We start from the raw sequence: 115,916 nt of genomic DNA on the forward strand, positions 1-115,916 counted from the left end.
GGAAAATAGCGGAGTCTCTTTGGATCAAACAGATTCGCCCAGCTCTAAACAGCAACATAGCGGCCTGGGCCATCATTTAACCAGTCATAGACCAAAGGAAATGAAATGAGGAACTGATCCTGTCCTGTAGTACTCTAGCATTTACAACTTCGCTATTGTAACGTCTTCTGTTCTGATGCCTTTGCCACTGATTCACTGATCATGTGTGTATTGATGACAAGTGGCTTTCATATTCAACCATATTGATGAATGGTGTGTGAGAAAATGAATGAATGAATGAAGGCCTGAATAATTGGATGATTGTATGAATGAATGAATGAATGAATGAATGAATGAATGTATGAATGTATGGATGAACATGAATGATTGAACGATTGAGTATTGTTTCGAGGTTGGAATAAATGGTTAATGGTGAAGTACTTATACCCTTTGATGTAAGATGGTGACCTTTGATGACTTGATTGTCAAATTATCTATAGCTTAGTGATGTGTGAGTACATGGATGGTTGGATGTTTGACTGATTGCATGGCTCGATGGTTGAATAGACGACTAGATGCTTGTGGTCTAGTGATTGATAGATGATAGGGATGAATTAACGTGTAAATTGTGGACACATGTATTATATTTATATGAAAGGGTACCTTGTGAACATTTCAACTGTAAGATGGTTGTCTATTTTGCGCGAGAACTTACCAATGTGAGACTTCCTAACTTAGCTGTTATCGACATATTCTGGCGCTATTGTGACTAAATGATTTAATTTGCAATTCTGAACTGAAGAAGGACAGTGTCCGAAATATATTCATTTTGTAATTAATTTTGGAACCTTTTGCATTTCGCAATCATTGAACATAAGGTTACATTTGAAAACATATATATTTCTATGTATACCTAAAATAGACAAAAAAAGCAGGCTAGCAGTGCAGTTGTGGGCATCATTACCGGGTGTTATTCCAAAACAGAGGGCTAGTCCATGAGCAACGCGCAAATGCCTTAATTTGCCTACCAACTCTCCAATTAAAAGCAAGTTATATTTGAGTAACGTCGCGCCTGCCTTAAAATGACTCGCGGTCCGCGGATACTCCAGGCAAACTGCAAAGTGTTTTATACGAACCTTGTTTGTAAAGTGAAATGCAATGCTGCCCGTCGTCCCCGGATACCCCTCCCCACCCCTGCCGCCGGCTCCCCGGCCCGTCCGCCACGGTCGGGCCAGGCCGGCCCGTGGCCTCGGGATCCGCCGACCTTCAGTGTAGGTGGCGCTACCACTAACCGCCGGGGGCCTTACCAGCCGCCATGGTCACCGTTGGCAGGGCGAGAAATGCGGAACTGCAAGGGACTGATTTGGCTACTGGAATGAAGTTATGCATTGATAATGAAAACGTCATCTCGCATATCCCTACTATTTTAAAAGCTATAATTACCTTACTAATAGAGGTCAATGCCCTTTGGTAAAGTCCCTCTGACGGCTGCCCTGGGGCGGTAAGCCGACGGCCGCGCCACCTGGTCCGGGTGACGGGGCCTGGTCAGTGGCCACTCGGAGCGGGCACGGCGCGGCGACTGTAGGCGCCCCGTGGCCGCTGCTCCGCCGGCCAAGCATGCGCTCTCCCCTGCCGCAGTGGGCCGGTCGGCGAGTGCTGTTGGTCGTGCTCTCGGGGCTTGTAGCCACCTTGCTGGTGTCTTGGCTGGGTGATCTGGAAACACGGTAAGCGAAACAACGATAACGCCCCTGACAGAAGTCTGCCTCCACATGTCATCGGCTCGCAGTTAGGTACTAATTAACGATCAGGGCTAAGCTTTAGAGATAGAGGAAAATGTTTGGGGATAAATGGTGTAAAAGTAACAGGGCTAAAAACTGCTATCTCGGATTTTTGAAATTTTTTAAGTTTGGCCCCCAAAAATTAAAAAAAAAATGAATAATCCAGAAAAATCCAGCCGAAAATTCCAGAAAAATTTCGAATTTCGTAAAAACGGAATGTATGTTATAGTCCCTACCGCTTTTTATCCACATGCCAACTTTGAGATCGATGCCTCTTTATTTGGCCAAGTTATAGCAAAAAAACTTCAAAATTGTTGACGTCAAATTTTGAAACTCATTTTTCTGCAATTCTAGACAACGAAGCGCAAAACGAAGAGCACCATTTACATTAGACTCCCTGTGGCGAGCTGCATCGAATCAATACCCATTTTATGCAAAACTATCAACTTTGAAATTTGACCTTTCTTGACCTGGCCTTGACCTGCCCTCCACCAGAAAGTGACCTGAACCGTACCTGATTGTCTTATAACCAACACCATTGAGTTGGAAATGAAAAATTGGCCATAAAACATGCATCGCACAACCCTAGTAAAGTTCGATTCATGTGCTGACCTTTGGTGACCTGACCTGGTATTATCAGTGACCTCTAATAGCAACACATGTGCTAGGCAACTGACGCCCTATCGCTGATTTTCGACAAAATGCGTTTTACTCGATGTTATAGCGCATTCTCTATAAAGGCTGAGCTACACTATGCGTGACCGTTCAGGAAATTACGTGCGTGATCTGCAGATCTGTGATTGCGAGATTCCCTTGACATCGGTTTCTGTGATTTTCCAGAATTTCCGTGAATTGTATGCTGACGTAATAATAACAACTAATAAATGGCTTCGCAACAAACGCTTAAAGGGACTATCCCACCTTCAAAAAAGTACCATTTAGGATTCGGAAATGTTACTCATGATATTGTGACGAATTCTGCAAGTTTTTACGCGTTTTCATTGTATACTTTTTGAGATATTGCGACTTTTATATTTCATCGTGAAGTCATTTAGATCGGATCTGTGACGTAATGAAGGATTTACTTCATGTCAATGTGTGGGAAATTTGGCAGCAAATATACGTATTTGCTCTCAAATATGACGCGGCTCATACATACAAGTATATCTGATTAGCTTATTCGTAAATCAAGTGAAACTTCACTTAATGCGTGACAGGCGTTCAAAATGCAAATGACGTCATCAAATGGCCGTTAATAGTTAAGAGATAGGTCCTTAGCTAAGGCCCACTTTTCAAATGAAGGGAACGAATTTCTTTAACACTACGAAACTGAGGATATTGCGACCAGGATATACATATAGTGGTTTTTGAACCTGGCCGCCAACTTGGCTATCTCGACTCAGAAATAATGCAAAAGTGGGACAGTCCCTTTAAGTTTGCTATTTTCTACACTATTTTATTGATAATTACTATTAGTTTATTTTGTTAATAAAACATCAAAAATACGTGAAAATTAAAGAAACAATTATTAATTACGTCACTTGGTTTCATACGGTGCGGGTGACATTTATTGAATCATCCCGGCCCCGGACAGGAATATTTAACTGCAGTTTGCCAGTTGTACCAACCTCTTGCATTAACCCGCGCCCTGCTGGGGGGGGGGGGGGGTGTTTGAACACCCCCTTGTGGTTTTTCGCAAATATCTCATGGTACACCTTGTCACACATCAATTCTAAACATGCCGTGAAAATTTCAGACCAAGGTCATTCAAGGTCAGGTCACCAGGTCACTTGAAGTGACCTCACCTCATAAAAAGTTTCAATGTCTGCCATAGCTACAGCGAGTGACCGATCGCTTTGAAACTTTCAGCGATTGCTAAGAGCAATAGCGTGTACAAAATGTATATCTCAGAATTTTAATATAGTACTCAGCTTTCGTTGAAATTAAATAAAAACTCAGCATATATCACTAGATCCCGTCTCCCCTAGCGAGTCGAGACGTAGAAAGCAGACAGGGTCGGATAGAGACAAAGACAGTGTTAAAGTAACGAACCTATCGAGTAAAACCCTGTCGGCAGAACAGCTATCGCTACTTAGCAAAGGCCTAGGATTCGTACCGGTGCGTACCCAGCAGGTCACTCGGCTTATTGCAGAACTAGGGGAATGGGAACGATTAGTCAGACTCAAGGAATATTGGGCAAAGGACTCTAGAGAAAACAGTGAAAACAGCGCCGGGAGGGAGGGAGAGTCCAGAGGCAATGCACAGAACATGGCGGATCCCCTTTATGATAGACGATTCAAAAATTCACGGTGGACCCCTGAGAAGGGAAGGGATCCCTGGCTAGATTTATATATAGAGGAGGTGAAGAGGAGCGTTCTGAATGGAGTGGCTAAACGAAAAAACAGCAATTTAAGTAAAGGGGAGGAGAATGCGATCATGGAGTTGTTAATGGATGTTAACATTGTGATCAGGCCAGCAGATAAGGGTTCCGGGGTTGTTATTCTGAACACGGAGGATTACTGGGCCAAGTTGCAGAACGAGCTGGAGGATAGCTCAACGTACAAACTTACCGAGGGGGATCAGACTAAAAAAGTCCACAAGAAAGTCAAAGATTTGGCCGACAGACTCTTCAGGCAGGGATACATAGGTAGGTACCTTCACAAGTACCTCATTCCTGACAATCCGAAACCTGGCAGCATACAAGGAAACCCAAAGTTACATAAAGATGGGGCACCCTTGAGGGTGATAATAAGTGGGCGGGGCCATTCCACTGAACGGATAGCTGAGCTTGCGGAGCGGGAGCTGAATGCCCATGTAGAAAACCAACCATCTTTTATTCGTGATACTACTGACTTCATAAACAAAATAATGGACACAAAACTGCCAGCCACAGACCGTCAACCGATTTTATTTTGCATGGATGTAAGTAAGCTATACCCAAGTGTCCCCAGAGCCGAAGGGTTAGAGGCTTGTAGAATAGCTCTCAATGAACGTCAAAATCCTAGCATTCCTACACAAGATGTGCTTGACATGATTCAGTTAGTCTTAGATAACAATAACTTTAACGTTGGCGGGTCAAAACACTACATCCAGATCAATGGCACAGCGATTGGGTCGAAACTAGGGCGTAACTATGCTTGCACGTATTTGGGGCAATGGGAGACAGAACTGTTACGTCGTTCACACATCAAGCCTTTCCTGTATTTCCGGTATATAGATGACATATTTGGGGTTTGGTTGAACGGAGAGGAAAGCTTAAGAGAGTTCCATGAGTTAGCGAACAATATACACAGGCAAATTAAAGTCGACCTTCGTCACACGCAGAGTAGCATAGAATTTTTAGATGTCAGAGTAAGTGTAACAGGAGATAGTTTGAGCACAGACGTTTATACAAAACCTACAGACACGAAGGCATACCTTCACTTCTCGTCGGACCATCCGATCCACACGAAAAGTGGCATTCCTTCGGGTCTGGCTATGAGGGCTAGAAGAATATGCAGCTCAGACAGTGCATATCAACGTCAGGCTGCCGATATAGCAGACAATCTCAAACGGAGGGGTTACCCAGAAGACCAAATTAGAAAAGGTATCAGGCGGGCCGAGAAAACGTCCCGAGACAATTTGCTGAGGAAAAAGGAAGGGAGGGGACAAAAAACAGGCACCCCTTTGGTCGTTACTTTTTCGAGTCATTTACCCAATATATCCAAGATACTAAAGGAAAAGAAAGCAATTCTCATGCGATCTGAATCGCTGCGGGACACATTCAAAGACGGTTTTTTCGCATCATACAAAAGAGGGACCAACCTGAGAGACACGCTAGTTCATAAAAAGACAAGGGACTTAGGGCGGGGAAACCAAGACCCACGGGGGCACTGTAAGAAAAACTGCTGCGTGTGCCGAGTTATGTACAACCAGACAGAGAAGTTAACCGGACCAAGCAAGAATGAAGAGTGTACGTATGATAAAACAATTGGGTGTAGGTCAAGGAATGTAGTTTATGGGATTATCTGCGGGGTATGTGAATGTGTAGTATATGTTGGGGAGACCGGGGGGACACTGTACGTCAGGGCGCAAAATCACTTGTCTACCATTAGATGTAAAAGGACCGAAATGGAGGTAGCCGCCCATTTTAACGGGGATGGACATAACATCAAAGATGCAAGTTTCGTAGGGCTCGAAAAGGTTTGGAAAAACTGGACTATGTACAGGAGACAGAGGGAACAAAGGTGGATTGAGCTGTTGGGTACGCACCATCTAACGGTCACAGGGGGACTCAACAAGAAAACGCGCTAGTAGTCCCCAGAAACACGAGAAAATGATTTATTGCAATGTATGTTTGTATTCAATGTGTTCAATGGTGTATGTCTGTATTTTTCCAGCCTAGGAGTAGTTAACAGAAAATTATGCGGAGTGGAGGTTTAGTAGGAAAATGAAAGTGATAATTAGGTAAAAAAACATGTATGTATGTCTACGAAAATGAATTGCCGCGCCAGTATCGCCGATGAAGTGTTAAACCGAACACGAAACGTCCGATATATGCTGAGTTTTTATTTAACCGCAGGTTGTTTGAAAAGACAAACACTATTCGTTAGAATTGTGTTTTTCTATTGAAAAACAACCGGAGCGGTCCTTCTCCGGGCTATGTTTTGCAAGTCTGGCCGCGAATTGGGGCAACTTGACCGGGGCCTAAACGTGCATTGCGATTTTCGTAAAAAGTTCAGTGTATGGGCTCCCGGAGGCGATCTACCTGATGGCACCGGTCGCTACTCGCTTAAAACCTCGTGGCACGTGGCACGTGCGATTCCATTTTTCCCATAGTAAGTCAATGGGGGTTTGGGACACTTTTTGCGCAATCGCGAATAGCGGGAAAACGAGCCAAGGAAGGGGTGGTTTTCATCCCAGCATTTTATGGCAAACACGTTTGGGTACACGCTAGTGTGCGCCGTATACCCCTCAGAACTTCGTAACGTGTCTTTGCACGAGGTCAAAGTTGAACTTTTTTCGCTCCCCATGTTAAGTCAATGGGCGTTTTTGCAGAGACTTTTTCATTCGCTCATTGTACAAAATTATATGATACGATTTTGTTTAAACTTTCAGGACTTGTTGAGAAAAGACCATAGAACATGTTGTTATGCTTCTTTAAGCTGTGCAAATTCGTTTGTTCTTTTTAGGCTCGTTTAAAAATGAAAAATTTTAACATGGAAAGTGAATGGGAGCGTCTTTGCTGCTTAATAACTTTTTACAGTTGAGATATATTTAAGTGAAAAGTTGATAGGTTATACAACTTTTGATGCTCTTTCCAATGATATATACAACTTTATTGCACGTGGTGCCGTTTTTGAGAAATATAGTAAAAAAGCACGACATTACCGAGATTTGAGCTCAGACCTATATCGTTACGGTGTCAGGCGGACACGAGGACAGGTGGCGCCGCCGCCGCCCGCATAGCGGCGGGAATGTGAACTAACCTGTTTACCAGAGGGGTGTTCACGGGCACCGCACACTGCTGCGTGCGCTGTGTGCGGTGCGTCCAGCAGGCGTGGGGGTAGGGGATGGGTAGGCGGTTCTGACGTCACGGCTGCGTGCGGTGGACGGTCCGCTGTGGCCAGTCCCGACCGGCCACAGCGATCGCTGTGTGCGGTGACGGAAGGCTGACGTAGGGACGCAGTGGGCGGAGCTTGGAGGCTATGTGCGGTCCGACCGCACACAGGGCCCGTGAACAGCCCTCTGATCTATGGTATGGTACCATCGGGGGACCGGCCGCCGTCGGCACCATTTCGGGACTTTGCATCGCAATAAAAGGCTTATTTACAATTGAAAATGGACTAGCGAGAGTCGTTATGGAATCAGAATTTGATGCTCTACAAAACTAGGCTATTTTCATTGTGATGGCATCACAGACTACACCGCTAAACCCAATAAAGCAGATTTATGTCGCGTCATCGATGATTACATATAATGTTTCTTTGATATATATGTAGTCGGGTCTTTCAGCTGCGTCCCTCCCCTCCCTCGCCGCGCCGGCGGGTCGGCCATCCGCGGCTTGCCGCCCGCCGGCTGCTGGCCGGTCAGCTGGCCGGTCAGCTGGTCGCCCGCGGCTGTCGGTGCAGTGCGGGATGCCTACTTGCGGGGGGCCGTCGTGGCGGCGGCCCGGGTGGACTGGGCGAGCAGTGAGTTGGGGAGCGCTGCGCTGTCGGTGCTCTAGTTTGTATTGCGTTCGCATGATACGGCTTGAGCCAATACAGAGTGAACTGATTGAGCTGAGCAAGTCTTTATATACATTGAAAAGTAAAGCACTTTTTACTGCATCTACGGTGAGATGCTAGATAAAATTTATGGTCTAATGGTACCCATTACTTAACAATTAAGTGAATCATTTCGTCGCTAAACTCTCGTAAATTCGTATGTCCGCCTCACTATGGAGTTTGGACCGTAACGTATGGCCTTTGCTCAGACAGTATACGAACAGGTGACGGGGATACCTCCCATAGAAGGATGCGACACGATTTTACTGCTAAATAGCGGCCGGCCGCCGTGGGGACGTTTTTGTACGACTTATATCTCGGCAACCACTGGGCTGATACACGTGCGGTTTTTTGTGTGGGGTAGCTTTTTCCCTTCTTTCACATAGTGTGCTACTCTCGATGCATATGGGTGACCCCTAACGCACGTTCCACGTGCAAAGCCAAGAGGTGCCTGTTTTGTAATAAGCGCAATAGCTCGCGGTAATTACTGGGCCGATTGCGCTAAAACTTGGCATGGAGGTAGACACTTTCCAGGCGATGCATTTCCATGTGTCTTGGTAGGGGTGCAACTGCACGTGCGCACGTGCAGGGTGACGCTTCCAGATCTCGAGAACGGCTGGACCGATTGTGTTCAAATTTGGCATAACGCTTGATACCGATCAGTAGGTTGCAGTCATTTAGTATGTATTTCCATGTGCCACGATTGGGGTGCAACTGCACGTGCGCACGTGCAGGGTGACGCTTCCAGATCTCGAGAACGGCCGGGCCGATTGAGTTCAAATTTGGTACACCGCTAGAGACCGATTAGTAGGGTGCCGACTGCCGTGCGCAAGTCAGTTTGGACCCATCTTGCACGTGCGCACGTGCAGGGTGACGCTTCCAGATCTCAAGAACGGCTGGACCGATTGCACTCAAATTCGGCAAACATCTAGAGATCGATCAGTAGGGTGCCGTGCACAAGTCAGTTAGTATGTGTTTCCATGTGTCACGGTTGAGATGCAACTGCACGTGCGCACGTGGAGGGGTCGTTTCAAGATCTTGAAAACGGCTGGGCCGATTGAGCTCGAATTTGGTACACCGCTAGAGACCGGCGAATAGGGTCCCATGCACAATGCAATTGGACACAGCTTGCACGTGCGCACGTGCAGGGTGACGCTTCCAGATCTCGAAAATGGCCGAGCCGATTACACTCAAATTTGGCACACCGCTATAGATCAGCGAGTAGGGTGCCGTGCACGTCAGTTTGTAGCACACCGACTCCGGTCTACACGTGCAAGGCTCATCCTCTCGTTTGGCGGCGGGTAACCGCAGGTTGTTTGAAAAGACAAACACTATTCGTTAGAATTGTGTTTTTCTATTGAAAAACAACCGGAGCGGTCCGTCTCCGGGCTATGTTTTGCAAGTCTGGCCGCGAATCGAGACAAGTTGAGCCTCTCCTAAACGAATCCCTCAATCTTCGTAAAAATTTCAGGGTATGGGCTCCCGCAGGCGATCTACCTGATGGCACCGGTCGCTACTCGCTTAAAACCTCGTGGCACGTGGCACGTGCGATTCCATTTTCCCCATGTTAAGTCAATGGGGTTTTGGACACTTTTTGCGCGATCGCCAATGGCGGGAAAACGAGCCAAGGAAGAGGTGGTTTTCTTCCCAGCATTTTATGGCAAACACGTTTGGGTACACGCTAGTGTGCGCCGTATACCCCTCAGAACTTCGTAACGTGTCTTTGCACGAGGTCAAAGTTGAACTTTTTTCGCTCCCCATGTTAAGTCAATGGGCGTTTTTGCAGAGAGTTTTTCATTCGCTCATTGTACAAAATTATATGATACGATTTTGTTTAAACTTTCAGGACTTGTTGAGAAAAGACCATAGAACATGTTGTTATGCTTCGTTAAGCTGTCAGAATTCGTTTGTTCTTTTTAAGCTCGTTTAAAAAAGAATTTTTTTAACATGCAAAGTCAATGACAGCGTCTTTGATGCTTAATAACTTTTTACGGTAAAGATATATTTAAGTGAAAAGTTGATAGGTTATAGAACTTTTAATGCTCTTTCCAGTGATATATACAACGTCATTGCACGTTGTGCCGTTTTCGAGAAATTTAGTACAAAAGCACGACATTACCGAGATTTGAGCTCACACCTATTATGGCCTTGGCTCAGACAGCATACGAACAGGTGACAGGGATACCTCCCATAGAAGGATGCGACACGAATTTAATGCTAAATATTAGCGGCCGGCCGCCGTGGGGACGTTTTTGTACGACTTATATCTCCGCAGCCACTGGACCGATACACTTGCGGTTTTTTGTATGGGGTAGCGTATACCCTTCTTACAAGTATTTTACTATGGACGATGCATGCGGGTGACCCCTACTGCACGTGACACGTGTAAAACAGAGAGGTGTCACTTTTGTTGTAATGACAATACCACGGTAATTCCTGAGGAGATTCTTCTGAAACTACACAAGGATGTAGGCACACACCGGGCCATGCCTTTCCATGTGCTACGGCTGGGGTGCAACTGCACGTGCGCGCGTGCAGGGTGACGCTTCCAGATCTCGAGAACGGCCGGGCCGATTGAGCTCAAATTTGGTACACCGCTAGAGACCGGTTAGTAGGGTGCCGTGCACAAGTCAGATGGGATCCATTTTGCACGTGCGCACGTGCAGGGTGACGCTTCCAGATCTCAGGAACGGCTGGGCCGATTGCATTCAAATTCGGCACACCTTTAGGGACTTGTTAGTAGGGTGCTGTGCACAAGTCAGTTAGTATGTATATTCATGTGTCACGGTTGGGGTGCAACTGCACGTGCGCACGTGTAGGGGTCGCTTCCAGATCTTGAAAACGGCTGGGCCGATTGAGCTTAAATTCGGTACACCGCTAGAGACCGGCAACTAGGGTGCCGTGCACAAGTCAGTTGGGACCCAGCTTGCACGTGCGCACGTGTAGGGTGACGCTTTCAGATCTCAGGAACGGCTGGGCCGATTGCACTCAAATTTTGCACACCGCTAGAGTGGTTAGCAGAGTGTCATGTTCGTCAGTTCGTAGCACACCCACTCCGGTCTGCACGTGCCAGGCTCATCCTCTCGTTTGGCGGTGTTAAACCGCAGGCAGTTTCTTCATTAGACAAACACTATTCGTTAGAATTGTGTTTTTTCGATTGAAAAAACAGCCGGAGCAGTCCTTCACCGGGCTATGTTTTGCATGCTTGGTCGCGAATAGAAATAGAAGACTAGACCAGGAAACAATCAATGAGTTTGCTACCAAAACACATTAACCTCCGCCCGAGTGGGGTGGGGGCGTTTTTAGCCACACCTATTAGTTTTTTTTGCGTTTGTTAAGAAAATTACCACGCGCATTGTTATGAAGCTTTGTATGATAGATCAATTTCAGCGGCATGGTTGGACCTCTATGTAGGTACACATTGGCGACAACGGCTGAGCCAATTGCGCTTAAATCTTCATTCATGCGGCTACATACGGAAGAGGTGACACTGCGGCGCAACATGCTTTCAGGCGTTTGACACTTCTGCGTCATCTAGCGAGTAAATGTTTGGCTAAAATGCCAGACGCATTTACCACACTCGGTAATCGTCTTCAAAAGCTTCAGTTTCGTGCGAGTCATCACTCATCAGTTCTAAAGAGATAGTGGTTTTCCCGGATCCCTCATTACTCCGCCATTCATTTAGGCGGTTATATACAATAGAGCCGGCATTGCGGCACAGCATACATTCAGGCGTTTGACGCTTCTGCCATCTAGCGAGTAAAAAGGAATGTAATGTGTTTTCGGCTGATAAGATCAGATCCGTTGAAGCATCAATATTAAACTTGATAGTCGGCACAAGTCAATGACTCTGATTTGAATGGTGACGTCGACGGCGACCGTGACGTCACCATTGCGTCAATATTGATTTACCCTCGCCGGCAGAGGGGGCAGCACCCGCCTCCTCCCATATGGTTTTTTCGTGATAGCTCGAATCACGCCGGCGATAAAGTGCTGAAACTTGATATGCGATATGACCTCATTCGACCAACCTCATGACATGAGGGGCTCTGACCTGCCCTTGACCCGAGGTCAAGGCAGGTCAGGTCAACCTTAGGTTGACCTCAACCAAACAAAAAGTATATCATTCGACGCGCCTTAGCAAGGTAAGCACGATGATGCAGAAATCGCGGCTCTGTGGCCATTTTTGCGAAGTCATTTAGCGAAAACCAAACCCGTATCTTGGGTCAATTGACGTGACCTCAGAGGTCACTAGCTGACATGAGACCTTAACCCTCGCCGGCACAGGGGAGGGGGTTGATGCACCCCCCCCCAGGGTTTTTCGCGAATAACTCGCGTAAAAAGCGGCCGATCGCGACGAAACTTTCAGTACCCTCGCATTGGTCAATTTTACACCTACCCTCAAAATTTCATGACCCTGACCCAAATGACCTTTGACCTGTGACCTCTTTTCCGAGACCATATTTGGCCGGAATCGCGATTCTGCGTCCTATGTCGGCTCGCATTACCCCGCGCGTTTGCAAGCTTTTCGTGGTTTCAAACGTCCAAACATGTGATATGATGCTGCTTCCTAGGGGGTGTCTATTAGGGTGGGTGTCAAGGTCATCTGAAGGTCAGGTCAGGTCACTGACCTTTGGTGACCTCGGTTCACTTTTTCGAGTTTTACATGTATCTAGACTACACCATTTTCGATGCATTTTAAGACAAATGAAGTCCAATTTAAAACAGTTGATTTCTGAATTAAAACAATTGACAGGCGGGTTAAAACACGTGACATTCAGCTTAAAACAACTGACATGCTATTTAAAATAAATGACAAGCAAATTAATATAAATGACATGCAATTTAATCATAAAATTATAGTTACTTCAAACTATGCTGAATAATTACGTTTTAGTGCAAATAAAATTAACAATGTGTTCGACTACATATTTGCAATTGTGACAGTTCGTAGAACTCTAACATAGCAATGCTTCATTGGATTAAAAATTCAAAATGACTGGCGTTAGAGCTTCCATACGAAGACATTGAATCCTACACTACATACACTCAACACTGTCCTTCTCCTTCTTAACCCGCATCCCGCTGGGGGGCCTGGATTTCCACGCCCTGCTGGGGGGGGGTGTTTGAACACCCTTCCCCTTCTAACTCGGCTCCTGGGCCACGTAGCGATACGCGGAAGGCAGTGTGCGAGAGAGCGACAAAACAAAATGACGGAACTAATTCAGTAGGGTGACCGGTTTTGCAAAAAGTTTCGAAAAGTTTTGCTCCCCAGGTCTAATCTAACGTATTTGGGGGTGCTGATCACGAATCCGGCGGAAAAAATATAAAATTCGAATTTTTTTTGACCGCCCCGGCTCTTTGAATATTTCCGGTTTTCTCAATTTTTGCATGTTTTTGAATAATATGATGAATGTAATGAAAAAATATTAACAATGTATCGCTAAATGCATGTAGCAGTCGATTCGGCATACAGCGGCGTCGAAATCGGCACGCCGCCTGCTTCACCGGCCTCGCAGGAAAGCATAAGGCTCGGAAGGTTTGCGTTAGTTACCCGATTCTCTCCATAGATGGCGCTGGCGTAGCCGCCCGCCGGCCGGTCGTTGCCGTGCCGTTCACAGCTCCGGCGGTCACTTGCGACCGTCGTGGTCGTTATGCTACGTCAATCAAAGCACGACAGAAATGCTCACTTCATTTTTATGTTACTTCAGACACATTTTAGACCTAATGTTGAATTGGATAAATGACTATCGTGCATTGGCGAAATAGTGGAGTGCGCTCGGGAGCCATTTACAATAGCGAGGAACGTAGGTGGATTGATCTGAGTAACACATGACACTGCGTTCACTGTTGATATGAAGTTTATTCACACTATGTAGCGGGTGACATGAGAACAAAGTGACTAACATACATTGTGTACGACACATGGATGAAGCTAATGCTACTTTTTTCATTTTGTTTCGGTAGGCCCGTTTGTTCAGAGCGTAGCCGTCCTGTCGGTCTGCGCCTGTTACAGCTGTGACTGATTCGGTGGTCAGCTTTACAGCCCTTTCGGTGGATTGGGTATGGCAGGGGACCCCCGTTTTAAGGGGAGTCTGTAGAAAGTCGCGCAACTCATCCTCGCTCATGTGTCGTACACAAGGGGGCTCAATGTCTCGGCCCTCGTCAACCGCTCGCTGCACGTTAACCAGTTCCATATAGTTGTTCGCTTGAACGTTAATTTCCGGCAGCCGGAAGTGCCGAATGGGCTGCTGCTGTGGCGGTGGGGGTGGCAGCTTTGGCGGCGGTCGTGGCGGCGGTGTCGGCGGCGGTGGTGGTGGTGGTGGTGGTGGTGGTGGTGGTGGTGGTGATGGCCGCCGCCGTTTCAGACGCCGCTGCTGCTGTTGTGGCGTCGGCGGCGGGGCGGCGCCGGTATTACATGTCGGTAGAGCAGCCCTCTGACGAGCTGTGCCTGCTGGCACGATACATAGTTTGTGTGTATGTGCCCGGTATAATTTGCATCAAACAGAAATCGGACGTGGTGTATGCACCCTCTCACGTGTGCCAGCAGCTGCGCCGCCAGCGGCTGAACTTCACTGGCGAGTCGCTGGCGTGCATGCAAAGTAGCGTCGAGAGGAATGCTTACATGGCTCATGAGGAAAATGTGCTGCTCGCCATGCTCGGCGATGAAAATCATGGCATTAGGGCAGATGCAGTCCGCATAATCCAGAGCATTCGTCAAAAAGGGCAGCGACAGGAGCAGCCGCCGTTCCCGCCCCCGCCACAGCAGAAGCAGCGGCGATAGAGGCGGCGGCCATCGCCACCACCACCACCGCCACCGCCGCCGCCGCCGGCGCCGGCGCCGCCCCCGCCGCCGCCGCCACAACAGCAGCAGCGGCGTCTGAAACGGCGGCGGCCATCACCACCACCACCACCACCACCACCACCACCGCCGCCACGACCGCCGCCAAAGCTGCCACCCCCACCGCCGCAGCAGCAGCCCATTCGACACTTCCGGCTACCGGAAATTAACGTTCAAGCGAACAACTATATGGAACTGGTTAACGTGCAGCGAGCGGTTGACGAGGGCCGAGACATTGAGCCCCCTTGTGTACGACACATGAGCGAGGATGAGTTGCGCGACTTTCTACAGACTCCCCTTAAAACGGGGGTCCCCTGCCATACCCAATCCACCGAAAGGGCTGTAAAGCTGACCACCGAATCAGTCACAGCTGTAACAGGCGCAGACCGACAGGACGGCTACGCTCTGAACAAACGGGCCTACCGAAACAAAATGAAAAAAGTAGCATTAGCTTCATCCATGTGTCGTACACAATGTATGTTAGTCACTTTGTTCTCATGTCACCCGACTACATAGTGTGAATAAACTTCATATCAACAGTGAACGCAGTGTCATGTGTTACTCAGATCAATCCACCTACGTTCCTCGCTATTGTAAATGGCTTCCGAGCGCACTCCACTATTTCGCCAATTCACGATAGTCATTTATCCAATTCAACATTAGGTCTAAAATATGTCTGAAGTAACATAAAAATGAAGTGAACATTTCTGTCGTGCTTTGATAGACGTAGCATAACGACCACGACGGTCGCAAGTGACCGCCGGGGCTGTGAACGGCACGGCAACGACCGGCCGGCGGGCGGCTACGCCAGCGCCATCTATGGAGAGAGTCGGGTAACTAACGCAAACCTTCCGAGCCTTATGCTTTCCTGCGAGGCCGGTGAAGCAGGCGGCGTGCCGATTTCGACGCCGCTGTATGCCGAATCGACTGGTACATGCATTTAGCGATACATTGTTAATATTTTTTTCATTACATTCATCATATTATTCAAAAACATGCAAAAATTGAGAAAACCGGAAATATTCAAAGAGCCGGGGCGGTAAAAAAAAAATCGAATTTCATATTTTTTCCGCCGGATTCGTGATCAGCACCCTCAAATACGTTAGATTAGACCTGGGGAGCAAAACTTTTCGAAACTTTTTGCAAACCCGGTCACCCTACTAATTCAGTCACTTTTTGCTCAAAGGTCAGTCAGATCACCAGAGGTCATTGAAGGCCAAATGTTGCAGATTTTCAGGTCAAATGTCAACAATTTTTAGAAGCCGACACATAATTCGGGAACCAAGAGAACAGCACCGAGGAAAGGCGCATTTGATAGCCCACTTAACGCTCTCTCTGAATATTTTTCCCATATTTGATCTAACGTCAACGTTCTAGCCTGCAGGTGGCAAAAACTGCCAAAATGGACGATTTTGGCGGATTTTTTTTGCACTTACTTATGACTCAAGCTTTGCACAAGCTAAACTTTACCTGCATCGCGTTCCTCTCGTCAAGACGCATCGAATGAACTTTAAGTTGACCTTGAAAGGTCAAATTGAAAAAATGACCTCAGGCCAAGGTCTTGACCTGACCGGAAAGGGTCATGTTGCGTATCAGCCGATTCGTATGGTGGAGCTTACAAATCTAAGGCGTTTTCATGACTCTAACATGCCTCTATCCATTTGCTAAAACCTGCTAGATACCCTTCGTGACCTGACATGACCTCATGGACATAAACAGGGGTCACGGGTGCTATGTATTTTTATGTTCATTGGGTCAACTGTCAACGTTACTTGTAAATTGTAATTCGGTGTTTGAAAGTGTTTAGAATGACTTTCGTCCAAAAGAGGCGTCTTTCAATTTTCTCCCTACAAATAATCATGTAGACGAACACAATATTTTTGTTCATTTGCAGTAAAACATAATTATTCAGCATAGCTTTACGTACCTATATTTGTATGATTGAATTGCATGTCATTTATATTAATTTGCTTTTCATTTATTTTAAATCGCGTGTCAGTTGTTTTAAGCTGAATGTCACGTGTTTTAACCCGCCTGTCAATTGTTTTAATTCAGAAATCAACTGTTTTAAATTGGACTTCATTTGTCTTAAAATGCATCGAAAATGGTGTAGTTTTTGGAGCTGAATTCGAATTTAGCAACCATTTGAAAGTTTACGAAGTAGTTTTGGTGCCTTCGTAACATGTTACGAAGCTGTCAGAGGCGGATGACAGGTACTACGAATACCCGTCACGACCCCTACCGGTTGACCTGACCTGACTTGACTCAAATTTGGCACACCGCTATAGACCGGCGAATAGGGTGCCGTGCACGTCGGTTTGTAGCACACCCACCCCGGTCTGCACGGCGGGCGTCTTCCTCTCGTTTGGCGGCGGGCGTTTTTGCTGCGTTCACAGAGGTGCTTGCTCAAACAACCTGCGGTCCCGCGATGCGGAGCCCAGCATCGCAGATGCTGGTAACCGCAGGTTGTTTGAAAAGACAAACACTATTCGTTAGAATTGTGTTTTTCTATTGAAAAACAACCGGAGCGGTCCTTCTCCGGGCTATGTTTTGCAAGTCTGGCCGCGAATTGGGGCAACTTGACCGGGGCCTAAACGTGCATTGCGATTTTCGTAAAAAGTTCAGTGCATGGGCTCCCGGAGGCGATCTACCTGATGGCACCGGTCGCTACTCGCTTAAAACCTCGTGGCATGTGGCACGTGCGATTCCATTTTTCCCATAGTAAGTCAATGGGGTTTTGGGACACTTTTTGCGCAATCGCGAATAGCGGGAAAACGAGCCAAGAAGGAGGTGGTTTTCTTCCCAGCATTTTATGGCAAACACGTTCAGGTACACGCTAGTGTGCGCCGTATACCCCTCAGAACTTCGTAACGTGTCTTTGCACGAGGTCAAAGTTGAACTTTTTTCGCTCCCCATGTTAAGTCAATGGGCGTTTTTGCAGAGACTTTTTCATTCGCTCATTGTACAAAATTATATGATACGATTTTGTTTAAACTTTCAGGACTTGTTGAGAAAAGACCATAGAACATGTTGTTATGCTTCTTTAAGCTGTGCAAATTCGTTTGTTGTCTTTAGGCTTCTTTAAAAAATGAAAAATTTTAACATGGAAAGTCAATGGGAGCGTCTTTGGTGCTTAATAACTTTGTACCTTGAAGACATATTCAAGTGAAAAGTTGATATTTTATACAACTTTTGATGCTCTTTCCAATGATATATACAACTTTATTGCACGTGGTGCCGTTTTTGAGAAATATAGTAAAAAAGCACGACATTACCGAGATTTGAGCTCAGACCTATATCGTTACGGTGTCAGGCGGACACGAGGACAGGTGGCGCCGCCGCCGCCCGCATAGCGGCGGGAATGTGAACTAACCTGTTTACCATCTATGGTATGGTACCATCGGGGGACCGGCCGCCGTCGGCACCATTTCGGGACTTTGCATCGCAATAAAAGGCTTATTTACAATTGAAAATGGACTAGCGAGAGTCGTTATGGAATCAGAATTTGATGCTGTACAAAACTAGGCGCCTATTTTCATTGTGATGGCATCACAGACTACACCGCTAACCCCAATAAAGCAGATTTATGTCGCGTCATCGATGATTACATATAATGTTTCTTTGATATATATGTAGTCGGGTCTTTCAGCTGCGTTCCTCCCCTCCCTCGCCGCGCCGGCGGGTCGGCCATCCGCGCCCTGCCGCCCGCCGGCTGCTGGCCGGTCAGCTGGCCGGTCAGCTGGTCGCCCGCGGCTGTCGGTGCAGTGCGGGATGCCTACTTGCGGGGGGCCGTCGTGGCGGCGGCCCGGGTGGACTGGGCGAGCAGTGAGTTGGGGAGCGCTGCGCTGTCGGTGCTCTAGTTTGCATTGCGTTCGCATGATACGGCTTGAGCCAATACAGAGTGAACTGATTGAGCTGAGCAAGTCTTTATATACATTGAAAAGTAAAGCACTTTTTACTGCATCTACGGTGAGATGCTAGATAAAATTTATGGTCTACCTAATGGTACCCATTACTTAACAATTAAGTGAATCATTTCGTCGCTAAACTCTCGTAAATTCGTATGTCCGCCTCACTATGGAGTTTGGACCGTAACGTATGGTCTTTGCTCAGACAGTATACGAACAGGTGACGGGGATACCTCCCATAGAAGGATGCGACACGATTTTACTGCTAAATAGCGGCCGGCCGCCGTGGGGACGTTTTTGTACGACTTATATCTCGGCAACCACTGGGCTGATACACGTGCGGTTTTTTGTGTTGGGTAGCTTTTTTCCTTCTTTCACATAGTGTGCTACTCTCGATGCATATGGGTGACCCCTAACGCACGTTCCACGTGCAAAGCCAAGAGGTGCCTGTTTTGTAATAAGTGCAATAGCTCGCGGTAATTACTGGGCCGATTGCGCTAAAACTTGGCATGGAGGTAGACACATTCCAGGCGATGCATTTCCACGTGTCTTGGTAGGGGTGCAACTGCACGTGCGCACGGGCAGGGTGACGCTTCCAGATGTCGAGAACGGCTGGGCCGATTGTGATCAAACTTGGCACACCGCTAGAGGCTGGTAAGTAGGGTGCCGTGCACAAGTCAGATGGGACCCGCTATGCACGTGCGCACGTGCAGGCTGACGCTTCCAGATCTCAAGAACGGCTGGGCCGACTCTGCTGAAATTTGGCATACCGCTAGAGACTGGTTAGTAGGGTGCCGTGCACAAGTCAGTTAGTATGTATTTTCATGTGCCACGGTTGGGGTGCAGTTGCACCAGCGCACGTGTAGGGGTCGCTTCCAGATCTTGAAATTGACGGGGCTGATTGAGCTCCAATTTGGTACACCGCTAGAAACCGGCGAATAGAGTGCCGTGCACAAGTCAATTGGGGCCTAGGCTGCACGTGCGCACGTGCAGGGTGTCGCTTCCAGATCTCGAAAACGGCCGGGTCGATTGCACTCAAATTTGGCACACCGCTATAGACCGGCGAATAGGGTGCAGTGCACGTCAGTCCGTAGCACACCGACTCCGGTCTGCACGTGCAAGGCTCATTCTCTCGTTTGGTGGCGGGCGTTTTTGCTGCGTTTACAAAGGTGCTTGCTCAAACAACCTGCGGTCCCGCGATGCGGAGCCCGGCATCGCAGATGCCGGTATCTCAGAATTTTGATAACGATGACCTAAGGTCAGGTCAATTTTGCGACATCCCATTATAAGTCAACGGGAGAAAATTGAAATGCGCCTCTTTTGGACGAAAGACATTATAAACACTTCCAAACACTGAATTAACCGCAGGTTGTTTGAAAATGACAAACACTATTCGTTAGAATTGTGTTTTTCTATTGAAAAACAACCGGAGCGGTCCTTCTCCGGGCTATGTTTTGCATGTCTGGCCGCGAATTGGGGCAACTTGGGTCAGGCCTAAACTTGTGGCTCGATTTTCTTAAAAATTTCAGTGTATGGGCTCCCGCAGGCGATCTACCTGTTGGCACCGGTCGCTACTCGCTTAAAACCTCGTGGCACGTGGCACGTGCGATTCCATTTTTCCCATAGTAAGTCAATGGGGGTTTGGGACACTTTTTGCGCAATCGCGAATAGCGGGAAAACGAGCCAAGGAAGGGGTGGTTTTCATCCCAGCATTTTATGGCAAACACGTTTGGGTACACGCTAGTGTGCGCCGTATACCCCTCAGAACTTCGTAACGTGTCTTTGCACGAGGTCAAAGTTGAACTTTTTTCGCTCCCCATGTTAAGTCAATGGGCGTTTTTGCAGAGACTTTTTCATTCGCTCATTGTACAAAATTATATGATACGATTTTGTTTAAACTTTCAGGACTTGTTGAGAAAAGACCATAGAACATGTTGTTATGCTTCTTTAAGCTGTGCAAATTCGTTTGTTCTTTTTAGGCTCGTTTAAAAATGAAAAATTTTAACATGGAAAGTGAATGGGAGCGTCTTTGCTGCTTAATAACTTTTTACAGTTGAGATATATTTAAGTGAAAAGTTGATAGGTTATACAACTTTTGATGCTCTTTCCAATGATATATACAACTTTATTGCACGTGGTGCCGTTTTTGAGAAATATAGTAAAAAAGCACGACATTACCGAGATTTGAGCTCAGACCTATATCGTTACGGTGTCAGGCGGACACGAGGACAGGTGGCGCCGCCGCCGCCCGCATAGCGGCGGGAATGTGAACTAACCTGTTTACCAGAGGGTTGTTCACGGGCACCGCACACTGCTGCGTGCGCTGTGTGCGGTGCGTCCAGCAGGCGTGGGGGTAGGGGATGGGTAGGCGGTTCTGACGTCACGGCTGCGTGCGGTGGACGGTCCGCTGTGGCCAGTCCCGACCGGCCACAGCGATCGCTGTGTGCGGTGACGGAAGGCTGACGTAGGGACGCAGTGGGCGGAGCTTGGAGGCTATGTGCGGTCCGACCGCACACAGGGCCCGTGAACAGCCCTCTGATCTATGGTATGGTACCATCGGGGGACCGGCCGCCGTCGGCACCATTTCGGGACTTTGCATCGCAATAAAAGGCTTATTTACAATTGAAAATGGACTAGCGAGAGTCGTTATGGAATCAGAATTTGATGCTCTACAAAACTAGGCTATTTTCATTGTGATGCATCACAGACTACACCGCTAAACCCAATAAAGCAGATTTATGTCGCGTCATCGATGATTACATATAATGTTTCTTTGATATATATGTAGTCGGGTCTTTCAGCTGCGTCCCTCCCCTCCCTCGCCGCGCCGGCGGGTCGGCCATCCGCGGCTTGCCGCCCGCCGGCTGCTGGCCGGTCAGCTGGCCGGTCAGCTGGTCGCCCGCGGCTGTCGGTGCAGTGCGGGATGCCTACTTGCGGGGGGCCGTCGTGGCGGCGGCCCGGGTGGACTGGGCGAGCAGTGAGTTGGGGAGCGCTGCGCTGTCGGTGCTCTAGTTTGTATTGCGTTCGCATGATACGGCTTGAGCCAATACAGAGTGAACTGATTGAGCTGAGCAAGTCTTTATATACATTGAAAAGTAAAGCACTTTTTACTGCATCTACGGTGAGATGCTAGATAAAATTTATGGTCTAATGGTACCCATTACTTAACAATTAAGTGAATCATTTCGTCGCTAAACTCTCGTAAATTCGTATGTCCGCCTCACTATGGAGTTTGGACCGTAACGTATGGCCTTTGCTCAGACAGTATACGAACAGGTGACGGGGATACCTCCCATAGAAGGATGCGACACGATTTTACTGCTAAATAGCGGCCGGCCGCCGTGGGGACGTTTTTGTACGACTTATATCTCGGCAACCACTGGGCTGATACACGTGCGGTTTTTTGTGTGGGGTAGCTTTTTCCCTTCTTTCACATAGTGTGCTACTCTCGATGCATATGGGTGACCCCTAACGCACGTTCCACGTGCAAAGCCAAGAGGTGCCTGTTTTGTAATAAGCGCAATAGCTCGCGGTAATTACTGGGCCGATTGCGCTAAAACTTGGCATGGAGGTAGACACTTTCCAGGCGATGCATTTCCATGTGTCTTGGTAGGGGTGCAACTGCACGTGCGCACGTGCAGGGTGACGCTTCCAGATCTCGAGAACGGCTGGACCGATTGTGTTCAAATTTGGCATAACGCTTGATACCGATCAGTAGGTTGCAGTCATTTAGTATGTATTTCCATGTGCCACGATTGGGGTGCAACTGCACGTGCGCACGTGCAGGGTGACGCTTCCAGATCTCGAGAACGGCCGGGCCGATTGAGTTCAAATTTGGTACACCGCTAGAGACCGATTAGTAGGGTGCCGACTGCCGTGCGCAAGTCAGTTTGGACCCATCTTGCACGTGCGCACGTGCAGGGTGACGCTTCCAGATCTCAAGAACGGCTGGACCGATTGCACTCAAATTCGGCAAACATCTAGAGATCGATCAGTAGGGTGCCGTGCACAAGTCAGTTAGTATGTGTTTCCATGTGTCACGGTTGAGATGCAACTGCACGTGCGCACGTGGAGGGGTCGTTTCAAGATCTTGAAAACGGCTGGGCCGATTGAGCTCGAATTTGGTACACCGCTAGAGACCGGCGAATAGGGTCCCATGCACAATGCAATTGGACACAGCTTGCACGTGCGCACGTGCAGGGTGACGCTTCCAGATCTCGAAAATGGCCGAGCCGATTACACTCAAATTTGGCACACCGCTATAGATCAGCGAGTAGGGTGCCGTGCACGTCAGTTTGTAGCACACCGACTCCGGTCTACACGTGCAAGGCTCATCCTCTCGTTTGGCGGCGGGCGTTTTTGCTGCGTTTACAAAGGTGCTTGCTCAAACAACCTGCGGTCCCGCGATGCGGAGCCCAGCATCGCAGATGCTGGTACAAGTGGTGTAGACACACTGAACATGAAAATTGTAACCGCAGGTTGTTTGAAAAGACAAACACTATTCGTTAGAATTGTGTTTTTCTATTGAAAAACAACCGGAGCGGTCCGTCTCCGGGCTATGTTTAGCAAGTCTGGCCGCGAATTGGGGCAAGTTGAGCCTCTCCTAAACGAATCCCTCAATCTTCGTAAAAATTTCAGGGTATGGGCTCCCGGAGGCGATCTACCTGATGGCACCGGTCGCTACTCGCTTAAAACCTCGTGGCACGTGGCACGTGCGATTCCATTTTCCCCATGTTAAGTCAACGGGGTTTTGGACACTTTTTGCGCGATCGCCAGTGGCGGGAAAACGAGCCAAGGAAGAGGTGGTTTTCTTCCCAGCATTTTATGGCAAACACGTTTGGGTACACGCTAGTGTGCGTCGTATACCCCTCAAAACTTCGTAACGTGTCTTTGCACGAGGTCAAAGTTGAACTTTTTTCGCTCCCCATGTTAAGTCAATGGGCGTTTTTGCAGAGACTTTTTCATTCGCTCATTGTACAAAATTATATGATACGATTTTGTTTAAACTTTCAGGACTTGTTGAGAAAAGACCATAGAACATGTTGTTATGCTTCGTTAAGCTGTCAGAATTCGTTTGTTCTTTTTGAGCTCGTTTAAAGAAGATTTTTTTTTAACATGCAAAGTCAATGGGAGCGTCTTTGCTGCTTTATAACTTTTTACGTTAAAGATATGTTTAAGTCAAAAGTTAATATTTTATACAACTTTTGATGCTCTTTCCAATGATATATACAACTTTATTGCACGTGGTGCCGTTTTTGAGAAATATAGTAAAAAAGCACGACATTACCGAGATTTGAGCTCAGACCTATGTCGTTACGGTGTCAGGCGGACACGAGGACAGGTGGCGCCGCCGCCGCCCGCATAGCGGCAGGAATGTGAACTAACCTGTTTACCATCTATGGTATGGTACGGGGACCCGCAGTTGCTACTGTACATGAACCCCAACTCTAACCGTCTGTCCTGTCCAGTAATAACCGATAACATTGATATCGACTGCTGATCTCTGTACAAGAGCAGTTGAAGTTTTCTGTGCGTGCCCTCTGACAGCTTATCGTTGTTCCCTGTGAGGGTGCTGGGACAATTTACTCAGGGTCGCTGTACAGTAGCAACTGCGGGTCCCCGTACCATCGGGGGACCGGCCGCCGTCGGCACCATTTCGGGACTTTGCATCGCAATAAAAGGCTTATTTACAATTGAAAATGGACTAGCGAGAGTCGTTATGGAATCAGAATTTGATGCTCTACAAAACTAGGCTATTTTCATTGTGATGGCATCACAGACTACACCGCTAACCCCAATAAAGCAGATTTATGTCGCGTCATCGATGATTACATATAATGTTTCTTTGATATATATGTAGTCGGGTCTTTCAGCTGCGTCCCTCCCCTCCCTCGCCGCGCCGGCGGGTCGGCCATCCGCGGCTTGCCGCCCGCCGGCTGCTGGCCGGTCAGCTGGCCGGTCAGCTGGTCGCCCGCGGCTGTCGGTGCAGTGCGGGATGCCTACTTGCGGGGGGCCGTCGTGGCGGCGGCCCGGGTGGACTGGGCGAGCAGTGAGTTGGGGAGCGCTGCGCTGTCGGTGCTCTAGTTTGTATTGCGTTCGCATGATACGGCTTGAGCCAATACAGAGTGAACTGATTGAGCTGAGCAAGTCTTTATATACATTGAAAAGTAAAGCACTTTTTACTGCATCTACGGTGAGATGCTAGATAAAATTTATGGTCTACCTAATGGTACCCATTACTTAACAATTAAGTGAATCATTTCGTCGCTGAACTCTCGTAAATTCGTATGTCCGCCTCACTATGGAGTTTGGACCGTAACGTATGGCCTTTGCTCAGACAGTATACGAACAGGTGACGGGAATACCTCCCATAGAAGGATGCGACACGATTTTACTGCTAAATAGCGGCCGGCCGCCGTGGGGACGTTTTTGTACGACTTATATCTCGGCAACCACTGGGCTGATACACGTGCGGTTTTTTGTGTGGGGTAGCTTTTTCCCTTCTTTCACATAGTGTGCTACTCTCGATGCATATGGGTGACCCCTAACGCACGTTCCACGTGGAAAGCCAAGAGGTGCCTGTTTTGTAATAAGCGCAATATCTCGCGGTAATTACTGGGCCGATTGCGCTAAAACTTGGCATGGAGGTAGACACTTTCCAGGCGATGCATTTCCATGTGTCTTGGTAGGGGTGCAACTGCACGTGCGCACGTGCAGGGTGACGCTTCCAGATCTCGAGAACGGCTGGACCGATTTTGTTCAAATTTGGCATAACGCTTGATACCGATCAGTAGTTTGCAGTCATTTAGTATGCATTTCCATGTGCCACGATTGGGGTGCAACTGCACGTGCGCACGTGCAGGGTGACGCTTCCAGATCTCGTGACCGGCCTGGCCGATTTAGTTCAAATTTGGTATACCGCTAGAGACCGAAAACAGCACAAGCCAGGAATACTGAAATGGTGCAATCAGTGAGGAGACAAGTCCTGCTTACACCACCGGCGATCACGTGGCACACGTGCAAATTTGGGCACCTCCGTTGCGGATATATTTTATAGTGAAATATTCAAATGTACATAACTTTGTCAGTTTAAGTCCGATTGGACTAGAATTTGGTGGATTGATGAATTGTTAAGCGACATGAACGAATGCGGCACGTTTGTTGCAGTGCGCCACGTTTGTCTCAAAGCGCCATTTTTGCCACAAAGTGCAATATGTGCGTTATTTTGTCGAAAATTGGACGATTAGGATGCGCTGTAATTAAGCGATGGCTGCTTAAACGGTAGATATGAATGCACCACATTTGCCGCAGGGCGCCATATTTGTCTTAATGCGTCAGTGTTTGCGTTTTGCCTACGGCGGGCGTTTTTGCGGCGGTGTTTGTGTTTTTTCGGTGTTTGCGTTTGGCGGCGGGCGGCCGTTTTTGCGTTATTTGCGGTGTTTTTGTTTGGCGGCGGGCGGCCGTTTTTTGCGGCGTTTTCCGGTTGGCGGCGGGCGGGCGTGCGTTGCGGGCGTTTTTTGCGGCGGTGTTTGCGTTTTTGCGTTTTTTGTGTTTGGCGGCGGGCGGGCGGGCGATGCGGGTGTTTTGCGGTGTTTGCGTTTGGCGGCGGGCGGCCGTTTTAGCGGCGGTTTGCGGCGGGCGGCCGTTTTTTGCGGCGTTTTGTAGTTTGCGGCGGGCGGCCGTTTTTTGCGGGGTTTTGCGGTCGCCGGCGGCCGGGCGTTATTGGCGGTGTTGCGGTTTTAGGCGGGCGGCCGCGTTTCGCGGCGTTTTGCCTTTGGCTGCGGGCGATGCGGGCGATTTTTTGTGGCGGTGGTATTTGCGTTTTTTTGCGGTGTTTGCGTTTTGCGGCGGACGGGCGTTTTTGCGGCTTTTTTTTGCGTTTTTTTCTGCGGTTTTGTGCCTGCGGGCGATTGTTTTTTTTGCGGCTTTTGCGTTGCGTTTTGAGCGTGCGTTTTGCGAGTTTTGCGGTTTTGCGTTTTGCGGCGGGCGGTACAGAGGTGCTTGCTCAAACAACCTGCGGTCCCGCGATGCGGAGCCCGGCATCGCAGATGCTGGTAACCGCAGGTTGTTTGAAGTAGACAAACACTATTCGTTAGAATTGTGTTTTTCTATTGAAAAACAACCGGAGCGGTCGTTCTCCGGGCTATGTTTTGCAAGTCTGGCCGCGAATTGGGGCAACTTGACCGGGGCCTAAACGTGCATTGCGATTTTCGTAAAAAGTTCAGTGTATGGGCTCTCGGGGGCGATCTACCTGATGGCACCGGTCGCTACTCGCTTAAAACCTCGTGGCACGTGGCACGTGCGATTCCATTTTTCCCATAGTAAGTCAATGGGGGTTTGGGACACTTTTTGCGCAATCGCGAATAGCGGGAAAACGAGCCAAGGAAGAGGTGGTTTTCTTCCCAGCATTTTATGGCAAACACGTTTGGGTACACGCTAGTGTGCGCCGTATACCCCTCAGAACTTCGTAACGTGTCTTTGCACGAGGTCAAAGTTGAACTTTTTTCGCTCCCCATGTTAAATCAATGGGCGTTTTTGCAGAGGCATTTTCATTCGCTCATTGTACAAAATTATATGATACGATTTTGTTTAAACTTTCAGGACTTGTTGAGAAAAGACCATAGAATATGTTGTTATGCTTCGTTAAGCTGTCAGAATTCGTTTGTTCTTCTTGAGCTCGTTTAAAGAAGAATTTTTTTAACATGCAAAGTCAATGGGAGCGTCTTTGCTGCTTTATAACTTTTTACGTTATAGATATATTTAAGTGAAAAGTTGATAGGTTATAGAACTTTTGATGCTCTTTCCAATGATATATAGAACGTTATTGCACGTTGTGCCGTTTTCCAGGTATTGTCCATCTAAACTTGTCAGTCACGTGACCCATTTGACCTTCGGATCCAATTCTCGTAGTCAATTCTGGCGCTTTTGTTACCATAGCGAATTATGTAACACCGTGTTCACAGTTTACTGACGACGAAGGTCCTGCTTAATCTGGCCAATGGCGTTCGAGAACTGCGGCCAAGCCCCGCTGATCTTCAACGTGATTGGTCGGTGGGCGTATAGAATCTCCGTCGTCAGGGAGACTGCGAACACGGGGTAAACCAAGGGGTAAACAATCTGTGCGTGTGGAATGGGGAGTGGTGAATGTGCAGGGGCGATGATAGGCGCTGATGTCGATTTTTATTTATACTTTTATCCTTATTATACATTCTGATCATTTTTTACGTTCAGGAGTTTTCTCTGTTGATTTAACATAAAAAACGGTGTGTTTCACTGTTATTGCCAAGTGCCATATTGATATTGAAATTGGGGTACAATTCAACATTCACTCAGTTGGGGAAACTACGAGGAGCCAAACAAAAATTGGATTAGCCAATCAGCGGCTGGAGTGGGCGGGGCTTTAGCATTCAAATGAAAAGATAAGGCATAAGAATGTTTTTTAACCACGCAAGGCCTACACTCACCCGGTGCATAATTAACTGGCGGCTCTAAATCGCAGAGTTACAACGCAAGGTCAAACCGTGATTGGTCCGTGATTGGCAAATATGGCGGATTGAAACGGACGCGCCAAAAAATGTAAGCAGTACCGTGGTTTAAAAATGTCATTATTTTTATTATTTTGTTTATGGTTTTTTAAATTGTAGTTAAGTTATTATTATAGAATTAAATATTTTTGTTTATTGTAATTAAATTAAATCTTTGAACAATTTTCTTTTATAAAACCAATCCATTTATTGAATGGCCAGCTGATTGCGACGCCCAGAACCTGCAGAAAAGCCGTTTTCCTATCGCCATTTTCGAGTCAATTCGCCAAATTTTATCAAATCACACCAATTGCTAGTGAAAAATGGAAGCCTTTTCTCTCCAATAAGTGGACGCGATGCCGCAAGTACCGGCTTGTCATACCGTTTTTCACTCTTAGTAACCGCAGGTTGTTTGAAAAGACAAACACTATTCGTTAGAATTGTGTTTTTCTATTGAAAAACAACCGGAGCGGTCGTTCTCCGGGCTATGTTTTGCAAGTCTGGCCGCGAATTGGGGCAACTTGGGTCAGGCCTAGACGAAATGTACAATCTTCGTAAAAATTTCAGGGTATGGGCTCCCGGGGGCGATCTACCTGATGGCACCGGTCGCTACTCGCTTAAAACCTCGTGGCACGTGGCACGTGCGATTTCATTTTCCCCATGTTAAGTCAACGGGGTTTTGGACACTTTTTGCGCGATCGCGAATGGCGGGAAAACGAGCCAAGGAAGAGGTGGTTTTCTTCCAAGAATTTTATGGCAAACACGTTTGGGTACACGCCAGTGTGCGCCGTATACCCCTCAGAACTTCGTAACGTGTCTTTGCACGAGGTCAAAGTTGAACTTTTTTCGCTCCCCATGTTAAGTCAATGGGCGTTTTTGCAGAGACATTTTCATTCGCTCATTGTACAAAATTATATGATACGATTTTGCTTTAACTTTCAGGACTTGTTGAGAAAAGACCATAGAACATGTTGTTATGCTTCTTTAAGCTGTGCAAATTCGTTTGTTCTTTTTAGGCTCGTTTAAAAATGAAAAATTTTAACATGGAAAGTGAATGGGAGCGTCTTTGCTGCTTAATAACTTTTTACAGTTGAGATATATTTAAGTGAAAAGTTGATAGGTTATACAACTTTTGATGCTCTTTCCAATGATATATACAACTTTATTGCACGTGGTGCCGTTTTTGAGAAATATAGTAAAAAAGCACGACATTACCGAGATTTGAGCTCAGACCTATATCGTTACGGTGTCAGGCGGACACGAGGACAGGTGGCGCCGCCGCCGCCCGCATAGCGGCGGGAATGTGAACTAACCTGTTTACCATCTATGGTATGGTACCATCGGGGGACCGGCCGCCGTCGGCACCATTTCGGGACTTTGCATCGCAATAAAAGGCTTATTTACAATTGAAAATGGACTAGCGAGAGTCGTTATGGAATCAGAATTTGATGCTCTACAAAACTAGGCTATTTTCATTGTGATGGCATCACAGACTACACCGCTAAACCCAATAAAGCAGATTTATGTCGCGTCATCGATGATTACATATAATGTTTCTTTGATATATATGTAGTCGGGTCTTTCAGCTGCGTCCCTCCCCTCCCTCGCCGCGCCGGCGGGTCGGCCATCCGCGGCTTGCCGCCCGCCGGCTGCTGGCCGGTCAGCTGGCCGGTCAGCTGGTCGCCCGCGGCTGTCGGTGCAGTGCGGGATGCCTACTTGCGGGGGGCCGTCGTGGCGGCGGCCCGGGTGGACTGGGCGAGCAGTGAGTTGGGGAGCGCTGCGCTGTCGGTGCTCTAGTTTGTATTGCGTTCGCATGATACGGCTTGAGCCAATACAGAGTGAACTGATTGAGCTGAGCAAGTCTTTATATACATTGAAAAGTAAAGCACTTTTTACTGCATCTACGGTGAGATGCTAGATAAAATTTATGGTCTAATGGTACCCATTACTTAACAATTAAGTGAATCATTTCGTCGCTAAACTCTCGTAAATTCGTATGTCCGCCTCACTATGGAGTTTGGACCGTAACGTATGGCCTTTGCTCAGACAGTATACGAACAGGTGACGGGGATACCTCCCATAGAAGGATGCGACACGATTTTACTGCTAAATAGCGGCCGGCCGCCGTGGGGACGTTTTTGTACGACTTATATCTCGGCAACCACTGGGCTGATACACGTGCGGTTTTTTGTGTGGGGTAGCTTTTTCCCTTCTTTCACATAGTGTGCTACTCTCGATGCATATGGGTGACCCCTAACGCACGTTCCACGTGCAAAGCCAAGAGGTGCCTGTTTTGTAATAAGCGCAATAGCTCGCGGTAATTACTGGGCCGATTGCGCTAAAACTTGGCATGGAGGTAGACACTTTCCAGGCGATGCATTTCCATGTGTCTTGGTAGGGGTGCAACTGCACGTGCGCACGTGCAGGGTGACGCTTCCAGATCTCGAGAACGGCTGGACCGATTGTGTTCAAATTTGGCATAACGCTTGATACCGATCAGTAGGCTGCAGTCATTTAGTATGTATTTCCATGTGCCACGATTGGGGTGCAACTGCACGTGCGCACGTGCAGGGTGACGCTTCCAGATCTCGAGAACGGCCGGGCCGATTGAGTTCAAATTTGGTACACCGCTAGAGACCGATTAGTAGGGTGCCGACTGCCGTGCGCAAGTCAGTTTGGACCCATCTTGCACGTGCGCACGTGCAGGGTGACGCTTCCAGATCTCAAGAACGGCTGGACCGATTGCACTCAAATTCGGCAAACATCTAGAGATCGATCAGTAGGGTGCCGTGCACAAGTCAGTTAGTATGTATTTCCATGTGTCACGGTTGAGATGCAACTGCACGTGCGCACGTGGAGGGGTCGTTTCAAGATCTTGAAATTGGCTGGGCCGATTGAGCTCGAATTTGGTACACCGCTAGAGACCGGCGAATAGGGTCCCATGCACAATGCAATTGGACACAGCTTGCACGTGCGCACGTGCAGGGTGACGCTTCCAGATCTCGAAAATGGCCGAGCCGATTACACTCAAATTTGGCACACCGCTATAGATCAGCGAGTAGGGTGCCGTGCACGTCAGTTTGTAGCACACCGACTCCGGTCTGCACGTGCAAGGCTCATCCTCTCGTTTGGCGGCGGGCGTTTTTGCTGCGTTTACAAAGGTGCTTGCTCAAACAACCTGCGGTCCCGTAACCGCAGGTTGTTTGAAAAGACAAACACTATTCGTTAGAATTGTGTTTTTCTATTGAAAAACAACCGGAGCGGTCGTTCTCCGGGCTATGTTTTGCAAGTCTGGCCGCGAATCAGTACAACTTGGTCGCAGCCTAGACGAATCGCTCAATCTCCGTAAAAATTTCAGTGTATGGGCTCTCGGGGGCGATCTACCTGATGGCATTAGTCGCTACTCGCTTAAAATCTCGTGGCACGTGGCACGTGCGATTCCATTTTTTCCATAGTAAGTCAATGGGGTTTTGGGGCACTTTTTGTGCGATCGCGAATAGCGGGAAAACGAGCCAAGGGAGAGGTGGTTTTCTTCCCAGCATTTTATGGGAAACACGTTCCGGTACACGCCAGTGTGCGCCGTACACCCCTTAGAAGTTCGTAACGTGTCTTTGCTCGAGGTCAAAGTTGAACTTTTTTCGCTCCCCATGTTAAGTCAATGGGCGCTTTTGCAGAGACATTTTCATTTGTTCATTGTACAAAACTATATGATACGATTTTGTTTAAACTGTCAGGACCTGTTGAGAAACGACCATAGAACATGTTGTTATGCTTCGTTAAGCTCTCAGAATTCGTTTGGTCTTTTTAAGCTCGTTTAGAAATGAAAAATTTTAACATGGAAAGTCAATGGGGGCGTCTTTGGTGCTTAATAACTTTGTACGTTGAAGATATATTTAAGTGAAAAGTTGATAGGATATACAACTTTTGATGCTCTTTCCAATGATATATAGAGCATTATTGCACGTTGTGCCGTTTTTGATGAATTTAGTAAAAAAGCACGACATTACCGAGATTTGAGCTCACACCTATATATGGTCTTGCTCAGACAGTATACGAACAGGTGACGGGGATACCTCCCAATGAAGGATGCGATTTAATGCTAAATATTAGCGGCCGGCCTCCGTGGGGACGTTTTTGCACGACTTATATCTCCGCAAGCAGGGGACCGATACACTTGCAGTTTTTTGTAAGGGGTAGCGTATACCCTTCTTACAAGTACTTCACTATGGACGATGCATGCGGGTGACCCCTATTGCACGTGACACGTGTAAAACGGAGAGGTGTCAGTTTTGTAATAAGTGCAATAACTCGGTAATTACTGGGCCGATTGCGCTGAAACTTGGTATGGAGGTAGTCACCTACTAGGCGATTCATTTTTATGTGCCACGGTAGGGGTGCCGCTGCACGTGCGCACGTGCAGGGTGACGCTTCCAGATCTCGTGACCGGCCGGGCCGATTGAGTTCAAATTTGGTACACCGCTAGAGACCGGTTAGTAGGGTGCCGTGCGGAGGTCAGTAAGGACCAATCTTGCACGTGCGCACGTGCAGGGTGAGGCTTTCAGATCTCAGGAACGGCCGGGACGATTGAACTCAAATTCGGCACACTTCTAGGGACCGATCAGTAGGGTGCCGTGCACAAGTCAGTTAGTATGTATTTCCATGTGCCCAGACTGGGGTGCAGCTGCACGTGCGCACGTGCAGGGTGACGTTTTCAGATCTCGAGAACGGCCAGGCCGGATGAGCTCAAATTTGGTACACCGCTAGAGACCGGCGAATAGGGTGCCGTGCAAAAGTCAGATGGGACCATTTTGCACGTGCGCACGTGCAGGGTGTCGTTTCCAGATCTCGAAAACGGCCGGGTCGATTGCACTCAAATTTGGCACACCGCTAGAGACCGGTTAGTTGAGTGCAGTGCACGTCAGTTCGTAGCACACCCACTCTGATCTGCACGTGCAAGGCTCATCCTCTCGTTTGGCGGCGGGCGTTTTTGCGGCGTTACAGAGGTGCTTGCTCAAACAACCTGCGGTCCCGCGATGCGGAGTATGTGTTGAAGCAAGTAATGTAACCGCAGGTTGTTTGAAAAGACAAACACTATTCGTTAGAATTGTGTTTTTCTATTGAAAAACAACCGGAGCAGTCCTTCTCCGGGCTATGTTTTGCATGGTTGGCAGCGAATTGGGGCAACTTGATTGGGGCCTAAACGCGTCGTTCAATCTTCGTAAAAATTTCAGCATATGGGCTTCCGGCGGTGATCTACCTGATGGCATCGGTCGCTACCCGCTCAGAAATCTTTTGCGCGTGGCACGTGCATTTCCATTTTTCCCATAGTAAGTCAATGGGGCTTTGAGACACTTTTTGCGCGATCGCGAATGGCGGAAAAAATAGCCGTAGAAGGGGCGGTTTGGTTCCCACCGTCTCGTGGCCCACACGTTCAGGTGCACGCCCGTGTGCGCGGTGTATCCGTCAGAACTCGTTTACTTGAGTTGCACGACTTTGAAGTTGAACTTTTTTCGCTTACCATGTTAAGTCAATGGACGTTTTTGCAGACACATTTTCATTCGTTCATTGTACAAAATTATATGATACGATTTTGTTTAAACTTGCAGGACTTGTTGAGAAACGACCGTAGAACATGTTGTTATGCTTCGTTAAGCTGTCAGAATTCGTTTGTTGTCTTTAGGCTTCTTTAAAAATGAAAAATTTTAACATGGAAAGGCAATGGGAGCGTCTTTGGTGCTTAATAACTTTTTACGTGAAAGACATATTTAAGTGAAAAGTTGATAGGTTATACAACTTTTGATCCTCTTTCCAGTGATATATAGAATGTTATTGCACGTTGTGCCGTTTTTGAAAAATTTAGTAAAAAAGCACGACATAACCGAGATTTGAGCTCACACCTATATGGCCTTGGCTCAGACGGCTCAGACAGTATACGAACAGGTGACCGGGATACCTCCCATAGAAGGATGCGACACGAATTTAATGCTAAATATTAGCGGCCGGCCGCCGTGGGGACGTTTTTGCACGACTTATATCTCCGCAGCCACTGGACCGATACACTTGCGGTTTTTTGTATGGGGTAGCGTATACCCTTCTTACAAGTATTTTACTATGGACGATGGATGCGGGTGACCCCTACTGCACGTGACACGTGTAAAACGGAGAGGTGTCACTTTTGTTGTAATGACAATACCACGGTAATTCCTGAGGAGATTCTGCTGAAACTACACAAGGATGTAGGCACACACCGGGCCATGCGTTTCCATGTGTTACGGTTCGGGTGCAACTGCACGTGCGCGCGTGCAGGGCGACGCTTCCAGATCTCGGGAACGGCCGGGCCGATTGAGCTCAAATTTGGTACACCGCTAGAGACCGGTTAGTAGGGTGCCGTGCACAAGTCAGATGGGATCCATTTTGCACGTGCGCACGTGCAGGCTGACGCTTCCATAGCTAAAGACTGGCTGGACCGACTGTGCTCAAATTTGGCATATCACTAGAGACTGGGTAGTAGGGTGCCGTGAACAAGTCAGTTAGTATGTATTTTCATGTGCCACGGATGGGGTGCAGCTGCACGTGCGCAGGTGTAGGGGTCGCTTCCAGATCTTGAAATTGGCTGGGCCGATTGAGCTCAAATTTGGTACACCGCTTGAGAACGGCGAATAGAGTGCCATGAACAAGTCAATTGGGACCCAGGTTGCACGTGCGCACGTGCAGGGTGTCGCTTCCAGATCTCGAAAACGGCCGGGTCGATTGCACTCAAATTTGGCACACCGCTATAGACCGGCGAATAGGGTGCCGTGCACGTCAGTCTGTAGCACACCGACTCCGGTCTGCACGTGCAAGTAACCGCAGGTTGTTTGAAAAGACAAACACTATTCGTTAGAATTGTGTTTTTCTATTGAAAAACAACCGGAGCGGTCGTTGTCCGGGCTATGTTTTGCAAGTCTGGCAGCGAATCGAGACATCTTGATTGGGGCCTAGACGAAATGTACAATCTTCGTAAAAAGTTCAGGGTATGGGCTCCCGGAGGCGATCTACCTTATGGCACCGGTCGCTACTCGCTTAAAACCTCGTGGCACGTGGCACGTGCGATTCCATTTTCCCCATGTTAAGTGAACGGGGTTTTGGACACTTTTTGCGCGATCGCCAATAGCGGAAAAACGAGCCAAGAAGGAGGTGGTTTTCTTCCCAGCATTTTATGGCAAACACGTTCCGGTACACGTCAGTGTGCGCTGTATACCCCTCAGAATCTCGGAACGTGTCTTTGCACGAGGTCAAAGTTGGAATTTTGCTGTGTCCCATGTTAAGTCAATGGACGGCGATGTCGAGACTTTGCAGAGACATTTTCATTCGATCTTTGTACAAAATTTTAGAGATAGATTTCGCCCAAACTCTTATATCTTGTAGAGAAAGGAGCATAGTACATGTTGGTATGCTTCGTTAAGCTGGCAGAAATCGTTTTTTCTAATAAAGTTCGTTTGAAAATGAAAATTTTTAACATGGAAAGTCAATGGGAGCGTCTTTGTTGCTTAATAACTTTTTACGTTGCAGATATACCAAAGTGAAAAATTAATGAAATATACAACTTTCGATGCTCTTTCCAACGATGTATAGAACGTCACTGCACGATGTGCCGTTTCTAAGAAAAGTTGCAAAAAAGCAGGGCTCGCCTGTGACTTGAACCCAACCACAATGAGCATACGAACAGGTAACGGGGATACCTCCCGTGTGCGGATGCGACACTGATTATTGCTAAATATTAGCAGTAGGCCGCCTGTAGGGCGCCTTTACAAACCTTATATCTCTGCAACCACAGGACCGATTCACTCGCAGTCTTTTGTGTGGGATAGTTTCTTCCTTTCCCAAACGTAGTGTGCTACTCTCGATGCGTATGGGTGACCCCTAATGCACGTGCCACGTGCAAAACGAAGAGGTGTCAGATCGGTAGCAAGTGTAATAACTCTGTAGTTATTTTGCCGATTGCGCTGATCCTTGGCATGGATGTAGGCACCCGTCCCGCAATGCCTTTCCATGTGTCACGGTTGGGGTGCCGCTGCACGTGCGCACGGGCAGGGTGACGCTTCCAGATCTCGAGAACGGCTGGTCCGATTGTGATCAAAGTTGGCACACCGTTAGGGCTCGGCGAGTAGGGTGCCGTGCACAAGTCAGATGGGACCCAGTTTGCACGTGCGCACGTGCAGGCTGTCGCTTCCATATCTCAAGAACGGCTGGACCGACTGTGCTCAAATTTGACATACCACTAGAGACTGGTTAGTAGGGTGCCGTGCACAAGTCAGTAGGTATGTATTTTCATGTGCCGCGGTTGGGGTGCAGCTGCACGTGCGCACGTGTAGGGGTCGCTTCCAGATCTTGGAAACGGCTGGGCCGATTCAGATTAAATTCGGTACACCGCTAGAGACCGGCGAAAAGGGTGCCGTGCAAAAGTCAATTGGGACCCAGCTTGCACGTGCGCACGTGCAGGGTGCCGCTTCGAGATCTCGAAAACGGCCGGGCCGATTGCACTCAAGTTTGGCACACCGCTATAGACCGGCGAAAAGGGTGCCGTGCACGTCAGTCCGTAGCACACCGACTCCGGTCTGCACGTGCAAGGCTCATCCTCTCGTTTGGCGGCGGGCGTTTTTGCTGCGTTTACAAAGGTGCTTGCTCAAACAACCTGCGGTCCCGCGATGCGGAGCCCAGCATCGCAGATGACTTGTGACTCCAGATGACTTGTGCCAGCCACCTTTCTAAATTGTCCCCAACAGTGAACAAAATTTGAGCGAAATCGGCCAAGCCGTTCGTGAGATGTATAAGTGGTCCCCTCACGTGCGCACGTGCAATCGGTCCACCCTACCTGTCACAAATGACCATGCATCGCCAGGTGAGTGCCCCCTCCACCCACAGTCCAAGTTTCATCGCAATCGGCCCAGTAATAGCTGAGTTATTCCTAGTACAATAATGTGCTGTTTACTGGTAGGCGTTTATTTTCAGTGTTTGGAATTCCCCTTGGCGGGCGGTGTATCGCAGCCCATGCTTTGATAGCTATTGTCAAAAGTTGAATGACTTGCCGGCCATAAGCCATCGATCGGATTTTGTCGAAAAATACCGGTAACGTTAGCAAAACACGGTCACATGCTTGAGTCATTTTCACAAAAGTTTATTGACTTTTCGATAATGTTTTGGGTGGATATTGGTCAGAAAAGAATGCTCTTTCCGAATATGTAGGTTTCATAGCGATTGATCAGCGTTTTCAATACGTTTTGATGTTGTAAAGGACATCGCGCTCCGCGCGATTCAAAGTTTCAAATTATTTTTTCATTATTAAAGAAATGGTACGGATCATCACTTTTTATCTGTTTTCCTCTGATTACACGTACATTTACCTGCAAAATGGCACCACACCGATTTCATTCCGTCAAGCCGTTTTCCAGCGGCATCGATTTTCCCGTCACAATGCACGAAATCGGTCATTTTTCACAACTGGGGGTGCTGTCTTGCACGTGAAGCGTGCTATACTATGAAACCATGTCAATACGCTAGGCCCATCTCTCCTCTATCGAGTGGTGTAAACCGCTTCTCGCTGCGACCCTCCGTTGCCGATTTATACAGCCGGGAAGCGGGCGCCAGGCCGGTTTTCGCCGATCGTCGATTTGACCGTTTCCTGTGTTAACCCTATGGCGCTCGCGAGCGCGTGCTGACGGCGCACCCCTGGGCCGATGACTCCCAAATTTTAATACAGAGGTCGCCTCAACCCACAGATTGTGCCCACAAAATTTCACGTCGCCACGCGGCGCCTTTCAGGCGCAATAAGACACATAAGTCCTGACAGACGCGGTAACCGCAGGTTGTTTGAAAAGACAAACACTATTCGTTAGAATTGTGTTTTTCTATTGAAAAACAACCGGAGCGGTCGTTGTCCGGGCTATGTTTTGCAAGTCTGGCCGCGAATTGGGGCAACTTGGGTGGGGCCTAGACGAAATGTACAATCTTCGTAAAAAGTTCAGTGTATGTAACCGCAGGTTGTTTGAAAAGACAAACACTATTCGTTAGAATTGTGTTTTTCTATTGAAAAACAACCGGAGCGGTCGTTGTCCGGGCTATGTTTTGCAAGTCTGGCAGCGAATTGGGGCAACTTGGTAGGGGCCTAGACGAAATGTACAATCGTCGTAAAAAGTTCAGTGTATGGGCTCCTGGAGGCGATCTACCTTATGGCACCGGTCGCTACTCGCTTAAAACCTCGTGGCACGTGGCACGTGCGATTCCATTTTCCCCATGTTAAGTCAACGGGGTTTTGGACACTTTTTGCGCCATCGGGAATGGCGGAAAAACGAGCCAAGAAAGGGGTGGTTTTCATCCCAGCATTTTATGGCAAACACGTTTGGGTACACGCTAGTGTGCGCTGTATACCCCTCAGAATCTCGGAACGTGTCTTTGCACGAGGTCAAAGTTGGAATTTTGCTGTGTCCCATGTTAAGTCAATGGACGGCGATGTCGAGACTTTGCAGAGACATTTTCATTCGATCTTTGTACAAAATTTTAGAGATAGATTTCGCCCAAACTCTTATATCTTGTAGAGGAAAGAGCATAGTACATGCCGTTATGCTTCGTTAAGCTGGCAAAACTCATTTTTTCTTATAATGTTCATTTGAAAATTAAAATTTTTAACATGGAAAGTCAATGGGAGCGTCTTTGTTGCTCAATAACTTCTTACGTTGCAGATGTATCAAAGTGAAAAGGTAATAAAATATACAACTTTCGATACTCTTTCCAACAATGTATAGAACGTCACTGCACGATGTGCCGTTTTTAAGAAAAGCTGTAAAAAAGCAGGGCTCGACTGTGACTTGAACCCAACCACATTAGAGTATACGAACAGGTGACAGCGATACCTCCCGTGTGCGGATGCGACACTGATTATTGCTAAATATTAGCAGTAGGCCGCCTGTGGGGTGCCTTTACAAACCTTATATCTCTGCAACCACTGGACCGATTCACTCGCGGTCTTTTGTGTGGGATAGTTTCTTCCTTTCCCAAACGTAGTGTGCTACTCTCGATGCGTATGGGTGACCCCTAATGCACGTGCCACGTGCAAAACGAAGAGAAGTCAGTTTGGTAACAAGTCTAATAACTCTGTAGTTAGTTTGCCGATTGCGCTGATACTTGGCATGGTTGTAGGCACCTGCCGCGCAATGCATTTCCATGTGTCACGGTTGGGGTGCCGCTGCACGTGCACACGGGCAGGGTGACGCTTCCAGATCTCGAGAACGGCTGGGCCGATTGTGATCAAAGTTGGCACACCGTTAGGGATCGGCGAGTAGGGTGCCGTGCACAAATCAGATGGGACTCATTTTGCACGTGCGCACGTGCAGGCTGACGCTTCCATATCTCACTAACGGCTGGACCGACTGTGCTCAAATTTCGCATATCACTAGAGACTGGTTAGTAGGGTGCCGTGCACAGGTCAGTTAGTATGTATATTCATGTGTCACGGTTGGGGTACAACTGCACGTGCGCACGTGTAGGGGTCGCTCCCAGATCTTGGAAACGGCTGGGCCGATTCAGATTAAATTTGGTACATCGCTAGAAACCGGCGAATAGAGTGCCGTGCACAAGTCAATTGGGGCCCAGGCTGCACGTGCGCACGTGCAGGGTGTCGCTTCCAGATCTCGAAAACGGCCGGGTCGATTGCACTCAAATTTGGCACACCGCTATAGACCGGCGAATAGGGTGCCGTGCACGTCAGTCCGTAGCAACCGACTCCGGTCTGCACGTGCAAGGCTCATCCTCTCGTTTGGCGGCGGGCGTTTTTGCTGCGTTTACAAAGGTAACCGCAGGTTGTTTGAAAAGACAAACACTATTCGTTAGAATTGTGTTTTTCTATTGAAAAACAACCGGAGCGGTCGTTCTCCGGGCTATGTTTTGCAAGTCTGGCAGCGAATCGAGACGTATACCCCTCAGAATCTCGGAACGTGTCTTTGCACGAGGTCAAAGTTGGAATTTTGCTGTGTCCCATGTTAAGTCAATGGACGGCGATGCCGAGACTTTGCAGAGACATTTTCATTCGATCTTTGTACAAAATTTTAGAGATAGATTTCGCCCAAACTCATATATCTTGTAGAGGAAAGAGCATAGTGCATGCGCTTATGCTTCGTTAAGCTGGCAGAACTCATTTTTTCTTATAAAGTTCATTTGAAAATTAAAATTTTTAACATGGAAAGTCAATGGGAGCGTCTTTATTCCTCCATAACTTTTATCGTTAGTATTATATATAGGTGAAAAGTTAATATAATATACAACTTTTGGTGCTCTTTCCAACAATGCATAGAACGTCACTGCACGATGTGCCGTTTCTGAGAAAAGTTGTTAAAAAGCAGGGCTCGACTGTGACTTGAACCCAATCACATTAGAATATACGAACAGGTGAAGGGGACACCTCCCATGTGCGGACGCGACACTGATTATTGCTAATTATTAGCAGTCGGCCGCCGTGGGGGCGCCTTTACAAACCTTATATCTCTGCAACCACTGACCCGATTCACTCGCGGTCTTTTGTGTGGGATAATTTCTTCCTTTCCCAAACGTAGTGTGCTACTCTCGATGCGTATGGGTGACCCCTAATGCACGTGCCACGTGCAAAACGAAGAGGTGTCAGTTCGGTAGCAAGTCTAATAACTCTGTAGTTATTTTGCCGATTGTGCTGATCTTGGCATGGATGTTGGCACGCACCCGGCAATGCATTTCCATGTGTCACGGTTGGGGTGCCGCTGCACGTGCGCACGGGCAGGGTGACGCTTCCAGATCTCGAGAACGGCTGGGCCGATTGTGATCAAAGTTGGCACACCGTTAGGGTTTGGCGAGTAGGGTGCCGAGCAAAAGTCAGATGGGACCCAGTTTGCACGTGCGCACGTGCAGGACGACGCTTCCAGATCTCGAGAACGGCCGGGCCGATTGCACTCAAATTCGGTACACTTATAGAGACCGATCAGAAGGGTGCCGTGCACAAGTCAGTAAGTATGTATTTTCATGTGCCGTGGTTGGGGTGCAGCTGCACGTGCGCACATGTAGGGGTCGTTTCCCGATCTTGGAAACGGCTGGGCCGATTCAGATTAAATTTGATACATCGCTAGAAACCGGCGAATAGAGTGCCGTGCACAAGTCAATTGGGGCCCATGGGCCCCAATTGCAGGGTGTGTAACCGCAGGTTGTTTGAAAAGACAAACACTATTCGTTAGAATTGTGTTTTTCTATTGAAAAACAACCGGTAACCGCAGGTTGTTTGAAAAGACAAACACTATTCGTTAGAATTGTGTTTTTCTATTGAAAAACAACCGGAGCGGTCGTTGTCCGGGCTATGTTTTGCAAGTCTGGCCGCGAATTGGGGCAACTTGAGCGGGGCCTAGACGAATCGCTCAATCTTCGTAAAAAGTTCAGGGTATGGGCTCCCGGAGGCGATCTACCTGATGGCACCGGTCGCTACTCGCTAAGAAGTCTTTTGCGCGTGGCACGTGCGATTCCATTTTCCCCATGTTAAGTGAACGGGGTTTTGGACACTTTTTGCGCGATCGCTAATAGCGGGGAAACGAGCCAAGAAGGAGGTGGTTTTCTTCCCAGCATTTTATGGCAAACACGTTTGGGTACACGCCCGTGTGCGCTGTATACCCGCCAGAATCTCGTGGCACGTGGCACGTGCGATTCCATTTTCCCCATGTTAAGTGAACGGGGTTTTGGACACTTTTTGCGCGATCGCCAATGGCGGGAAAACGAGCCAAGGAAGAGGTGGTTTTCTTCCCAGCATTTTATGGCAAACACGTTTGGGTACACGCCAGTGTGCGCTGTATACCCCTCAGAATCTCGGAACGTGTCTTTGCACGAGATCAAAGTTGGAATTTTGCTATGTCCCATGTTAAGTCAATGGACGGCGATGCCGAGACTTTGCAGAGACATTTTCATTCGATCTTTGTACACAATTTTAGAGATAGATTTCGCTAAAACTCTTATATCTTGTAGAGAAAGGAGCATAGTACATGCTGGTATGCTTCGTTAAGCTGGCAGAAATCGTTTTTTCTAATAAAGTTCGTTTGAAAATGAAAATTTTTAACATGGAAAGTCAATGGGTGCGTCTTTATTCCTCTATAACTTTTATCGTTAGTAATATATATAGGTGAAAAGTTGATATAGTATACGACTTTCGATGCTCTTTCCAACGATGTATAGCACGTCACTGCACGATGTGCCGTTTTCAAGAAAAGCTGTAAAAAATCAGGGCTCGACTGTGACTTGAACCCAACCACATTAGAGTATACGAACAGGTGAAGGGGACACCTCCCATGTGCGGACGCGACACTGATTATTGCTAATTATTAGCAGTCGGCCGCCGTGAAGGCGCCTTTGCAAAGCTTACATCTCCACAACCGCTTGACCGATTCACTTGCGGTCTTTTGTGAGGGATAGCCTCTTCCTTTCTTAAACGTAGTGCGCTATTCTCGATGCGTATGGGTGACCCCTAATGCACGTGCCACGTGCAAAACGAAGAGGTGTCAGTTCGGTGGCAAGTCTTATAACTCTGTTGTTATTTTGCCGATTGCGCTGGTACTTGGCATGGATGTTGGCACCCGCCGGACAATGTATTTCCATGTGTCTCGGTTGGGGTGCCGCTGCACGTGCGCACGGGCAGGGTGACGCTTCCAGATCTCGAGAACGGCTGGGCCGATTGTGATCAAACTTGGCACACCGCTAGAGGCTGGTTAGTAGGGTGCCGTGCACAAGTCAGATGGGACCCGTTATGCACGTGCGCACGTGCAGGCTGACGCTTTCAGATGTGAAGAACAGCTGGACCGATTGTGTTCAAATTTGGCATACCGCTAGAGACTGGTTAGAAGGGTGCCGTGCACAAGTCAGTTAGTATGTATTTTCATGTGCCACGGTTGGGGTGCAGCTGCACGTGCGCACGTATAGGGGTCGCTTCCAGATCTTGGAAACGGCTGGGCCGATACAGATTTAATTCGGTACACCGCTAGAGACCGGCGAATAGAGTGCCGTGCACAAGTCAATTGGGACCCAGGCTGCACGTGCGCACGTGCAGGGTGTCGCTTCCGGATCTCGAAAATGGCCGTGCCGATTGCAATCAAATTTGGCACACCGCTATAGACCGGCGAATACGGTGCCGTGCACGTCAGTCCGTATCACACCGACTCCGGTCTGCACGTGCAAGGCTCATCCTCTCGTTTGGCGGCGGGCGTTTTTGCTGCGTTTACAAAGGTGCTTGCTCAAACAACCTGCGGTCCCGCGATGCGGAGCCCAGCATCGCAGATGCTGGTAGCGGGGGCTGCATTTATGCCCATATATGGTCATCAAAAGTCCATTTATTGACCAATCCATTTTTTGACGTTCACCTCGTAGTTTCCCCAACTGCACTGGTTTTCTATGGCCTGTTGTGCATCATATTATTGGTAATGTGAATATAGGTACTCCATACACTGCTACTTTTGGGTACATATAAATGTTTGACCTGATTTTAGTTCACTTCACCTTATTTTTTTTGCAGGAACAGTGGCTATGTTTTGCAAGTCTGGCAGCGAATCGAGACATTTTGGGTGGGGCCTAAACGTGCATTGCGATTTTCGTAAAAAGTTCAGCGTATGGGCTCTCGGGGGCGATCTACCTGATGGCACCGGTCGCTACTCGCTTAAAACCTCGTGGCACGTGGCACGTGCGATTCCATTTTCCCCATGTTAAGTCAACGGGGTTTTGGACACTTTTTGCGCGATCGCGAATAGCGGGAAAAATCGCAGGTCAAGGTATGGTTTGCTGCACACCATTTTATGGCCGACACGTTCAGGTACACGCCCCTGTGCGTCGTATACCCGTAAGAAGTCGATACTTTTTGTAGTACGACTTTGAAGTTGAACTTTTTTCGCTCCCCATGTTAAGTCAATGGGCGTTTTTGCAGAGGCATTTTCATTCGCTCATTGTACAAAATTATATGATACGATTTTGTTTAAACTTTCAGGACTTGTTGAGAAAAGACCATAGAATATGTTGTTATGCTTCGTTAAGCTGTCAGAATTCGTTTGTTCTTTTTGAGCTCGTTTAAAGAAGAAATTTTTTAACATGCAAAGTCAATGGGAGCGTCTTTGCTGCTTTATAACTTTTTACGTTAAAGATATGTTTAAGTCAAAAGTTGATATTTTATACAACTTTTGATGCTCTTTCCAATGATATATACAACTTTATTGCACGTGGTGCCGTTTTTGAGAAATATAGCAAAAAAGCACGACATTACCGAGATTTGAGCTCAGACCTATATCGTTACGGTGTCAGGCGGACACGAGGACAGGTGGCGCCGCCGCCGCCCGCATAGCGGCGGGAATGTGAACTAACCTGTTTACCATCTATGGTATGGTACCATCGGGGGACCGGCCGCCGTCGGCACCATTTCGGGACTTTGCATCGCAATAAAAGGCTTATTTACAATTGAAAATGGACTAGCGAGAGTCGTTATGGAATCAGAATTTGATGCTCTACAAAACTAGGCTATTTTCATTGTGATGGCATCACAGACTACACCGCTAACCCCAATAAAGCAGATTTATGTCGCGTCATCGATGATTACATATAATGTTTCTTTGATATATATGTAGTCGGGTCTTTCAGCTGCGTCCCTCCCCTCCCTCGCCGCGCCGGCGGGTCGGCCATCCGCGGCTTGCCGCCCGCCGGCTGCTGGCCGGTCAGCTGGCCGGTCAGCTGGTCGCCCGCGGCTGTCGGTGCAGTGCGGGATGCCTACTTGCGGGGGGCCGTCGTGGCGGCGGCCCGGGTGGACTGGGCGAGCAGTGAGTTGGGGAGCGCTGCGCTGTCGGTGCTCTAGTTTGTATTGCGTTCGCATGATACGGCTTGAGCCAATACAGAGTGAACTGATTGAGCTGAGCAAGTCTTTATATACATTGAAAAGTAAAGCACTTTTTACTGCATCTACGGTGAGATGCTAGATAAAATTTATGGTCTACCTAATGGTACCCATTACTTAACAATTAAGTGAATCATTTCGTCGCTAAACTCTCGTAAATTCGTATGTCCGCCTCACCTATGGAGTTTGGACCGTAACGTATGGCCTTTGCTCAGACAGTATACGAACAGGTGACGGGGATACCTCCCATAGAAGGATGCGACACGATTTTACTGCTAAATAGCGGCCGGCCGCCGTGGGGACGTTTTTGTACGACTTATATCTCGGCAACCACTGGGCTGATACACGTGCGGTTTATGGTGTGGGGTAGCTTTTTCCCTTCTTTCACATAGTGTGCTACTCTCGATGCATATGGGTGACCCCTAACGCACGTTCCACGTGCAAAGCCAAGAGGTGCCTGTTTTGTAATAAGCGCAATAGCTCGCGGTAATTACTGGGCCGATTGCGCTAAAACTTGGCATGGAGGTAGACACTTTCCAGGCGATGCATTTCCATGTGTCTTGGTAGGGGTGCAACTGCACGTGCGCACGTGCAGGGTGACGCTTCCAGATCTCGAGAACGGCTGGACCGATTGTGTTCAAATTTGGCATAACGCTTGATACCGATCAGTAGGTTGCAGTCATTTAGTATGTATTTCCATGTGCCACGATTGGGGTGCAACTGCACGTGCGCACGTGCAGGGTGACGCTTCCAGATCTCGAGAACGGCCGGGCCAATTGTGCTCAGATTTGGCACACCGCTAGAGATCGCGTAGTAGGGTGTCTTGCACAGGTCTGCTGGGCCCCAGGTTGCACGTGCGCACGTGCAGGGTGACGCTTCCAGATCTCAGGAACGGCTGGGCCGATTGCATTCAAATTCGGCACACCTTTAGAGACCGGTTAGTAGGGTGCTGTGCACAAGTCAGTTAGTATGTATACTCATGTGTCTCGGTTGGGGTGCAACTGCACGTGCGCACGTGTATGGGTCGCTTCCAGATCTTGAAAACGGCTGGGCCGATTGAGCTTAAATTCGGTACACCGCTAGAGACCGGCAACTAGGGTGCCGTCCACAAGTCATTTGGGACCCAGCTTGCACGTGCGCACGTGCAGGGTGAGGCTTTCAGATCTCAGAAACGGCTGGGCTGATTGCATTCAAATTCGGCACACCTTTAGCGGCGTTACAGAGGTGCTTGCTCAAACAACCTGCGGTCCCGCGATGCGGAGCTAACCGCAGGTTGTTTGAAAAGACAAACACTATTCGTTAGAATTGTGTTTTTCTATTGAAAAACAACCGGAGCGGTCGTTGTCCGGGGTATGTTTTGCAAGTCTGGCCGCGAATCAGTACAACTTGACGGGGGCCTAGACGAAATGTACAATCTTCGTAAAAAGTTCAGGGTATGGGCTCCCGCAGGCGATCTACCTGATGGCACCGGTCGCTACTCGCTAAGAAGTCTTTTGCGCGTGGCACGTGCGATTCCATTTTCCCCATGTTAAGTGAACGGGGTTTTGGACACTTTTTGCGCGATCGCGAATAGCGGGAAAACGAGCCAAGGAAGAGGCGGTTTTCTTCCCAGCATTTTATGGCAAACACGTTTGGGTACACGCCAGTGTGCGCTGTATACCCCTCAGAATCTCGGAACGTGTCTTTGCACGAGGTCAAAGTTGGAATTTTGCTGTGTCCCATGTTAAGCAATGGACGGCGATGTCGAGACTTTGCGGAGACATTTTCATTCGATCTTTGTACAAAATTTTAGAGATAGATTTCGCCCAAACTCATACATCTTGTAGAAGAAAGACCATAGTACATGCCGCTATGCTTCGTTAAGCTGGGAGAACTCATTTTTTCTTATAAAGTTCATTTGAAAATTAAAATTTTTAACATGGAAAGTCAATGGGAGCGTCTTTGTTGCCTAATAACTTTTTACGTTGCAGATATACCAAAGTGAAAAGTTAATAAAATATACAACTTTCGATGCTCTTTCCAACAATGTATGGAACGTCACTGCACGATGTGCCGTTTTTAAGAAAAGCTGTAAAAAATCAGGGCTCGACTGTGACTTGAACCCAACCACATTAGAGGATACGAACAGGTGACGGGGATACCTCCCGTGTGCGGATGTGACACTGATTATTGCTAAATATTAGCAGTAGGCCGCCTGTGGGGTGCCTTTACAAACCTTATATCTCTGCAACCACTGGACCGATTCACTCGCGGTCTTTTGTGTGGGATAGCTTCTTCCTTTCTTACACGTAGTGTGCTGTTCTCGATGCGTATGGGTGACCCCTAATGCACGTGCCACGTGCAAAACGAAGAGGTGTCAGTTCGGTAACAAGTCTAATAACTCTGTAGTTAGTTTGCCGATTGCGCTGATACTTGGCATGGTTGTAGGCACCCGACGCGCAATGCATTTCCATGTGTCACGGTTGGGGTGCCGCTGCACGTGCACACGTGCAGGGTGACGCTTCCAGATCTCGAGAACGGCTGGGCCGATTGTGATCAAAGTTGGCACACCGTTAGGGATCGGCGAGTAGGGTGCCGTGCACAAATCAGATGGGACTCATTTTGCACGTGCGCACGTGCAGGACGACGCTTCCAGATCTCGAGAACGGCCGGGCCGACTGTGCTCAAATTTGGCATGCCACTAGAGACTGGTTAGTAGGGTGCCGTGCACAAGTCAGTTAGTGTGTATTTCCATTTGCCAAGGTTGGGGTGCAGCTGCACGTGCGCACGTGTAGGGGTCGTTTCCAGATCTTGGAAACGGCTGGGCCGATTCAGATTAAATTCGGTACACCGCTAGAAACCGGCGAATAGAGTGCCGTGCAAAAGTCAATTGGGGCCCAGACTGCACGTGCGCACGTGCAGGGTGTCGCTTCCAGATCTCGTAAACGGCCGGGTCGATTGCACTCAAATTTGGTATCCGTGACCCCTGTTTATGCTCCTGAGGTGATCTTAGGTCACGAATTGTACCTAACAGTTTTTTCGCAAATAACTTTTGATAGAGGCATGCTAGAGCGATGAAAACGCCTTAGATGTGTTCAGCTCGACGACACGGATCGACTGATATGCAACATGACCCTTTCCGGTCAGGTCATGACCTTGACCTGAGGTCAAATTTTTAAGTTGACCTTTCAAGGTCAAGTTATAGTTCATTCGATGCGTGTTGACGAGAGGAAAACGATGCCGGTAAAAGTAAGCTCGTGCAAGGCTTGGGTCAAAAGTTATTGCAGAAAAACTGTCCGAAAAAAATCGGCTATTTTTGCAGTTTTTGCCCCGTGCAGGCAAAACCGTTGACGTTTGAGGTCAAATCTGAGAAAATTACTCAGAAAGGGCGTTGATATGGGGGCTATCGAATGCGTCTTTCCGCGGCGCTGTAGCTCTATTGGTTCCCGAGTTATGCGTTGGCTTCTTGGAAATTGTCGACATTCGACCTGGGAATCGGCGAAATTTTGCCTTCGATGACCTCTGGTGACCTGACCTTTGACCTGACCAAAAAGTTGACGGAAGTGATTTCGTCATTATTTTTGACGCTCTTTCGAACGCCGACTTCCGAGTATTGCTACGTGACCCAGGAGCCGAGTTAGAAGGGGGGAGGGTGTTCAACCCCCGGCCCCCAGCAGGGCGTGGAAATCCAGGACCCCCAGCCGGGCGCGGGTTAAAACTGTTGCCAGTTGCCACTGTTGTTGCTTGTATTGTATCTGATTCTGCATGCTATTCTGAACAATCCAAGTGCCTATCTTTCAGTGTTCAAATCAGAAGTTGCGGCAGTGCTGCTTTGGGCATTTTAAACAGCAAAATTCAGTGCGTAATCTGGAAACGTCATTGCTTGCCATCTAACTAGTTATCTGAATAGGCTAGTGTAACGTAGCTCATAGACAGACATGCAGTTCAGCTTCAACCTTACCTTAACCAGCGCCGGGCCGGGGGGGGGGGGGTGTTTGTTTGAACACCCCTCCCCTGCGGTTTTTCGCAGATATCTCTGCACACCTGTTCGTGCAGCTTTTCCGCACATGTTGTGAAAATTTCAGACTCAGGTCCTCCTTAGGTCAGGTCATCAGGTCACGCCAAGTGACCTCACCTCAGAAAGAATAAGAATGCTCGTCATAGCTACGCTGATTGATCGATTGCCTTGAAACTTTCAGCGATTGATTAGAGCAGCATTATCTATACAATGTTTATCTCGGAATTTTGATATCGGTGACATAAGGTCAGGTCAATATTGCGGCCTCTCCATTATACAATGGAGTCAATGGGAGAAAATTGAAAAGCGTCTGTTTTGCACGAACGCTATTCTAGACACTCTCAAACATCGAGATGTAGGTAAACTTGACACACTGAACCGGAAAATGGCAACTGTGACCCCTCGTTATGTCCCCGAAGTCATCTCAGGTCACGAACAGAATCTAACAGTTTTTCTCTAATAACTTCTGATAGAGGCGTGCTAGAGCGCTGAAAACGCCTTAGATGTGTTCGGCTCGACGTTGCGGATCGACTGATCTGCAACATGACCTTTTCCGGTCAGGTCATGACCTTGACTTGAGGTCAAATTTTAAAGTTGACCTTTCAAGGTCAAATTATAGTTGATTTGACGCGTCTCGACGAGAGGAACACGATGCTGGCAAAAGTAATGTCATGGCTCTTTTGAGTCAAAAGTTGTTGCCGAAAAAAAAAAACGTTTTTCGTAAAAACGGCTATTTTTTGAGTTTTTGCCCTCTGGAGGCTAAACCGTTGACCTGAGGTCAAATCTGAGAGCATTACTCAGAAAGGTCTGTAAAAGGGCTATCGAATGCGCTTTTCCGCGGCGCTGTAGCTCTATCGGTTCCCGAGATAGCCGTTGGCAGTTTCCAAAATGTTGAAATAGTCAACATTTTACTTTTGGTGAGCTCTGGTGACCTGACCTTTGACCTGACCCAAAAAATGACCGAAGTGTTTTCGTCCTTATTTTGGACGTTCTTTCGATTGCCGCTTACCGCGTGTCGCTACGTGGCCCAGGAGCCGAGTTAGAAGGGTGTGTGTGTTCAGACACCCCCCGGCCCCGGCGCGGAATCTCAGAGCACCGGCCCGGCGCGGGTTAAGGTTTCCTGAGTGTGCAATATGCATTCAAAAATAGAGTTTGGACGAAGAAGGTGATGGTTCTTTGCAGGGGCGGCGGATTCGGGGGGGGGGGCAGAGGGGGCAGCTGCCCCCTGGCAAACTCGTGGGGGCAAAAGTATCTTGTTGCCCCCCCCATAATTTGTGACATGAAACTTTGACAAGAAGCCATATATTAACCTTCGCCCCAGTGGGGGGGGGGGGGCATATGTTACCAGCCTGTCGCGTTTTTTGCGTGTGAATAAAAAACCGCGGCGCGTAGCGCCGCGCCGCTTGGCAGCTTTTGATACATCAGTTTTGGACAATGTGTGAAATTTTTGACCCCAGGTCATGTCAGGTCAGGTCACCAGGTCAAGTTAACAGACCAAGCCTAAAAAGTTTGCAATCATGTCCAGCCTGCAGTGTTTGTCAGAGAGGTTTTAAACTTGGTGGATTGCATGATGTTATGAGTGCCTACAATTAGTACATCTCGGATTTTTTATATCCGTGACCTAAGCTCAGGTCAGTGGCGTGACCTATCCATTACAAGTCAATGGAGAAAACTGAAAATGCCTCTAGATCCGTGTGTACGCATAGGAACAGTCCAAATATTTCAAAATCACAGTGATTTGGACCACCAGTGACGACCAAGGTGTCTTTTTTGCTGAGAGCCTCTAGAAAGGTCATCCGAGGGCATTTGAGGCTACAGTTTTTTTTTGCCAATAACTCTCGATTGGAAAACGACAGAACGCTGGAGTTGGCCTCATGGTGTTTGTCTTGCCGAGACGCATCGACTGATATGCAACATGACCTTTTCCGGTCAGGTCATGACCTTGACCTGATGTCAAATTTTGAAGTTGATCTTTCAATGTCAAATTATGGTTCATTCGACGCGTCTTGGCGAGAGGAACACGATTCTGGCAATAGAAATGTCCTAGCCTTTTTAAGTCAAAAGTTATTGTTGAAAAACACTTCGTAAAACAGCTATTTTTGGAGTTTTTGCTCTCTGGAGGCTAAACCGTTGACCTGAGGTCATTTTTGATGATGACCTTATCAAAAGAAGAGTTCAAAAGCTATCGATTGCTTTTCCATGCGTTTTTCTAGCTATCACAGTGTCTGAGATAATGGCATGTTTTCTGAAAAATATGACAATTCGCAAATTTTGACCTTTGATGACCTCATGTGACCCCAATATTGCTCTAAGATGAAAAATGACCGAAATACTTTTAAACGTACGCATTGAGAGCTATCGACTGCTTTTTACCGCGTCTTTCTATCCCTCTTAGTTTTTGAGTTAGAGGTGGGTGGTAACATATGCCCCCCCCCCCCACTAGGGCGAAGTTGGCTGAGACTAGGAGCGAAGTTGGCTGAGACCGCCACTGGGGCGCGGGTTAATTTCGTTCGATCATCTGAAGATGTTATCAGATGCACATATACTTAATCATACGTTGCCTTTCTTAAATGACAAGCGTTTGCGTTCAATAGAAGTTCCCTCTCCTCAAACTCGTTTTACAGGCAATATATAGTAAGTGACAACGTGACGCAGCGGCAGCCCAGGCCTTAAATGGCCGCTTTTAGGGGCGACGGATACGGGGCGGCAGAGGAAGCATCGTCGTTTCACCTCGATAATTTTTGCTCTTAATAAAGATTTGTCTCCCCAGAACGTTAAGATGCCATAAAGGCGACAACTTAATTGCAGCAAGGCTGGAATATCGAAAGAAGAGAATCAGAGAAGCATGCAACAGTTACGGATACTCTCATTACCGGTAAGATACACCCACTACCGATTATGTACATGTTGAACATGTTTGTTCAGAAATTCTTTCACTACCCGTATTTCTATTGGAAATATGCTTTCATTATGCGTAATTAGCCAGTGACGGTCGTGTTTTCCTTATCGCAGGTATCGTTGGCGTGGTGATGTATTCGTCGATAACATTGTCTGGACCAGACTACCGAAAGTCGCGACAACTTTCATGGCAGCTCTTATTCTTCGAAGAATGATGAACAACTCAACGTTGAATGTAAGATAATCTGGATGTGGGCTTGTAAACCATTTGTACTCTGTTTTCTGTGAATGCCGCGGCCGATCAGTAAAAATAGACGAGAGGGATAGGCCAAGGCCCTATATACCATAGGCATGAAACAAAACTCGATCAAAACTCATCGAGGCGGGGAGGGGCTAACCCGTGCCGGGCCGCGTATTCGCCAACTGTATTACACGAATCGGCCGACCAACTAGCGCCATCTCTTGTGTGACGTCACTACCATCCAGGACAATAATGTATCCATTGAGGCTAGGTTTGACTTCAAGCTTAAATTGCAAACAGCACTTATGAGCAGCATGTCGTCGTAGCCGAGTGGTTAGAGTCTCGGCCCAGTGTCTAAGAGGACGGTGTTTCGACACTCACCATGGGCGGTCGCATTTTCTGTACAAAAGAAAAAAGTCGAGCATAGACAATCATTTAACGCGTTCTATCTACATACCAAAGTTGAGATTGATACCTCTTTTTTGGCAAAGTTTTAGCGAAAAAAAAAACTTCTGATAACCTATCGCTGATTTTCGACAAAAATTGTTTTACTCGATGTTATAGCCAGACTTGTGCCTCGACCAGAAATCAAGATCCAAGATCCGCAAGATCCCACACAATTTCCGAATTTCAGGATCCAAGATCCCCAAGATCCCACACAAAATCAAATTGCAAGATCCAAGATCCCCAGGATCCCATGCAAAATCAAAATTTCAAGGTCCAAGATCCACAAGATCCCACACAAGATCAGACTACCAGGATCCAAGATCCCAAGATCCCACGCAATATCAAAATTGTAGGATCCAAGATCCCCAAGATCCAACGCACAATCATAATTTTAGGATGATTTATCTGTTATTTGCAACTGCAGACTGCAACTGACTCAGTTCTAGCTATGGAGAAGCACTAAATGGACATGTGCATGCTAGTGATGTAAATTTCATATTTTGTATGTAGGTACATGTTTGTGATGAAAATTTACGAAATTTTCAAAACCAATGCCAAACTGATACCGACCAAACTTATATCTAGCATTGATATATATACCTAACAAGCTCTGCTAGCGCCACCATACGACGCCAGCTGGCAAATAATCCAGTTAATAGTAAGGCCCAAAGATAAATTTTGGTCACAGTTATTCAAAAGCTAAGACTTTCCGCTACACTTTTAGATGCTGATGGCCGAAAACTGCAGAAGAGCCGCAGTGTGGAAATGGCGTGCGACGCGGACGGTGCGTTCACTTTTTAGGTCAAGGCAGCAACGCTTCACTTTGAGGTCAAGGCGTGACTCACTGAATAGACCTTTGCTAACATGGATCTAAAAACCAAAATTCAACAATTTAACAAATAAGTATGGAGTGAGAGGAAGGACGCCTAATCCAAATGAGGCGCTGGTGAATTACGTATGACGAAGCCCCGTTTCCGTCACCCAGGAGATTGTCGCGTTAATCTGCTTGCTTCCGTTGCAGTGCCACGCCAGCAGCTGTTTTACGTTACTGGAAGCTGCGACCTCCAGTGACAGTCGCATTCACGACGAGCTGATCGGTGTCCGGCCGGACGGCCCTGGCGGCTCGCTGCTCATTGTCAGAAGGCCCTACGACCGGCTCGTCTCGGCGTTCCTCGACAAAATAGCCAGGTATGGACCCAACCTGTCGCCAGAGTTGAACAAATGCTTCGGAGGAGCGCATAGACATGAATTACTTTACTTCAAGTTCAAGTCACCAGGGGTAAAAATGTCGCTTTTTAGACAAATCTTGTTTTAATGTTTTAAATGTTTTAATGTAATTAACCTGTTACGTCATCGATGACAGCGGTTTCATCGTACTTCACCAAGGCCCTAAATACAGTACTTCACTATCAGACAAACTTACCCATGTGTTAAAGGTAGAATATGATCTTTTCCCACAGAATTGGAGTCCATTATGTATTTGACTAGCACTAGCCGCTAATGTATAGCCTTTAAGTCTCGAAAGTGTGGAGCGCTTAGAGCAACGGCTGTACCAGCACTAATGATATGAAATACCAGCCTCAAGACACTGCTGATAAAATGGCTCCATCTGCTCCTCCAGCAATAGAGAAGACTATGACTAAACTTAAGAAAAACATTACTTCTGCTTATAAAACTCACAAAACAGGTGAATCAAACCATTCAAAAGCAAAGATGTGCTTGATGAGGCACGTAAGGAGGGGAACGTAATTTTCAAACGTTCAGACAAATGTAAAGGCATGGTGGCGACTGGCGATGTCCAAATACATAAAGCTAAGGCTGTAATAACAAGAGTACGAGCACATCCCCCCAAAATACAACTCCGAAACTAGAAGCACAAACCAAACGAGCCATATATCAGGAAATGGACAGCAGCGACTCAGAAAAACTCATCAAAACTATTACCTATCCCAAACGGTTCACGAACGGCAGATTTTTTACTGATTACCTAAAACACACAAGAAAAACACTCCGCTCCGACCCATAGTTTCTGCATGTGGCGACCCATTAGACAAACTGACTAGGCTTTTGGAAAGAATTGTGACGCAACTTCTCCCATTCATAACAGCGCATCTAAAAACAAAACAACATCTCGGCTCTCAAAAAAGCCTCCCCACCTCTCTTCCGCCAGGTTCCATTGGTTTCACCATTCACTTATATAAAAATCAAAACGTCTGTACGTATGTATGTATGTACCGCGAGGCGAGGTGACGGTGCGGGCTGCAGGAGTGAAATTTTGACGCCGAGTCGGACGCGTGCAACCATTTGTCGTATTAAATTTTGGTGGGGGAGGGTTCGGCGGTTTGCACGTGGCGGGCGCATCTCTGCCGGCCCCCGCCGAAGTTAGTTGGTAGCACTGCTGCTCCACGGCGTACATTTCCTACCAGCCCATAGGGTTTACATGTTAAATGGCCTGTTTTCGGCGAGCGATATCTCGGTCAACTTTTGATGGAATCAATGGTTCTTAGTCTCAAATGATAGATCGATGAATCTTCTTTCGACAATTCCTCTACCATTTTTCACGAAACCCAGCCGATCTTCTACGGCGTACAGGGTAAAGATTTCTCTGCACGCCAGCACCGCCGATCCGGCTCTCTGATCGACCGCGCGCGGTCCTCGGTAGCGCAGTCGGTAGCGTATCGGGCTACGGATCCGAGGGTCGTGAGTTCGAATCCTGGGCGCGCCGCGTGATTTCGGCTAGAATTGAATGATGTAGATTCTTGAATGTTTGCATAATCAATTATTAATAGCTAATTGAATGTATCTGCCCACTAACCGGCCCCTAAAACCTGTTATTTAAGAAATTTAATAAATGAATGTCACGTGCGCGTCACGACTGCCAACCATAAGCGCTACCATATTCTAGTTTGAACTAAGTTTTTGCTAGTCCCGACCACATATAGTAGGTTTTCTAGTAGTTATACTAGAAATTCCTACCAAAGTTCGTCCTACCCTTCACTCAATATACCCTGCATCTCTGCAGCATTTTGGGCCGCGGCCGGCGCCGAATAGACGGCACGCGCCTTAGGCTGTTTCTTCGCTTGCAAAACTGAGCGAAATCAGAGACGGCAGGTCACTGACCTTTGGCAATGAACACCGGCGCAGGGCACCGCCGGCCAAGAGGAGACCCCAAATTTATTCTGGCAATAACTCAGCCGCTACTGGGCCGATTGAGCTAAAACTTGAATTATTACGCTGCGCGTAATGCTGTCCCTCTAGTTACATATATAAAAATCAAAACGTCTGTACGTATGTATGTAACGCGTCAGTTCCCTTTGGCGGGCTGTTGCGAGGCGACGGTGCGGGTTGCGGGGGTGAAACTTTGGCGCCGAGTCGGGTGCGTGCAACCATTTGTCGTATTAAATTTTGGTGGGGGTGCGCTCGGTGGTTTGCACGTGGCGGGCGCATCTTTGCGGCATTTTGGGCCGCGGCCGGCGCCGATCAGAGAGCACGCGCCGTAGGCTCAGTTTCTTCGCTTGCAAAGCTGAGCAAAATCAGACCCGGGAGGTCATTGACCTTTGGCAACGAACACCGGCGCAGGGCACCGCCGGCCAAGAGGAGTCGCCAAATTTATTCTTGCGATAACTCGGCCGCTACTTGGCCGATTTTAATGAAAATTGAGTTATTACGCTGCGCGTAATGCTGTCCCTCTAGTAGTGTAATAAATAACAAGCGAAGACACTTTACCAATTTATAATGCAAACTCATGTAACAACTTTTTTCAGCTGGGAGTGGGCCATGCAGCTACTCACGCTGCAGTATGACGTAATAAAACGTCATAAAACGTCACTTCCTAAATCATTGACCGCTATCCTCAGCCTACATCATCGTCTTCCATGTCCCGTCATAATGGATTTTTTAATTGTCTTAGAAATGAAAACCCACGTTTTTTATTCCACTAAATGAAGGTAAATAATCCCAGTCTCTTACAGAATGCCTTGGTACACACAAAATCAGAGGACATCGATGTGTCACAGCCCGATAAAAGTCCTACTCGATCTAACTGCGCTCCAACATGCTGAACATCGTATTAGCATTCAGTTTATTCCGTAACGTTACTCTCGAGAAACCACTGTTTTTATTGCATGTATGGTCGCTTACTGAATGCATTGTGACAGAACCGGTATGAAAATATTCAAAAACAGAGGACATCATAACACCATCGGCTGCTAAAATGTGTAGGGTATTTTGACAACGTCTCTAAAACATAACCCATTTTGATCGGTCCTTTGATTGACATGGAATAGAGAACCCATGTTTTTTATTGCATTTAATGAAAGAAAATAATCGCATTTTCTTATAAAATGCGTGAAAATATTTAAAATCAGAGGGCATCGATGTGCCACAGCCCGATGAAAGTCCTACTCAATCTAACTGCGCTCCAACATGCTGAACATCGTATCAGCATTCAGTTTATTCCGTAACGTTACTCTCGAGAGCCCACTGTTTTTATTGCATGTATGGTCGCTTACTGAATGCAATGTGACAGAACCGGTATGAAAATATTCAAAAACAGAGGACATCATAACACCACCGGCTCCTAAGAAGTGTAGGGTATTTTGACAACGTCTCTAAAACATGACCCATTTTGATCGGTCCTTTGATTGACATAGACTCGAGAACCCATGTTTTTTATTGCATTTAACCCTCGCCCGCACATGCCATTTTCCCATCCTAGAACGCACATGGGGGGGGGGGGGTTGCCACCCCCCCCCGCGCCATTTCGTTCCTGTTGGAGATAGAGCTTAGCAGTAAAGACCAAAAAGATTCTTTGGGAAGAGACGAATCCAATGATACCCAGTTTTACCTTCTCAGGTCAGTCATTGACCTTCCAGGTCAGGTCAAACTAAAAAATGTTGCTGTTTTGGGTCACCGTTGGATATCAAGTGCGCTGCTTATCAAATACCGATGACGATGCTGTTTTCTGGTGCCAAGCCAGCTAGAACCTCTTTGTCACACTATCCGACCAGAATTTTGCTGCTGAGGTCATTTCAGGTCAAGTTAGGTCAAGAGGTCAATTATATGTGTTTGTATGTCTGTGTGTGTCTGTGTGTATACTGATGTGTGCACCGATTGCTTTTGGGTCCATATCACATGAAATCATGATCTGAGAAGCTTTTACCAAAAATGCAGTCAAAAAACTTCACAAAAAGTAAATTCAGCTTGCCTAAAACGCAATTATCTTAGATGACCTAGGTTGACCTTGACCCTGACCTTGACCCCTGTACATCGTCGAACAACATGTTCCATGATAGGTGGGAGGTAAGACTGGCAAAAAAGGCCGAAATCAGGGTGTCAAAAGCTCACAAGGCCCATGGCAAACGCAAGATGTTGAGAATTGGCCATTTGGGTCATGACATGACCTGAAAAACAAGGTCATATCTCCGAAACCAAAAATCACAGAAACTTGAAATTTTCAGTGGACATCGAGAAAGGATAGACGAGCAGCTATACGAAAAATCAGCCTTCTAGCTCTAAAAATGTTGAGTGCAGAGCAGAAAGACTGCCTGGGGGGGGGGGGGTGGCAACCACCACCCCCATGTGCGGGCGAGGGTTAATGAAAGAAAATAATCGCATTTTCTTATAAAATGCGTGAAAATATTCCAAATCAGAGGTCATCGATGTGCCACAGCCCGATGAAAGTACTACTCGATCTAACTGCGCTCCAACGTGCTGAACATCGTATCAGCATTCATTTCATTCCGTAAAGTTACTCTCGAGAACCCACTGTTTTTATTGCATGTATGGTCGCTTACTGAAGGCAATGTGACAGAACCGGTATGAAAATATTCAAAAACAGAGGACATCATAAGACCACCGGCTCCTAAAAGTGTAGGGTATTTTGACAACGTCCGTAAAACATGACGCATTTTGATCGGACCTTTGATTGACATAGACTCGAGAACCCATGTTTTTTATTGCATTTGATGAAAGAAAATAATCACATTTTCCTATAAAATGCGTGAAAATATTCAAAATCAGAGAGCATCGATGTGCCACAGCCCGACGAAAGTCCCACTCGATCTAAGTGCGCTCCAACATATTGAACATCGTATCAGCATTCAGTTTATTCCGTAACGTTACTCTCGAGAACCCACTGTTTTTATTGCACGTATGGTCGCTTACTGAATGCAATGTGACAGAACCGGTAGAAAAATGGGGAAATAGAGATAGATATTAAGTTATGATATTTTGATATGTTAAGTGTATTCCAAATTTGCTGGCTAATAATTGCTTGCAGTTTTATTAAACTAATTTATATTTTTGTGTTTCCTTTGAATGAGGCGATTACGGTGTTCAATACACAAGTGCGCGTTCAAGTGAGCATGACATCACTAATGAGTTGATTGTGTTATGTTTTTCAAATTTATTTAACCCTCGCCCGCACATGCCATTTTCCCATCCTAGAACGCACATGGGGGGGGGGGGGGGTTGCCACCCCCCCCCGCGCCATTTCGTTCCTGTTGGAGATAGAGCTTAGCGGTAAAGACCAAATAGATTCTTTGGGAAGAGACGAATCCAATGATACCCAGTTTTACCTTCTCAGGTCAGTCATTGACCTTCCAGGTCAGGTCAAACTAAAAAATGTTGCTATTTTGGGTCACCGTTGGATATCAAGTGCGCTGCTTACCATATACCGATGACGATGCTGTTTTCTGGTGCAAAGCCAGCTAGTGTCACACTACCCGACCAGATTTTTGCTGCTGAGGTCATGTCAGGTCAAGTTAGGTCAAGGTCAATTATATGTGTTTGTATGTCTGTGTGTGTCTGTGTGTATACTGATGTGTGCACCGATTGTTTTTGTGTCCATATTACATGAAATCATGATCTGAGAAGCTTTTACCAAAAATGCAGTCAAAAAACTTCACAAAAAGTAATTTCCGCTTACCTAAAACGCAATTATCTTAGATGACCTAGGTTGACCTTGACCTTGACCTTGACATCTGTACATCGTCGAACAACATGTTCCATGATAGTTGGGAGGTAAGACTGGCAAAAAAGGCCGAAATCAAGGTGTCAAAAGCTCACAAGGCCCATAGCCAGCGCAGGATGTTGAGAATTGGCCATTTGGGTCATGACATGACCTGAAAAACAAGGTCATATCTCCGAAACCAAAAATCACAGAAACTTGAAATTTTCAGTGGACATCAAGAAAGGATAGAGGAGCAGCTATACGAAAAATCAGCCTTCTAGCTCTAAAAATGTTGAGTGCAGAGCAGAAAGACTACCTGGGGGGGGGGGTGGCAACCACCCCCCCCCCATGTGCGGGCGAGGGTTAATAGAAAATTATCCGATATTTGTGTAGGTACATAAATAAATATCAATGAATCACAGAAATGCCGAAACAATATACAAAGTATTAATTTGCCCTGTTTATATCGTGTGTTAAGACGTGTGCTTGACAAAGCAGACATGAAGTTATACATATTCAGATGTGGTACATTCATAGACCCGGGAACAGGGGGGGGGGGGCAGCGGGGGCGCATGCTCCCCCCAACTTGGGAGCCGAGGGGGTGGCGCCCCCTCAACATTGAGGCAGCGAGAAAAGGTCTTTCCCCCTTTTCCGGACTTCTTTCCTTCTTGTTTCCTTTATACCTACATCTAACCATCAACACACGGCATTTTTCTTGCCATCTGAATGGTTTCTGCTGATACCTACAGTATCGATTTGACAACATCTGCTATTGTCATCCCGCTTTGATTTGGGCCTGACCTTGGCCATAAGCTTGGCAGGCCAGTTTTATACTGGACCATTTTGAGTCAACTTTGAGAAATGCATAACGTACGATGGTGGTAAAATCGTTGCTTATATGTATAACACAGTTTACCCGCTCCGGGTGTGAGGGAGGGGCGTGGGGCAATGAGTGCACTGACGTGGCGCCCTCGGTATGGGATGGGATGCATGGGATACATTAGAGGGCCGGTATGGGATTAAAGTTCAGCGACACTAAGGGCTTATGTGGTGCCTTCGGTTATCGGCAGCACCCTCAAAATCACCGGCGTAGGGCGCTCAGAGCCGCCGGTAAGGGGCCTTTAGAGGCACCAGTGTGGGGCCGTCATGGAGGTGCCGGTGTGGGCGCTCAGAGGTGCTAGTGTGATTCTCTCAGAGGCGCCGATGAGGGTCCTTACAGGCGTTGCTATGGGCCCTCATAGACGCTGGTGTGGAGCCGTTACAGACGGGTGTGGGGGCTTTAGAGCTGCTGACGCGAACTCTCTTCAAGCCGGCAGGGGGTCTCAGTGACCGGCAAGGGGTCCTTAGGCCGGCAGAAGAAGTCCTGTGGGGTCCTTAGAGACCGGCATGGTACTGTCAGACGCCGGTGGGGCCCTCAGACTCACCGGTGTGGCAGTGGCGGATCCAGGATTTTCACTGGGGAGGGGCTGCAGGTCATAATTGGGCGCCACGCCCCGGATGGGCGCCATAGTCGCATCGTATTGGCGCTGAAATATTGGCGCCCAGTGGCCCTGACAAGAGGCGCCCAGGATCAGTATGTACAGTGACACCACACGATTGGAAATATCGGTGCGGAGCGTACTGAAACGACGTTATTCGACTGATTTTTGCATCCTAGTCCTAGTATGCGGCACTCCGATGAGTTACGAATTGAAAATTGGCGCCACTGCGCCTTCGGCGCAGTGGCGCCAGTTTTCCTTGGGTGGGGGCTGCCAGCCCCCGCAGCCCCCCCCCTGGATCCGCCACTGCGGTGTGGGACCCTCAAAAGTCACCAGTGAGTGGCCTTCAGATGCACAGGTGTTGGTTGGGTCCTCAGAGCCGCCGATACAGAGCTTACAGGGTGGGGCAGAAAGATTTACCTCTTGATTTTCTTAAATATTTCGGCCCCGAACAAAGATATCAAATTGATTTCTGGCACATATATGCAGTAACATGTACACATCTCAACGACGGCATAATGACTCAATATGGTCACCTTTGCCTTCACCACTGCTTCGAAACGTCCCTCTGCGGAGGGGCACGAGCGCCGCACTGTGTCCCCGCCAAGATTCGACGGTGCCGTCTCGAGGGCCAGCTTCAGGGCGGCGATTCTGCTGTGTGGCACTGCACACACCCTCCTCTCTAAGATGGCCCAGATTGCGAAGTCCATCGGGTTCAGGTCTGGACTTGATGATGGCCGAATGTCTTTGTCCCAGAACCCAGGCATGTGGGTCTTCCACCACGGTTGAGCGATGTTGGCCGTTTGCAGCGGCGCACCGTCCTGGACGAAGACGTATCCGTCTCAGAACGACTGAGTGACCCAAGACAAAGCATGTTCCTCCAGCAGATGGACTTGAACCTCTGAATTCACTTTCACAGCCTCCTTGATGAAGACCAAGGGGTGCCGTCGGATGCGACGGTAGCCCAAACCATGACACCAGCAGGCTTCAAGCAACAAAAAATGGTGCGAATAGCAGGATCAATGCTGGATGGACCATCTGCCAAAATGTTGACGCTTTGGGAGTGTCTCTGGGGCTCAGGCATGAACATGTTGTCATTGGACCAGCAGAATGCCTTGTTACCGGCGCTCCTGATCTCCAATGTCTTTGGGATCCTGTGTAGCCGGTTTTCCTTGGATGCCACCGAAATTAGGTGTCGGCGTTGCATCCTGTATGACATAAAGCCTAAGCCGTCGTTTATGGTTCTCTTGGCGGTTCTGGGCTAAACAACGAGTTCCCTTGGCAGTTTGCGCATGCTTCGCCTAGGAATTGAAACACCTTCTTGTGCACGATATCAACTGGCTTTTTGAAGCGGAAATCCCTTGTTCTGCCTGGCATGTACTTCGACGACACTAGCACTGTCTTTTTAAGTCATTTAATTATACTGTTAACAGTTTTTACGGCAACACCGAGCTGTTTGGCAACGCTTCGGGAGCTGTGGCCAGTCTACTTCAGCGCCGCAATTTGGGCTCACTTAGTCATCTTCGCCATAGCTCACCAACAACTATTACAAAATGTAAAAACGATCTTAAAGTTGATACATGAGTCAGTTGGGAAGCTGCATGCAAAATTTTATCAAAATCCGTTCATAACTTTTTAAGTAATGGACTGAAAACAAACAGGTAAATCTTTCTGTCCTACCCTGTAATTTTAATAGGTTTGGTGTAGGCACTCAGAGTTGGGGGTGGGAAACCCTCAGAGACACCGGTGTGGGCCCTCATAGGCGCCGATGAGGGTCCCATAGTGGCCGTTATGGGGCCCTCAGAAAAGTAAGTGTGGGACCATCACAGGCGGGAAATGCCCCTAGAACTGGCCCCTCATAGGCCGGTAAGGACTCTCAGAGGCCAGTAACGGGCCTTTGGAGACCACCGAGGTGCCCTAAAAAGGCGCAAGAGGCGCTCAGAAGCCGGCGTGGGGCCCTTATGGAGATCTTGTGTGGCTATTTAGGGCCCATGTGGTGCTCTAACGAGCCCCATGGGGCGTCAGCGGTTTGACCTTCAGCGGTCAAATGGCGCCGCAGGGCCCCTCGGACCCGAGAGTCCCTTTGAACCCGATGGAGGGGGTGGGGGGGTACGTGTCCCCTTAGACCCCTAGCTACGCAATTGTTTCATATGCATCATGTCAGGTATTTTAGGCTCGCCCCCCCCCAACTTGAAAATCGTTCCCGGGCCCCTGGGTACATTGCTGTGGGCACAGGTAGTATCGAATCAGAACAGGCAGCGCGGCGATCGCCTATATGTAGACGCCCTTGGTCTCCGGTGGCTTAACAGGGCCTCCTCTAACATACCCACTGGGTGGGCAAATGCCCACCCAGTCACCACAATTGCCCACCCAGTGGCGTCGAGTTGCCCACCCAGAAGCAAATGCAAAAATAAAGGTTTCTTCGGTTTCTTAAGCAAACTGGATGCTGTTTGAAAGACAAAAAAAGTTTTCTGGTTGCCCGATATTCAGGGGCGTAGCCAGGATTTCCTCAAGGAGTGGGTCAAACTTACAGGGGCCCAAGGTAACCCCCTAAAAATCCAGGACATCGGATTTGATCCACTATTTCTTAGAGATGGCCCAAATGAATAGAAAATATTTATTTAAAAAGAATGCTAGAACTGAGGGTGTAAGCAGTCCATGGGCCCCTGTTAGATACACCCACAAATAGCTTCATAGAGTCGCTCAGCCGGTTCTGAGGGCGGTCTGAGTGTCTTGTAGAGGTCGGATTAGGGTCCTTTAGACCGTCAAAGGCCTCTACAGCCCATGAGAGCCTCGTAAGCCGTCTGAGGGTCATATAAGCCGTCTAAAGGCCACTCAGACCGACAAAAGGCCCCCTTGCACTTGCAGAGGGCACTGTCAGGCCGACGGAGGACCCTCTCAGACAAACTAAGGGCCTGTTCAGGTCATTTGAGGGCCTCCTCAAACCGATAGGGGCCCCTAAGATCGATAGTGGATCCGATGTGAGATCCCTCAAACCGACATAGGGTCAGACCAACAGTCGGAAACCAACAGATCAACAGAGGACCCTTCAGGTAAACAGAGGGCTCTCTGGTCGATCGAGGGACCCATAGGCCGTCAGGGGCCCTCAACAGAACAGCAGAGGGCCTCTCCCCCCCCCCCCCAGGTCGGAACTCGGAAGAGTGCCCCTCATGTCGATAGAGGACCTCTTCAGGAGGGGAAAAAAGCCCCTCCAGTTGATAGATGCCCTCTCGGACGAACAACGGGCCCCTCAGGCCGATCGGGAGCCGCTAAGACCGACAGAAGGCCCTCTCAGTTCAAACTCCAAAAAGGGACCCTCATGCAAATAGCGGTTCCTTTAGACTAACAGGGGGCCCTTCAGGTGTTCTACAATTAAATATGCATATTATTTTCGCATTGATTTTATTTACACACCGTTGGACCCATCCCATCCACCTGGGCCCCCTGGTTTTAATAGGGCCCCAAGGCTCTAAAATTGAGGCTCCCTTGGACGAAGTATGGCTACTCATCTGTGTCAAAGGATCTGTCGCAGGGGCCTTTGCGTCGCCAAGGGCCCACTGTGTTAGCCAGGGGCCCCTATGGAATAGGGGCCACTTGAATTCCAGGAGGGGCCATGGTCTCTTTGGCCCGTCCTTGGCTATGCCACTGCAGGTGACAAGCGTTCTTTCAGGCGACCAGGGGCCCCAGGCGACCAGGCCCCCCAGGCGACCAGGGGCCCCCAGGTGGCCAGGGGCTCCCAGGCGGCGAGGGGCCCCCAGGTGACCAGGGACCATAGGCGACCAGGCCCCCTCGGCGACCAGGGGCCCCCAAGCGACCAGGAGCCCCCAGGCGACCAGGAGCCCCAGGAAACCGGGGGCCCTCGGATGACTGCAGGGGCCCATTGGGTCATCAGGGGCACCTCGGGTAACCAGGGGCACAGAAATGAAACTTCGATATCAATTTTCTTCCAAGTAAAAGACGTTTTATCGAGGTTTTTTTAATATCCCGGGGCCATTGCCCCCGTGCCCCCCCCCCCCCCCCTTGGCTAAGCCCCTGCCGATATTGGTATTTGTGGACAAAGACAGCTAAATCTCTAAACACGGCTGAGCTGAACAAATAAAAAAGAATCATGACCGGTTCAGGTAGCCTTTAATACAATGTATTATGTTAGTTAAAACACTGACCTGATGATGACAAGCACGCAACAACCAGCAGTATGTATTCATTTTTTACGGTACCTATATGATCATTTTAACGAGTGTAATTTCAACTTTTGCTACGAAATGCATAACAAATCGTCTTTTAGTATCTTACATGATGCCTGTCATAATAATCGATTACTGAACAAAATTTGCAACACTTATCGGTGAGGTTTGTAAATTAGGAGCTCTAACTCGCTGTTGCATCTGTAAGTCCAGGTAGCACCCCTCTCACGGCATTGGGTTTTAATCGGTATTTGTAAAAAGTAATTGTCTCGTAAGTGAATAGGCATGTACGGCCCTCCAGCAAAAGAGTGGTTGGTTAGTCGTTACGTTTTAGGCATTATAACTTCGAATGACAGAGCCACTCCAGTAAAATGACTCAATAGGAATAAGAAGAGGGTTCATGTGGACACTTCGGCAATAGCTTTCAACAACCATTAGATGTATTTATCAACGCAGATCGATTTTTGTGAAGTTAGCAACCAACCACTAAATACCTGGAGAGCCGTACAATGTATATGTATATCTGGAACGAATAGACGTCACGAGCATCGCTAACCATAAAACACGCGACAAACGTTAACTTTGCAAACTATCATCTTGTTTCCAATAATGGCACAGCTTACGAGTATTTCGCCTCACCCGGCCACAGGTTTTAAAATTGGTTGAACCCCAAAACAAGTGGCTGGATCCGCCCTTCATGGGCAGGGGAGGGGCGAAAAATTTTGCCCACCCACTGAAAAATCCTTAGAGGAGGCCCTGTGGCTTAACGCTCTTTTTTCATCCCCAGAGATGATCATATGAAGCTTTGGGATAAAATCAAGCGGATATCAAGCAGAACGAACTCGACCATGCCACCAACTTTCTCAGAGTTCGTCGATTTTGTCATATGGTCTGATGAAAACGATACAGTGATGGACGGACATTGGGACACCCAGGTGAGCGAATAACTCATATCCCGTTCCCCGCTGGGGGAGGGGGCAGATTTTGCGGCCTTGTGTTATGTGTAACTTACGAACACATGGTCGTAGAAAGGCGGGGAAAACGGCAGTCGAAAACTCTAAACAGAATGAAACCTTGGATCATTTTCCCTTTGGTCTCTATGTTAATTTTTATGTAAACCTGGTGTGCAGGTTTAGCTTCCATCCATAGTTTTCGACCCTAAATGGTAATTCCAGCATGTATATGGTATGATGGCGTCAGAAGTATTCTGGTAAGTTACGCATCGGAAGAGTGGGTTTGGGGGTGATATGACCATGACCATCGGATCCGGCGTGAAAAATAACCCTTAAAGGGACTATCCCACCTTTAACATGGGGTTTGAGTTGAGATAGCCAAGTTTGCGGCGAGGTTCAGAAACCACTATCTATCTAGGTTGCAACCCCCGCGGCCTCTTGGTGTTGAAGAAATTCGTTCCCTTCATTTGAAAATGGGCCTTGTACAAGGCCCTATCTTCAACATGGAGCGACCGTTAGTGTGACGTCACCTCGTTTAGTCATTCTGATTTAAATGGGTTTGTTCGTTGAAAAATCGCTTAAAACTTGGTCTGAACTTTGTTGTGGTGCCTACAGAGTAAAAAGAATCACCTTTATGACAGTAATGTGGCCTGGGGAAGGAGGTAATTTTGGGCTGTGACGTCACATATTTGAAAGTTTGTGTTTGGAATATGGGAAGCCTAAGATGTTTAATGAAAAATAAATGCCAGAACCGTGTTCCTGGTCATCCAATCTATAAAGTCGGGCACAATTTAACTGGTTTTAACAACATTTTAGAAGGTGGGATAGTCCCTTTAAGCATGGCGGGACCTATTGGTTTTCTACAAACGCACCGACCGAGGAAGGGATGGGGGCGGGTCTAGGGCATATGCTTACGAGCATTTTCCACTCAGACATTTTCTTACGTTTTTTGTTACGATGCATTATTCTTACGGTCTTTTTCTCTTAACCCGCGCACCCGCGACGGGGGCCGCGCCAACTAAGAACCGACGGGAGGGGGCGGTTGACACCCCCCCCCCCTGAGATCTCGAGAACAAAGCAAGATAGCGACAAGCGGTAAACGGCATGGTGTACGCACGGACAAGGTCTACAAATTTTACGGAGGTCATTTTTAGGTCAAGTCAAAGATGAAGTCACAGGGGTCAAAATGGCTGCGCTAAAAATAGTTTTTTCTCGAAAAAAAAAACTTCGAAGTAGCCAAGCTAGGAACAAACTAATGGCACCATCGTGATCCTCTGGTCACTCCGCATCGAATCATATATGTGTTGACCTCGAGAGTTCAAGGTCAAAGGTTGACCTCAGGTCACGTGACCTCAAGGTCATCATGCATATTTTTCGATGCGCCTTGACGAGCTGAACACATTGAGACCATCCGCGCGGCTGTATCTCGGGTGCAACCTTCGACCTGCCCCTCTCTCTCTCTCTCTCTCTCTCTCTCTCTCTCTCTCTCTCTCTCTCTCTCTCTCTCTCTCTCTCTTCTCTCTCCTCTCTCTCTCTCTCTCTCTCTCTCTCTCTCTCTCTCTCTCTCTCTCTCTCTCTCTCTCTCTCTCTCTCTCTCTGATTTATTTAAAGATCCCTAGGGATCATAGATAAAAGTCTAATTTTTTGCTTGTGATCCAGTGAGATCATAAATCCTCATCTATTTGTCAACACAGAAATCCCAGAAAATTACTTGTTGCAACTTACAAAGATTCTGTTTTTAGTGATTTTACGAGTGTGTGTGAATAACAACATATACAACTACAACTGTGATTTTATGAGATTGCGCGTCATAGTCCAAAGTTTTGTGGCACTTATGACATAGAAACACTTGGAAACTTGGTTTCAAACGTTGTACAGGTCTCGCGGGTTTTAGCGGTAAGTTTTGCACCTAGAAAATTTAGTGTAGGTACTTCAGGCTATATCTTAGTCGCCTTAAGCTTTTAAGTGTTGAAGATGCGATCGACTTGTTGGGTAACAAGCCGGCCATGATCGTGTAAAATGGCTTCATCGTACATGGATTAGTTTCTGAGATATAACCGGATATGTAAAAGTGCAAAACCTACCACTTAATCTCGCTAGACCTGTACATGGCGGGATCCACTCAGCTCATAGATCCGTGTTCTTAGTTTATCGTCAGGTCCAAGGAGATCATAGATCCAAGATCAATTTTTACACGCCGGATCCGGTGGAATCTCCTAACCTGCAGTTTGCTTCAAGATCCACTGTGAGCATAGATCCATCATTCGGATCCATGTACAGGTCTGGTCCGCCCTGACCCCTTAGAACTGAACTTATCCCTAATGTACGGGTGTTCGCGAAAATATGTCATGATTTCGTTGCACTATTATAGAAAACTCAAGAAAGATAAAATGAAAAATCTTTCAGCTCCAAATAGCTATGTCCTTCAAGTTTTATTTCAGACATGTCACATGGTCATGCGTTGAGTCGTACGCACTCTACACCCCGTTTTCCACATGGCCCCTTTTTCGGCTTATGCAAAGCTCGGCCCGAGCTTCCACTTGTCGGATCACTCGGACGCACGTGTCCGTAGTGATCGCACGGGCGGCCTCTGTTATCGCTCTCTTGAGCTCGGCCAGACTCTTGGCCTTCGTTTTTCTGACCTCAGATTTGAGATATCCCCATAGGTAGAAGTCCATGGGGGTGAGATCTGGTGAGTGTACCAGCCATGGGGTGGGGGTCTTCCTGCTCAGGATACGAGCTCCGAAGTGGTCAACCAGCCACTGCAGAGCAAATCTGGAAGTGTGAGCCGGAGCCCCATCCTGCTGGAACCAATATGTGCCGTTCCTGATCTTGTGTTGCTTTTGGTGATCGCACAGCTGTTGCCAAAACTTCTCCAGCACTGCTGCGTAGCCGTGTTGATCAACAGTGGGGTGGTGGATCCATTCGGGGACTCGAAGAAAAAAGGTCCCACAACACCACTTGCACTCATCGCGCACCAAGCGGTGACCTTCGGACTGTGAAGTGGACGTTCTGACACAGCCTCAGGTGGTACATTATCCGCCCAAAGGCGACTGTTTTGTCGGTTGGGGTCTCCATGAAGGTAGAAGTGGGCCTCGTCAGAAAACCAGACACGGCTGGTGAACTGTTGATCGGAGTTGACCTTGTCCTTCAACCACATGGCAAAGGCCAGCCTTTGCTTTTTATCTTCTTCTGAGAGCGCCTGCTGGATCTTGATCTTGTACGGCTTGAGTCCCAAGTCAGTGTGAAGGACAGAATGTACCAGGGTGGGGCCGCACCCAACTTCTTGCGCGAGCTGCCGGATGGATTTGGAAGGCACTCTGGTGACCAACTGCTTGATCTTTTTTACCATTTCTTGGACCCTTTTGAACTTTTTTCTGCCACTTTGTCCCTTGTTCTCATTTTTGACTGTGCCCTTTCCAAAGAACTTTTCTTGCAGTCGCAAAATCGTCCTTGCGCAAGGCGCAGTGGACGTTTTAAAGCAGGTGCGATAGCGTCGCTGAGCTTTCGCTGGACGGCCACAATGGACTGCGTCTCCCAATACCATTTCACTATTTTTGTTTTCTGGTCTGTAGAGAGCAACATGTTGGAACAAACTCGCTAAAAACACATGAAACAAAACTTGAAAATTTGTTTAATTGAATGAATAAAAAATAATACACCTTACTTTGACAAGGGTCCTCCAGGAAGCAGATAAAATCATGACATTTTCGCGAACACCCTGTACATATATATTGAGACGGACACAACACATTCTGGTGGACGCGTTTCAAGAGACTTCTTCAACACCCCTTCAGAAATGGAAGCAATACAAGCACACACAAGAATAAAACTTGCACAACAGATTAAACGGACCCTCCCACCTTCAAAAAAGTTTATGAATTGGCATGAAAGTGATGTCGCTCGGTTCAGAAAGAGCGAAAACGAATATATACCAAATTTCACCGAAATATATTCACCGGTTTTCAAGATATTAGACTTTTACTTTTGTTTACTTTTTGGGATCTCCGCTGTTCCTAGCGACTTTATTTGGAAGCAATAGTTTGGCAGCTGAAAGTGCGGCACTTGTTGCGCGCAAAGCAGCATATACCACCTCGTGCTACAAAACGTTTTAGTCAAACATTTAAAAATCGTTAGATATCTGCGCTGACGTCACACATTCAGAGGGGTATTCCTATGCATTAGCCCCTCTGAATCAAAATGCTGCATTTTGAAATTCAATATTTCCGATTTAAGGCATTTCTCGATGTTTTGAGTGCCGAAACCGGTAATTGTGAGCCAGCGACCCCATTTTGGCTATCTCTACTCAAATCTAATGTTAAGGTGGGAGGGTCCCTTTGAGACACCGTTGAAATATAGGACATGGTAAGAATGCGCATAGCTATAAATAATGACCTCCGATAAAAATTGCTAGCCGGTATACATTAGAGATGTCAATCGGATACCAACTTTTTGGTATACCGATACCAAATCGATACCAACTTGGTATTTGGTATTTCAATCGTAATGTGTTTGGTATTTTGTTGGTATCATAAACCCTCACTAATATATTAGAGGCTAAGAAATCGGTAAGAAGTTGGTATTTTCATCACTTTCCCAACAAAATCATTGCACACGCTACGACATGAGGGTGTACATATAGTCGTTCCTATCATTTTTGGCCTTTTATACTGAATACTGCTGCCGATTTTGCCCACTTAACCTTCGCCCCAGTGGGGGGTGGGGGGGCGGGGGGCATATGTTACCACCCGTCGCGTTTTTTGCGTGTGAATAAAAAACCGCGGCGCTTGGGGTAGCTTTTGGTACATCAAATTTGGACAATGTGTGAAATTTTTGACCCCAGGTCATGTCAGGTCAGGTCACCAGGTCAAGTTAACTGACCAAGCCTAAAAGTTTGCAATCATGTCCAGCCTGCAGTGTTTGTCAGAGAGGTTTTAAACTTGGTGGATTGCATGATGTTTCGGGTGCCTACAATTTCTATATCTCGGATTTTTTATATGCGTGACCTAAGGTCAGGTCAGTGGCGTGACCTTTCCATTATAAGTCAATGGAGAAAAACGAAAGTGCCTCTAGATCCGTGCGTACGCATAGGAACAGTCCAAATATTTCAGAATTACAATGATTTGGAGGGACCACCAGTAACGACCAAGGTGTCTCTTTTGCTGATAGCCTCTAGAAAGGTCATCCGAGGTCATTTTAGGCTACAAACAGATTTTTGCCAATAACTCTCGATTGGAAAGAGATAGTACGCTGGGGATGGTCTCATTGTGTTTGTCGTGTTGAGACGCATCGAATGATATGCAACATGACCTTTTCGGGTCAGGTCATCATGACCTTGACCTGAGGTCAAATTTTCAAGTTGACCTTTCAAGGTCAAATTATAGTTCATTCGACGCGTCTCGGAGAGAGGAACACGATTCTGGCAATAGAAATGTCCTAGCGTTTTCAAGTCAAAAGTTATTGTCGAAAAACACTTTTCGTAAAAAAAACAGCTATTTTGGAGTTTTTGCCCTCTGGAGGCTAAACCGTTGACCTGAGGTCATTTTTTATAATAACCTGATCAAAAGAAGAGTTCAAAAGCTATCGATTGCTTTTCCCAACGTTTTTCTAGCTATCATAGTTCCTGAGATAATGGCATGTTTTCTGAAAAATATAATGACAATTCACAAATTTTGACCTTTGATGACCTCTGGTGACCCCAATATTGCTCTAAGATGAAAAATAACCGAAATACTTTCAAACGTACGCATCGAGAGCTATCGACTGCTTTTTACCGCGTCTTTCTATCCCTCTTAGTTTTTGAGTTAGAGGTGGGTGGTAATATATGCCCCCCCCCCCCCCACTAGGGCGAAGTTGGCTGAGACCGTCACTGGGGCGCGGGTTAATAAACCCAACCCTAGTGTTGATTGAATCGTTCGTTGCAATAAATGCCGCTTCGGTCGCTTTTCGACATCCCTTGTTCCCGCATTTCGCTAACACTTTCGCCCCGTCCCAGTTCGGTAAATGACTTGTGGAATGTGCGTGAAGAACAAAAGCGCTGTGGTCGGCGTCGTTTCGCGAGGTCTCTCTCGTGCTCCTTTATTCGTACTTGTATTCCCCTGCCAGTTTCTCCTATGTAAGATTTGTTACCATTTCCGCATGGTACAGTCGTGTACAGGTTGATGGTCCCCTACTCTTTATCCACTGGGTTCCTATGGCTCAGCATTGGCAGCAGCCGCCTGGTACCGGTAGGCTGTGCCGCATGACCCGAGAGTGAAGCGGCACAGTCTACCCACGCCGTTTGACATCGGCTCGGGTCGCCGGGTGGAGCGCTTTGTAGACCAGCTGTCGCGTCAGACCAGCGCGAGGGAGGGGCTCGTCTCGGTGGTTGGCGTGGGCTGGCGAGTGGTGTGGGGCGTGTTGGTGGACCATGGGGGCTGGGCGGGTGTGTGTGGTCACTTGCTGCATTGCACATTTTGCGTCGCTTAACTATTGCATTTCTGTTTTTGCTAAGCACAATGCACGGAAGACCCAGCGAATATAATTGACTTGTGCATCGTGCAAAACGTGATTTGGCACGGTATCGAGGCAACCATAGGTCTTGTGCCACATACAGGGTGATCCAAAAAATTTGGAACCCCTAAGTTAAAATGTCTATAAGTCCAAAAGCATTCATTTTATTGACAAATTGCAAACACCATTAGAAAGAGCATTAAATCCTCTATAAAATCATGTCAAGTTGGTGCATGTATCCTGTAAAGTATTGACACACTGTAAGGTTTCGGAATGAGCGTCAGAAAACTGAGTGAAACGAAATCGCCAATTGTTAACAATGCACTGAAATCCGTTAGCACTCCATCTGTTGTTTTTTTAGGAATAATACCACATCCACATTCAATTGTATTACATAAAAGTTTACGCAGAAGCACACAATAAAGCAGATACACGCATCCTAGCTCCCGCTGTTCATCTCAGTATGTGCTCAAACCGAGCTCCGTTGGCCGTCACGCAGGCCTGCAGTCGCTTGCGGACGGCTTCAACTGCGCGGGCTAGCAGTCTCTGGGACAACTGGTCCCAGCAGGCCGTCAGCCTTTCCTTTAGCTCCTCGATGGTGCTGATCCTCTTGACCTCTGTACACCATTCGCTCCAGTTCGCTCCACACGAATAAGTTAAAAGGGCTGAGGACAGGACTCTTCGGTGGCCAGGCATCTGGCTCGATGAAGGCCGGGCAGGCCTGTTCCTGAAACTCGACCACTGAGTGGGCCGTGTGGCACGGAGCACCGAATGACATTTTTTTTTGCTCCTGCTGAAATTTAAATTCATTACAATAGCACGTGAATGAGCTATTTTTATTCATTAACCTCCGACATGCGACATAGTCAGAACAGCAAACCGCAAATCACTGATTTGCGGATAATGTTGAAAACCGTTTCACTGAGTTTCGTGACACAAATTTTATAGGCATATAACTAGGGTAATATTTATAGTAATAGTTAAGTTCAATTAACTTGGTTTTATAGAGAATTGAACGCTCTTTCTAATGATGATTGCAATTTGTCAATAAAGTGAAAACTTTCGGACTTACAGACATTTTAAGTTAGGGGTTCCAATTTTTTTGGATCACCCTGTATATGCATGATATTTAGGCAATACGCTTATGAAAATGGTAGATTGATCGGATTGATCCTGGATGTCAATTCGTATGCTAAATGTCGACATGTATTAAATGAACGAATGAATAAATCAATCAATCAATCGACAATCGACATGTAGATATCGAACCGTATAAATGGCTCGCAACCACTAAAATCAAACCAGATCCTAACTCGGAAAAGAAGCCGTAGCCCCGATGAGGCTCGAACCGGGACTCCACGTTGAAAGTTTTGCCAATGATCCATCATCATTCCACCAAGCTAGAGCGACCGGCACCCGAAACCACAAAAACATTCATTGACTTTGCTGCCGACCTCCCGGCCCCGCCGCCCGCCCGGCCAGACTTTGCCCCGGCCGTGGCCACCATCCGGTGTAGCTCAGCGTAGGAGTGCTAGACTGTCAAACTGACTGGTAGTGAGAGGCCCGGTTCGAGACGCTTCGCGTGCTGGATGTTTATTTCTGTGTCCGAAGCTATGCGATTAGTCCACTTTTCAGAAAGATTATTTGGTGACAGGTCTGTTTTCTTTCTTTGCTGCAATTCATGAGGAGACTGTATGGACCCTTACCTGTCCTTCGGCACCCCACTTGGGAGATGGGTGTTTGAACCCCCTGGGTTTTGTGAATATCTCTAAAGCGAATTTTTGGAGGGTGGATTACGATTGGTTCTATGCGACAAGTGACCACACACACACAGCCCCAGGTCCGCTCACTCCCTCCCCACATCACCCCCGCCCCACACCACACTCCAGCCCGCCTCAACCACCGAGCCGAGCCAAATAGACAGGCCTGACCTTTACCCCCCCCCTCCCCCCAGCCGGTGTAACGCAGCGTCCGGTCAAATCGCTCTACCAGGCGACCCGAGCTGGTGTCATACAGTGTGGGTAGGCTGTGCCGCTTCACTCTCGGGTCATGCGGCACAGCCTACCGGTACCAGGCGGCTGCTGCCAATGCTGAGCCATAGGAACCCGGTGGATAAAGAGTAGGGGACCATCAACCTGTACACGACTGTACCTGATAAACTACACTTAGCTCCCTATTTCTAATCACCTTCTTCTGAGCTAGCTCACCTATTTTCCTCCCAGAGGTCAGCGCTACTTTAAAGGTAGTGTGCCACCTTTGACAGATTTCCCATTTTATTTTTCCTAGGATAAGAAGCGTCTGTTTTTACCTAATATCGCAAAAAAAATCAAAAATGGGCCTGGAATAGTGCTTTTTTCGCCTAAAAGTTTATCGGTTTTTCGATATGTATAACAACTGTAGTGGGCTCACCTGCAAACAGGCGTCGGCAACAATCGCGAATGCGGCGCACTTGTGACAATAAGCAAAGGTCATTATAGAGTTACGACGTACGGGAATGAGTTATCAGCTGTCTAATCGTAGACAACACAATGTCGAGCCTTAAACTGTAAGCCTGTATTGGTAATGTTTCTTTTATTTGGCTGTCGAACATTATTTATGGTTTGAAATATGATTTTATGTAAAATAATTGATATGAAAAAGCCGTCTCTTAAGTTATGACCCCATTTCACCACACGCAAGTGGCAGAAATGACAGTGATCAGCTGACGCATTTTTCTTGGCCGAAGTCAGAGCGCGCGGCCCGACGCACCACCACCGCACCACAAAGTATGAGCAGAAGCCGCGCCCAAAGCCAGGGCCCCGGTAACGTGAGGTAGCCGAGTCGGGGCAGCGTGCGCTGACCCAAGCCGGGGCCGCAGCTTTGGGCGCGGTCTATCGCATCCCCGCGGGCAGCCCCGGGCTATCACATGACACCGGGAGGACGCGCGGCCCCGGCTTGGGTCAGCGCACGCTGCCCCGACTCGGCTACCTCACGTTACCGGGGCCCTGGCTTTGGGCGCGGTCTGCCGCACCACCTAACAGGCGTGTTCGAAACCGCAGGAGATGATGATGAACGGGTTTATCGAAACTTGATTGGATGAGCATATCGGTAATAGCGATTTCAGTGTGTGCATTTATTGTTCATAGTAGTGTGAAATGTGGTTGGGGTACGACCGACAACCCGTCGGGGCGAATTTCGCACTGGGGTACTCAAAATTTGAAGAATTTAAGACGTTTCCATGAGTTTTGAAGGTATGGGTAAGTTCTAAAAATCCGGTTCTCCTTATCTGGGCCATTAACTCCATACGGTCCAAGAAAGCTGGCACACTACCTTTAACCCTCGCCCGTATAGGGGGGGGGGGTCGAACGGACCCCCCCCATGGTTTTTCGCGTATAACTCGCGTAAAAAGCTGCCGATCGCGACGAAACTTTCAGTACCCTCGCGTTAATCAATTTTACACCTACCCTGAAAATTTCATGACCCTGACCCCAATGACCTTTGACCTGTTACCTACTTTTCGAGACCATGTTTGGCCGGAATCGCGATTCGGCGTATGTCGGCTCGCATTAGCCGCGCGTTTGCAGTCTTTTCGTGGTTTCAAGCGTTCAAACATGTGATATGATGTTGCCCCCATGCATTAGGGTTGGTGTCAAGGTCACCTGAAGGTCAGGTCAGGTCATTGACCTTTGGTGTCCTCGGTTCACATTTTCGAGTTTTACATGTTTCTAGGCCAGTTTTTGGAGCTGAATTCGAATTTAGCAACCATATGAACATTTACGAAGTAGGTTTGGTGCATTCGTAACATGTTACGAAGCTGTCAGAGGCGATTGACACCTACTAGGAATACCCGGCAGGACCCCTACTGGTTGACCTGACCTGACCTGACCCGACCTGGACTAAATGCATAAAAACATCATCTGTGATCAAAACTAACATGATATTCGTGATCAGCGCCCCGAAAAACCCTTAGCAGCCACACTTCTAACAGGCCACGTTCTAACAGGTCCCGATTTTCCCGACTTTTGGGTCATTGACCTGACCTGCAAGGTCAACCAATGACCTAGGACCTTAAAATTAGTTATCATCGGCTTCCTCTCGTCACGGGCAACACGCTCGTTTTTTCCGCGAAGCTCTAGCTCGATCAGATCAGGGGCGAAACGGCAAGGGGGGGGTCCAACGGACCCCCCCCCCCCTTATACGTTCGCAGCTGGAAAAACACCAATACGGGCGAGGGTTAAAGCCTGTCGGTTCAAGTTTCTTTGTGATATTTTCGGCTGCTTTTGAATTCGGTATTGAAATAAATCGTTCGTCTTTCTCTCGAGTCGTTTCATTTCTCGCTCTGCTCCGAATGTCAAGAGCCTTCTTTTTCAAACTGCTTTCGAATACCTATATACAATACATGCATTTGTCTCTTACTACTCAACTTATTCCCTAAATACATACCCTCGTCCGTCAGCCTCCAGGGCTTGCCGAGCTAAGATATTTTATGAAGACCGTGTCATGCGGGATGGTTGGTGTAAATTTCGTTAGATTCTGTGCACCCGTTTTTATCACTTTCCATCGAATATGAATCTGAAATATGCTTTTGAATTGGAGGCTAGGTATATAAATGGTAAAAGTATCTAAACGTTCAAATCTCACTGAGTGGGTGATTCCCACAGGAGCGTCTGAGCCGCGTGTGCGAGCGCGACTACCAGTACATCGTGCAGCTGGAGACGCTGGAGGAGGAGCTGCCGTACGTGCTGCGCCGGCTGGGCCTGGAGACGGAGGCACGCCACCCGGTCACCTCGCGGAACGCCAGCCCGCGCCGCTACGACACCGGCCACTACCTGGACCAGCTGACCGAGGCCCAGCTGGCCCGGCTGGACGCCGTCTATCGAATGGACATCATACTGTTCAATGGCTGACGCGCGGAGCGGGAACGGGATACTGCGCATTTGGGTCATGGTTTTTGCCGAATATCGTTGAGATATTAGCTGTGTGCTTGTATTTCCATGAGGGTAGCAAAGCCTGTGAAAAGATAGCCTCTCGTACGCTTATTCTTTTATGGCAAATAACTGACTCTGTGAAAAGGTTCACGTAGGTATGGAATTATAGGTGGTGACCTGAATAAATTATAAGTTGTCTGTGTCTCCGTCAGCCGTATGTGTCTTAACTTAACCCTCGCCCGTATAGGGGGGTCGAACGGACCCCCCATGGTTTTTCGCGAATAACTCGCGTAAAAAGCGGCCGATGGCGACGAAACTTTCAGTACCCTCGCGTTCATCAATTTCACACCTACCCTGAAAATTTCATGACCCTGACCCAAATGACCTTTGACCTGTGACCTACTTTTCGAGACCATGTTTGGCTGGAATCGCGATTCGGCGTATGTCGGCTCGCATTAGCCGCGCGTTTGCAGTCTTTTCGTGGTTTCAAGCGTTCAAACATGTGATATGATGTTGCCCCCATGCATTAGGGTGGGTGTCAAGGTCACCTGAAGGTCAGGTCAGGTCATTGACCTTTGATGACCTCGGTTCACTTTTTCGAGTTTTACATGTTTCTAGGCCAGTGTTTGGAGCTGAATTCGAATTTAGCAACCATATGAACATTTACGAAGTAGTTTTAGTGCCTTTGTAACATGTTACGAAGCTGTCAGAGGCAGTTGCCACCTACTACGAATACCCTTACTGGTTGACCTGACCTGACCTGACCCGACCTGGCCTAAATACACGAAGACATCATCTGTGATCAAAACTAACATGATATTCGTGATCAGCACCCCGAAAACCCCCATAGCAGCCACACTTTCCGACGTTCTAACTGGTCCCGATTTTCCCGCCTTTGGGGTCATTGACCTGACCTGCAAGGTCAACCAATGAACTAGGACCTTAAAATTGGGTATCATCGGCTTCCTCTCGTCACGGGCAACACGCTCGTTTTTTCCGCGAAGCTCTAGCTCGATCAGGGGCGAAGCGGCAAGGGGGATCCAACGGACCCCCCCCCCCTTATACGTTCGCGGCTGGAAAAACACCAATACGGGCGAGGGTTAATGCGCCGGAACGGCGCCGGAGCGACGTGAAATTTGGTGACCACAAACTTTGGGTGGGGCGGACCATCGTATCAAAAGATGGGCGCAATCGGACCACGGGTACGGCGTCAGCGCGTGCATCTCTGCCGCAGCCTGGGCGCGGCCGGCGCCGAGCAGAGCCACTATTGTAAAACGTAATCGTTGTCGGCTGCGAATTTTATTTCTTGTTCTGGTTCACGAACTGGTGGCGCGCCGTGACAGCGTCAGCGTCTACAGGGCGTTGAGAGACCCGCGCGCCCCCGCCGCAGTCCGCTCTCTGTTCACCTCACGTGCTGCCGTCTCTAGGCGCACCACCCGGTCGACGGAGGCGAGCGCTCTTGAGCTGCCCGCCTTTCGCTTGTCATCGTCACGTCGGGTATTCTCGTACCGGGCAGCCTCGTCCTGGAACCGCCTGTCGCCGGCCGTCACTGGCTCTGGGACCCGCGCCGAATTTCTGCGTCGGCTTTAGCTGTATTTTGTGACGATGGTCGGCAACTGTACATATACTGTATTTTAGTGATTTTTATCTTATGATGTGTTCATTTTTTACCCTTGTGCCCTTATGTATTCTGACTCGGACCAAACAGTAAGCCAGCACTTGGAATTGTCCGTTAATACATTGCAGTATTGCACATTGGAACATAGGGACATTGGATATGTCGAGCGTTTAGTATGGACACTTGTGAGCCATATCTCGCCTCACCATGGATTTGTAGCGGGGTTTCGCGGCGTTGCGGGGCTAACCGGGCAGTGTCTTCTTGTAGAGATAGGGAGCAAGAGCGCTCCGTCGGTGCGCTCCTAGAAGCCCATCTCTTTGTCCGGCCCCTCGCGAACCCGTTCCGACTCTGAATCTAGCTTTCCGGGGCGATCAATCATCGGAAACACATAGGCCAGGGTTAGGGAATGGGATGATAATAAATGATAACATAATAACCTTGATCACAATGAAATAAGAACTCAACTCTACATAACCCAAGGTCCCACTCTCAAACAACAGCGCCCTTCCTAGCTTGAGGGTCATCTCCCACCAGATATATGTATCAATCATTCGTCCATTTATCCATCCCCTTATAACCCTGCCATTCGTCCACTTATACCTCGTAATTTACCAGAGCTGACCATCTCCGGTCCCTCCCCTTTTTCCTAACTTCCCCCGGTGGTGCTAGGGCGCGCGCAAAGTCGTTATCGAGTCATTGGCCTTCAATTTCATTTAACCATTATCCCTTCATAACCACAATGTTCCGTACATCAGACAAACGCTTCATAATGCTCACGCTACACAATTAGAGATACGACCCACCACAGATTTCGGCACTCGACCCTCGCCTTACGTGACTTATTGCGGTCCATCCCATCGCCATGTCGAACTACCTACACAAAAAACATAAATGTCCTTCGGCCAGCGGTTCCGAGACTACGGCTCGCAGGACACTGTGTAGTCCGGTTTCCGTGGGGGACTTATTTGAAATTTGAGACCGGGGCTGGGTAACTAAGGTCCGTCCGGGCTGCCTGCGTCGTCTCCGTATAGCCGCGGTTTTCGGGCCAGCCCCCGGCGACCGAAAGGGATTAGTCGTTCGTCGGCTTTACACGAATCCATGACTACCAGTTATGCCAAATTGCCTATAAAAAAAAAACGAAAACTAAGCGTACCACGGCCCGCGGTGGGCTTATCTAAACTTTGAAACCGGGCTGGGTAACTAGGTCCGTCCGGGCTGCCTGCATCGTCTCCGTATAGCCACGGCTTTTGAAACAGCACCGGCGACCGAACGGGTTAGCCTCCGTTGGCTTCACACAATCCACGACTACCAGCGTTATAGGTGCCCGAAGCCCTATCTATCCGTTGCTGGTAGTTAAGCTGTCGTCACAGACCTATCCGAAATGACCGCTGCACGGCCGGAGTAAATCGACTAACAGCGGGGTGGCCAGCACCGACTTACCGCGATCACCCGACTCGCATGCTTTGGTATTTAATGTTCACCCCCGTCCTGCAGCATCACACGTTTCTTCGCGGGACATTACTTAACCGGCGGCATACGTCTCCTCGCTGGGACGCCTGGGGTCCTAACCATCTCCGAAACTACCTACGTCGCTTATCGAATGTCATCCTGCGCTGATCACTCAATGGACCGATAGCGGACCTAACCTATCTTTTAAAACCGGGCGGGGTCACTAGGTCCCTCCGGGCTGCCTGCATCGTCTCCGTATAGCCACGGCTTTATGGGGCCCGCGCCGGCAACCGAACGGATTAGCCTTCGTCGGCTATGCACTCATCCTCAATAATCGATCCTCAACTCGCTCTCATCCTTTCCCTTCACTTCGCGACTTATTGCACGTATCCAGGGCTTACCCAAGCGAGGCCTACTATTTAAGTGGGGTCTATCCGAGCTGAGCTTCATTCAGGAAATCCGATTCCTCTACGTGTACAGTCTTCAATTCCATTTCACTCGCTTCTCATCTCCCTCCTAACCCGTAGCCGCGTCGGTGGACTTTCCACGCACAGGGGCGTGACGTGCATCATCTATCTCCCCGGTTCCGCAATCCCTATTCATCAGATGATTATGCAATTGGACAGGTGCGACTTTGTATATGCGTGGTGCTTGTGTGCGGGACATTGGTGAATTGCTTAGGAGGTAGTACCAGGAATCCACTGGCACGGGTTATGTCAAGGACACTTGGGATATGGTAAGGTAGGAAATGGGTTAGCCGCCTCAGCAGCACATGGAATTCAACCAGTGGAACCCACCAGTGTACAATGCGTTCGGTTAGGTCCAATGTGCGTGCACAGTCCTTATATTCGAACCGTTGGATAATTTGATGAGGAAATAGTACCAGGAATCCACTGGCACGGGCTATGTCATGGAGCTTTGGAATATGGTGACGTAGGAAATAGGTTAGCCGCCTCAGCAGCACTTGGAAATCAACCAGTGGAACCCACCAGTATAAAACGAATTCGGTTAGGTCCAGTATGCTTGCAGAATCTTTGTATTCGAACTGTTGAATGATTTGATGAGGAATTAGTACCAGGAGTCCACTGGTACGGGCTATGTCAAGGAATTTTGGAATATGGTGACGTAGGAAATAGGTTAGCCGCCTCAACAGCACTTGGAAGCAACCAGTGGAACCCACCAGTGTGAAATGCGTTCGGTTAGGTCCAGTATGCTTGCAGAATCTTTGTATTCGAACTGTTGAATGATTTGATGAGGAATTAGTACCAGGAATCCACTGGTACGGGCTATGTCAAGGAATTTCGGAATATGGTGACGTGGGAAATAGGTTAGCCGCCTCAGCAGCACTTGGAAGCAACCAGTGGAACCCACCAGTGTGAAATGCGTTCGGTTAGGTCCAGTGTGCGTGTAGAATCCTTGTAATTAGCCGTTTGATAATTTGATAAGGAAATAGTACCAGGAATCCACTGGTACGAGCCATGTCAAGGAACTTGGAATGTGGTATAGCAGGAAGTAGGTCAGCCGCCTTAGCAGCCCTCGGAAATCAACCAGTGGAACCCACCAGTATGAGACAAGTTGGGTTAGGTCCAGTGTGCGTACAGAATCCCTTTGTGTACTGTGTAAAATAAGCAGATAAAGAAAACTGATCGTTGTAAATTACTGTGACGAGCCAGACACCTTGAAAACGACCGCTTTCCCGACTGTGTGGCTGGCATATGGCCTGTTATGTTCTATCCTCCGGTCCCTGCCCTTCATCACTTGTCACACTCGTATTACGATATTTACAAGTCCCATTTATTTACATATTCCGACGCAACATCTTAAATTCCCTTACACGTCCAAATTAAAGGAAACATTCTGGGCCCAGGCCGCCCATCAACTGAGCCCCACAAACCGCGCGGTGCGGTACACAATCGCCCGTCCCTTTCCAGACTCCCCCGGTGCATAATCCCCTCCGTCCGCCTTAATCACCACGGGGCGCCGGACGAGGGTCCACGTCGGCACGCGTCTCGCACCACGCGCACGGTTACATAATTGACCGAATCGAATTGTGAACTTAAGCTACCTAGACTGAAAGTCCCAAGAATAAATTGAACTGCCTAAACTGAATGGCCTAAAATATTGCGGACGACACCAAAAGGGGGAATATAATGTGGCTCACATAGCAGTAACGAGGGGGGGGGTTACTTGAAGGATTTAGGGACTAGGTGCGCACCCGTGTTCACCGCGTGACCTTACTTGAGATGGAGTCGCTGACATGATGGTCGTGTCCGTCCAGCGCCCGGCCCGGCGGCCAGAGCCGCCGCCGCGCCGGCGCCGTGATGCCAGCCGCTGGTGTCTCGTGGGCTATCCGCGATGTCAGACGAGAGACGTGGACCGAGAGAGTGCCAGAGGCGCGGAATGCGTCGTCCGAGAGAGAGCCAGCCAGCGTTCCAGTTCCGTTTCATCAACTTATACTTTTGATGACGTCATACTTCAGAGGGCCGGGCGGCATCTCCTTGTCCAATCTTCGTCCTCCATTCTCAGATAGTGCGTTTGACTCCACCTTCAAACGTTCGTGATTTGCTGAAGTTCGGCACCCCCGGCCATGGCAGTCACACCCTTTCACGCCGCGGTCGGGTGGAATTCGCCGCCGGCGCTCACGGCGCCTGAGGCGCCAGGTGGCGGGCCTGGCCCTCTGCTCCCCTTGTTTTGAAGTCAGGTCCGGCCAGATGTCCTATATTTTGTCGTTGGCGACCGAGTTCCATTTCATCCTGTTTTCGTACAACCGGGTCGGTCTCCGCTCCCCTTTCTTGTTTTGGTTCAAATCAGGGCCGGTCTGCACTCCCCTCTCCTTGTTCTCTGGCGGGGTGCCGAGCGTGGGACAGAGTCTTGTTTTCCAAAGGCTAAACTGATTAATGGCTCGAGGCTGGCAGAATGGCGCGTTTCGGTATGCTATTTGTTGGCTTCAGATCCGGGTTCTCATGAAGTGGGGTGGTCATCTATAGAGGACCCCTGTTTGTCAGAGCCTACTGCGCCGTTGTGGACGCCAGCTGGGACGGAGAGAGGGTATCACAGCCGATTTAGCCGGCTGACCGTGTCTGTGCGGCGCTCGCAGATGGCCGTGTTTCAGCTTGTGGCACAGCTTGCAGTTCAGCATGAAAGATGAAAAAAATGTAACGCATCTGCGTTACATTTTCAGACCTCTTTTTATAGTCGCGCCCCGCGACTAAACGTTTGAGAGCCCGCTTCTGCCGTGCTATTTGGTGCCGTTTCGTCGTGTTTCTTGGTGACTTCTGTGACGAGAGCGGGTGGCCGTCTTCTAAAGGATTGGTAGCTATTTCAACAGGAGTGTTCGGTTGGGGAGGATGGCATAATACGAGCTTGGATGATTGGGACATAAGGAGTGCGGGTTTTTGTGTCATTGCACAGTATTTCAGGCCATCCTTACATTTCCAGAATTAAAAACATTCACGTACTATCCCGTAATACACCACCAACTACACATCAAATTATTTGCGCGCAAAACAATGGAAATTGAATGAAACCATTGAAATAATTAACACATGACAATACAAAAAAAAAACATTGGTACATTTGGTCACTATAATTCAGATCAAATTAGCGATAACATACCGGTGCAGATTGTGGTATGCCAAAGAAGTGAGCCCGGCACCTGATGGTGGCTCCATGAGCCACGACAGCTCCGGTCCGGGATGGCCGCGATGACGGACTGGCGGTCGTCCGCGATTTGGTCTCGAACCGGCCGGCTGCTGCTGTAGTCGTGTCCCAGTTCCGGATTTCCCCAGTCTCGTAGTTGTAGTCGTAGTCCTCGCCGACCATCGATGTCGTACGCAGCTGCCCTGGTGAGCTGTCAGGGCTGGTTATGATCGGCCCAGAACTCGTCGTCTGTGGCTGAGCCTGGGTTGAACGTGGCTTCCAAGCTGTTTCTGCTGGTCTGGTGGCCGCAGAGGCTGCGCTCTGGTGTAGACTGCCGGTGATGGAACGGCTGTCACATCCAGTGGCAGACTCGGCTACTGGCTACATTGTTATAGCCTTTCCGACGATTTTGCGGCTGTTGTAGGTGGGCCACAGCTCTGGCCTTTGCCGGCCTCCCAGTTGGTCTGGTTGTCACGGAAGTAGTAGCCTAGCTTGACTGCCGATGCTGGAACGGATGCAGTCGGTGTTGTTGTCCAGGCCTGTTGTCCTTGCTGTCTGCTCTACGGTTATTTGGCTGTGATGATGAGCCCTTCGTTCTGACTTGCAGCATATCTCATGAGTCGGTCTCCAAGTCTGGAAAGTGGGAGCTGCCTGCAATTGATGAACGGCGGATCACCACCTGCCAGTGCGGCGGGCGGTCCAGAAATCGGCCCGCGGACTGGTCCGGTCCACTTCAGCTGTCTATGTTGGTCGAAACAGGCAGCATTCAGGTGCCCCCGAATGGTCGTGTCTAATGATGCTCCAAAGGTGATAGCAGTCGTCACCATCACCCAAGTTGCTGTCTGATTTTGTTGTAATACCTGCAATGTTGATTGCTAACAACATTTTAGTTATTCGGTATGTCCGTCCCTCCTTCTCCTTCTTCTGGTCTTTGTTGTTATTTGTTTCAGGCGTTGTCTTCATTTTGAGCCCTCTTGGGCACTGGCTGTCAGCATCAGGTCAGTGGTTGATGACTAGCTTTTCTGTTCTTCTGTCGGCATCTCTTGTTCTTCTATTGCGTGTTTGCTCTCCCAACTTGATCCGTCATGTCACTATTCTCAGATCATTTGCATATTCTCTTTCCAGCTGTTGATTCATTTCTGTGATTTCATGTCTGTACTGAAATTCAGTATTAGTGGCATCGTTTTAATCGGTCTCCTCCTTCAATTTCTTCTCTTCCCGCCGTCAACCTCCGCTGTGTGCCGTCCTTCTTTTCACCTTACTGTTCTTCATATTACATACTTCAATAACAATCCCCGACCATCTTCAGTCTGTGCCGTTACCTTCCTTTCAATATCATGTGTTCTATTTATCTTTCTTGCCGTCTTCGGTCCTGATTTCATTTGAAAACATTCAATATCTTCATAGAGGCGAGCTCAGCCGTATCTGTAGTATGTACATCGGGTTCGGCAGCACATGACTGCCTGTTCTGTAACGGGTTTTCCGTCGCGGAAAACGGCTCGTGGACGGTTGCCGGTCTCCTGTCAGTTCTCTCCAGAGGTGGGTCAGTCCACGGGTCACACATAGGTCACTGCACCTTTTTGGTATAGGATGGGTACAATCTCTTAAAATTGGGTTACAATGGCATCGTCGGTGTGATTACTCTAACTTTGGATCACGGGATTTCACTCAAGGTTAGGGTTCGCTGATGTGAGCCACATAAATTTAGTTAGCGATACCTGTAGCTAAAAGAAATACTAAATACGCTCGCCCGTCACTGAAAATTTATTCTCAAGTTACCCTTATCATGACCATTTTATTTGATATCAAGTAACCCTTTTATTACACATTTCATTCAGCTATATACACCCTTCAGCAATCAACGCTTTCTGATTTCAGTCAAAAATTGATTTCAACCCGAGCAACGCTGTACTGAGTGACCAGCTCCCACTGCATCTATCTCAGACATACACTAATAAGTTTCCTCACTCACGCTCGCATTTCCTCTGAAATTTTAGCATTGGGTTCGGCAATGCACGTCCGTCCACCGACTTCATGATTCCTTTGATTGATCCTACCCCACGTTGGGTGCGCCAAATCTGTAGCGGGGTTTCGCGGCGTTGCGGGGCTAACCGGGCAGTGTCTTCTTGTAGAGATAGGGAGCAAGAGCGCTCCGTCGGTGCGCTCCTAGAAGCCCATCTCTTTGTCCGGCCCCTCGCGAACCCGTTCCGACTCTGAATCTAGCTTTCCGGGGCGATCAATCATCGGAAACACATAGGCCAGGGTTAGGGAATGGGATGATAATAAATGATAACATAATAACCTTGATCACAATGAAATAAGAACTCAACTCTACATAACCCAAGGTCCCACTCTCAAACAACAGCGCCCTTCCTAGCTTGAGGGTCATCTCCCACCAGATATATGTATCAATCATTCGTCCATTTATCCATCCCCTTATAACCCTGCCATTCGTCCACTTATACCTCGTAATTTACCAGAGCTGACCATCTCCGGTCCCTCCCCTTTTTCCTAACTTCCCCCGGTGGTGCTAGGGCGCGCGCAAAGTCGTTATCGAGTCATTGGCCTTCAATTTCATTTAACCATTATCCCTTCATAACCACAATGTTCCGTACATCAGACAAACGCTTCATAATGCTCACGCTACACAATTAGAGATACGACCCACCACAGATTTCGGCACTCGACCCTCGCCTTACGTGACTTATTGCGGTCCATCCCATCGCCATGTCGAACTACCTACACAAAAAACATAAATGTCCTTCGGCCAGCGGTTCCGAGACTACGGCTCGCAGGACACTGTGTAGTCCGGTTTCCGTGGGGGACTTATTTGAAATTTGAGACCGGGGCTGGGTAACTAAGGTCCGTCCGGGCTGCCTGCGTCGTCTCCGTATAGCCGCGGTTTTCGGGCCAGCCCCCGGCGACCGAAAGGGATTAGTCGTTCGTCGGCTTTACACGAATCCATGACTACCAGTTATGCCAAATTGCCTATAAAAAAAAACGAAAACTAAGCGTACCACGGCCCGCGGTGGGCTTATCTAAACTTTGAAACCGGGCTGGGTAACTAGGTCCGTCCGGGCTGCCTGCATCGTCTCCGTATAGCCACGGCTTTTGAAACAGCACCGGCGACCGAACGGGTTAGCCTCCGTTGGCTTCACACAATCCACGACTACCAGCGTTATAGGTGCCCGAAGCCCTATCTATCCGTTGCTGGTAGTTAAGCTGTCGTCACAGACCTATCCGAAATGACCGCTGCACGGCCGGAGTAAATCGACTAACAGCGGGGTGGCCAGCACCGACTTACCGCGATCACCCGACTCGCATGCTTTGGTATTTAATGTTCACCCCCGTCCTGCAGCATCACACGTTTCTTCGCGGGACATTACTTAACCGGCGGCATACGTCTCCTCGCTGGGACGCCTGGGGTCCTAACCATCTCCGAAACTACCTACGTCGCTTATCGAATGTCATCCTGCGCTGATCACTCAATGGACCGATAGCGGACCTAACCTATCTTTTAAAACCGGGCGGGGTCACTAGGTCCCTCCGGGCTGCCTGCATCGTCTCCGTATAGCCACGGCTTTATGGGGCCCGCGCCGGCAACCGAACGGATTAGCCTTCGTCGGCTATGCACTCATCCTCAATAATCGATCCTCAACTCGCTCTCATCCTTTCCCTTCACTTCGCGACTTATTGCACGTATCCAGGGCTTACCCAAGCGAGGCCTACTATTTAAGTGGGGTCTATCCGAGCTGAGCTTCATTCAGGAAATCCGATTCCTCTACGTGTACAGTCTTCAATTCCATTTCACTCGCTTCTCATCTCCCTCCTAACCCGTAGCCGCGTCGGTGGACTTTCCACGCACAGGGGCGTGACGTGCATCATCTATCTCCCCGGTTCCGCAATCCCTATTCATCAGATGATTATGCAATTGGACAGGTGCGACTTTGTATATGCGTGGTGCTTGTGTGCGGGACATTGGTGAATTGCTTAGGAGGTAGTACCAGGAATCCACTGGCACGGGTTATGTCAAGGACACTTGGGATATGGTAAGGTAGGAAATGGGTTAGCCGCCTCAGCAGCACATGGAATTCAACCAGTGGAACCCACCAGTGTACAATGCGTTCGGTTAGGTCCAATGTGCGTGCACAGTCCTTATATTCGAACCGTTGGATAATTTGATGAGGAAATAGTACCAGGAATCCACTGGCACGGGCTATGTCATGGAGCTTTGGAATATGGTGACGTAGGAAATAGGTTAGCCGCCTCAGCAGCACTTGGAAATCAACCAGTGGAACCCACCAGTATAAAACGAATTCGGTTAGGTCCAGTATGCTTGCAGAATCTTTGTATTCGAACTGTTGAATGATTTGATGAGGAATTAGTACCAGGAGTCCACTGGTACGGGCTATGTCAAGGAATTTTGGAATATGGTGACGTAGGAAATAGGTTAGCCGCCTCAACAGCACTTGGAAGCAACCAGTGGAACCCACCAGTGTGAAATGCGTTCGGTTAGGTCCAGTATGCTTGCAGAATCTTTGTATTCGAACTGTTGAATGATTTGATGAGGAATTAGTACCAGGAATCCACTGGTACGGGCTATGTCAAGGAATTTCGGAATATGGTGACGTGGGAAATAGGTTAGCCGCCTCAGCAGCACTTGGAAGCAACCAGTGGAACCCACCAGTGTGAAATGCGTTCGGTTAGGTCCAGTGTGCGTGTAGAATCCTTGTAATTAGCCGTTTGATAATTTGATAAGGAAATAGTACCAGGAATCCACTGGTACGAGCCATGTCAAGGAACTTGGAATGTGGTATAGCAGGAAGTAGGTCAGCCGCCTTAGCAGCCCTCGGAAATCAACCAGTGGAACCCACCAGTATGAGACAAGTTGGGTTAGGTCCAGTGTGCGTACAGAATCCCTTTGTGTACTGTGTAAAATAAGCAGATAAAGAAAACTGATCGTTGTAAATTACTGTGACGAGCCAGACACCTTGAAAACGACCGCTTTCCCGACTGTGTGGCTGGCATATGGCCTGTTATGTTCTATCCTCCGGTCCCTGCCCTTCATCACTTGTCACACTCGTATTACGATATTTACAAGTCCCATTTATTTACATATTCCGACGCAACATCTTAAATTCCCTTACACGTCCAAATTAAAGGAAACATTCTGGGCCCAGGCCGCCCATCAACTGAGCCCCACAAACCGCGCGGTGCGGTACACAATCGCCCGTCCCTTTCCAGACTCCCCCGGTGCATAATCCCCTCCGTCCGCCTTAATCACCACGGGGCGCCGGACGAGGGTCCACGTCGGCACGCGTCTCGCACCACGCGCACGGTTACATAATTGACCGAATCGAATTGTGAACTTAAGCTACCTAGACTGAAAGTCCCAAGAATAAATTGAACTGCCTAAACTGAATGGCCTAAAATATTGCGGACGACACCAAAAGGGGGAATATAATGTGGCTCACATAGCAGTAACGAGGGGGGGGGGTTACTTGAAGGATTTAGGGACTAGGTGCGCACCCGTGTTCACCGCGTGACCTTACTTGAGATGGAGTCGCTGACATGATGGTCGTGTCCGTCCAGCGCCCGGCCCGGCGGCCAGAGCCGCCGCCGCGCCGGCGCCGTGATGCCAGCCGCTGGTGTCTCGTGGGCTATCCGCGATGTCAGACGAGAGACGTGGACCGAGAGAGTGCCAGAGGCGCGGAATGCGTCGTCCGAGAGAGAGCCAGCCAGCGTTCCAGTTCCGTTTCATCAACTTATACTTTTGATGACGTCATACTTCAGAGGGCCGGGCGGCATCTCCTTGTCCAATCTTCGTCCTCCATTCTCAGATAGTGCGTTTGACTCCACCTTCAAACGTTCGTGATTTGCTGAAGTTCGGCACCCCCGGCCATGGCAGTCACACCCTTTCACGCCGCGGTCGGGTGGAATTCGCCGCCGGCGCTCACGGCGCCTGAGGCGCCAGGTGGCGGGCCTGGCCCTCTGCTCCCCTTGTTTTGAAGTCAGGTCCGGCCAGATGTCCTATATTTTGTCGTTGGCGACCGAGTTCCATTTTATCCTGTTTTCGTACAACCGGGTCGGTCTCCGCTCCCCTTTCTTGTTTTGGTTCAAATCAGGGCCGGTCTGCACTCCCCTCTCCTTGTTCTCTGGCGGGGTGCCGAGCGTGGGACAGAGTCTTGTTTTCCAAAGGCTAAACTGATTAATGGCTCGAGGCTGGCAGAATGGCGCGTTTCGGTATGCTATTTGTTGGCTTCAGATCCGGGTTCTCATGAAGTGGGGTGGTCATCTATAGAGGACCCCTGTTTGTCAGAGCCTACTGCGCCGTTGTGGACGCCAGCTGGGACGGAGAGAGGGTATCACAGCCGATTTAGCCGGCTGACCGTGTCTGTGCGGCGCTCGCAGATGGCCGTGTTTCAGCTTGTGGCACAGCTTGCAGTTCAGCATGAAAGATGAAAAAAATGTAACGCATCTGCGTTACAGATTTGTTCCGGCTGGGCTGGCATCCGCCGGCGTGGGAGGCGTTCCGGACAGACTGCATCCGGCATCGTCTTAGTATAACTGGCGTTATCTTTAGTTAACCCGCGCGGGGCTGGGGGGGGGGGTAAATTTTACCCCCCCTCGCGAATTTTTGAGATATCTCAAAAACGGCGGCGCGCAGCGCCGCCAAACTTTCAGTACCTTTTCTTACATCAATTTGACACGTTCCCTGAAAATTTGAGCGAAATCCGTCGGAAATTTTTTGAGAAATTGACGTTTTAGTGACGTCATGTTCGCCATTTTCGCCTCAAAAACGGCAAAAGTTCAAACGCCGCTAACATCTTCATTTTTAAAGGAATCAAGACGTAACAAAAAAGGTTATACGTAATTTTACTTTGTCTATCAAATGGCTATCTCGGTTTTTTGAAAATTTTGGATTTTGGCCTAATTTTTTTCAAAAAACTGATTTTTTTGGGAAAATCATTATAAAATCCAAAATTTTGAGTCTATCGAAAAAACCGGAATATATGTCAGAGAAGTGGTCTATGTGCACCTACATACCAAATTTTAGAAGAATCGGTTCAAAAATGTGGGAGTTATTCAAAATTTTATGACGTCACGACACACAAATTTTTTGAAAAATGACTTTTTTGGAAGTTCTAGACCTCGTACGGAAACAAAAATAGCACCATTCGATTCGCCGTGAAAAACTGCATCAGATAGACACCTTTTTAGGCCTTAACAACCAACTTCAAAATTTGACCTCACTTGACCTGACCTTGACCTGACCTCGACCTGAAATTCATCCAGAGGTGGTCCATATCACTTATTGAGTGTGCCTATTGAATTCTATGAGTAAAATGACCCATAAAACATGTGTCGCACATGCCCTTTTCTATATTTTGTTTTTTGGTGACCTGACCTGACCTGACCTGACCTTGACCTTGACCTCTGAATGATATTGTATGCAACGAATATTGTCTTGGTAGCCTAAGAACACGTTTTGGGCGATCAGTCTCAGTCCATGACTCCATTCTTCGGCAACTACGGTGCAAGGCCGATACTGTAGAAACTTGCAATTTGTACCCTTGACCTGACCTTGACCTTGACCTCAAACTTTAAATTAAGTACATGTTTTTAGTAGTTCGTGATGAGAGCTTTCGATTGGCGTTTGAATTTTCCAAATCGGACCATTAGTTCGGGAGATAACAGGGGGGGGGGGGTAAAATTTACCCCCCCCCCCCAGCCCCGCGCGTTCGGCTGGAGACCCCAGCCCCGCGCGGGTTAATACCGTAACGCTTCGGCATCGTATGCTCCATACTCATAAGTTGGCTGTTTATCGGCCGGCCGTCTCTCTCTCCCTTATATCCCATTCACCTTCCAGGCGATCGTTAAAGAGAGAGGAGACGGTCGACGAGGTCACCCGTTCCGTGCTTCTATCCTCAGGATACTGAAATCCTTCTCCTCCACGCCGCAACCCCCCTCCGGGCTGGACAGGCAACTTTATCTCATGCGGGCTGCTCCCTTGGAGCGGCACCGCTGCTCCTGAGGGAGCGCACCCCGTAGCCGGGTGCAGTGAGTGCCTTGGGGCTGGGTGGCCTGTCCTCTGGACGGGCTCAGCCCCGGCGACTCACTAGGGTGCCTGCCCAGACCAATGTCTCCCCCTAATTCCTATCATCCTTCCGGCTCTGCAATGGTCTTGTCAGACCGAAAGGGCCTAACCCAACAAAACAAAACAAAATCGACGAGGTAAGGAAATGAAGGTAAGTAAAACCAACGCAGATGGTTGGAGGGGTGGGTGGAGGAAACGTGCTCAGCAGCGACCGCTGCTGGTCCGCTTCACTCGCCCGGGCCGCGTTGAGTGGACCTCAGCCGTCCCGCTCACGGCCGGCCCGCTGGCATGACGTCACGAACCCTCCGGCGAGGTCAGGTCGGGTCACCGCTCGACAGTGCCGGCCGGCGTGGCTCTAAGAGGCCAACCGAGGATACGCGTTTGAGCAAGGATGCGACGTTACCATTAACGGGCATTTGAAAGGGCCTCCGCACTCCTGGTGCCGACGGGGTGGCCCAGCAAGCACCTGTTGCTGATAATTTGTATTTTGTAAGTTCGATCATTAAGGGACATGGTAACCCTCGCCCGTATGGGGGAGGGGTCGAACGGACCCCCTCAGTTTTTTTTTTTGCGAATAACTCGCGTAAAAAGCAGCTGATCGCAACGAAGCTTCCAGTACCCTCGCGTTATTCAATTTTACACCTGCCCAGAAAATTTCATGACCCTGACCCTGACCTTTGATCTGTGATCTACTTATCGAGACCATGTTTGGCCGGAATCGCGATTCGGCGCATGTCGGCTCGCATTGGCGGCGCGTTTCCAGTCTTTTCGTGGCTTCAAGCGTTCAAACATGTGATATGATGTTGCCCCCATGCATTGGTTCACTTTTTCGAATTTTACATGTTTCTAGACTAGTTTTTTTAGACGAATTCGAATTTAGCAACCATTTGAACATTTACGAAGTAGCTTTCGTACCTTCGTAACATGGTACGAAGATGCCAGAAGGTGACACCTACGAATACCCGGCAGCACCCCTACTGGTTGACCTGACCTGACCTGACCTGACCCGACCTGTTCAAATGCATGAATACAGCATCTGTGATCAACACTAACATGATATTTTTATGTTGGTAAAACTGCCCACTGGAAGGTCAACCACTGAACTAGGACCTTCGGGTATCATCGGCTTTCTCTCGTTAAAGGCGACACGCTCGTTTTTCCGCTAGCTCGATCAGGGGCCAAACGGCAAGGGGAGGTCTAACGGACGCAGGCCTAACGGACGCCCCCCCCCCCACCCCTATGCGTTGGCGGCTGGCAAAACACCAATACGGGCGAGGGTTAACTTAGCCAGTTATAGGGCTAACATGACATGGCGACGTGATACAAGGTGACTTGGGGCCTAACCAGCCGAATCGCAGCCCACACTCTCCCCTTATCCTCTCATTCTACACATAAGAAGAAGGGCACTTCCGCCAATTAGGTTCTTCATGGTGCTCCTTTTTGGCTTGCGGGGTCGTCACGAGGCACGGCAGATGATGTGGGGGACATATCGGTCGATAAAGATGCAGAAGGATGTAAATATCTGCTGTTCAAAGAGCGCTCGAGCGCAAAGACTGCTCGAAGCAGTGACTTAGGTGAAGAATATCCCAGTTGGCCGTTTGCCCACAGTTCCTCTTCTTCGTTAAACGTTAGTGCTTCAGATCGGCATGGCCTGTTAACTTTTCCTAGAGCCTTAAAGGGACCCTCCCACCTTAACATTAGATTTGAGTTGATATAGCCAAAATGGGGTCCCTGGCTCACAATTACCGGTTTCGGCACTTACAACATCGAGAAATGCCTTAAATCGGAAATATTGAATTTCAAAATTGCAGCATTTTGATTCAGAGGGGCTAATGCTTATGAATACCCCTCTGAATGTGTGACGTCAGCGCAAATATCTAACGATTTTTAAATGTTTGACTAAAACGTTTTGTAGCACGCGGTGGTATATGATATTTGCGCGCAACATCTGCCGCAAACGCCGTACTTCTAAAATAAAGTCGCTAGAAACAGCGGAGATCCCAAAAAAGTAAACAAAAGTAAAAGTCTAATATCTTGAAAACCGGTGAATATTTTTCGGTGAAATTTGGTAGATATTCGTTTTCGCTCTTTCTGAACCGAGCGACATCACTTTCATGCCAATTCATAAACTTTTTTGAAGGTGGGAGGGTCCCTTTAAGCTTTTTCAGCTTCGCCATCTTAGCATTTCTTGCACCTGCGAACATCATCTTTCACTAGAGAGTGCGGATACCGATGTTCCTTCGAGCCAATAAGAGAGAACATGTTGTAAATAGAGGAAACCTCATATTCGCTGCCATCTTCCCTCTTCATGGAAAGAATCATGCTTGATGATACTCCATCCAGTTTTTAGGGAGACATGTCCTACAGCTGCTCATGAAAGCTGAGGGATTCCGCTTCCTGCTGACTTTGTCTATCCAAAATTGCATTTTCCTGCTTGTTTCCTTTTTTTGTCGTTTACAGCTTCATTTGTTTGTTTAACTTTCTCAAGTATGTATCATTCCTTATTTCCCAAAAAATCGTCAATCAAACTGAATCGCGGCCTTACGTCCATTGTGAGCTTAATGAATGCATAGTGACGTATGGGAAATATCTTACTGAACTTGCTCTGGGAAGAAAAATGGAAACCTCGGTCCCTCGGTCTTAAAAAAAATCTCCGGCACTCGGCTACGCCTCGTGCCTAGAATTTTTTTTTAAAGACCTCGGTTTCCATTTTTCTTTCCCAGAGCCGTTCAGTAGTATATACTAGTATATACTAGTATATACTAGTATATACTAGTACCTATATATGTTACAGGCCGTATGAAAACTCAGTCCGTTTGCAAACGGCCTGAAATTTCAGGCCGTTATCAAACCGTCTAGGCCGTATGACAACTTTCCAGACACCAGGCCGTTTGCAAACGGTCTAGGCATTTTGAAAACAATCTGGTCTGCATAAAGTTACAGCTGGACAATGTTGACTTTGTTGAAGCACCACCGTTTCATGACATTACATGGCACCATGAAATCCTGAGGTGCATTCGGCATCCGGAAAAATATCGTCACTCGGATATTCTCCGTCGGAAAATTATTGTTGAGCGCCTATATTCAGCATGTCTCGTTATCGCGATACCGTTCGTGATCCCCGATGATTCTCGCTAGTTCCGGAAAATTCTCCCTGATTTTCCCGATGACGAATGCAGGCCTGGTTAGGAAGAGATGAGCAGAACTGAGACCCGGCCCGTATAGCGCCCGGTCGACCCGGGCTTCCCCCGGACTTCATAGTTTCGCCTTCCACCGCAATGGTCAAGTATTGCCGGCGTACGCCACCGGCTAGCCGCCGGCGGTCGACCGGGCGCAGTGAGAACTCTAATGTGAACCAGTGGCGCGGGAACTTCTTCGATCCAGACTGGGGGGGGGGGGGCTGAACCATAATAGAGATCAACCTAGGGTACCCCCAAATCTAGTTTTCTCACCGGTTTTAGGCCACTTATTTTTCAGACCTTGGCCTTTTCAACAAAAAAAAAAAGCGAAAATATTTGCAAAAAAGTCAGGGATCCCGTCTCAACTGAGTGAAGAAACTACCGTTTTGGCAACCTGGAATAAAGGTTTTAATCTGCCAAATGAGTTGCCGAGCCAGTGAAAGAGGTGCATTTTTCACTTACATGCTTTCTTCCTTTGTGACCCACAACCCCTAATTTGGGGAGGAGAGGACAAGCTGCCCCAACGGTTCCTGACCTCATGAAAAGTTGTGGGGCACCGCCCCCACGGCCCCATAGCTGTGGGAGCAAGCTTCCCCCACTGCCCCCTCCCCCGGCTCCCGCGCCTATGTATGAATCTATGAAATTATGTTGGTAGATTTCCGATTTCGATTCCTCCAGCTGGGGGGGGGGACTCAAATACATTACAAGCGCCCCCCCCCCAGCCGAAAAGTTGGAGGGGCTCAGCCCCTGCTAGCCCCCCCCCCTCCCCGGTTCCCGCGCCACTGATGTGAACTCTGATGTCCATTGCGCGCTCCGGCGTTTTATGCCGCAAAATAATCGGTGAGTCTTGTAGTGATACGTTTCACCAGATCTCACCAGTAGTGGCTTCACCAGGCTCCATCAACTGGATGGCCGTACACAGGCGGACCGTGAACTTGTATAATTAGTAATATTGTCGAAAAACGGCCGGGCCGAGCATCAGCACAGTAAGAAAATGTTCGACGTATGTAGACGAGTCATTCGGCATGGAATGCGCAAGCATTCACATGGATGCAACCTGATCATCGACCAACCTGGATCCATTAAGTTCAATCTTCAGAGGCTGTTGTACTTCGCCAGACCGTTTGAAAACTGACTAGGCCGTTTTCAAACTGTCTAGGCCGTTTCAAACTGCCTAGGCCGTTTTCATACGGCCTGGTATTTCAGGCGGTTTGCAAACGGCCGGCTTTTTCAGGCCGTTTTCAAACGGCCTGACTGGGCCAGGCCGTTTGCAAACGGACTGGGTTTTCATACGGTCTGTAACATATATATGTTACAGTTAGTATGCGAAATCCGTTGGTTTGCAACGCAACTAGTTTCGTTGCAAACTACCTGACCGGCCAGGTAGTTTGCAACGAAACTAGTTCCGTTGCAAACTAACTGACCGTCCAGTTAGTTTGCAAACTAACTAGTTAGGATGCAAACTACCTAGGTACGTTGCAAACTACCTAGTTACTTTGCAACGGAACTAGGTGTGTTGCAACGGAACTAGTTGTAATGCGAAATCGACGAGGCAGTGGCTCAATTTGTCGGTTATATTCAACTTTTGTGTAAATTTTAACAACGGTTGTTAAAACAAAGCTGTGTATTTCTAACGGGTGACACTAGACATAGTAGGACGGGTGGTCACATTCATGGATGAAACATTCGACTACATAATGTGACGATTACTAGCGGATCCAGAGGAGGGACAGTTCCGGGGGGGGGGGCATTTTGAGATTTTGATTTCTTTTTTTGCGACACATACTAACACCAGTCACCACCGCCGCCGCACAGAACAAAACTGAACTGTATTGTCCCATGGCCCGTGGTCCGGGGTAAGCGTGCGATCAAGGATCTGTCTCACCGGCCGACTCCTACCGCGACTTGCCTAGCCAGGTGACCTAGCGGTGCCGGGCCATTCGGTAACAGCCAATGATCAAAGGGCAGGCTGCGTCACAGACTGATCGGTTGTGGAGGTAGGAGCTCGTCAGCGGCGCGGTTCTGGAATAGGGGAGACCTGGGAGGTATGGGCCGGTTTTGTGTAAAGGCAATTTTCTTCCAGTGGGCAGTGGCTAGACCCGGCTAGACCCTCTGTGTAAGTGAAATTGCTTTTCGCCTGCAAAGTGTGCCTGATATTAGGCACCTGGGACCAACTATTTTGTCTCGAGATATCTTTCAATAAATCATGCGCTTTTTCGATCCATCAAAATACAGCGGGAGGTATGGGCCGGTGCTATGTTTCATATTCTTTTTCTCGACAATGAGAACAATACTCGTAGCTGGTATCTACCTTGATCTCTCTTAGAGCCACCGCATAAGCGGCCAAGCGGCCAACAGGAGGTCATGGAGGTCACTTGGGCAATTTTGGTAAACTCAATCATGCTCCACGAAATAAGATGAATAATATTTTTTTCTGTTCGAATGAAATTTTTAGTTAAATGTTCGACCTTGCGCGGCAAAAATAAAACTTACTGAAGAGGACATTCAATGAAAGCATCATTTCATTGATTTAGGATCAACGGGGGTGGGTGGCCCGAACCTCTCGGTTAGGACGCCAGAATGTGCTATAGCATCTCAGCTCATAATCTTGCAAGGCCCTATATAGAAGGTATGCTCATTAGGCCGAAGCAGCGATTTCCGTGACGTCACAGGTACGAAAGGTCGGAAGGCTGTAATGCAATCCTATGGAAAATGACCCAACTTTAAGGCTCTCCCACATAGCTGCCAGACTCGACACTAAGGTAAAAATTATATCACATAAAAGCTCGAATCAAGACGAACAAGAAACCTATCTGACGTTCTTACGTACCAGTATAACGCCTTTTGGGGCGACTAACGGAGCGAGCGAGAGGGTGAGCCATGCACGTGCGAAATTTCGAGGGAGTACCTCCATCTGAGTTATGCACGGCACCCTACTAACCGGTCTCTAGCGATGTGCCAAATTTGAGCACAATCGGCCCAGCCGTTCTCGAGATCTGGAAGCGGCACCCTGCACGTGCGCACGTGCAGAATGGGTCCCAACTGACTTGTGCACGGCACCCTACTAACCGGTCCCTAACTGTGTACCAAATTTGAGCGCAATCGGTCCAGCCGTTCTCGAGATCTGGAAACGACCCCTGCACGTGCGCACGTGCAGCAGCACCCCAACTCTGGCACATGGATATGCAGTGCCTAGTGGGTGCCTACCTACATGCCAACTTTGAGCGCAATCGGCCAAGTAGTTACCGAGATATTGCAACAATTACAAAACTGACACCTCTTCGTTTTGCACGTGGCACGTGCATAAGGGGTCACCCACATGCATCGGGAATAGTCCAATACTTGGTAGAAGGAATGAAGCTACCCTACAAAAATTACCGCATGTAAATCGGTCAAGTGGTTGCTGAGATATAAGCCTCGCAAAAGCGTCCGCACGGCCGGCCGGCCGGCCGCTCATACTCAGAAATTTCCGTTAATCTAAGGAAAGACTACGCTCGCTTCGCTCGCTCCGTAATTACTGACGGCTTAGACTCTATTCAAGTATATTCAGAGCTCTGCATTAGCTCACTTTTTCTGCTGTCAATGCCACTACAAATGCCTAGTCGGCGCACGTGCGCTTGTCGAGCGGGGACCACCAGTCGGGCGATTCGGAGCTGCCGCCCAATCAGAACGCCGCAATGCCGTGACGTCATTGGTCGCACACGACACGTTACGGAGATAGGGATGAGACAGCCCTGATAATCTTGTAACAAAGCTTCAAGTTGTCTATCCAGTTCTAATTTGCATGCTTTAAACTTTATGTTAGAGCTGGTCCAGGGGCGTCGCCATGGGTTTTTGAGTGGGGGGGGACGAAGCTCGACGGATCCTGCAAGTTTTTTTTTCTGTGCTAGAACCCCGCAACCCCGTTTTCAGCCTTTTCTCTGGATTTGATGCACTTTATTTTCGATGTAGCCGGTTTTTATTATTTTTATTACGCACTTCTTTTCATTGTGTTCATTCAGGCATAATTTCTAAGCCCAGGGCATCGTGGGACACAAAGAATAAACGACACACTATGCTTTGATTTTATTTTTTAATGTCAGAATGCATGAGTGTCATGAGTACATCTTGCCATAGATGTAGCGTTCCAAATAACCAAATAACCCAAAAAACCCAAACAAAATCCCACGAACAGCGAACTCAACTTGGCGCAGTAGCGGCGATCCTTGAAATTGGCGGTATGGAATGTCCCTCTCCGAACGCAACACGGGGAATTTTCACGATGACGGGTAATATTCCGCGCTCTCCGAACGCACCCTAAATTTTTCCAGCTCAGGGCAGGAAGCTATTTCCCCTACATGCAACACACCCGGGCGACACACAAATCACTCCGTCCGAAAGACGTCGGTGAAGAGGATGCTGGATGCCGGCTGTCCTGCTGAGTATGCCGCCCAGCTGACCGGCCACAAGAATGTGGCAAGTCTTCGTGGATATGCGGAGGCCTGTAAAGACGTTCAAAAGAAAATGGCACGGAGTGCACTTACAGGAGCCACCTTCAACGTCGCCAGTACAAGCACCTCAAGTTGCACAAACAACGCTCCCACTGGCGTAGCCTGCGATGCTGTGGGCGCTCAGTTTAATTTCCATGGATGCTCAACCATAACTATCAATGACTACACACGCAAGTCGACAAAGGAAAGAAAGGTGCAGTTGTTCCCAGACGTTCTCGTTATTTACCAAAGAATGGACTTGGACAGGTAATGTTGTATGTGGGTACCCATGTAGTCCTGTACTTGTACTTTCACAAGTATACAACAAATACAAGCACAACGGTCTGACATGCTTTGTTGTGAAATAGCGCCAAAGTTTAAGTTTTATGTGGTGATGTTTCGCTTTATTCATGACAAATAATAAAATCCTTGCATCAAACACAATGTAGGTAGGTATATCATAAGCCAATCAAATAAAATGGACGATAGATAAATTGAAGTTATAAGGAGCAAAGTGATGCTCTTCAACTTTATGATGTGACGTCATTCATAATGACGTCAGATATTTGAGAGGTGCAGGAAAACGTTGACGGGTGCAGGAAAACGTCGAGAGGTGCAGGAAAACATATTTTCCTGCATGTCTCGGAAGCCAATCAGCACAGGGGGGGTCGAAGTCTAGTTCATACTAGACTGGCAACCCCACGGCTGACGTCACGATCCCCAGCGTGACGTCACAGCCCCAGGGCATTGACCCCTTGAAGCTTGCAATATTTGATGGTGCTTACAGACAAACTGAACAAAGCTTGTACGTAACAAAAGAGTCATGCTTCTACGCTCGATAATGTGTTTATTGTGCTTTTAGCAGATAAAGCAGACAAAAATTGTTCAAAGGCAGAAACAGCGAGGTGTACGCCAGTCGCCACGCATCAATCTCATCGCATATGGTGCCCCAAGAGGCGCACCCGTGACCCCTCTTTATGTCCCTAAGGTCATTTCAGGTCAAGAATGGTCTCCAGCAGTTTTTGTTTTACCGTTTTACCGTGACTTTTTGTGGTCAATTCAAAGTTTTTTTGACGCGTATTGACGAGAGGAGCACGTTTATCTGCATTTTGCCGGCGTAAAGTCTCATGGAAATCCGTTGAATAAAGTTTAGGTCTGCGGAGTCGGAGTCGATCGGCGTCGACAGTTTTGCCCGGATTCAGAGTCTTAATCGACATGTCATTGCTCAAATTCGTGGTCTTCGTCTGTTTGCGGAAAAATATTACGTTCGGTGACCTTTCCAAGACCGATGTTTAAGCTGAGTTCCTGTTCATCTTCCTGTTTTGGACGAGCTTTTGAGTGTGAAAAGCAAAAGGGGGTGGCTGCACCCGAAACTGCTTTTATTCACAGACATGTTATTTATAACCACAGTTCTGACCGGGGTCGGAGTCGGAGTCGATTTTGGAAACCAGAGCCGGAGTCAGTCGGAGTTACCGAAAATCAATAGACTCCGCAGACCTGGCAGGGTTGCGGAGTCGAAGTCGGAAATAGAGTCGGCTGGAGTCGATAGGTAATGTATGCCCGCAGTCGGAGTCGAAGTTGGTTTTTGGAAGCCGGAGTCGGAGACGGAGTCAGAGTCACCGAAAATCCATCGACTGCGCAGCCCTGGACTTATAACGGTACCGAAATGAGCTGCTGTTGGAATGTCAAGTGTGTTCACACGATTTTCAGGCACCAGAATCTGCATCTTAGATCGTGAAATGGTCATTTCATGGCTTCTGGTTTCTAGTCAAGATCTGGTAGCCAGCGGTTCCTTAAAGTTCCCAGGCATTCTCTGGTTCTCTGTCGCCTCAGGTCTCTTGATTTCTCAACCTGTCGGCTGTCTCAACCGTTCACGGTTTTCTGAAAGCTTCTGAGTGGCGGCTCTTCCACCAGCTATAAGCTGGTTGTTTCGTGGTTCTTGACTTATAGCTAAACTTCTGATTCTCAGACAATTTATGATCGATCACACTTAGATCACAAGGATGCTTCTACCGGGATAAAAACAGATATATCTGTGCATCATTCACTTTACCACCAGGGACTGGCGACTTGCATTCGGTATAACATAATAAGTCTTTATTCTTATTTCTTTACGCGCTGAAATTAACCACCTGTGTCTGGAACCATGATATGATAAAGTAAAAATATTATGCCAAAGCTAGATAAACTAGATGAGCCCCGAAATACAGGAAAATATCCAAAGAGCTTGTTTTACCCTATTTCATAACAAAAAACTATCTGCAAATACGAGATAGCGTCCTTAGCAACCGCCCATAGCAACGTGTTTGTCTGAACCACGCATCTGGAAAATTAAGTAGATACTGGATAAGTCGACTAGAGTTTGGTCAAAACTACACTGAATTTGATTTCGAAATGGCTTTTTGTGAATCAAATGTAAAGTGACTTATTATTTCCTTTCAAATTTTCATACTATTAGAAAACATGCTTGTTTGCTCTATATTTGTAAAGAAACAACTGCAAGGACGAAATATCACGACAAATTCTAGTACCTTGTTGGTAGGAAACTTCGTCCAACCTTATGTTTTAGGGCCTTGAATCAGCATTGACTTCTTGAATATTTCAAAAGTGCAGCATAATGCACGTGCCATTTTAATGCCTGGCTTTCTCGATCTAACCGTCCGGTGTTGCATGTATGGGAAAGCAAAATAGATCACTGACATATGACATTACATAAAAAGACGACTGACAAAGGGAAGAAATCTCCTCCATCTGCTAGAAGAGGCGCCTGCTGCACCACGAACGCGCAGTCTCCCGAAACTGCACAAAACGAATGTTCCGATACGACCGATAACGTCAGGGATCGGCAGTGCTCCACGCCGACTCGCGAAAGTCTTGGCCAGGCCTCTTTCAAGCACGTTGGGCACGATCAGTGACGCACATCTCCGCAACACTGAGGATCTCATGGACAAGATCACGGACATGGACTTATCAGATAAGTTCCTGGCTAGTTTTGATGTGAAGTCTTTGTTTACCAACGTTTCGGTAGACGGTGCGTTAGAGGCGATCAAATCTGTAGTAGCGGATATATGACTCCGAACAGTTACCTGTGCCAAAAGATGACTATTTGAAATTACTTGCAATGTGCCTTAACTTTGGGGGATTTCAATTTCAGTCTGATGAGTATAGTCAACATAGGGGACTAGAAATGGGGTCACCACTAAGTCCGGTGGCGGCATGTTTGTACATGGAGTGGCTCGAAAAGCACCATTATCAGGGCATCATGGGCAGTAACGTAACTTGGTTGCGTTATGCTGACGATATTCCCATAGAAGTGCCAAAAGAAATGAACTTAGAGGACAAACTTGATGGACTTAATTCGGTAGAAGAAAAGATTCAGTTTACACTTCAGAAAGAAAGCAACGGGACGATTGCATTTCTTGATACTGTGGTCCTACGTGGGAGTCAGACAAAATTTTAAGTGTATCGAAAGCCTACAAACAAAGAGTCGTAGGGGAGAGTGGGGTAATTTGGCCGCTTTTTTTAGAAAACGATATAACTTGAAATTGACGACATATTTCTGCATTTTCTCAACGCTGGCAGGTGTCGCATTCATTTTACTTTACTGGACAGTGAACTTGAAATGATAGAGTAATTACTTATATTGAAATTGTGACGTATTACAAAGGACTGCAAGGCGGCCAAATTGCCCCACTAGCAGGGTTATTTGGCCGGGGGTGTGGGGTAATTTGGCCGGTGTTAGTTTGCGGTCGGGGTTTTCTGTTATATTGCGAGTCAGCTTCAGATTCAGCAATGACGGTGTCCTATGACGCATTTGCCACATCTTGGAGGTTGACTCAGGGGTCACAGGGGTCAAAATAGCCAAATTAGCGGCTCTAGATGCGATCACAGTTTTTTTTACGAATAACTTGAAGTAATCAAGCTAGGCCAAAACTTCGAGTACCATCGTAATTCTCTCGTCAGTCCGCATCGAAAGATATATGTGTTGACCTTGAGAAGTCAAGGTCAAAGGTTGACCTCCAGGTCACGTTGCATCGGGTCGCTTGACCTCAAGGTTACGTGATTTCAAGGTCATCATGCATATCATTCGATGCGCCTTGGCGAGCTGAACAGAATGAGACCATTTGTGCGGCTGTACCATTTTTAGGCCTGTACACATTCAGCTGTTGTGCTGTTGTCAGCTGAAATAGGCTCCGCCCACCGCTTCTGGCTGACGGAACTGTATACATTTGGCTGATGAGAAATGTCAGCACTGGCTGGCTGTTTACAAATATAGCGTTGTAAACAAATATTTCGTCTCATCTTCATGTTCTTTATTAATACAATACTTAACCAGTTAGATATATTATCAAAATATTTACAGACAATGTGCGAAAGTAATAAGTATTTTTCTTGTATCGACAATTAATTATGAAATCAAATATATGTGAATAGCGCCAACATGGTGTCCAAATTTCATTTATCTGCAGTGCTCAATAAAAATCTGGCACGTGATTTGCTTTCATGCGCCACTACCAGTGTCTAAATGCGTCATTTATGGCTTTTGCTGACGGCTCGGCATCTCTGCACTTGCTTTCTCGTAGCAGCACAGCCCGTCAGCCCATGCTGCCGGCAGCAGAGAGGTGACGTCATGTTGCAAGTGCAACATAACGTCATCAATTTTTCAGCCAATAGTGTGAGTGATTTTCGGCTGACAACAGCACAGCAGCTGAATGTGTACAGGCCTTTTATGTAAGTATTTATTAGCAAAAAACGTTTGGTAACCTTTGATGACGTCACATGCTCTTACAGTTGACCAATCGAAAGTAAGGCATCGAAGTAGTCAAAGTTGGTCATGAATCATGTCATTTATGGTACAATTGACCATGAAAACTCGGCCGCCCCAGCATAGTGACTCTGAGCGTACCGGCCAAGTTGCCCCGCTAGTCCCGGCCAAATTACCCCATATTGCCATTCTGAAAATTTTTGTCTATATAGTCATCACGGCTATACGGAATTAGATAAAATTGCTCTTGGAACCGCTGAACACCCCCAAGAATGGCGCTATAATGTCTGAATTCGTTTTTAGCCCAAACACTACATGTTATACAACTTTGTAAACAGAAGTAAAAGTTACCATTTTCTAATGAAATTAACGTTTTATTAATTTTGAATAAAACTACGAGGGGCAAAGTTTTGACATTTGTCCTCCAGTTATTTCTACCCATGACAAATAAATAGAGACTAGAGTTATTTCACTCACTTTTATTAGACATCGTACAGGTGGGGGCGGCCAATTTACACCACCGGCCAAATTACCCCACTCTCCCCTACGTACATTTCTATTGTGTGATGCTACACTGCTGAATACACTGGTACATTCATTGTCTCTAATGATGCTCTCCAATTTAATATTTATAGCAAGATACCTATAAGAAACAGGTAGATCCGATAAGTAAAGCCCCAGTCACAAATTTGACGCGCCTGTGACATTTCCTGACACCCACGTGACTATTGTATTAACTTTTGTGTTTTGCAATGTTTTGACCTTATTTAAAGTACTGAAAGCTCAAAATGTATGATTAATGTTGTTTAAAGCAGCATATTAATAATTATGTTTGTAAATTATCGATTAGCTGCTTATAGCAGGTCACGTGATTGCTACCAGATTATGTGCTCAGAAAGCATCTTTTTAACTTCGATTTTGAACAATTTTTACCTCCTTTGAGGCCAAATGATGGACGGTTTGAGGCATACGATGAAATGCTGAATCTATTGATGCCAAAATTTGTTCGTTTTTTGCATTTTAGACTAGTATATCCTGGCTCAAACTTTGACCAGTTTGTGTGTAAACCCTATGGTGAAGGGAAAACTTCACGCCCAGCAGGCGCCATTACAGTGCTGCCAAATCATGTTTGGTGGGGGTCGATTTATAGTATCGTGCAATATTTTGCCGCCTTCAGAGGAAAACCTGAGTCCGCACTTGCCCATCAGCTGGGGCATTCCACGATAGATCGTACCACTTTTTTCCAATTTGACACCCTCATCTCTCGAAATTTGACGAGAATTGGTCTAAGGGGTAATCGGGGGCTCTGAATCCACCTGTAACAATTTCAGGCTTATCAGATAAGTATTTTTTGAGTTATGGTGTAAAACATTTTTTGGATCTTGCTTTGCAGCGCTAAGTTTGGGGGGCTGTAACTCTAAGACGGATTATTCAAATGCCAAATGTTATATAACATTGAACTTGCAATGAAACAGAGATTAATATGTATTTTTGAAATTTCGAAAAATACGCTATTTTTGATATATGACATATCGAGTTTTCTTTCATTTGTATTTTTTGGACTTAGGGACCAATTTTTTTTGAATTTTTATTTTCTAAAAAAATATTTAGCTCATTGTTAACAAATATGCAAAAAATTAGGAAGGTGTTCTTTCTATAAATGTATTTATTTTACGTCACGATAACGGTTTCGAATTGTGATTTCGGGAGGGGAGCTTACAAATGGCGTGGTAAAGCTGCCTAGTAACATCACGGGTTACTGAAATTTCAATTTAAGTCTGAGTCATCTGAAAAAAGTGAAAAGAGGGTTCATCCAACCCTCTTTCCTATAAGCGCGAGGGTGAAAAAGGCTGTTTGGTTCTGACATTGTTTTGGACGCCAATGACCATAGCTGTCCGAGATGAAAGTTACAGGACGCATACATGGTGTCCTCCAGAGGTCTCACAACTTTTATATCTGGGAATTTTTCAAGGTTACATGAGGTCAGGTCGGTCACGTGACATCACTGTTATAAATCAATGGGGAAATATAAAAACTGTTATTTTGGCGCTGAGAATGATCTAAAACTATCCCACGTACATAATATCGTGATTTCATGCACTCCTTGCGAAGTCCAATGCTTTACTTTTGCATTGTTAACCTTGCGTGACGTCATTTATGACGTCACTAGGGTCGCACGAGTTTTTCGTCAATAACTCCCGATCAAATGGAGCTAGAGAGTCGGGAAAGCCATCACTGGACTCGGGAAGACCTTCCGAATCGAATGATATGCCATATGATACCCTTTGCCCAGCTTCATGACCTGAGGGGCTCTGACCTGACCTTGACCCGAGGTCAACTACTTAAGTTGACCTCACCCTGGCAAAAAGTATACCATTCGATGCACCTGAGCTAGGCGAACACAATGATGCCAAAATCGCGGCTCTGCGGCCATTTTTTGCGAAGTTATTTACTAAAAACCGAACCCGTAACTTCAGTCACGTGACCTGACCTCAGACGCTACCAGTTAACCTGAGACCTTAAAATCGGGTACCAATCGCTGCGACTTGTAACGGCACACACGCTCGTTTTTTCCGCGAGGCTCTAGCTCTATTAGAAGCGAAACGGCGTGCTGGGGTCGTATCAACCCCTCCGAAACCCATTTTGTTTGCGGGTAAATGAGGAACTTATAGAAAGAACACCTTTCTAATTTTTTGCATGTCGATTTGCAATGACATGAAGATTATTTTGAAAAAATAAAAATGTGAAAATTTTTGGTCCCAAAAGTCATTAGAGGCAAATGAAAAAAGATTAAGGTTTTTGCTCAGCAATGAAATTTTTTCTTTGGAATTTTTAAATAGTAATATTAATTTTTGATTCATCGCAAGCTTAGTGTTGTTTGCTTTTTGTTGGTTGCTTAACCCGTTCTTGAGTTATAGGCCATCAAACTCACCGTTACATACCGAAGTTAAAAAAATGTAATGCAATATAACTCAAAAAGTTTTGATCTGAGAAGTCTGATATTTTGCCAGGCGTCTTTGGGGCCTATGATTACCCCTAGGACCGATTTTCATTAAAATCTGAGAGATGAGGGTGACGGGCCTGGTACGATCTATCGTGGAATGCCCCAGCTGTCACTTACGACTGTCAATGCGTAGTGAAAAACGCTCATTGGGAAAAAGTGTTTCAGCTGTGAACTACATAGGTATCCTGATGTTTTGAACTGGGGTTGCGACAACCGCAATGAAATTTATAAGTGCACACTTGAGGCGCACCTGTCGGCATACGTGTATCTGGGAAGTTGTGTCTCTAGGGCGCATGAGCTCACCGATGCAAATGCGCTAGACATTACTCGAGTCGTATGTACCATATGTACATTACTAATGCCATTCATGCCGCCGCTCGTGAGTCGGGCTCTGCGAAACCTATGCGATCTCCTAAGAGCTGGTGGAGTCCTTGGGTCTCCTGTGCCCACGATAGAGCTCGCTTCTGGTTTAGAATCTGGACAGATTGTTGTCGACTTGTTGACTGCGCTGTTTATACGTGCTATTGTGATGCTTGTCGAGCGTACCGACGCGCCCGTGGTAGGATAGACGAGGAAGCACGCCTCATTCACTATCTACGGCAGGGGCGTAATGTTAATGCTTTCGGGCGTCGTGTCAATGCTGCGAGAAGAGGTGGGCAGCCTGGACAATGTCATCTCACTGCTGATGATGTTGCTGACCACTTTGGATCGATCAGCCAGGATGATGGTTCGCAGTTGAGCCCTGCCCAACAACTCATATGTGATGCTGTCTGGAGGGGGGGGGGAGGGCCAGGCCAGTGACTGCGGGGGTTTGGCCCCCCAGTTAACATGTTAGACGAGGCCCTGCTGGGAAAGCCAGCCGTGATGAGGCACTTTTTTGCGCCCTGCTGTGCATGCAAAGCAGATGAACGTGAATGCTGCATAGAGAGAAAACAGGTATTTATTGCCCAAAGTTTTGATGCCTATGGGACAATAATAACGTTATTTCTTCAATGCTTCCGGTTTGAAGGATGGTTTAACACGGCCATTGTCATAGTTGGACCACTGGCGGTCGCAGCCGCTAGCAAAAGGGGGGGGGGGGGCAAAGTCACACTCGCGGGACATAACATTTATCCGTCACCGGGAGGGGGGGGGGGGGTGAACGGCTAATTTTTTTTTTTACGTCCACGAGGCGCCGCGCAGTTGGCATTACTTATGCTCCATCCATCTCATTCTTGCGTGAAATCTTTGAGCTCAATTTAAGGCAAAATCACCAGTTCCATTTCCCGTCCCACGGTGCTTCCACCTGTCGGGCCACTGCACCATGACGACGGTCGACGGATCGGTGTAGCATAGGTATACTGGAAGGTCGGGCACGAGGATTCATGACCTTACCACTATAAAGCAATTCGGAAAAGTACAGATACCTCTTGCTTTGAACAAGCATGTGAAACCCAGAGGCCAGAGAGCATTTTCAGACTATGACATTTACCCATATAGGTACCTAGTTATGTGGCGGCGGGAGAGAGTAGGTACACCGACCTCTAGAGACCCCCACAGGTTCCGAGCTTTCAAAATTGGCATCTGAGGGCCGCGCGCGACTCCTGCGGTGCTTCGCAACGGCTCTATTGGGGCTCACTCAACCTGCCTAGTCCTACTGCTAAAAAGACTGGCCCTGAGCCCTAAGGACTTCATCAGTCTCTGCCAGCCCCAGGACCCACACCGGCTCATGGGGTTCCGACGTCGAAATATGAGGGAATCTGCGCGGGACCATCAGGACGTAAAGTAATCTCGATCAGGACCAACTTAAGGCTGTGCCGGAGACTGCGTGAGCCCTCTGATCTTCAGAAACCCACCCATGTATGTTTTCACGTAGAGGCCAGTTTAGGGCCCTCAGAGACCAGTACAGGGCCTGCAAGCTAGAAAGGTCAGTAGTTTGAGACCATCAGAGACCGAGTTGGGCTCTCAGAGGCTAATGTGGGTCCTTACTCATTACAGGCCAACATGGGCCCTCAGAGGTCAGCGTGGGGCCCTAAAAGACCGGCATGAGTCGTCGTTGGACCCCAGAGGCCAGCAGAGGGCCCTCAAAGGCCAAGATGGGCCCTCCTCAGAGGCCAGTGCAGGCCCTTAGAGGCCGGCATCGGGTCTTCAGCAGCCAGTGCGGGGCCCTCATTGGCACCTAAAGGTTCGTCTTGGGACACCAGAGACAGAAATAAGGCCACCAGAGACCGGTGTGAGACCCTCAGACGCCGGTTGGGACCCCTGAGGCCGGTTAGGGGCCCTCATAGGCCAGATGTGGGGCCTCAGAGGTTGATGTAGGCTCTTAGCGGTCAACGTGGGCGCTTGACCGCCACTGAAGTTCCCTCAGATGTCAGTGTAGGGCGCTCAAAGACCGGTGTGGGAGCTATATTAATAGCTGAGCGTGGTTTTTTTTTTAGCCTCGTGACGATCGAATAATTACCAGGGCCCCATACACCTATATGGGGGCCCATTGGTTGTTTGAGGGGGGAGGGCAAATGATATGATGGCCCCCTTTATTGACCTTTGGGGGGGCATGGCCCTGATGCCCCCCCCCCCGCGACCGCCACTGTATACACATTACACACATGCCTCTGAGATTACATACTAGCTCATGCCATAGGCGGCGGAACGGGGAGGGCACCGGGGCACCGTGCCCCCCTTTGATTTTGGCATTTTAACATTAGCCCTATGGGCGTTGCATGGAAAGAATGGGACTCAAAGTCGGCAGTGCCCCCCCCCCCCCTTAGTTGAAGGTGTTCCGCCGCTACTGGCTCATGCAAACTCTATTGCAGGCCCCGGAGGTCCCACGCTAATCCTTAAGAAACCAAGCCGGCATACGGCGTCACCACCGGGCTTCTGAGGTGCACAGCACCAACCCATGAGGTCTTACTTAAGTGCCTTAGAGCCAATCTCCTTTATCATAGCCCACCCGCCACTGCCGAAGAGGGTCTCATGCCAGCCATTGCTGGGCCTACGAGAGCCTCAAGTAAACCCACGCTGATGTTCCATATAAGATCCGGCCATACTTGTGAACCGGTGCCAGCGACGCTGACCGCCAAATTGACAGAATGCGAAACTGAGCCCACTCATGAGTGAAATTTACGTCCTTTGATGGCGCAAGAAAGAAAATGAAACATACGAAAAGCTTTTCTAGGACTTTTGTTCGATCTGAAAGGTGGGGCCAAAAGATAGTATGGCCCCACCTTTCAGCACCAAAGGGGGGCCATGGCCCCCGTGGCCCCCCCCCCCCCTGGGACCGCCTATGAGTTGGACAAAAATGGAGTCATATTCATATTTGGACAAAAATGGAGATTTGCCGGTCCCGTAGCTCAGTTGGTAAGAGCGTTGGATTCAACGCGGTGAGAGTACGCGTTCCCGGTTACAACAGTCCGGGTTCGAAGCGCGACGGGCGCTTGACATTTATGGGCCTCCTGATATAGTAATGGTTGCGGTTGGTGGCAGGCCGTAGCCAGGCGAAGTCAGTGAGGGGACCGGCCGTGCGCGGCTATGTGCGCACGTTAACCCTCGCCCGTATTGGTGTTTTTCCAGCCGCAAACGTATAAGGGGGGGGGGGGTCCGTTGGACCCCCCCTTGCCGTTTCGCTCCTGATCGAGCTAGAGCTTCGCGGAAAAAACGAGCGCGTTGCCCGTGACGAGAGGAAGCCGATGATACCCAATTTTAAGATCCTAGGTCATTGGTTAACCTTGCAGGTCAGGTCAATGACCTAAAAGTCGGGAAAATCGGGACCTGTTAGAACGTCGTAAAGTGTGGCTGCTATGGGGTTTTTCGGGGTGCTGATCACGAATATCATGTTAGTTTTGATCACAGATGATGTCTTCATGCATTTAGGCCAGGTCGGGTCAGGTCAGGTCAGGTCAACCAGTAGGTAAGGGACGGGTATTCGTAGTAGGTGGCAACCGCCTCTGACAGCTTCGTAACATGTTACGAAGGCACCAAAACTACTTCGTAAATGTTAATATGGTTGCTAAATTCGAATTCAGCTCCAAAAACTGGCCTACAAACATGTAAAACTGGAAAAAGTGAATCGAGGTCATCAAAGGTCAATGACCTGACCTGACCTTCAGGTGACCTTGACACCCATCCTAATGTATGGGAGAAACATTAAATCACATGTTTGAACGTTTGAAACCACAAAAGCTTGCAAACGCGCGGCTAATGCGAGCCGACATACGCCGAATCGCGATTCCGGCCAAACATGGTCTCGGAAAAGGCGTCACAGGTCAAAGGTCATTTGGGTCAGGGTCACGAAATTTTCAGGGTAGCTGAATTCGAGTTGGACCCCCCCCTTGCCGTTTCGCCCCTGATCGAGCTAGAGCTTCGCGGAAAAAACGAGCGTGTTGCCCGTGACGAGAGGAAGCCGATGATACCCAATTTTAAGGTCCTAGGTCATTGGTTGACCTTGCAGGTCAGGTCAATGACCCCACAGGCGGGAAAATCGGGACCTGTTAGAACGTCATAAAGTGTGGCTGCTACGGGGTTTTTCGGGGTGCGGATCACGAATATCATGTTAGTTTTGATCACAGATGATGTCTTCATGTATTTAGGCCAGGTCGGGTCAGGTCAGGTCAACCAGTAAGGGTATTCGTAGTAGGTGGCAACCGCCTCTGACAGCTTCGTAACATGTTACGAAGGCACCAAAACTACTTCGTAAATGTTCATACGGTTGCTAAATTCGAATTCAGCTCCAAAAACTGGCCTAGAAACCAAGGGCGGCGCCACCGTGGGGGCAGTGGGGGCAGACTGCCCCCACTGGCAGGAAGCCGTGGAGGCAAGACTATGTTTTTGCCCCCACAAAATTTGGCTGATTATGGGAACAGAAGACCGGTGCAACATTCATTATAGGCGGTTATAATAGTACGCCTGTTTTTGACGGTCCTCGCATCAAGTGCGTCAGCAGAACGTTCGTTCTCGGACCGTCTGTCGCATATCTCCTACTCCCACTCATTCTCCTACTCATTTTCATTCACCAAAAGGCTGCCCTCGAGCTTGATCTCGAGTAGGTTGAGAAGCAGTTTATCAAAAGTCGGCCAGAGAAGAGATCACCCTCTTTTGGGAACCCTTAGACTGAGACTGAGCTCAGAGAGGTATGACAAAATGTGATAGGTATGTATATCCCGGGTTATCTGGAATTGTATGTGGGTCGCCCTAATGGAGCTTGTTCTCGTACCTATATCAATCGTATGTGAGAGAATCGCACATACATATATACGTACTACGGGGAAAAGGAGAAATAGTTAGGTACTGACTATAGTTTTGAAGAACACACCATTTTACATCTCAACGAACAACATAACGTTTTTACAGGTTTGTGTCTCGCAATCTAGCTTTATAGTTTTATTTCGGCCGGGCCCGGGGATAATCCTAACCACCGCAGCCCGGGGGTAGCCTTCCCCCTCCCCCCTGTTTAACTCCGTTAATAAGGCAGCTACGGTAACAAAAATGGTACCAAACAAAAAGTATCTATGAGAAGATTCTAAAGCACCTAAACTTTTTGACCTTAGGTCAGTTTTCAAGGTCAGAATTCAAGGTCAAAGGCAAAAACCGGCATTTTTGTAGTGGTCTGAAAGTGCGTGTTCCAGAGGACGGCATGGTGCATAAAATCGGCTAAAAGGGATGTTGAACAAAAGAAGAGAATCCGTGGATTCAAGGCAAAAACCGGCATTTTTGTAGTGGTCTCAAAGTACATACGTATTCCAGAGGACGGCATGGTACATAAAATCGGCTAAAAGAGATGTTGAACAAAAGAAGAGAATCCGTGGATTCCGATGATGTGCATAACATTCAAATTCAAGGTCACGATCATGCTCAAAATTGACCACAAACTTTGCACTTTTTCTTATATCTTGTATACTAAATTCCGAGATGTTTTGATACCTATGTTGTCAAGCTTAGCGGACCCCTATTTGTGCTTTAGCTTACGATACAAGGCTGCTACAAGGTCAAAGTCACAAGAGAGTATCCTTGCTAGAGGCTATTTCACTATTCAAGTCAGGCATAATAATTAAGATATGTTTTGCCATACTGAGGCTCTAAATGAATGCTTACAGCAAAATGGATGCCAGAGGCCCAGAATCGTGATCAGCGGCTACGAAATCATCACAAATGACCTTCCATGTGTAAAAAATCAACCAAATGTCATTCGAGGTTACATGAGGTCAACATCAAACTTGACCTTTTCCAAACAATATATATGTCATTCGACGCGTCTCGACAAGACTAATGCAAATGTACCACTGCCGTAGCTCCAGGACCATTTTTGTTGAAGTTATTTGCGAAAAAAGAAACTAAAGCCCCAGCTCGGGGTCGTTGCCCTGACCTCTGACCTCAGGTCACCAAAGTTATTTAAGTATTTTTTTTTTCTAGGTCAAATGCTACGCAACCGTGCTCGTAATTTGTCTTTATCTCTAAAACTCAATTTTTGGCAGCTGGTTGAAGTTCACGTCTGTGACGCCGAAGTTTGCCGTGCAGGAGTCTAGAAAAATCGGCCCTGAGACGTTATCAAGGAGGCTAGCTCCAATTTTTTTGCTTCAAAAGATGTCAAATTAATGGGGGATAAGGTACAGCAAGTTTCGTCTTTCTATCCCTAAGCGTTCGTGAGGTATCGCAAATATTCACCAGGGGAGGCGAAAAACGCCCCCCTCCCCTTCCGGGCCCGCGAGGGTTAATGGTTAAACTCAATACGCCTATGCATGAAACCTGAAACCAAAATAATTTTGAATGACAACATCTAGGGAGAAGGTGCTCATGGATTTTGCAGATCGGCGTTATCAGACTACAGTCGGGTCAGTCTCAAGCTTGCCCCCACTGGCGAAAATTCGTGGCGCCGCCACTGCTAGAAACACGTAAAACTCGAAAAAGTGAACCGAGGTCATCAAAGGTCAATGACCTGACCTGACCTTCAGGTGACCTTGACACCCACCCTTATGCATGGGGGCAACATCATATCACATGTTTGAACGCTTGAAACCACGAAAAGACTGCAAACGCGCGGCTAATGCGAGCCGACATACGCCGAATCGCGATTCCAGCCAAACATGGTCTCGAAAAGTAGGTCACAGGTCAAAGGTCATTTGGGTCAGGGTCATGAAATTTTCAGGGTAGGTGTGAAATTGATGAACGCGAGGGTACTGAAAGTTTCGTCGCGATAAATATGCAGGATATTACAACAAAAATTACCCGACGTTTCGTTTATTATAACTTTTTCAAGGGTTTCATTACCCTTGAAAAAGTTATAATAAACGAAACGTCGGGTAATTTTTGTTGTAATATCTTGCATATTTATCTTCGTAACATGTTACGAAGCTGTCAGAGGCGGTTGACACGTACTACGAATACTCGTCACGACCCCTACTGGTTAACCTTAACTGACCTGACCCGACCTGGTCTAAATGCATAAAGACATCATCTGTGATCGAAACTATTACACGACATTCGTGATCAGCACCCCGAAAAAAACCTATACCAGCCACACTTTACGTCTTTCTAACAGGTCCCGATTTTCCCGACTTTTGGGTCATTGACCTGACCTGGAAGAAGGCCAACCAATGACCTAGGACATTAAAATTGGGTATCATCGGCCTCCTCTCGTCACCGGCAACTCGCTCGTCCCTCACTCCTAAGTGTAAGAGGCTAAGAATTTGGTAATAAGGTTGTATTTCCCTCATGTTTCCAAGTTAGTTCGGTTTCGGTATTTCCTCAGGGTTTTAGTTGGTACCTATTTGGTAATTGGTTTTATATCGGTATCCCAATGTAATGTAATTAATGTAAAGTAATGTAATTGACATCACCTCACTAGACTTGACACTTGGCAATACTGACAAAATAGTGGATAGTGAGTAGTGACCCGATGCCCAAATGATTTGCACGGCACCCTACTTAGTACTAACCGGTCCATATCGGTCTACCAAATGTGAGCGCAATCGGCTCAGTCGTTCTCAAGATCTGGAA

The 115,916-nt window shown here is 47.9% G+C and overlaps 1 protein-coding gene across 1 annotated transcript; it reads left to right on the forward strand.

The window, feature by feature from the left end:
• The first annotated feature begins 1,527 nt into the window (after window positions 1-1,527).
• LOC122370616 (carbohydrate sulfotransferase 9-like) lies at window positions 1,528-77,938 on the forward strand. The gene is made up of 6 exons (XM_043346346.1): window positions 1,528-1,703; window positions 51,946-52,050; window positions 52,188-52,308; window positions 53,783-53,949; window positions 66,163-66,310; window positions 77,461-77,938. The coding sequence occupies exons 1-6, from the start codon at window positions 1,597-1,599 to the stop codon at window positions 77,704-77,706; spliced, it is 894 nt and encodes a 297-aa protein (XP_043202281.1). The 5' UTR covers window positions 1,528-1,596; the 3' UTR covers window positions 77,707-77,938.
• The last annotated feature ends 37,978 nt before the right edge of the window (window positions 77,939-115,916 follow it).

Source organism: Amphibalanus amphitrite, unplaced genomic scaffold, assembly GCF_019059575.1.
Source record: "Amphibalanus amphitrite isolate SeventyFive unplaced genomic scaffold, NRLGWU_Aamphi_draft 001150F_arrow, whole genome shotgun sequence".
Taxonomy (NCBI): Eukaryota; Metazoa; Arthropoda; class Thecostraca; order Balanomorpha; family Balanidae; genus Amphibalanus; species Amphibalanus amphitrite.

What these genes read in the sequence shown, in the direction of transcription:
- LOC122370616 (XM_043346346.1), top strand. Translation starts at nt 1,597, where the DNA reads ATGCGCTCTCCCCTGCCGCAGTGGGCCGGTCGGCGAGTGCTGTTGGTC. An exon ending in CTGGGTGATCTGGAAACACG is followed by an intron (nt 1,704 to 51,945) that starts GTAAGCGAAACA and finishes TTGTCTCCCCAG; the next exon opens with AACGTTAAGATGCCATAAAG. An exon ending in TTCCTCGACAAAATAGCCAG is followed by an intron (nt 53,950 to 66,162) that starts GTATGGACCCAA and finishes TTTCATCCCCAG; the next exon opens with AGATGATCATATGAAGCTTT.